The sequence below is a fragment of the Siphateles boraxobius genome, unplaced genomic scaffold (genome assembly GCF_051911475.1).
Source record: "Siphateles boraxobius isolate OS27281-9 unplaced genomic scaffold, OSU_SipBor_1 8, whole genome shotgun sequence".
Lineage (NCBI taxonomy): Eukaryota > Metazoa > Chordata > Actinopteri > Cypriniformes > Leuciscidae > Siphateles > Siphateles boraxobius.
Window position 1 is genome coordinate 36692265 of NW_027509208.1, and position 144179 is coordinate 36836443.

The 144179-nt window shown below is 37.1% G+C and overlaps 5 protein-coding genes across 7 annotated transcripts; 1 reads left to right on the top strand and 4 right to left on the bottom strand.

The window, feature by feature from the left end:
* Positions 1-452: 452 nt before the first annotated feature.
* On the bottom strand, positions 453-27908 carry mmut (methylmalonyl CoA mutase). Of its 2 annotated transcripts, none has more exons than XM_077221219.1 (13): positions 27497-27908; positions 26535-26988; positions 25384-25751; positions 24971-25128; positions 23656-23827; positions 22808-23056; positions 21697-21808; positions 16537-16652; positions 9515-9630; positions 6695-6826; positions 4428-4575; positions 2964-3131; positions 453-1206 (listed from the first exon to the last, which is right to left on the bottom strand). In XM_077221219.1, exons 2-13 carry the CDS (start codon positions 26938-26940, stop codon positions 1078-1080), a joined length of 2274 nt encoding a protein of 757 aa, XP_077077334.1. In that variant the 5' UTR covers positions 26941-26988; positions 27497-27908; the 3' UTR covers positions 453-1077. The 2 variants fall into 2 exon arrangements, with proteins under 2 accessions (XP_077077334.1, XP_077077335.1); XM_077221220.1 differs by having other exon boundaries at positions 27342-27561.
* A 675-nt stretch (positions 27909-28583) lies between these two features.
* Positions 28584-46642, bottom strand: fkbp1b (FKBP prolyl isomerase 1B). The gene is made up of 4 exons (XM_077219876.1): positions 46498-46642; positions 41810-41857; positions 29383-29495; positions 28584-29287 (listed from the first exon to the last, which is right to left on the bottom strand). Exons 1-4 carry the CDS (start codon positions 46532-46534, stop codon positions 29159-29161), a joined length of 327 nt encoding a protein of 108 aa, XP_077075991.1. The 5' UTR covers positions 46535-46642; the 3' UTR covers positions 28584-29158.
* Positions 46585-51942, top strand: wdcp (WD repeat and coiled coil containing). Its single transcript, XM_077219874.1, has 4 exons — positions 46585-47101; positions 47749-49904; positions 50953-51073; positions 51439-51942. The coding sequence occupies exons 2-4, from the start codon at positions 48024-48026 to the stop codon at positions 51609-51611; spliced, it is 2175 nt and encodes a 724-aa protein (XP_077075989.1). The 5' UTR covers positions 46585-47101; positions 47749-48023; the 3' UTR covers positions 51612-51942.
* Positions 51943-52346: 404 nt separating this feature from the next.
* mfsd2b (MFSD2 lysolipid transporter B, sphingolipid) lies at positions 52347-79139 on the bottom strand. The gene is made up of 15 exons (XM_077219875.1): positions 79047-79139; positions 78482-78659; positions 68742-68867; positions 67736-67860; positions 61523-61646; positions 59959-60037; positions 59583-59764; positions 58558-58648; positions 56965-57086; positions 56520-56603; positions 56238-56321; positions 54260-54369; positions 53492-53635; positions 53120-53296; positions 52347-52634 (listed from the first exon to the last, which is right to left on the bottom strand). Exons 2-15 carry the CDS (start codon positions 78650-78652, stop codon positions 52583-52585), a joined length of 1671 nt encoding a protein of 556 aa, XP_077075990.1. The 5' UTR covers positions 78653-78659; positions 79047-79139; the 3' UTR covers positions 52347-52582.
* Positions 79140-81709: 2570 nt separating this feature from the next.
* Positions 81710-87426, bottom strand: ubxn2a (UBX domain protein 2A). 2 transcript variants are annotated; one of them, XM_077221155.1, is made up of 7 exons: positions 87297-87426; positions 86249-86314; positions 86006-86135; positions 84870-84979; positions 84301-84438; positions 83270-83431; positions 81710-82531 (listed from the first exon to the last, which is right to left on the bottom strand). In XM_077221155.1, exons 2-7 carry the CDS (start codon positions 86293-86295, stop codon positions 82348-82350), a joined length of 771 nt encoding a protein of 256 aa, XP_077077270.1. In that variant the 5' UTR covers positions 86296-86314; positions 87297-87426; the 3' UTR covers positions 81710-82347. The 2 variants fall into 2 exon arrangements, with proteins under 2 accessions (XP_077077270.1, XP_077077271.1); XM_077221156.1 differs by having other exon boundaries at positions 86006-86142.
* Positions 87427-144179: the final 56753 nt, after the last annotated feature.

Here is a 144179-nt window from a genome sequence, read left to right on the forward strand (position 1 = left end):
TTTTAGAACATTAATCAATTGCCTCATGAACTTGTCAACAACATAAACAGGCCCACAGCAGGAGTGTATCACCTGACGGCTTCTGCGAATCTCACAGTCAACGGGACACGCAAACAAAACGTCAGACCCAATCACATGTCCTGTCATACTCGGGTTGTTTGTTTTTTTGTGGGGGCTTGGGGTGACACAGCCGGAGCAGACAAACACTACGTGAGGACTTAACACTCTGGCATTCACATGAGGATCATGTGAAGTGACCGCTGAGATTTGCTCCCGTTTAGTGTGATGGACACCAAAGTGTGAACTTCCTTTGAAAAAAGAAATCTGAACATGTGAAATTACCAACATAAAGCGACTATTTTTAAATTAGTATAAACTATACTTAAATAAAGGTTTATCCAGTACTGCAATAAAATCAGATAAAAAGCAGAGAAAGACACAGGAAGCAGATGTAGCTGCTCACATCACCGAGGGTTTAAGGTTTCATCACAGTGTAGACACATAATCTTTACATCCACGTGCTCATTTCTACCAAAAGCTGAAACAGATGGTGCTCAATAAGATAGAGATCATGCAAAAAAAAGTCCTTAAGGCCACATTGAGCAAAGACAGACGGCTTCAATTACTGTGCATCTAAAACGCACTATCCAAGTTAATACATAATAATGCTTAAGGCATTTTCTATTGATGAACAAAACAATAAAACAGCTTCACTCTGATGAGGAAAATATCATTAAAATACACACGTGTGTAATCCTGTCACATAAGTTCTGTAAATACCAAATGATGGTTAAGAAAGGGGCTGGTGACCACATCAACACTGAGTTTAATGCATTATGTCAAACTATACACATTTTAGACAAAACTAATGACTGCTTTCACATGTTTTCAAATCAAAAACAATTCGGAGAGTGAATTATTTCAAACTGATTACATCATGTTGTGATATCTGTTGGAATATAAAAGTGTTCTAATTATTCTCAGTCAATATCCTATTGAATTGCTGTCTTGCTCAAAGCTTAAGTGCATTTTGAGATGTTGAGTGTGTGTGAAGAACAAAATCTGACTGGTCTCTGGTTACATGGCATGTCGGTTCTTCTCGAGGCTTTTTTCAATGTTGTCAAGAACCTCCACTGCTGCTTGAGGAATTCTGGTGCCTGGGCCGAAGATACTGCTTACGCCGCTGTTGTAGAGGAATTCGTAGTCCTAAAAAGAGAAGAAAACACATCTGAACTATTTCACTATGTCATGATTAGTAAACTAATTAATTGAGTACATTAACTTGTTTTGAACCTTGAACATTTTAAGTGTACTTTGGAGCACGTATTGAATTTGAAACTAATTCAGTCCAACCAATTGCTTTTAGATAAAAACAACAATCACGGTCAAAAACAGAAACAGTCTCGAACTGAAATAGACTGTTCGCTCAAAATGTAGAGTGTTTTTTGGATCACACAAAAAAACGTTCCAGGAACTCAACAGTTTATTATAATGAGTCTCTAACAAGATGTCCACTAATGGTAAATTCCTTATTCTAGTTCATGAAAACAAAAGAGTTCCAAAATGAGTAAAAAAAAATTAATTATATATATATAAACTATAATACTTGCTCATCTGTCTGAATGATCTTTTTAAACCATGAGAACCAAAAAATATGGATAGACAGACAGATATTATTATCAAAGCGTATGACTTGAAATGCACTGTACCAAATCGTTAATAATATAAAGTACTGTAAAGTCTAATTGGATGCACAACCTCTGACATTAACAACAAAAGACAATAGAAGCGTTGTCTCCTATCTTAACTATGCACAATTATATGATCAGCTGCATTTTATTACACACAATCAGCATGATTAATTAGTCGTGACTCACTCATTGAGAACCACAAGCACAGAATGTGAAACAGCTAAATGCAGTTTATTATATTTATATTTAGTTTATTTTAACTGCTATGCCAAACGCTGGTGGAATCTACCCGGTAGATCTGATATAGTATAAACAAATGGATTGTGTGCATGAGATTGATTTCCATGTCTGCTTTAATTACCACAGCTTTCGCCTCCACTGACCCCACACTCATTACAGGTTAACACTCAATAATCATTTAAATGGCACTCAGTTAACTAAGGACTAAGGCGCTCTCAGACCTCAACGCAACCAAAGGTAAATGGAATCTATTTTATGCATATGCCGGTAAGCTCAAAAAGACATAGCTGCAGTATTCAAAGTATCTAACATGCCAGTGTTATTGCAGGCATACAGGTTTCTACATACATCCAACGTTCATATACACTAGCTAGGAGATCATTAAGTAGGATTGTGTAGACTGACCTTATAAAGGTCCTAATTAAACCCCACTGTGACTGAGAACGGACCTTTATTTGAATAAATCGATCTAGATGCAAATTTATCTGTATTCTGCTGTGAGAGCAAATGGCTGGTTGAAGATGGAAAGTTGAAATCACGCATGTTAATTATTTGATCTGAATGAGCACAAACGACAGTGTTATATTACGAATCAGGCAATACTGAAAATAACAGGGTTGTTAGTGTTAGATTAGATGATTTATACACACTAGTGTTGGGGTCAGTAAGACTTTTTTAAAAAATAAATTAATACTTCAGGGAGGATACATTATATTGATCAAAACTGACAGTAAAGAGTAAATAATAATAAGAAATGTTTCTTGAGCAGCAAATTAGCATATTAGAATGATTTCTGAAGGATCATGTCTTACAAAGGAGTAATTACACAAGCTAACTAACTGAGTAAAATGCCTGCAATGTTTTTGACTAATTTGATATAAATTTTCATTCTTCGCTTTCTTTGTGATCTGTTCTGTGAAAACTGTCAGTTTCAGTCTAAGAGAGACAATTCTCTGCCTGTGTAAGCAGCAATTGAGCTCACATTGTGCCTCTGCTCATACATCTAGCTGTCTGTCAGGAGTCAGGTGTTACCTGTGGTGGTATGACCCCTCCGCAGATCACCATGATATCTGGCCGGTTGAGATTACGCAGCTCTTTGATGAGCTCGGGCACGAGTGTCTTGTGTCCAGCTGCCAGTGTGCTGACCCCCACACAATGCACATCTGCATCTACGGCCTGTTGGGCGACCTCCAGCGGGGTCTGTCATCATGGAAACGGACAAAACAAAAAAAATCAAGTGAAGTGACAAGTATTAGACTGTGAAATTAAAGTGATAGTTCACCCAAAAATGAAAATTCTGTCATCATTTACTCACCCTCATGTTGTTCCAAACCAGTAAGACTTTTGTTCATCTTTGGAAACCAAATGAAGATCTTTTTGATGAAATCTGAGAGCTTTCTGTCCCTCCACAGACTACTAAACTACTGCAACTACCACTTTCACATTCTCGTGTTTGAGCTTCAGCAAGAGGTTTGTTCACGCGTGTCAAGCAGGTTCGGTTGAGCTTCTGTTTATGTTCGCTGATCAATGTTTAAATGTGAATAAAAGCCTAAATTAAATCTGTTCATCATATAAATCGATCAAGTCTCTTCAGAAAATTTGGACTAAACCACTCAAATCATACAGATTAGTTTTACGATCTCTTCATGTACTTTTTTGAAGCGTCAAAGTGATATTTGCATAGCTATCTATGGAAGGACAGAAGCTCTCAGATTTCTAAAAAAATATCTTTATTTGTCTTCTGAAGATGAACAAAAGTCTTACGAGTTTGGAACGAAATGAGGGTAAGTATTAATGACAGAATTTTCATTTTTGGGTGAACCATCCCTTTAATACTTTTATTCAGCAAGGATGCATTAAATTGCTCAAAACTAACTGACAATAAAGTTCATTTTAAATTGACAAAGTTTCTATTTCAAATAAATGCTGTTCTTTTGAACTTTCTATTCATCAAAGAATCCTGAAAAAATGGTTTCCACAAAAATATTAACCAGCACAACTGTTTTCAACATGTTTCTGCAGCAATTCAGCATATTAGAATGAATTCAGAAGGATCATGTGACACTGAAGAGAGACGTTGACTTTTAAAATGAACATCATAATCTGATGCAAAAATAGTTTCGTCCAGGAAAGTATTCATGGAGCACAAATGAGAAAAGCGGATTATTCTTATTTTGAAAACTAGGGAGAAGTGGGAGCTTAACTCAGAGGTATGCACTTGATCTCTTGATGTCTATGGTTCAGAAAGGATCTCTTAATTGATGATAGACTTGTCTTTAAAGGAAACACGAGTGCCAAAATGTGGGAGATAAACACGATTAAGAAAAGTTAAGCTCCATGAGATGACTTCTTGATCGTCTTTGACAGATGGATGACTTTCAGAGGAGACGATATTTTTACCCTCACTTGCAAAAGATTAGAAATGTATGCAAATAAAAACTCGAGATGCACCAAAAAAGTAGAGATGCACCATGACGGATATAGTGTCTTTCATACCTGGAAAAGCGGGCCGACGTCCACATCAAACCCAAGGTCTGCGAATCCAGTGGCGATGACCTTTGCCCCTCTATCATGACCGTCCTGTCCCATTTTGGCCACGAGCAGACGGGGATTTCTGCCTTCGTGCTTTTTGAACTGTACGATTCTGAGAAACAAAAGCACACGGGATGGTAACATCAACATACTGACTAAAGATGATGTTTCAAACACTTTTATGGTGCTTCTGTGTCATTTTTTGAAGCTTTTTTCATTTTGTGCTGAAATTAAGTCACATGGGTTTGAAACAACATGAGGGTGTGTAAAAAAATTTTGGGTGAGGCATTCCTTTAAAACTTGTGGTTGGTTACTTCATATATTTTCCTTTAAGACTGTTGTTCTCGTTAAATAAATAACTTACATTTTTATTCAATAATTGAAATAAAGCCATTTTAATCCTCATTAAAATTTAAGCCATCAACTAAAATTAATTGAAAGTAAAAAAATAAATATAATAAAACGTATGAATAAGTACTTCAATAGCATATAAATAATACTAAAAGAACACTCACCCTATTAAACAAACTTTACTATATCTGGTGTTAAATAAAAGTCTGCATAATCAAGAGTATTTATAATATAAGTTTATGTGATTAACTACAAAAGCAATTTAGCATAAAACTTAAAATGACATGGTGCAAAATAATTCCCCTGGAATGTAATGTACCACGTGAGTCTGAGATGTTCAGGTTGTAAGATCCGGATCATTTGAAAGTTGTGTGTTGAATATTTATGGTGTAATGTTTGATATGTTCTGTCACACTCTCATCTCATCTAATTGGTCACTGAGGTAACAATCTGTCAACCCGAAGACACACAAATACAGAGATATAGTGGAATCTCAGAGCTTTCCTCTGTCTAAGCCATCCTGATTTATCATGAATTCAGCAGCTAAAGATAAATCCAGTTACATTTAGTGCTTTATGAAAATAACAATCATGATGCCATAAGGGTCAAAAGGAAGATATCACACTGAGTTATGGGGTCAGCTCAAGAGCAACAAAAAGATTAAATATCGGAAAACTGTTATTATTGTTTAGTGCAACATTTGACATCTTTTGGAGTCTTCATGAGCAGGATATACCGTAAAGCAGTGTTTCCCAACCACTGTGCTGGTGCCGTGACAGGTTGTCAAGTCAGGTGTGCCGTGGAAAATGATTAAATTACAAAAAATAAGTAAAAATAAATGTATCTACAAATAAAATAAATCTACAAATAAGTAAAAATAAGTAAAAAATAAATCTACAAATAAGAACATATCATCGCTGTCAGGCCGAAACCTCGCAACTCTATATTTCATAATTTTTGTTTTATAAAATGAATGCTATTAGTAATCCTTTACGTCTGTATATGGATTTTACAAATATTTAACCAATGAAAAGCATTTAAAAGACGCTGTGGCTAAACCTCATAACTCCATTGGCTCCTCAAACTGTCAGTCAAAACTCCACCCGATCATATTGCGCCATCAGCCCATTTTACAGCTGGTTTCTCAGCTGTCAGAGCAGACATAAGGTCATGGATATTAGAGATAGCCTATAGCCTTCTGCCCTAACGAAATCAAACTTTTGAGCAAATAGATTTTTATTCATTCATGCGCATCCATACTCTCATCATTTTCTTCACAGTAAAATGGCAGTAACACACAAAGGCAGTATAAATAAAACAGAAATTGTGATGCGTGAGCATGCAAAAAAAATAACAAACAAAAAACGCCAGAACATGCATTCAAAATATTTAATACATTTAATAAATAAGTCAGACATCACTTTTGGCCACTACTGTAAAAAAAAAAAATTTAATAATATATATATATATATATATATATATATATATATATATACATACACACACACACACACACACACACATCACTTTTGGCCACTACTATACATTTATTCATAATATACTTTTACATTTTTGATTATGTCATACATTATATATATCATACTATATATACGCATTTATGGATGCATGCATGTGTGTATGTTTTTAATTATGTCAACTCCTTTCCCCTAGCCTCATGGGAAGAAGTCGGATGCAAACCTGGGCAGAACTACAGTAGTAAGCAATCGTGGGGTTTTTTTGGCCACTTATTTGGACATATAATTAGATTTATGGATTTTAGCATACTATACAGTACGAAAGCAGCTATATATAGGTGAAGAATGAGTACAGTTCCAGGAAGTGGCACTCAGTTTTGGGAAGGGGAATTTGCAAACTCTTACCTATTATGCGCCAGCGCTATCTCCTCATGCTCGCCGAACTCACTGCGGTACGCTCCGCTCACCATGCGTGTGCTGGCCTTGTGCTCCCCGAAAACTGATTTCATGGCATCTGTGATCTCCCCCACCGAGCACCTACAGAAACCAACAGAATCCTTTAATCCACAGATAAGCACAATATAACATGCAACACAATTCCTTTATTTTTGTTTGGATTGTTATATGATTGAATTTGTGTTTGCAGTGCATTAAACAGGCAAGAATCGCATTCCATATGTTCAAAGCGTGTGATCCCCCAATCTTTGCACTAAGCTTGGTAAAACACAGACACGCGGCACTAACTCGAGCTCTTCCAGCCAGACATCCGAAAGCAAGATAATATTTTTATAATATGGGAAAAAAAAGAAGAAAAAAAAAAGTTACAAATGATCTGATTTGAGACAATGTCTCAATAAGGTTTATGTAGGGGTGGGCGATAATTTTATTTCTCGATAACATATATCACAGTATAGTTATTTTGGCTGTAAATAAGGTTATGATGTCAACATTTTTGATACCATTGAAAAACAAAAATAGTAAAAAACTAAAACAAAGAAAAAGCTTACTGAAGACAAGTGAACAATCAGTGATAAAAGAAGAAACAAACTAATTACAAATAACAGGGCAATAGGACAAAACTACAATAGAACAAAACTACAATAGAACAAAGACACAAATGAAACAGACCTACCTGAAAAACTTCAAGAACTAGAAAAAAAAGACTAGATAAATTGTATAAAGTAATTAAATTAACAAAAAACACTAGTTTTTACAATATACATGTATTTATATTTTATTAAAGTTACAAAAGGTAATTCAGTCAAGATCAAGGAGTTATTTTCTCATTTTCTTTTATGGTTAGATTTACATTAATGACACAGACAGGAGCAGTTATATTAGGCTGCTGTCTATTTAAGATCGAATACATGGATCATGCAAAATGAGATCATGCATTGATCATACCTTTCGAAAACCGGGACATTCAGTGTCCCGGGAGAGTGGATACATTTCCCGGGACAGGTTATTAAAAAGAAGGACAATCCCGGTAAAACAGGGACGGGTGGCAACCCTACAAGCCATGTGCTCATGAATATGCAGCCAATGAATAAGCCACATGTTCACACAAAACATGACAACATGAAAGCACACAGCTAGTGCAAAACACGGAGCATGTATGTCTGGATCCCGACACAGAACCGAAACCAAACTAAACCAAAGTGCCGGAATCCAAACACCATGCCCCGCACATGTAACAAGGCACGTAGACAAGTAAGTGCACGACTCAAGCACACTCCAAACCGCGCACTCAGACAAAGACGAGACAAAACCAGGAGTGTAAGAGCTCTGTCACAAAACCAAGAATTGAACTAGAGACAGAAGTGACAGAACCCTGCCAAAAATAGCTTGAATGTAACTCTACACCCTTGCCTCATTTAGTATACGCGGTTCTATGAATATGCAAATAAGCCCCGCCTCACAAGAGATCCACACGTTGACGTGATTGGATACAAGGTAGTTTGTGACGTCAGAAAAACCAGCGATTTCAAAGCACGTCATTGGTTCACTGCAGCTTTAAGGAGAAAATACTCAGCAATGGTGTTGACATGAATTTACACATGGTTTGTCTTAAACCATATTAAAAACACTACATAGACATAAAAAACAACATTAAAAGCTTTCACCAAAGGGGGACTTTAAGACATAAACGACTGTGTTTACGAGGATACTCTTGAAGTCAGGCATTTTGACACATAAGCTTATGTATTTGAACGTTGAACTCAGTTCAGTACTCGCACGCTAACTAACTCTACCAGTACAAATTTCTACCGGTTTATTGTGTCTACCGGTATATCGCCCACCCCTAGGTATATGTGCACCAGGGTTGTAATTATAACTGAAACTAAAACCATAAAAAATATACCTTCTTGACTATGAGCAATAACAGACCATATAGCATGTGCAGGTTTCATGAGCACTGATGGATGAGAGACATCACACCTGTACTTTGCTCTTGTCTTCCTGTCGCTTCAAATTATGAAGATGGATGGCAGGACTCTGTACTATTTGCAAAATAGAGCTGCAACCTCACCTGAGTTACTTTGTGACAGATTAATACTTATGCAAATGATTAGATCAAAACTAATAAATAATAAATGCGCGCAATACTGATAAATAATTTGTGAGCTAATGAATAATAAATGAAACACTGGATAATGATATGCTACGTAATAAAGAAGATAGTTCTGTATCACAAAACTGAAAAGATGTCAGATTTACTGAACGTGTGATAGGATTTTGCATGTGCAGACAGAATCTTTCACGTCTTTAGCGGAAACGATGCAAGTCACACACTAATAGTTTCTAATAGTAATAGTTTCTAATAGTTTCACTAATAGTTTAAGCCAATAAGTTACACCCTAATTTTTAGAGATTAAGGCCCAACAATGACACTATAAAAATGACTATATTGATAACTAGTAATTGCTTGAGCTCTTTAAAGCAGAATGGATTCAGATTGGCTGTGAGTGTTTTTATAATTCTTCAGCTAGTAAAAAATAACAGTTTCTCTGTGCCATTACAGTTGTGGTGTGAACCCAACTATTATTTGACATTTTTAGTACTATTTTTAAAACTATATCTTAATCGTTATAGCTATTGCTCTTGTTGTGAACAGGCCTTTATGGGTTGGAATAAACCTTTCGTGAGTGTGTTTGTGTTTTCATCTGTGAGTTTCACCCAGTTTCCAAAGCCCTCTGCATCTGGAAGTCATGTAGGTACACTCACCGGGCTCTCGCAGCCTCCACAGCGAGCTCCAGTATGTTTCCATCTCTGGTACGTGCACACTGCTCGATCGCGGCCAAGCATCTCTTCGCCGCCTCTGCATCTCTGCTCTCTCTGACCTGCAATGCAATGGCAGCTTCATTACCATCTGCAAACAATGACCCTGCCTGAGCCATACAAACATACAACAACGTGGAATCAGTATGGAGTGTATAAACAACATGGGTGACATTTAAAATCATGCAGATGGAGGTGTGGGAGAGCATTAACACTTTGTGGATGGTCTCAGAAAACACAGCATATAGTGCAGAATCAGATTATTATAACTAAACTACTTGCTGTAAATGGGGTGAAGACATTATGAAAGCAGTGAAACATAGAGAAGGTTCTGTGTTGCTTCACATCCTCTAGCTTGTGCTAATATTGTGGAGAACATTTTTAATTTAATAAAAAAATAAATAAATAAAAAAAGGATCATCTGACTGTTAAAAGACGGTGTGTGATCTTTATGCAATACCTTTGGCTAAGAAGGGAATTCCTTTCAGTGTTGTTTTGTTAAATAAAACGAAATAATGCAAATAATTAAATATAATAATAATAAACAAATAATACAATTATTAAAAATCATTTTCAGTAATTGAAATAAAGCTAGAATATATTATGTGAAATACTTAAAGCTTTAAAAATTAATAAGTTATTCAGGGCTATAAAAAAATGCATTACAAAATTACTATTGTAATTTAATTTAAATTATTAAACTAAAATTTAAAAATAAAAAGATAATTCAATATTAATAAATAGTACAAGGGTTCTTAAAGAATGACAAACCCCAAAGTAATAATACTGATTCCTTAGCAGAGTCTTCATAACATACATTATATTTTCTCAGACAACTTATAATATTAGATATAATAATAAAATTAAAATAAAGTTGTCTCTCATTCAGAGGGAAGAGATGAAAAGGTAGTTGCAGGTTCAATATAAGTTAAGCTCTATCAGTTGAATTTGTGGCATAATCTCCATTATCACAGATAATACTTGTATCTTTTTCAAATCTTTTTCAAAATAAAATATCTAAAATAAAATAATTATGCCAAGTACACAGGCCCATTGATTTTAAGGGTTTAAAAAGAACAAATGTACCGCTTGAAATTTGCAATTTCTATTTGCAGTGTTGCAGACTTCCATTTCCAGTGTATTACTTTAGACATATTTACTGTTCTTTTTCAAAACATTGAGTCTACATTATTTTCCAAGGTACCAAACATCACCCCACTCATGTAGTACATACTTTCTGAACTGAAGATGTTTTGGGAAACCATGAAGAGATGATGTGTGATCAGATGCCAAATGCTTCAAGATCAAACAAAACGCCTTCAAATATTTGAGCCGTCACTGACAGAAACAACATTTTACGTCATGGCTGTTTCATTTACATTTTCAACTTCAATATACAGACTGTCATCACATGAGAATTCCCAAGCAATGTACTATCGACTTGCATTTATCGTCAAACTTCAAACCGAAGTTTATTTCTTAGTGTGACAACAGATAAAACAACCTGAAAGAAAGTCTTCACTCCAGGGAAATGGCAATAAACGGATGCAAACTTCACAACACTTGTATTAGAAATTATTCAACCCCCATTGCAAATCAGGCTTATTGGCAAAATTTAGACTTTCAGCTGTTTGAAATAAACAAAAAGAAGTCATTGAAAGATGCATTTTCAGTTGAATTTGGGGAAACCACTTGATTGAGTGGTTTGAGCTCTTTCAAATTACTTTTGTTTGATTTGTTTTTTGCAAACAGCTGAAAGTCAGTAATTTTTGCCAATAAACTTGATTTGCAATGAGGGTTGAATAATTTTGATAACAACTGCAAGACAATCAGCGAAACACGGGATTTTGAACTTCATGAACTCAATCATTAGCCTTCATCACCCTGCTATTTTACAATGGCCAACCGACTGCACAGTAATCTTATACAGATGCATTGCAGAAAAGCTCATGAGATATATTAATAATCCCTTGAAGGAAAAGATAAATGCAATCTAATTTCCAAAGCATTCTACCAAATTTGATGCGGGAGATCAAATGAAATGCATTTCAGTGAATCCACTTAAAGGGGGTGGATTTAAAATCCCTCTTATTGTATTATATAATGAATTGGAAAACATAGTTTTCTTAAAAGCAGTGCATCTATTCTGGTATTTATGTTACAGGAAATGTCTGTATTTGGTATCTGAGAGGTTACTAAAGGGTCTGACCTATGTCAGGAATGCAGTAACAGTGTTTACTAATTTAGCCCTTCTTTCAGAGAATAAATATGTACTTGTTTTGTAACTAATTTCAAGTTTAGTTAAAAAGTTAAAGTTTCAAAGACGTTGGCCCTCATTTATCAAAAGTGCGTACACCAAATTTCCAGCGTACATCTGGCGTACACCCAAAACCACGGTGACTTTGATATTTATCAATATGGACGTTGGCGTACGGCACGCTCAAATCCTACGCCAGGTCAGGATGTGGTGTACATGTACGCACATTTTGAGTTAGTGCGGAAATGCGCAAAAAAACAATTCCTAACACCACAAAACGCACTGACAAACTAAAAGATATGAGGAGCTCTTTTCCGAAACGCGATAAACGCCATTTTTAAAAATAAATTTGTATTTTATTTCTATTAATAAACAAGTGTAGTGTCTGCAAAGATGAAATTGATGATCACCATCTCCGTAGTGAACGCGCCTTTAGAGAGAGTAGCCCATTTTTTTTCGTTTATAATTGTTTCGTTTAAAGACATTTCAACCTTTCTTTATAGATTTATTTCTCATGTCTGTGAGGCATATACTGAGTTTCGGTTAATTTGTGATGAGATGCGCTCCAGTTCACTTGCAATGCAAGGGACCGCGCCCGCGCCTCCATGTCATGACTCATGATTATATTGTCTGCTATTTGCTTATTATTTATTATTTTATTGGTTGATGAAAAAAATATTAAAATTAAGATACAATTTATACAAAACGAAATTCACTTTAAAGAAAGGCTTTCTACAAAACAAAACTTAATTAAGTGGCCAAAATCATGTCTGAGCATGTCTCCCGATATATTGCGCATCCTATCTTAGCCTATGTTCACTTTTCATAATCAACATACAGTAGATGGGGAAAAAATAACATTATTATTTTTTAACAAATATGAAACTAAATGCACTTAGTTAATGGCTACAACACGTAGCCTAATAGTAGCCTGAATATTGTTATTACTTTTTTCAAGTTCGGCACGAATTACTATTAGCCTAAATGTGTTACTAAATGATTTGAATGTATTTTTAACATTGTTGTATTTAAGGACTGTATTTGTGTGTTATTTTTAAATTATTTGTTTTATGTGGTGGACAATATTGGAACGTGACATTGGAAATATTTATTTTATTTTTACTATTTAATTTACTTTACTATTTATTTTGTTTGGCTTTTATTGATTTCATGCAGTTGCACTTATTTAACTTATATTAATTTATAGTATGAGTCCCTGATTATATGTTGCATGTTCTCTTGTTGTTGTTTTTTTAGACAAAAAATGGATGGATTTATAGCGTTTTGAAAAAAAAATACAATTAACTTTGATTTTATCATCAACAATATTGTTGTTTGATTTAATAATAATTTTTCATGATGGTGATGGTCTCGATCTCCAGAGAAGTGTCTCCTCTATGCCGTCTTCCGTGTGTCCATGGCGTAAAATGAGGGTGTGGGGGAAGCGGATACTTGAATATATAGGGGAGTGTTATTCTAATGACGATCGTTTTCAGCCGCGGCATTTATCAAGGCCAGGTATTGCGTACACCTGGATTTCAAAGGTACGCACAGCTTCATAAATCAGGCGCTGAGAGGAGAGTAAGCATAATCTTACGCCAACATATACGCCCGTTTCTACGCAAGAATGATAAATGAGGGCCAATGTCTTTAAATGACTTAAAATGCTTAAAGAACAGAATACTATGTTTGGATGTTGCATAGGGAAAAAATGAGGTGGCTAATTTTTAAGAATAGTCTAAGCAGTTTATGCAACTGTCTTCTTTGAGCATATTGGTCTCTTTATGTGGTCTAACTGCAATTCCCTCACATTAAATATCATTAAAAAAGATTAGGGTTGGTAAGAAAGAAGTCTCTTGTGCTCACCAAGATCAAGTAAAATGTCATAATTATAAATGTTAACTTTCTTTTTTAAATGTTTAAACATTTAAACATCAAACATTATTTTTAAACATTGTAAAAAAAAAAAATTCTGTGATGGCAAATGTCACGCATCACATGATCCATTATCATCATTATAAAGACTAGGGGACAAACGGATTGTAGTTGATCCCTACGGACATGGCCCCAAGGTTCAGCACACATGTGTTTGGCGGATTAATAACTAAGTTTCACCATCAATTTGGTACACGTGTGCTGTTATCGGTGTGCACATCCACACACACACAGAGAGGCGCATTCAAGATAGCGTGCGGACAGCTAATTGATTCCTTTTTCGCATCCCCATGTGCTTGAATGGACACATAAACACAAAAGGATGTCAAGATACCCGTTTTAGCAAAACACAGCTTTAAAAAAAAGATTAATCTATATTTAATTTATACAGTGAACACTAGTGTTATTTACATTTAGGCCCTTATTACTACATGTCTGTGCCTGAATTCATACAGTTAGACCTTACTTTATTTGTAATTGTATTTATCTATGCTTGTAATTAATGTATTTGATTAAGTTTTTTTAATGAAATGTTTTTTATTAACTAATAATGTTTGAACATGATTAGTTAGAATAGTAGTTTTTGCTGTAGTACTTAAAGGGACTATGTGTAGTTTTTTAGGTATTTTATTATATAAAATCAATATTTTTATTCATAAATATGTCCTCAATGGTGTACAAATACCTCTGCCAATTATCTGACTTATCCTCGTAAACGAAGAATTTATTATCTTTATATAGATGTGACGGGTAGGTCCATGGAGGCTTCCATGTCGTTCAGCCATCTTGAAAAACTATAATAGCAGAGAGGGTCAAAAAGTACTAGGCCAACGCGTTTCCGTTCAGAGCCAGCGTCACGTGACTGAAAGCAGCAGAAACGGAGGGGCAGAGCGGCGAGAGGCGCTTCACGGCCCCGGCAAGTTTAAAAGGCTACATTGCACTGTTATTATTCATACTATAACATTCGTGTGTTCGTTGTGTCAAGTTGCAGTTTGTTTGAAATAAGAAACCTGTTCACCCGAAGGAAAACTCGCCGAAGTGCTATTAGAAGACATCCTGTCATAGCTTTTTGGTACATAACAGCTACCGTAGATGCAACACGCATTGGAAAAAGCGAGTCGCTGGAGATCACAATTCGTTTGAATGCAAATTTGACCGCTAGATGGGAGAAATTCCTACACAATGTCCCTTTAAAGTGTGCTTTAGGTAATGGACAGCAAAGTTACATTTGCCGCCCCAATCCTCAAAATAAGTTTGTGCTGATCCAAAAAATTATCCAATACGTTAATCAAAAACCATAAAATGATTCGAACCATGAGTTTTATGATCCGTTGAACCACTAAGACAGATAGTGATATTAAAAGACAAATTCAATATACAACTTACTGATGATGAATACTATGTACAAGCAACCAGAACCCAGAATAGTTTCTTGTTAAGTATTTTTCTATAGAAAACCATAGAAAAGAAAGCGCTTAAAAGGTGCAGAAAAATAATGCTTTGCGAAAAATAAAGCAAAGATGATGAAAGAATGACGACTAAGAACAAGGAAGAGTTCGCTGTTAGTCACCAGCAACCGCACACCAGCCCCAGATAAACAATGACACTTAAAACTGTCCTGTTACTACAGTTAACATTACAACAACAGCATATCTTGGCAAAACCAATGTTACTCACATTTGGAGCAGAAACAACACAACCTCCAGTGCTGGAAAAAACGTTTCTAATATTAATGCAGCAGATCCTAAAGCTCTTGCCTGATCATAACCCTTCTTTTTCCAGTGATTTTCCTCTGAGCTTTTCTCTTTTGTAATGTCTCTCAGCCATCTCTCTTTCTACAGTCTTTCTTCAAATCTCCCTCTTGCTCACTCTCTCTCCTCCCCCATCATGAGTGGACACGCCCCCTACTGCTGATTGGCTACAAGTGTGTTGTGGTGCTCAGTCCGATCCACTTTCAATGGGGTTTCTCAGAAATCACTTACTGCACCTTTAACCATTTAGCATGCGGCGTTCATATTCTGGTCTCTGCTTGCTTATATATAGTACGCATTATCAATAAGGTGTATACTGAATATGATCTTTAAATATAGTCTAGTACATTAAGGAACTTCAAGCGATTTTTCACGTTGTGTTTTAGAATGTCCCACTGATTTACTGACTGAAATACTGCACCAGGTGCCGAATATGGATCAAAAGTGCATTTTGTTCACAATTTTTAGTTTATCTTTTTTTGAGATGGCAAAAAAGACACAGCACTGTGCTGCAGTTCTATGGATGTTTTGCCCTCCAGGTCTCCACGGCAGTCATGTAACTGAAAACTATGAATATTATCATAATTATTTTTTGGATTTATTATAAATTGCTTCTACTAAATGAAATAAAAACTGCAAATGTATATTAAAAACAAATGAAAACTGTTATTGTTGTGTTATTTTTTACAAAACGCAACTATTTCAAATCCAATTATCTCAGCTCAAGACTAATGCAACTTTCTTTTCATGCCGACTTGAAGTCCAAGTCGCTCCTACAGCCCTGAATATAATTCTATATATTTCTATGTCTATGTCAATCTGAAGAATAAAATGATCAATTATGACCATTTCAATGGAGCACTTCAAGTGCTCGATTGAATCAAAGCCCTTGATTGTGATTAGGTAACTTCACAGAGTGCTCGGTTGGGAACGGACTATACGCGACCATCTCTGATCACGTCAATACGGATGAAGGCACTCGACTTCAAAATCCATGCTGTGAGTCATCGCCAGAGGGAACTAACCTTCTGCAGCTTTTCAATCTGCTTGTTACGCACAGCTGTGTTGTCGATGGAAAGCACGTCGACGGATTCTTCCTTCTCCAGGCGGTACTTGTTGACCCCCACGATGACCTCAGAGCCTATAGTGAGACAGAGACGGTGCGAGAGGGCATCAGGAGCAGAGCCTAAAAAATGAAGGGCAACACTAGACACCCGGAGCTGAAATAAAGCATCACAGCTTCGCAGATCTCCGTGCATGCCCTGTAGGTAAAGATCAGAGGGTACAGATTTAATAGGCTCCTCTCACCTTATTATGAGGCAAGGATAATCATCCATATAGAAACGAAAGCTCACAGGGAGTGTTCTATTAACTTACAGCACATGTTCATTAAACACAAACCTGGAGAGATATCATTGCAACTGTCATGGGTAATCAGAGTTCTGGCTATTGGAATCAAGTGTAGTTTGAATCAGAATCAGAATGAGATTTATTGACAAGTCTCTCTCCAACGAATTTGTCTTTGAAAATAATTTAAAATAAAATACAGACAAGTAAATAAATAATATAGAATAAAGAAATAGACAATATATGCATGTCCAAATATGATATATATAATTATGCAGGGGAATGTGAATAAGATGAAAGGATATGTTAAACTGATACAAGTCTGAATGTTTGGTATTGATACAAAAAAAATTGATTGCACAGGGGATGCAATAATCCATGTTACATATTATTTAGGGACAAAACCACCCAGGAAGAGTGAGTGGGAAAATTTGGAACTGATGATACAATACTAAATGAGAATAAATGTAAAGTCTTACAGCGATGATTCTTACATTAGAGTTTTGTGGATTTTCATTCATGTGTATTAGCTTGGAAGTCATCTATATATGCTAGCTACTTATTTTAGTTTAATTGAGATACTATTATACATTTTTATTCATATTATTAGTTTTATCATATTAAAGCTTTAGTATTTTTTGTGTTTTTGCAATTTTATTAATTTGTTTTTTTAATAAGGCGGTTGGTGATGGCGCAGTGGATAAGACACATGCCTTTGGTGTGAGAGACCCGGGTTCGAATCCACTGCAAGACACCAATATGTCCCTGAGCAAGACATTTAACCCCTAGTTGCTCCAGAGGCGTGCGACCTCTGAAATATAGCAATTGTAAGTCGCTTTGGATAAAAGCGTCAGCTAAATGTAAATGTAATAGTTTTTTCATGTTAGTGAACTGTTATTTTATTTTAGTGATGAAAATGTTTTTTTTTCATGGTTTTAGTTCTAATTTTAGCTAACTATAACAACCCTGCCCCTAAAATATGAGAATATTTTTAGCAGATTTACACTACCTTTATAAAGTTTGGGGTAGATTTTCATTGAACAATGATACATTAAATTGATCAAAAGTGATAGTAAACATATTTATAATGTTACAAAAGATTTCTATTGGGAAAAAAATGCTTCTTTTGAACTTAATCATACCAGAATGCATATTAGAATCTGCATATTAGAATCAGCATATTATTTCTGAAGGATCACATGACACTGAAGACTGGAGTAATGATGCTAAAAATGCAGCTCTGCATCACAGCAATAAATCACATTTTAAAATATATTCAAATAGAAAAGAGTTATTATTAATCGTAATAATACTTCACAGTATTAGTTTTTACAGTATAAATGCAGCCTCGAGTATAAGAGACTGCTTTAAAGTAGTGTATACATTTCAAATTTGGAAAGCAAACTAAAAATTGATGACTCATCCTGCACTACACAGATTTGTCCAATTAAATGCTCTTTAGAATGAAGAAGCCCCTCCCTCTAATACTATCTGCAACTAGCAAACCCTGATAAAGTCTCTGACCAGTCAACTACTTAAAGTCTCCCAGAGTCGAAAATCAAGCTTTTAATAATTATGTTAATAAATGTTTATATGTCTATGTAGTGTTTTAATATGCTTTAAGACAAACCATGTGTAAATTCATAAGTCAACACCATTGCTGCGTATTTTCTCAGAAGATGCAGAAGATGTATGACAGGCTGGTCCATTCATACATATTCCACCACTCATCCACATGAAAGAAAATCCATCGAGAGCCCTCAGGATCAATGTCTTGACTGTCTAGGGCCTTAAACCGGGGAGCTTCAAACATATGCTGAAAACCCAATATGGGTTAGTTTCTGTTTGAAATGTTGCTTCTTGGACCCTGTTGTCCATTCAGTCAATATTTACACAAACATCTAAGACCACACTGAACATCTTGGATTTGAAATACAGTTTGTAAATAAAGTTTAAAGTTTCTTTTACAAAGAAATGTAAAATAAATTAGAAATATTTCAGATAGTTTAGCCCAAGCACCGCTGTCATTAAAGCAAAAAGAAAATGTTTTTTTTTCAAATCAACTTTTACCTCAAATTGTTATGCTAATGATATGAAGTTGAGAAAAAAAAAGCTAAATACTTCCTGCAGAAACTTCCAATTTCTCGCTTATTCTGGAGAGCAGTGCGATAATAGGCTCTTGTAAGATGTGTGTGTGGTTCATGGCAGGTGTAGCTAATGCTTCCACCACTTCATTAATGTGATGATTTATTTACACACTTTCTGTCCTCCCAGAGTCCATCAGGACGCATTAGAGTGGCCTCTGAAGTCTTTAGCGATAACTGTATGGCGTTCACCCAAAGGGAACATCCCATGCGCTAGCCAACATCCACTAAAATATCCAGCTGTGCGGCATCTGTGGGTTACTTAAATTATGCATAATTCCTTGGAGAAAGAGCCACGTGCAAAACATTACCTGACGTGAAGCAACATTCGATTTAAGACATCAAACTTAAGGCCTCAGACCTGGAAATAGAAGCATGCATGTGAAAGTGAAAATCTTGTGTATCAAGTTTACCATGGAGGCATTTGGCATAATGGTTATTGTATGCGCGTGTTATTCATATTAAAAGACTGCCCCCTAGTGGCACTGTACATCTCAATCAGCAAAGCGTAGAGAAATGGGAGCCAATTAATGCATCACTCAAGTTCTACCGATAGCATGTCAATATCTGAGATCTACACAGACAGAATAATCAATAAAAGAAAATAATCATTGTTAATATCTCTGTATCTGCAGTTCTGGTTCACTATTGATCAGAGCATTGTGCACAGCTGTGTGTAGAGATCTTAAATGGCATCTCGACTGCGATCTGTCACAAGTCCTCCGGCGACACCAGAGAAATCTACTTCAAAACAACAACAGCAGATGCCACAAGATGCAAAACAAAATGTTCTTTTCAACAACTAGTGAGATTTTTCTCTCACTAGTTTATTTTGTCTACTAATGTCCAAGAATTTACTTTAATTCAGCCATTTTTTCCCCCCTGAAAGTAATGAATTTTTTCCATCACATCTCAAATTATATATTTAACAGTGTATATGTGGAAATTACATTTTAAACTTTTCTGGAATGTAATGGCCAACTTCTTTATTCTATATTATTATTCTATATTATTTATATTGCTAGTATATTTAGGCATACTAACACACACGCGCGCGCACACACACACACACACACACACACACACACACCTTAGTTGAAAATCATGCACAATAAAAGTGCTTTACCATGAGTTTCGTTTGTCGTCTTCATAAATCACATGCCACAACAGTTGTAAATTGTGTAAACACAGACAATTTTTTTTATATGGTTTATGATTGTTTTAATTTTTATTGAGACAGTAATAGCTTTAAAATGTAATAATTAAAGTATTTTTCATGATTGCAAGTCTAGTGCCATAGGCAAAAAAACATTTAAACATTTATTTCTAGGTTTTCAATGACTGAAAGAGCTAAAAACTGATGCTTGACAAGACAGTTCAAATTCCCAGGCAATTGTGTTCCAATGACTTTTCAGAAATCTAATAACAAGTCGCATAATAAACAGAGAAATTCCAATTGGGTCCTCACACCATCGGTGCTCGGGCCCTAATTACCCTGGAGACAGGTTATATTACTGCTATTGAGTTCAAAATGAACAGAACACGCCGTACAGTCAAAAATGTCTCCAAACGTTGCTGAAACCTGAAAACTACCTGTCACCAGAGTGCATTGACATAAGCCATTTAGAGGACGTGTGGTCTGGTTCAGAAAAGCCCCAGTTTTCGCTCGACTGATTGATTGATGTCTCCACAGCAGGCGAGAGGATCCTAATGTGACATCTGCCTCAACACCCACTCACTGCTTATTATCTATTTATTGATATAGAAGAGGAGATGTCAAATCCTCTCTGTAAATACCAGACCCTTTCCCGTTGAAGCAAACCCTCTCAGAGTCAATCATCAGGAGCATCAATCACTTCCTGAAATGGTTACAATGTCATCGCTAACCTAGCTTACTGTGGTGATGATGCTTTTTTAAAGCAGAGACAGTTTCTTTTAAAGAAGAGTGGAAGTGGCCATTTGTAAATTGAATGTGTGTCATCCGCTCCTATTGTCGTAAATATAGCCACATTGGTTTGTAGCGCAAATAGTTTTACCATTTAAAGCATTTTGTCTCGTTATTTCCCCATAGTGGCTAATGAATCGGAAGTCTCGCACATTCACACAAAACAGCTTAAGGAGAATATAGGAGAAGCCTGTTGTTAAAAAATTAACTGGAGAAAATGTAACTGGAATTCTGTTAAAAGAAATAATTGTCTTTCTGACAGAGGATGCATCTGCTTATTTACTCTAGATAGAAACACATGTGCATTAGCTGGACAAGATTGTAAATGTGGAAACACATTCAAGTAGATTGAAACTGTACTTGTATTCCAATTGCTTAAATAAGAAAGTGCAACGTTCTTGTATTAAAGGGGGAGTTCACTTCAGAATAAAAATGTCCTGATAATTTACTCACCCCCACGTCATTCAAGATATTCATGTCTTTCTTTCTTCAGTCTAAAAGAAATTAAGGTTTTTGAGGAAACATTTCTTTTCGACTGAAGAAAGAAAGACATGAATATCTTGGATAATGTGGCGGTGAGTAAATTATCAGGAAATTTTAATTCTGAAGTGAACTAATCCTTTAATGCATGTGACTGGGCGAGGTCACTTCCTAGTAGCACTACATGGGACTAAATGGGACATTAGTCACATGTCCTGGGCTGTAATTATGTGTGCAGGCTTGTGTAAATGAGTGTTTTGCTTTGGTACCTGAATCAATGCGCGCTTGTCTGCGGGCGGCACATTCCTCGATGCGCAGTTTGGGAATTCCCTCGGCAACAGCGCGAGCCATACCTCCCATGTCCTCAATCTCAGTGATGAACTAAACAAGACACAAAGAGAACAGAATTCCTGTAAACATACACAATCACATATATTGCTAGACCTTAAGCAACAAATCAGAGTGTTTAAAATAGAAATCATTTAAGCAATTACTTATTTTCCTAAATCTAAGACTTATTTTTATGACAGACAACTGATATGGCCATCATTTAATTGTTATTTGTATTATTATTATTATTAATATGCATTCAAAATTTGAAATTATGCAGTAGCAATAATAATAGTACTACTACTACTAATAAAAATAATCATAATAATCATACAATCAATACAATTTAACACACTCATTAATTAATAAAATGTATGAACCCAAGTCAAATAACATTTATATAGGGCTTTATACAATACAGATTGTTTTGAATTTTTTTTTTAATTTAATTTGTAAATTAGTTACATCCGCTCTACTTAATATACAATTAAATTTCGTTTAAACAATTCATTTTTATTTCTATCTTCACTTTAAATATTTATTATTTTATTACCATATTTAAAATGCACTACGTAACATTTAAATGTACAATAATAAACATTTATACTTGCCATTTAAGTGAACAAATGTATTATTTATTTTAAACATGTTTATTCATTTTAGTAACGATAATATTACTATTATAACAGTATAGATTTATAATACTGGCAATATCATATCAGTTATTAGCCAAAACATCAAAATAACTATCAGCCAAAATTTCTACAGCCTGTGTGTGTTGTCATTAATCATTTCATTATGTGCTTATTAAAGACGCATCAAGTGTTTAATTACAGATCTATATATATTATGTAGTCAAGATTTATCAATATGCAGACAAATGAGGGGGGGGGGGGGGGATTCATTAACACAGATTATAATTAAATACATTTGCCACAACTGATTATAATTTATGATGCAAGGAATTAGACATCCACACATAAATATCTGCAAGTTAAAGAAGGTTTATCAAGGTAATATAATAAAGGTTTATGAGCCTGTGGTACGAACCGTGAGCGCTGAGTTGTACACATCATTGGTGAGGGCCTCCATCATGTAGGACCCACCCCAGGGGTCAGCCACCTTCGGGATGCCCGACTCCTCCTGGATGATGATCTGTGTATTGCGGGCGATGCGTGCGCTCTTGACCGTGGGCAGACCCAGAGCCTCATCAAAAGAGTTAGTGTGCAGAGACTGTGTGCCGCCAAACACTGCAGCCATGCCCTCTATTACGGTACGGACCACATTGTTGTAAGGGTCCTGAAGGACAGATGGGGTACATTTAATCATGAGACCCGTCACAACACAACTTATCCTAAAGATAACATAAGATAAGAAAAGATAAGCCCTTATTGTCTCCTATTGGAGAAATTCGTCTTGGGCATTCGAAAGAACATTGGCGTCACATTTCGCATAACACACAACACCACACAATTAACCTACAGTACTGCATTTGACATCCCAAACCACACTCAATACCCCCCACTACTTTCCACACATTCACAGAAAACAGAAGAACACCCGCATCACACCCCCTCCCGACAATTGCACATTTCCCGTTAACTCATACTGTAGTCAATAGCTTCTGTATTTCACAATACCCAATTGCATACTTAAAATACAGCAGGATTTTGGACCAATGATATTTCCCCCGGGGACGTGACTAGTGACTACCCAGCATGACATCACAGATATTGAAGACAAGCAAATGGCAAAATGTCACATAGTGCCCGTCAAAGATGCAAGTTAACACTATGACGCTTTACTGCACCACCACGGCTTATTTAACAAGCTATTGTCCGTCATCTTTCAAAGAGCTGTGAAATCCTCAGCTGTGAACGAGCCTGCGGTCACAGTACCTGCTCAGTGAGGGACCATCCAGATGTCTGACAGTGAGTTCTCAGGAGGAGGGATTTGGAGTTCTTGGGTTGGAACTTCTCTTTGATGAGTGTCGCCCACAGACGGCGCGCAGCCCTCAGCTTCGCTATTTCCATATAAAAATTCATGCCGATGCCCCAGAAGAATGACAGTCTAAAAAGAGATCATGCACAGTAATCACAGTACTGTATATGAAACCTTTAGAAAACTCAACATGTGATCAGCTAAAGACAAAAAAGAAGGAAAACCTGACCACGCCCCCAATGTAGTTATATAATTACATCACAACCGTAGATATTTGATGATCGCACTAAGCCACATCACTTTCCTCCCACCACCACGCATTTTCAAAACTCATATAAAGTTACCGGGCAACTGGTGAGTAACACTGTTTACTCGCTTTGAACACTGGCTAACATGTTGATAGTGTCCGCAGATGGCGCCGCGAAACGTAACATTCACAGATTTAAGCAATTTAATCTGATATATAAATACAGAAAAATCACATCGCTGTGTGCTATTCTTTATTATTATTATATCATTATCATCATCATCATCTTTATTTACCTATAATGTAATTATTAATCAATATGCATCAAGTAAAATGTATAGTAACTGAATTAATCAGAAATAATGTATTCATATACAGTAGTAGCGATAATAATAACATCAATATTTATACAATACATTTTATATATTTTACAAAATGTATCAATTAAAATTGTATTAAAGAAACAGATGGATTAATTATATGCATTTCTACTACTATTCTTATTATGATTAATACATGTTAATAAAAGTAGTAGTAGTAATAATAATGTACTATTTTAGTATCAATATGATTATAATTTTAATTTAATATGTATTGAGTAATATATAATTTAACATGTTTAATAAAAATACTACTACTACTACTAATAATGTGTATACAATCAATAGAGTTTAATACATTTTATTAATAATTAATTACATTTTATTACTTAATAAAAATGTATGAATTCAAGTTTGTATTAATGACAAAATAAAATATTAATTGATATGTTTTTCTATTATTATTATCATTATTTATCAGTTATTTTATTATCATTATTATTACCATTATTGTTTAATAAGCATTGTGTAATATATTATTTAACATGTTTTTATTGTTTTATATCATTATTAAAATAAATTCACGTTAAATAATATATTACACAATGCTTATAATAATATATAATATAAGCAATAATAATAATAATATGGAATTGTAGAATTGTAGAGAGAATTATGTAAATGTCACTGAATCTCAGAGTTAACCTGGGAGCGAACTCATCGATGGTGAGTCCAGCCTTCAGTCCGGTCCTGCAGTATTCCAGTCCATTGGCAATAGTGTACGCCAACTCCAGGATGGCATCAGCGCCAGCTTCCTGTATGTGGTATCCACTGATGGAAATAGAATTAAACTTGGGCATATTCTGGAAGAAGACAATTCAATGTGTTACACGGAGTAGAGGAGACAGACCCTCTGAAAATTGATTCAACAAAGACAGTTAAAATTAAAAATTAATCTTAATCTTCTTAAAAATTAATGTTATTAGAAAGTAGTTTTTAAAAGTTCATAGACAAAAAAGAAGCAATTATAGAAGTTGTGTAGAAGGAAGAAATATAAAAAGAATGCGCCTAAGAGAGAGAAAGAATGACATGTATATGTCATGTCACACAAGCTGTACCTTTGAAGTGTAAGCGAAGATATCGGCGATGGCGTGCATTGACGGCTCTGGAGGGAAGATGTAGGTGTTTCGCACCATGAACTCTTTGAGGATGTCGTTCTGGATCGTTCCGGTCAGTTTCTCCTTGGGCACACCTTGCTCTTCTCCGGTCACGATGAACATGGCTAGAATGGGAATGACGGCTCCGTTCATTGTCATGGATACCGACATCTTCTCCAGCGGGATGCCGTCAAACAGCAGCTTGGTGTCCTCTACGGTGTCGATAGCCACACCTGCCATTCCCACATCCCCATGAACTCTGGGATTGTCCGAGTCGTAACCTCTGTGCGTCGCAAGGTCAAAGGCCACAGAGAGGCCCTGCTGGCCCGCTGAAAAGGGAAGTTATATGACTTTTATCTTTTTTTTTTTGGTAAACTGAACCCCTTTTAACCTAAAATACTTATTTTAAGACCCTCTAAGATTTTAAGTTAAAGGGATAGTTCACCCAAAAATGAAAATTCTGTCATAATTTACTCACTCTCATGTCGTTCCAAACCCATAAAACGTTCGTTCATCTTCAGAACACAAATGAAGATAGTACGGCTGAGCTGCCGTTCATTGAGTGCTCGATGTTCTCTGATTGATGTTTGCATGTGAATAAAAGACTAAATTCAATCTGTTCATATAAAGCAATCGAGTCTCTTCAGAAGACTGGGATTAAACCGCCTGATTCATTTGGGGTTTTTTTTCGGCCTCTATTTGAATGTTTTGAAGCATCAGAGCTTTGGGAGAACAGACTATCAATGGAGAGACAGAAATCTCTCAGATTTCATTTTAAAAAAATCTTCATTTGTGTTTCAAAGATAAACGAAATGTCTTGGAAGAACAGGAGGGTGAGAAATTTATGACAGAATTTTCATTTCTGGGTTAATTATTCCTTTAATATTGCATTTTTTTAAATAATTCAACAACACATTCACGGTTTTCTGTCAGTTAATGATCACATGAAATGCAGATAAACAAATAAAATATGTATACAATATTTATATCATTTTATATAATACACATCAAATATTTTAATTTGATTATGATATTTAAAAAAAAAAATATTGAATAATTTAATGAATACATTTAACTAAAATTACTATATTTTGAATATTGTGATGTCATACCTTTAATATTGTCCCTGTAAAACTTGTTGCTTTCCTCTACAGTGCTGAAGCCAGCATATTGCCTGATGGTCCAGGGTCTGTAAGTGTACATGGTGGGGTACGGCCCTCGGGTGAACGGGAAGACTCCGGGCAGCTCATCCTCCACCGCGGCCGTGTCCGTCTGAGTGTATATGGGTTTAATGGAGAGGCCCTCAGGGGTCTTCCAGATCAGATCCTCTGGGTTTTTCCCTTTCAGCTGCTTCTTGGCCAGGGCAGCCCAGCCCTCGTGGATCTTCACTTCATCTCGGTGTGGGGTGGCCGTACGGAACTGTTTGGGGTGGCGCTGGAGGTCAAGGGTCGAGGATACAGACGCTCCCAGCAGTCGTCTGGCTGTCAAAGACACGCATGCCTTCCGTGCGGTCAACATGTTGTATGCATTGGGTATATGTGAGCGAGTTTAGTTACTCAAGGGTATCTAATAAAAAAGAAAGAAATACAAAGAAACAGTCTTTCACTGCAAAAAAAAAATAAAAATTATTATGCGGTTTATTGTGTGTGTGTGTGTGTGTGTATAAATCAGTATATGGTGATTAGCATGCAGTCTTTGATACTGGATACTGAAAGTCACCCACACAATAGGACGGTTATGACTAAAAATACCTGGTAAAGCCTCCACTCCACAGTACCTTTTATATTATAGCATTTTTATCACATTACATTTATATTACCATTAAACAAAATATATTAGCAAATGTCACATTTAAAGCCGTATACATCACGGATCATCTGCCACTTTTCACTATTATCCATTAAAGTTTGCAAACTTACAGGCCTATTTATATTATCCCGTTTGGAGCCTTTGCATACTAACAATAATTGATCATCTAGGATAGTGCCCGACGAAATAAAACTTAAATACAAGCGGTCACATCATAATGTTTTATAACAGAACATTTAAGAGCAAAACAAAAGCTATTTCTGACCTTGCGTTCTTCTATTTACCAAACACTGACGACGACAAGCTGACAGGCGTATTGCGCTCCAGCCAATCACATTTAACAGCGAACCAGATTCAGCCAATCAGCATCAACTCTGACCCGGATGTGCACTGTATAACTTCACGGATGATATTGAGGCTTTGAATCAAAGGTTCCGTTTAGTGTTTAAAAAATATTAGATTTTTTTGTTGGATAAGAATAGCCAAAATACAGTTATAGTTATAGTATAACTAGTGTAGTATAGTTTAGTTTTGTATGATGAGATACTTCACCGTCTCGCTGATTTTGTTAGTTTAGCAAAATCATCTGCTGAAGTCTATTGCAGATGTAGATATTCATACAAATTCATATTCTAACTCCGGTTGCAGACGCACAGACAAACTAGTGTTTTTGGACCGTTCCAATATGGCCGCCCAATCGAATATATCGATGCAATCGTTATGTCACCTTAATTCCAGCAGGTGGTGACATATGCCAAGTTATATGTAAATTTTCCCTGCAGGTTTGCACAATTATTTGTCATTATCACAATTCATAACAACTGATAATTTGGCAAACCTGTAGTGTCTCTGCATTAATGTATTGTTTTTGCACACATTATCCGTAATTAAAATATCTATTATGAAACACCAGACTACAGTGTAAGGCTCCGGTCCAAAGGCCAATTTTTTTACATAATTTCTTTTATTTCACTTTAAAACATTCACAGGTTGCCCATGGCCATACCATTTAGGTAATTTAATCTTTCCTTGTTTCATATATGTTCATGAAATGTTTCATAAATATTTTGTATACAAATTATCCAATATTTTTTTATACAAAAATATTTTTTTTATTTTTAAAATATTTTAATATTTAATATTTTTCAGCCTATTTAATTTGTACTATATTAAAGAATAACATTAGCTTGAAAAATGTATGCTTAATGTAAAATGTAATGTCTCGCCTCCAAGTTATGAAACACCAAATATTCTTATCTCCTACTCTCTCTTATCTTTTACACAGTAGCAGGAGAACAGATAATCATTACACTGTTAGTGTATCAGATCAAATTACATCAACAGCACAAAGATTTCCAAGAGTTCAAGTGTCTTTATTAAGAGCAAGTTGATAAAATGTTTATTGAAGCCAAAGCACTCCATCGTTCATATTCAGTTTGCTCCACGAATGAGACTTACAGCAAATATTTATAAGGGATAGATTTATATATAAAATATATAGTAAATACAGTAACATTATCCTTATATCACATGCATTCAGCAGGCTATATTTTTATCAAAAGTGGCAATGCAGACAGTGGTTGTTAATGCCCCTTGGAATACAGAATTATAACCCATTATACCCTTCTGTAAAATACTAACCCTACTAAATTCAGTAAGGCGGTGGATTCAGTCTGGTACAAATTAAAATACTGATTTAATGATTATATTGTATTTACATATTTTCAGGAAAATGTAGTATGAAAAAAAAAGATTTCATGTGTAGAAAAGATTTAAAGTAACTAAACAGTGTCTACATATTGCATTTGTTGGCAAACAAACATAAAAGATGATGTCTAGAGTGTTTAGATGAAGGTTTTGTTGGTGGGACGGGGACTAGTGTTTCTCCTTCTCCGTTTGAGGACTTCAGCCCTATAACAGCTAGTGTCTACTCCAGTTTCAGCAGCTCCACATCAAAGACAAGGGTGGCGTTGGGAGGAATGACACCAGGGTGTCCTGTGGCCCCATAAGCCATATCTGGGGTGCAGGTGATCTTCGCCCGCTGACCCAAACTCATCTGAAATTAGGTAGAATATTATAGAGCAAGTATACTCCAAAGAAAGATTAGCTCCAGAGTACATGCAGCATATCTTCAGAGTCAGACTCGAATACCTGTGCAACTCCTTCCTCCCAGCCCTTGATGACTTCCTGTCGGCCGATCTTGAATTTGAAGGGCTTGTTTCTGTCTCGTGACGAGTCGAACTTCTTTCCGTTCTGCAGCATCCCTGCAATTAAATAGCATACAATTAAAATACACACTTATCATCATTACAACAAACACATTTTTTTTATTTTCTAAAGAAAAAAAAGAGAACCACTCAGTTCAGAGTGTTCTGGGTGGTTCCCTAAAAACCTTTACTGTTCATAAAGCAAAAATCTAATCCTAAGATTAAGGAGAAAATGCCACCACGTCTAAACAGATGAGCAGTTGATGAAGAAACAAGCACGATTGCAGTTCCCCGGCTCGTATGAGACAGTAATTGCAGACTTGGACCAAGAGCTCAACAGATACCATCAGCACAACATCCTCAAGCGTCCGTTTAACTGCAGATTCAGACTGTGCAACATGGTGGAAAAAATCTGACAGCTCAACACTGATTCCAAAACAACAGCTGGTGAAACAGACAGTCCACATCAACCATCCGCCACCTGTGGAGTGGCCACCTACACAGATGTAATAATAACAGCTGTTTGCACTGATGTCAAATCCCGTAAAACCCAGTGACAACTAGATTTTTACATTTTCGCAAGCAACTTTTGCACAGGCCTTGAAGCTATGGGGTTCTAGGGGGTAGTTAGGGTGTTGCTAGAGTCTTCTGGGTGTTTTTAGAGTATTGCTAGGGTTTTCTGGATGATTCTTGTGTGTTGCTAGGGTCTTCTGCGAGGTTTTAGAGTATTGCTAGGGTGTTCTGGATGTTTCCAGGGTGTTGCTAGGTCTTCTGTGTGGTTTTTAGGGTGTTGCTAGGTGGTTGCTAATGTGTTTCTAGGGTGTTTCTAGGGTGCTCTTGCTGGTTGTTATGGTATTGCTAGAGTCTTCTGGGTGGTTTTAGAGTATTGTTAGGATGTTCTGGATGTTTCTAGGGTGTTGCTAGGGTCTTCTGGGTGTTTTTAGGTGGATGCTAATGTGTTCTGGGTAGTTGTTAGGGTGTTGCTAGGGTGCTCTTGGTGGTTGTTAGGGGGTTGCTACTAGAGTGTTCTGGATGTTTTAGAGTATTGCTAGTGTGTTCTGAATGTTTCTATGGTGTTGCTAGGGTGTTCTTGGTGGTTGTTATTGTTAGGGTGTTGTGCATGTATTTAGGGTGCTGCTAGGGTATTCTGGGTTGTTTTTAGGTGTTGATAGGTGGTTGTTAGTATGTTCTGGTTTGTTGTTCGGATGTCGCTAGGTGGTCGCTAAGGTGGTCTGGATGTTTTTAGGGTGTACTGGGTGGCCCCAGAAGTCTGTGTGATATTCTTGTGTGATATTCTGGTCTCCAGATATGCCTTAAGTTTCTATTTAAATGTAAGTCTATAGATGTTTTTTCCCTTTACATTTCATTTTGTGCATGTAAGAATCCAAATGTTAATCCTTTAAGGATTAAGAGGTCGATGCTAAATTCATTTCTCTTTAGTTAACTCCTTCAGGATGTTTTCAGGGTGCCTTCAGTCAAACAGGCTTTAAAATCATGCATTGTACACTAACACACAGCTGACCTATCAGAGGGAGTGCTTATCAAAATCTCCTGTGGAATCTGAGCTCTGTGATCTAAATGAACAAAAAGAATGAAATATGAAACACTGGCCTAATTCAACAGATTATTCAGCTGGCTTAAGTAGGTCACCCTTTTGCCTCCGTCTATCAAAGGAAGAAAAAGAGAAAGAGACAGGAATATACACACAGAAACACTCTGGTCCTCTATTATTATAATATAAGCATGCATATAAGAATAGGTCTTTAGTCATAAAGGCCAAATGTAAAATAAAGCATAATAAAAGATTGTAATATTTAGCAACAAAAGCTGCCTAGTTTTGTCAGATGTACAGTACTTAAATGAGAAGTGTAAAAAATAATAAATAAATAATGCCATTTTAAATATCTCCATTTATACATTTATATTTTAACTAAGGGGTGTCAATCAAAATTGAAATCAAATTGAAAATAATATTTAACTAAAACATTAATTATGAATTAATTATACGATATGATGATTAATATTAATCAGCATAATTCAATTAAAAATATATTTCTATTGTTTTTTAACCACCTTTAATTGATTTTTCTGATTAATCAGCCCATTAAATTGACATCACCAATTAAAAAAAGAAAAAAATACCTAGAAATCCAAACCTAACATACCTATTATAATAAATCCAAACCTAAATCTTAAAATAAAATTACAAAAATATATTATGTAAAATAATATAATATTTCATATATTTCATATGAAATACTTAACTTAAACAATAAGACTTTATAGGCTATAATAAGGCTAATTATTAGAACATTAATATGGTTACAAACGTGCTACTAGATATGTACCAATGTTTTCCCCCTTTTTAACAGCAAAACATAAACACTATAACATGGGGAGTCTGTCTGACACTCCATTAGAAGCATTCATTTCAGTTTCATCCATGTTGAGGGACATATAAAGGTTCCTTATGCTGAGAGATGGTTCTCTTACAGTACAGTAAAGTATTAGCTTTCACTCCCCCTTGAATTTCACTGGGACTTCCAGGAAGCTCACTGCGCCAAGATATCTGCAGAGTGGGCTCCGTTCCAAAACCAGACAGTATATTATACTAGAAGCTTGTTTTACTACAAGGATGAACTAAAGCATATTTATGAATGAATTTAACTGACTGAAGTTATCCAGCGTTGCTCTATCAAACCTATGGAACTTTTATCATTCTGTACAATAACCATTTATAAACTAGATTTTGACTTTTTCAGAATGTGAATAGTGCTTGCCCAAGTAAAAGTTTTTAGCATGTTGTTAAATTGTTCCTAAGGTGTACTGTTATAATTGTCCATCAATTTAAAAATACTCCAAAAACAAATATAAGTATAAGTCAAGTCATGTTATTTGTATACTGTATACAGTAGTGGCCAAAAGCCTAACATCTTGACCTTGACATATTTAAATATTATTTAAAAATGTGGTAAAGCTTTTGTAAGCATATTACATAGTTTTGCTTGGAGACAATTGTGTTATTTGTGATAACGCATGAAGCATGACACATTTTTTTAATGGAATATCCCAGCATATATTATAAATGACTTATCCATGCATATTTTATAAAAGTTCATGTGCCTCATAAACTTTAATCAGAAGAACTTCCCCTCCCTCTTGCAGCATCATCTCTTCTCTTCTCTAATGATGTGTTTAGTGGCATGAGGGCGGGGCAACCTGTCACTCATGAGATCCACCAATAGCAAACCACAAAAAAAACAAGATGACCAACTTTTGTTCTCTTTCAAAAAACGTTTCACTTTGATGGGTTATATGTCAAAATAGAAAAGAAAAAAACATTGCAACTTCCGTTTCATGCCGACTTCAAACAGAGATTTTACAAACAGAGACCCTTTACAAACCCAGGATCGTTACAAGTCACAGAATATGTCGCAGCTTGTAATTTACAGCTCCACTGTAAATTATTTTCCATGATTACAATCAGCGGTCATGTTGGGTGGGAGTTTTTCTGTGCCCGATGGATGTAAACAAGCAGATGAACCTGATCTACTGACTGCTTTCAGTGGGAAAAAAACTAAAGTCAATTTGGGTTCCTGAGCCTGTGCGTGAGAGATCGGTGGGAAAGAGTGTGAACCAGTACTGCAGGCGGAGGCCAGGATGGTTATTTTTACCTCAGCTTACAGTATCTGTCTACCCGAGCTGGCAGTCGGTTTCTCTCAGTCAGCGTCAAATGTAATCAGATGCACACGCTACCTGAATACACCTGCCTCTTTTAGATTTGTTGGCACATTTCAACTCAAAAACATGTCAGCAGAAAACCACGTGGCATGGCAAACTCATGGGTTCATGTATCATCAAACAGGAGTATTCCGGCGGAAACATCAGATGCAGAGAGAGAAAGCTAAAACAGTGCTTTCTAATAGTGTTTGATGATGATTAAGACAAACAATACTTGGTATTTTAATAGAATGATGGTCTTAATAATTATTGATGATAATACATATTAAAGCTCCTATTTTAATCCGTAACTGTTGATATTAAAAATGCAGCTGACTTCTGATAAATTATCTCAACATCAAAAAACAGCACATATACATATACATATACATATAAGACATCACTTTTTAGTACCAAATCTATATTGATTTTATTAAAAATACAGCAAAAACTGTAAAATTGTGACATATTATTACAAATTTAAATAACTGTTTTCTGTTTTAATATATTCAAAAATGTAATTTATTCCTGTGATGCAAAGCTGAATTCTTCAGGATCATTATTCCAGTCTTCAGTGTCACATGATCCTTCAGAAATCATTCTAATATGATGATTTGCTGCTCAAGAAACATGATTGTTATAATCAATTTTTAAAGCATGTTATTGTGGAAACCATGATACGTTTTTTAAGGATTCTTTAATAGTTCAAAAGAACATCATTTTATTTTAAATAGAATTTTTTCACAATATAAAACGCTTGAATGCCAGTTTTGATCAATTTGATGCATCTTTGCTGAATAAAAGTATTAATTTCTTTCATAGAGGAAAATCTTACTGACGTTTAAAAGGTAGTGTATACGTCTTCATTTTGTCCAATAATCTCCACACTAACTCATTCTCATATTACGGCTGCCGAGTGGTGACCTGTACAACTCATTCCCAGAACTTGAAACCCTGGCTGCATCCCAATTTCCAGACTATCCCAGAATATGCCAGCATCTTGAATCATAGTTAAGTTGGAAAAAGGAAACCCAAATGTGCCCGGATGGTATACTATTTCCAGAGGGGATTCAAAGCCTATTTTTCAAATAGGGTTACCTATAAGTTCTTGCACTATGGATGAAAAGCAATTTGCTGCGGATGAGACCAAAAACGTAATTTTTATTGTATAAACAAAGAGCAACTTGGACAATAAAACATCTGCAAAACCGGAAGCTATCAGCGTGCCGGATTTAAGGAGCGCTACGGACCTGGCTCTTCGCGCCGCAAAATCCGCTGCACAGGTCATGTGGCAGACTATGGCTTCTCTCACCGTTGCTGAGAGGCACCTTTTGCTGACGTTATCGGAGATGACGGACTCGGAGCGCTCTGTGTTCCTCGACGCGCCCTTCTCCCCAGCTGGCCTCTTCGGATCTGCCGTCAAAGATCTTGCGGACAGATTCGCTGTAGCCCAAAAGATGTCACACTTCCTTCTGAAGCGGTCTAGCTCCGCAGCAGGTCGCTCAAAACAGCCGTCTGCTCGAAGAACTTACTCCACAGCGCCGCCAGGCCCGGGACCAGAGACCACGCTCTCGCTCTACTGGCCGCCAATGATTGAAATAAAGCCAGAGGCCTCAAAGTCTTCCTAGCCCTTCTAGGAAAACAACGGTATTTAAGTCTCGCTGCGGCCTGACTCCCACCAAAACTTTTCGCTCGTCCAGTTCCAAAAAATGTGACTGTTCCAGTGTATTTTGCAGTAAACAAGCCGGTACCACGACCCGCTTGCCTGCACACAAACGCCGTTTTTACGGTGACCCAGATAAATCACAGAAAGAGTGTAATTTCTGGTATTCCGGCCACGGCCGATGGTGTTATGAGTGTAATAAAAATGCCCATGAATCAGTGTTCATTCCTACACGCAAGCACAGCCCGCCACAGTATAGGGCTCGCACAAATAAAATTGACTCATGTCGATTGTGCATTAAACGTAGTGAATGTGCCCACAACCCAGTGCCCACAAACACTACACAATGCATGTCCAACGGTTTCTGTAAAAACGAAACCAACAAATATTCAGTCAGCTCAGGCAGACAGTGTTTTAAGTGCAGTAAATGTGCCCGCTGTCCCGCGCCCACATTCACTCACAGACATGTTAAACCCCACGTGTTTCCCCCGCTCACTTTCTCTTCACAAACTGCCATAGAGAAATCGAGCGCGGCCAGGCTGCCCGCTGTGATCAGCGCACCCCCCACCTCAGATGCTGCAAGCACAGTGTTTACGTTACAGCACACCGGAGCTCTCCGGTCGCCACTATGTTGCGGCCAGAGCTCAGATCTCATTCTACCCCTAGCTATTCATGCAAATGCCTGGGCAAAGCTCCCCGGGGCATCAGAATGAGTGCTGAACACTATAAAGAGAGGCTATTCGCTGCAGTTTGCTCGACGTCCCCGCCGTTACATGGCGTGGGTCGAAACTACGGTAAAAAACGAAGTAGCTCATCTACTTCAGGCCGAGATAGCAAAACTATTGAGCAAAGGGGCCATAGAGCCTTTATCTCAAGCTCAGAGCGAAGGGGGTCTATACAGTAGATATTTTCTGGTACCGAAAAAAGACGGGGGACTCAGACCCATTCTAGATCTGAGACAGCTGAACAAAGTGCTTGTGAAACGCCAGTTCAGAATGCTCACGACCAGAAAAATCCTCGTGCAGATTTGCCAAGGGGACTGGTTTCTGTCAATAGATCTGAAGGACGCGTATTTCCAAATACAAATAGCGTCACGTCACTGGCGATTCTTGAGATTCACCTTCGAGAACCAGGCATATCAATACACAGTCCTGCCGTCGGCCCGTCCCTGGCACCCCGTACATTTACAATGTGCATGGACGCAGCTCTCGCGCGCTTGAAACTTCGGGGCATGCGAGTATTGATCTACTTGGACGATTGGCTTATTCTAGCTCGATCACACTCAGAGCTCATAGAACACAGGACCATATTACTCGAACACCTCGAGAATCTAGGTCTCACAGTCAATTGGGCGAAAAGTTTGCTGTCTCCCAGTCAGAGAATATCTTTTCTGGGCACAGAACTGGACTCGCTGTCTATGACAGAGCGCCTGTCACCGGAGCTCAGGCTGAACATTCAGCGCGTCACGAAATCCTTCCGCTGCGGCACTATAGTCCCACTCAAAATGTTTCAGAAAATGCTGGGTCTCATGGCCTCAGCATCTTCAGTACTCCAGTTGGGTCTGCTTCGCATGCACCCGCTGCAGTTGTGGCTAAGAGCGCGAGTACCGCCTCGGGCGTGGGCCTCCGGTCTGCTTCGCCTCAAGGTCGATCAGAAATGTGTCTCAGCTCTGAAACCGTGGAGAGCAATCGACTGGTATCAGTCAGGTGTAAACCTAGGAACTCCCTCGAGTGTGAAGGTGGTGTCCTCGGACGCCGGATGGGGAGCGCTGCTCGAGGGCACACCGTTCTTTGGCCAGTGGTCAGAATGAGAGAAGCTCCAACACAAAAACCAGGCTTGGTTTCCAGTTCTGATGCAGCTGACCAGCACTGCCCCATGGCCAATACCGATGAGGAAAGACCTCCTCTCTCAGGCCGAGGGCTCGATTTGGCATCCTCGCCCGGAGCTGTGGTCCCTACATGCATGGGCCATCAACGGGTAACCGCTAACCTCCAGGAGGGAGTGTTAAACACGATCACGCAGGCTAGAGCCCTGTCCACTAGAGGACTCTACTCCTCAAAATGGTCTGTGTTTTCTGGTTGGTGCAAAGCTTGAGGCTGTTCAGCCCCAGACTGTGGGGTTACGGAAGTTCTCTCCTTCCTTCAAGAGCTACTGGATAAGGGCAGAACCCCATCCACGCTCAAGGTTTATGTGCCGGCCATAGCAGCGTTTACTAAACCAGCCACTGGCCAGTCACTGAGGAAGGACGACCTGGTTATCCGCTTCCTTCATTCATTTCATTTCATTTATTAATTTATTTCAGGCAATGGTACAGGAGTACAAGGCAAACAAAATATTGTTAAGTCATACAGTGCAAAACAAACATACAGTATTAAACTATGACAATCGAAATCTGCCTGAAAGGGAGTGGGAAGAAGACAACTTAGTCCCTTAGTCGTTAAAGGAGCTAATAGGCTGAATCCTCCCAGACCCCCTTCAGTCCCCATGTGGGACCTTTCTACGGTTTTGGAAGCCATGAAAGGTGCCCCGTTCGACACAATCCATTTGTCAGAGATGAAACATTTGTCGTTCAAGACAGTGTTTCTTATGGCTCTCATAAATAAGACCCATACTGTTACCCAGTTCAGACCGGATATTTTTTAACCTGACTGTGTGGAACACTGTTGATGTAGTTAGCTCCCTGAGGATGCTACTTGTAGGGAATGACACTTCTAGCCTCTCTTCTCAGACTCTCTGTGAGTCCCTGGTGATTATGCACTATATGAGCCCCGGGCACCTGCCCTTGGGAGTTTGGTGTTGGATCCCAGCACGCACGGTGTTTTACATTGTGTTCCCCTACCGTAAGATATTACGCAGTACGAGAGAACCTCTCGTAAGAGAACGTACTCGGTTACTAATGTAACCTCGGTTCTCTCTAGAAGAGGGAACGAGTACTGCGTAACTTTGCCGTACCTGCAACACGATGGTTCGCTTCGGCGATGAAACCAGATTATATCAGCCATCGCGCTATATTTATTTCTATAGCCCGTTTCGGCGAGACGTGACGTAGTGGGAGCGAAGCCTCTCTCGATAGGCTGCTACAGTTGCTGCAGGGCAGCCAATAGGCACGCGAGCCGTCTTGTCTTTGTCTGCATGCTGCTGCAATGCGTTTTACATTAATTCAAAATTAAGGATAATTTTTTGGCTTCAATATCTCGTGGAAAAGAGTTTTTCCCCTAGCGTAAGATATTAAGCAGTACTCGTTCCCTCTTCTAGAGAGAACCGAGATTACATTAGAAATGTATGTTTTCAGTGCTGGGTATTTCTTACAAATTGTAATTCATTACATGATGAAAATTGTAGTAAACTAACGTAATCTATTACATTACACATTTTAAGTAATATAATCAGAATACTTTTTGATTACTTTTAGATTACTTTTGACCTTACTTTTAGCAATTTATTAGATAGATTTGAAAGGGATAATCTTGCTTTTAAATGATATAAAAATACAAAGAGAAAAAAATTATGTTGAAAATTTGTCATCAACAAAATGAAATGTATGAAACATATTACCTACTACACATAATGTAGAGACAATTTTTGTTTCGGGGTCAATTATTCCTTTAAAAAATTGAACTGTGGCTCGGACATAAGGTAGTATGTCTTAAAATCTAAAGAAGGGAATATATCCATAATAATTGCACATGACATCACTACTTTACTGCCTCTGAATGCCTGATCAGGGTTCAGGAAACTGGACACCTAGTGGGTTACTCTTTATTACCATTACAGTGCTCTCCTAGTGCCACGACCAATCACATGGGTGTCTCTTCAGAGCATATTTATACATAGTGTTGCACATTGTTATTAATAGAGCCGCCAGTCACGAGACATCTGATGGCTTCCTGCTCTAATAATAAACCCCAGGGGACCCAGTGGGACTGGGCTAATTGATTTGTTCTGCCCGCCTGGGTCAGAGAATGGTAGGTGTGCAACAGGGCGGGGGTCTCTGCTAATTCATTTAATATACACATCATCCAAAAAGCTGAATTAATAAGCTTTCCATTGATGTATGGTTTGTTAGGATAGGACAATATTTGGCCGATATACAACTATTTGAATATCTGGAATCTGAGGGTGCAAAAAAATCGAAACATTGAGAAAATCGCCTTTAAAGTTGTCCATTTATGTTAGCAGTTGTGCTGCATTCGCTCACAAAAATATGTTTTTTTATATATATTTATGGTAGGAAATTTACAAAATATCTTCATGGAACATGATCTTTACTTAATATCCTAATGATTTTTGGCCTAAAAGAAAAATCGATAGTTTTGACCGTTACAATGTATTGTTGCTTATTGCCACAAATACTGTATACCCGTGCGACTTGTGAATAGATTTGTGATCCAGGGTCATATTTATTCTGATTGTGTTTGTTGTCTTAGGCCTGGAACACACTAGACGATTTTCACGTCTTAACCAATTTTAAAACCGTGGGAGACCACAGACATAAGGGCAGTTTCAACCGATTTTTAGCATTTGAATCATTCGAATACACAAACCCGAAGATTCGTCCAGACCGCGCGACCAGACACCTAACGACTGTAGTAACATTTTCACAGTGAGAGTAGATCTCAAGGAGACTCGCGAGATCACACGTGACTTAGGACGATCAAACGTCTTCAACTGATCTCCTGGCGTGAGTTTTGTAAGAAAAACAAAGGAGAATAAAAGAATATGGGTGATATTCTTTCTCAATACTACACTTTCGTGGCATGTTTGTGGCTGCCAAGTTTAGAAGCACGTAACATCCGGTTGGTGAAGCTTACTCACTCTAATTGGCTATCGCAGGTATCACGTCAGAGGCAGACCCATCAAGAGTTTGATATTTACGGTTGGGATCATGTGTGCTCCAACACAATCGGGAGCAGTAAAATAATTGTAATGACACCACAAAAACATCTAGCTTGCGATTGGGTTGGGTATCGAGTTAGATACTTTTTAGGCACGAGCGAATTGCCTCGACACCATCGAGTATCAAAAAATCTCTTGTTGTTCGGTACCAAATTTTGATATCTAAGAAGGGGTTAATTTCATCAACATCAGTGAGTCAATAAGCATGCAGCATGATTGGCTGTGGCGAGGCATCAAGGAAAAACACTAGTTTACGCTGGTTACGCCCAGAGCTCATATGAGAGGATGTAGTGTGTAAGCGCCCCAACCCCCATAAAAGCTAAAGATGTGGAAAAGATCAAAAGTGTGGCTACATTTCACCAGGCTCAATGCCAACACAAGATAATTGCTGCCAAGACTGGCAACACGATAAATCTGATGAAGCACTTGACAGTGCACGGAATAAACTTAAGAACAGACAATTGTTCCGTCTTCGACTGCAAGAAGAACTGGATCACGTCACAAATGAACCGAAACTCTGCATATAGGCTACTTTCCTTACAGACATTAGAAATAGGCATATAAGAAAGCTTGAAATGTCTTCTTTTAAACGAACCAATTCGATTCGAAAACAAATTCTCTCTGATTATGTAATCCATTTCTCTCTATAGGCATGCACATTCACTACTCCAGAGATGACAAGTCAGCAAGGTCAGCTTCAATCTTTGCAGCCTACACTGACTCAGAAAACACATTCATAATCATTAGGCTACTTTGCCAGTGCTTTACGGCAAGCTTTATGCGTGCGCTTGACCACGAGGCATTCATTGAGTCTTTAAAAAAAAAGTCAACAAACTTAACAAATAAAACCAAAGGTAATATAATGTAATCTTGTTTAAACAGATTTCATAAAATTGGAATCTGAAAAGGTATCGTTCAAGAACCGGTATCAAGGTATCGGTATCGAACATTTTTGAACGATACCCAGATATAGACTTTTTCTGTCATATTAGGACAAGTGACAGTCAGTCACAAAGCTTTTCTTTTAGTCAGCAATTTGGATTGCTTTGATTTAATTCTCTAATATGAGCTAAACAAAAATAAACAAATAAATGGTCTAGAAAACGGTTTCTGTTGCTTATGGCATCTGACCTCAATGAAACATTTTTTCTGACCCCTAATTTCACATTTTATGCTTCTTTTATTAATCTGGTCACTGCAGATAGATTTTAAATTCTGAATATTAAACCCAGATTTCCCTCCTGCTCTGCACTCCAAACATTTGCCCTATTGATTTTTGTCCATTTCATCCAAAAAGAATGTGGCTGAATAGTGATGACTTGCCTGTCTCTGGCGGTAGTGCTGTATCTGATTCACTCCAGGGCTCGAGGGCTCAAGGGCTCTCAGCAAAGGCCCTGAAGTGCTATATTAAGTGCTGCAGAAGGGCTGTATTGACGTCTACAGTGAGTCTGACCCTGTTTGCTGCCTGAATCTAGCTTATAATAACATTGAGAGTTCGCTCTCAAACTGTTTACATCAATCCTAGTGCAGATCCCTCTGAAAAGACAGAAAAGAATCATATTTTTGTCTTTTTTTGGCAGTATTAAAAATATTCTTCTATATATTCTATAAATATTCTATAAGAAATAACAATTTTGTCCTACAGAGACAAAAATAATCACTACTGTTGAAAGGTAACGTTTGGCTTCTATACGATTTTTTTGTTGTATTATTGTATTATCGGCAACAATATGAACATAATGAGTGGAAAAGGCATCAATTTTCTGATCCAGTTGGCAACATACTGTGTGTCATGCACAATAGTAAAGGTCCAAAGTTATAAGGGCTTATAAGGGCTTATTATGTAGTTGAAGACCAAGCAATTCAATACAGGGAAAGAACTGCAACACTTATCAAGTTCTACCTGTGTTTTCAAAGAGAATCACTGGGATACTGAGAGAAAAGAAAACATTAAACAAGAGGAGACAGAATGTTGTTATCGACATCCTGTTTCCGGTCTGTCTGAAGTGGTCGTCTGCAGGGCGCACTGGTCGTCTGAGTGAAACCTCCAATAAACAACACATGTGAACATTTACATCAGCAGATAGTTTACCTATGTAATGCACAACGCATGTCTGTCCTTTCTTCGGAAAAGTTCTTCCTGTGAGGAAAGAAGAGAATGAGACAGTTAGTGCAAAGAATCATAGCATGTGAACCTTGTATACCGCAATATCCACTGGCACCATCACAGTCTGGTGATGAAGAAGCTTTTTCAACTTGTAGCTAATGTTATCAGTTCATTAACTCCTAGTTAAGACGACAACCCCTGCTGACTATTCACTGATCATCTGATGTGTTCTGCACATAAAAATGGTAAGTGTCCAGGTCCAATCTTATTGCCTGGCTGACACACAGCTTCAAGACTCACGTCTTAATCAGTCAACTGGGTAACAAGGGTGACCAGGAAATGTACAATTATCACTTCTGAGGCTTTTAACAGATTTTCGGAGGGTTGCAAGATTTGTGGCATTGAATCTTTGAAAGAACCTCAGGTTTACTACATTTCGTTTTGTCCCCTTAGCAGCTCTTTATGGCCAAGAACAACCCAAACAGGAAGAAAAGGTCTGATTGGCATGTAAAGCAACAAACCACAGGTTGTTTTGTTATATTTTCTGACTAGCATTGGCTGCGTTCGAAATTGCATACTCTCTTGACTAGGTACTTATTTTGAATAATAGTAATTACTTCACGACCGTTAAAAAGTATGTTCTATGTAGTATGAGTGTGTGTAGTATGGATGTAATCCAGACGTACTACATCAGAATCAGAATCAGAAAGGGGGTTTATTCGCCCTGAATGTTTGTACAGACAAGGAATTTACTTTGGCAGGAAGGTTCATACATATAATATACAACATATAGGATACAGTATATAAGAGCACAAAAATTCACATGAGATACCTATTAAGGCAATGGTGCAAATATGCTAAAGTGCAAATATAGCAATGAGCTAACAGTTTATAGTTTAAAGTCAGTGCAACTATGGCAGTGTTTAAGAGTTTATAGTTTATAATCTGTAAATATAACATGGTTAAGAGTTTATAGTTCCAAGTTTAAAGTCAGTGTCAGTAGGCGAGTTTCCATTACAGATTTGCGCATTTTTTCTAAATGTTGACAAAAAACTAATGAGAAATGACGGCGTTTCCATTAACCCATGTTATACTTCATTTTTTCCTTTTGCGATAAGTCATTCCAAAAATCATGGCAACAGAGGTTGGTAGGTTTATGTATACCCCAGCCACTGCACTGGCAATATTTATTATTAAAAGGAGACGTATGTGTGTTATCCAAAAATTAATGGCAAGGAAAGAGCCTTATGTTTGAGAGCGGCACATATGAAGTGTTTCTTGATTCTGATTCGAGTCTTGATTCTGGCATTTCTTTGAGGTTTAGAATCCAGTATTCCTGTAATTATTTTGTCTTTTATGAATTTAATAAAGAACTCTGTCTCGTATTCTGTCCAAACAAACCAAACATCTATGTCAGATGACCTGTAAATAGGCAAAAAGTGTTTCCATTGCATTTTGCGAAATATTTCTTTTTCGAATTGACTGCAAAACCACCTCATGCGAGCGTAAAAACTTTTTTGCGATAAGTGGGAGTTTTTGCGAAATTGACGTGTTTCCATTGGGCGTATCAATTTGCGCTAATGACTCCACAGTGTTTACTTGGGAGCCGCACAGATTAATGGGGGCAGGTGGGGCTGTGTTCCTTCTGAAGTCCACAACCATCTCCACTGTCTTTAGAGCATTGCTCTAAGTTCTAAGTTGTTCTAGCTACACCAGGACACCAGGTTGTCAGCTTCCCACCTGCAGTCAGACTCATCCCCATCGGAGATGAGCCCAATAAGGGTGGTGTCATCCGCAAACTTCAAGAGTTTGACGGACGGGTGACTGGAGGAGCAGCTGTTGGTGTATAGGGAGAAAAGCAGAGGAGAAAGGACCCCCCCCTGAGGGGAGGCAGTACTGATGGACTAGGGGCAGAGACTTGTGACCCCAGCTTAACGCACTGCTTTCTGTCACAACACAGGAAGTCTGTGATCCACCTGCAGGTAGAGTCCGGTACATTGACCTGGGAGAGCTTGTCCTGAAGCAGGGCAGTGATGATGTTATTGAAGGCGGAGCTGAAGTCCACAAACAAGATCCTGGCATAGGTTGCCGGAGAGTCCAGGTGCTGGAGAGTGAAGTGAAGTGTTGACTGTGTCGTCCACAGACCTGTTGGCTCTGTAGGCAACCTGCAGGGGGTCCAGGAGAGAGTCTGTGATTGATTTGAGGTGGCCAGCACCAGGCGGACAGGACAGGACAACAGGACATTCCATTTGCCTCTCGAATCTACAGTAAAACTCATTCAGGTCGTTGGCCAAGCAAGAGTCGTTACTGGTGTGGGGGGCTTGTAGTTTGTAATCTGCCTGAGCCCCCTCCAGACAGAAGCAGAGTCGCCAGCAGAGAACTAGTGTTGAAGCCTCTCTGAATACAGTTGTTTAGCCTCCTTCACAACTTTTCCAAACCTGTTTTTCGACTCCTTGAATTTATCTCTGTCCCCACTCCTAAACGCTTTCTCTTTCTCTGCCCTCAACCTTCTGAGTTTACCTGAGAACCAGGGCTTATCACTGTTAAAAAGCACCCTGGTGCGTGTTGGAATACAGCATTCTTCACAGAAACCGATGTACATCGCTACAGCCTCTGTGTGCTCATCCAGGCTATTGGTAGCAGACCTGAACATGTCCCAGTCAGTAGAGTCCAAGCACGACCACAGGTCCTCTAAGGCCTCACTGGTCCACTGTTTTGATATCCTCACAGCAGGTTTACAGAGTTTTAGTTTCTGCATGTAAGCAGGAATCAGGTGGACCATGGCTTGGTCAGAGTGATCCAGTGCTGCACGAGGGACTGCGTGGTAGGCTTTACTGACCGTAGTGTAGCAGTGATCCAGAGTGCTATCTTCTCTGGTAGGGCATTTGATAAATTGTCTATATTTGGGGAGATCATGGCTGAGATTACCTTTGTTAAAGTCGCCAAGTACGATAACTGTTCGCTCCACACTTAGTATCTGATCGGCAAGTAAACGCTGGGCTTCTTTAAGATTAGCTCCCGGCGCCATGTAAACACCGACCAAACTGATCGCCATGTTGTCATTATCATATGTGTGTGTGTGTGTGTGTGTGTGTGTGTGTGTGTGTGTGTGTGTGTGTGTGTGTGTGTGTGTGTGTGTGTGTGTGTGTGTGTGTGTGTGTGCGTGTGAGTGCGAGTGTGCGTGTGTGAGTGCGTGTGCGTGTGCGTGTGTGTGTGGAGGTGGCGTCTGATTAATGTGTGTGGGAGGTGGACAGGAATGTGAGCCACATGACAGCAGGCTGGTGGGGGTCAGATAGGATGTCAGTCGACCAGAGCAAAGCAAGAAAAATAAAAGCGCCATTACAACGGATTCATTCCTGACGCTGGTAACCCCGGTAGACAGTTCTTGAGTTTGATGACTTGTGCTTGTGCCAAGAATTTTACGTCTGAAAGGTGTCAAAATCATATGAGCTCATGGTCACTCCAGCACTTATTTAAAGCTTCTGTTGATCATTTCATAATAATGCTCATTATTATGACTCTAGTGTTTTCCAATTGGTCCATATAAACTTATAAATGAATAATCAGACTCTCAGCCACAAATTCTGAGTATAAAAAAACAAAAACACAAACGTAACCATTTTAAGCATATAAGCATACATATATACATACATACATATTATTCAGCAAGGACAAAATAATTGATCAAAATTGACAGTTAAGACTTTTAGGTTGTTACAAATAAATATACTTCACAAAAATGTTGTTCTTTTGAACTTTCTATTAATCAAAGAAAAAAAGTTATTTTAGATTGTAATCATATTTCATAATGTTACTGTTTTACTGCATTTTCACTCAAATAAATGCAGCCTTGGTGAGCATAAAAATCTTACTGACCCCACATTTTTGAGTGGTTTGTATAGACTATGAATTAATGTGTGGTCCCAATGCTTTTAGTTATACTTTATATCAGTTTGGCCAATCAGATACAAGATATACATCCATCCACCTATAAATGTCAACAATTCTGAATTGTGTCAATGAAAGTGGCATCATGGCCAACCGGTCAGTTTGGTGCCACTGCCACCTGCAAACAGGTAATGCAACAAGTGGCACACATAACAGCACCTTACTGTGCCATTAGACCAGACCAGCAGAGACTCTGCCAACTGTGCCAAATTATCCTGCAAAGCCCCCTAGGATTAACATCAAAGCTCATGTCTAGCCAGGGCAAGAATGCTGCCATCTGAGACATACACGATCAACAGCATCTACCTACATTTCATCAGCAAAATCATTCTACAAGCATGTTATAGAGGAAATCCTGAAGCCACATTTGTGACAGCTGCAGTGAGGAATCATAATGAGAAGAGTGTTTGAGTTGGCACGCATGGCACATTATTCTGCTGGGCACAGACACACGATAAATCCCTGACTAGACAGTGAGCGGAAACATCTTCATCATAGCGATGGGTATTTCGTTGAATCTGTATTAGTGTTGACTTCTTCTTCGCAATTAATATGCAATGAAAATTCAAGAATGTTAATATATTATGTAATTAGAACGACAGAGTGTTCCCGCAATCCCGCTTTCACCGATACAATGTACCAAAACAACATTCGAATTCGCCAGTCGTTCTAGATAGAACGTTAGGGAATTTGAAATTTGAACTTATTAGATCATAGCATCTTACCGTCTCCTGGAGATATTGTTTCAATCTCAACACCCATTCTGTTCGCGCGGATAGTTCCTACAGTAGTGAGTGAGAGAGAGACAGAGTGGGAGACAACAGCGCTACTGCACTCCGCCCACTGTCTTATCAGCCTAACTGTATGCGCGATGGTCAACCCGTGGTGAAATATAATATTGGGCAACATTCCGTTCTGATGACCTAAATTTTTATGTGATTCTGGAATAGTGTGCTGTGTGTAACATCCATTAACGACACTTGTAAAATAGTTATGTTATGTTGTATATGTGGTATTGCAGTTCTGACTATACATCGACTTAATTTGTTTTAAGTTTAATAATAATGAAATATATTTGAACTAAACCTTATATTTGAACAAACGAATTGTTCGAAAGAATCGATTCGCGGAAATGAATCAGACTTCCTATCGCGATTTTAGGTTTAAACGTATGTGAACTACAACTCCCAGAATGCCCGAGTCATTCTTTTTCCGTTTGTCCATGACTTCAAATGTCTCCGCGGGGAAATGCGGACACTGCTCAGGTTTACGTGATTTTCTCTCTGTGGAAGTTGCCATGGCTTCCGCAGTGTTGTCAATAGCATTATGGTATGTTTTTAAGCTTACCTTCTGAAAATGCTGGTTTGCTGTTTATCTTATGTTTTTCCTCTTATGTTCAGGTCAGGATTGTTCTAGATCTTCTTCACATGCTAACATGTGGGATTGTGGCAATACATGTGAATAAAATAGTTTCGCGAACGCACCTTTACTGAGAAATTAGACAAAAACTTTTTTTTTTGCGTATGATAGTTATTGTTACTACTCTAAACTTCAACTTCAAACAATGCGCTTTTAGAATATTTTTGAGGTCTAACGTTAACTATTAGTAAGGGGTTATTTTGTATTATGTTTAAAGGGAATTTTATATGATTCTTCTCAGTCTTTGATCATGTCTGTTATGGTAAACTGACTTCCCATTACAAATATTAACCATAGTTTTTTAATATAATTTTTTATACAGTTGTTTTTACCACATTTAGCATTAACTAATTAATTATTGATCCATTGATTACCATGCTGGCTAATTCAAAGCCACCAAAGTTTTATTGTAGTTATAATAGCTGTAGTAACTTACCATAGTAATGTTTTTTTTTATTTAAATTTTTTCATATCAGCATACATTTTCCAAAGTGACATTTCTGTTATGTTCAGTCTTTGCATATGTCTTGTCTTACATATATTTTTGTGAATTTCAGGCCTGGGGCAGAAAAAAAAAAGATGTAGCATCCAAACCTCCGAGGGTTTTATGACGTCGGGGATCGTGTCAGCCTAATCTGGTCATCCTTGAGTGGAGCCTCACTCGGGCCAATAGGATTAGAGAGTGAGGGAAGAGGCTTTACCTATTCTTGGAGTATGTGATGGAAGTCTTCTCATACTGAAGCACAGAGTTGCATCTATCTCTCAATTCTGACTCAGTTCCTGTATAACCAGGAACATTATTTTCCTTTCCATTGGAGAATCTGAACCAAGCATGGAGCTAGGAAAAGCCAAACTTCTGAGAACAGGGTTAAACACCCTGCACCAAGCCATTCACCCTGTGCACGGAATAGCCTGGACGGACGGTAAGCAGGTCTGTCTCACGTCGTTGTATTCCGTTGACGGTGAGCCCAAATTTGGTGACACCAATGTCATTGGACAATTCGAACATGTCTTGGGACTCTTCTGGGGGCCGTTGTGCTGCTCCGGGTCCCCGGCGTTGCTTGCCGTGCAGCACAAGAAGCACATCACTGTCTGGCAACTTCAGCTGAGCGCTTTGGAGCAAAACAAACTCCTGTGCACGCAGACCTGCGAAATGAGCGAGCCGTTCCCACTGCTGTCCCAAGGATGTGTCTGGCATCCCAAAATGGACATCTTAGCTGTTTTGACCAAGCGGGACGCCTCGGTTTTGTTTACTGTGCGGGTCGATAATCGTCGCTTGAAGGCCGACATCAAGGGCAGCGGTCTGATCCATTGTGCCTGCTGGACTAAAGACGGAACCCGCCTTGTGGTCGCCATTGGTAGCGCATTGCACTCGTACATTTGGAACGACATCCAAAAAAGCCTGGTGGCGTGTTCCTTCTGCCCTGTTTTCGATATAGGTGGGTATATCTGCGCCATCGAGTCCACCGGCGACGCTCAGGTGGCTGTGGCAACTGAACTTCCACTTGATAAAATTTGCGGGCTCAATGCGGGCATCGCCTTCGACCTACCGAATGAGTCAGAGGCATCGACTTGTCGGCCTTCTCCTGTTTTGACAGTGGATACGGACTATTATTTGGACTCTAGACGGAAGTCATGTGATTCTGAACGCTTGGGACACGCCTCTTCATCCGGACCCATGGATCTAACGCACATTCTGGCCAAACACAGGAAATCAGACCCGAGCCCTCTCATTCACTTGAGGCGACGGGATCATTTGTCGGGAACTGGTCAGGACTCCTCACATTTGATTCTAGTAACGTACGAACGCAAGGTCACCACTACAAGGAAGGTCAGCATCCCTGGCATCTTGGTACCTGACATCATTGCCTTCGATCCGAGCGGGAGCACGATGGCCGTGGCTTCGAACACGTGCAACATGATCCTAATTTACTGTATCACGGATTCTTCCATGCCCAACGTGCAACAGATCCAGCTGCAAAAGAACGAGAGGCCCAAAGGGGTGTGCTTTTTTACCAACAAGATGTTACTCTTTATGATTGGCCGGCAGAAATCCAATGATCCTGCTTTCCTCCCCTCCTCCAACACGGACAAGTACATCTTGAGGCTAACAGCCAAGGAACTGGTATTCAACGAGGAAGGTGTCTCCCCAGTGGTTCCCAAGTCCGAACCTCCAATCCAACATCATGGGATTAGACGTCATTCTGAGAACTTTTCCAAAGAGGATCGTCTATCAATTAAGGATCTAATTCTTCCCGGAGGTTCTGTAATTGTTTCGCCATCCAGTCGGAAAAAACTAATCGAGGAGGTACGCAGCTCGGATTTGAGCCCCGTGGCAAGCTCCGCCGACTTCTCAGATAGAGCGTCCAGTTCCTCTTCCATTACTCTAGAAAACTACGACATGGATCACATCAGCCGCATGGCCACGCTCGCCGTAGCCGGTCAGGCCAGCCGGGATTCCAGTAGGCCGTGTTCGCCCAGGTACGAGGCCTCGGAAAAATCATACTCCGATGCCACTCCACCAAAGAACAGCTTTCAGTCCAAAGAGAACAACCTGGAGCAGCTGACGCAGAACATGGAGAGGATTTTCACCCGATTTGCTGACCTCCAGCAGTGCCTCTCAGAAATCAGAGACTTCACCCAGAATGGCAAGAAGATCGCATGCAGTTATCCGTCCGCTTATGAACCGCAATACGTGCACATTACGTGTCAGGTATGAATTCTTTTTTTTATTATTGTACAGTGGAGTCTAAACTTAAGCAAGGGAAGTCTGCAGTCTTCTGTACTAGAAAAGTGAAGTGTGCTAATCTGTTGATTTTATTTGTTCGATTAATTGCATGAATTCGTTTTGTGGCATTGTATTGAAAAACCAACATCTTAATCTCAATATGCAAATTATCTCAAACAAAAATATGATGCAAATGGTTTGAATAATTTAGAATTTTGTATTAGAATAATTTTAATACTATAGTTTATTTTATTATTAAATATAATAATATATTACGATTATTATTACATTTAACACCACTACACATTAAAATATAATTTATAAATAATATATATCATAATTGATATAAATAATAACAATATTGATTGTTATTTCTAATATATTACATTACAATAATTTATAAATTAAATGCAAACAATAGGCTACAATATAAGAGCACAGGCCTTAATAAAAGATGGCATTTGTTGTCAACCATTTTCATTGTTAATTTTTATAATTATTCTTTTAAATTATTGATTAGTTAGTTGTATTGATTTTTATGCAATAGTTGCATTAGTGGTTCTTATCAGACTTCTGTTTGTTGAATTTATCAGTAGTTTCTTCATTTTCTGAAGCTGAAGAGCCACTTTATGGGTCAAATCAGGTCAAATATCCTCTACAATTAGGGATTCCCTTAGACGTTGCCATTGAGTTAATGTTAAACTTAATAAATACCACCAAAAATAAATGATTACTTGATTAAATTATTTTTTTTCTGGAGATAAGCCTTAATCCAAACCAAGACTCCCACAAAGCCCATTTTACTCTTAGTCAGACCATCAGGCATTGTAAAGCATCACGCCAACTCTGTTGTCAGTACAACCCTTTGTCAGCAGTTGTCAGATTGAAGTGATTATGTTGGCCTAGGCATAACTTGTCTTAGGGGAATCATCACTTAATCCGTGACCACATGACCAGGTCTGTTATGAATGATGCTTATTAAAGTGACTCATGGTGTTCATCGATTGCGCTTTGTATTTGCGTTTTCCTCCAGAAACAGTTGTCTGAGAATGTGTATACGGATGAGAGAAGGGCGCTGCTGCTGTGTGGGGGGCGGCTCTGCCTGCGGGTGGTGCAGGACCTCTTCGGCCTGACAGTCGTGGAGATGATGCACGGTACGTCTGGATGATAGAGAGACCTTGCAAAATGCTTATTCTACCAACTTGATCTATACATATGTTATAATATGAGACATTCTCTCATATTATAGAAGTTGAATAAGTTAAGATGTATATTACAATTGCAAGGCACAGAATCCTTTGTTGAAGACAGATTGTTCAAGTGCTTTGGCTTCATTTAATTGTCAATGACTAAAATAGGAAGTGATTAGGTGGTGCAATCGGATTGGAGGGTTTAAAGTTGAATCAGCTTACAGCCTTGTGTGCTGTGCATCTCTAGCACTGATGTCTGCTCAAACCACTGTCACTTATGCTGAGACTGCAAATGAATGTGCAGAAATGACTTTTTCTTCTTCTCACAGGTCCCATGTGGATCGCCTTGGTGGCTGATGCAGACGGTTTCGTCCCGCTCACGTTTAAACACAAGGACGAGCTCACGATCAGGAACGCCAGAAGGAAATCTCCGGCAAGACCCCCGAATGGCACAGATGAATTTCTCTTTGAAAGTCCACAGTCTCCCAATGCAGAAAAATGAAACCCATATCATCGCTAGAGGACTTTTTAGAAAGATTTATTTATAATATTTGTCTTTTGTTAGCTGGATGTTTGTGGCTAACACAGGAATATTCCAAAATTTGGAATTCAGGGAAAATTTCTTGCTGACATGTTCGCCTCTTTGATATTTAATGAATGATGTAGATTTGTGTAGCGTGAGAGTTGTCAAGGGCAGAATTTTTTTTGTTTATTTTTCAGAAGAAATACTTGAGTGCCTGCTTGATTATTTTTGCTAAAAATAGTTTAGATTTTGCTCCATACAACAAAATTAAGATATTTAATGTATTATTAAAACTCATAGTGAAACTGCATAGTGATTGTGTTCTGTAAAACGCACATGCACATGAACCACACAATAGCACCTTAATAACTTTTTGCATTACCTGATTATTATTTATAGGATTATAATTATTATTTTAGTAAATCTAAAGGATTCTTTGGATTTATTTAAAGAACATACTGTACACACACACACACACACACACACACACTACATTAATTCATCCAATTAATATTCAATACTTTTATTATCATTATTCTATATTTTATTTTTATTGAAGCATCATTGAAATATGCTGAAGCTAAGTGAACCAGCACAATTTTTTATTCATCCTGGAATCAAGTCAATTAAAAATATTTATAATCACTATTAACATCTTAATATATTATCAGTATATTTCCCTCAGGAAATATATATATATATATATATATATATATATATATATATATATATATATATATATAAAATGATATATAATCCATTAATGGCATGTGTATAAATTAGCTATATGTGGCTATATGTTCATGTGAAAATACAGAAACAGACTGAATACAGAAACAAACTGAAATGTTTACATTAAAACATATTATAAATCTCACACAGTGTAATATACACCAACACAACTCATCCCAGCACTGGGCTAGAATATCAGGATCTGCTGTTTGAGGACGTTACGCACTGTTCAGATCAACTCTGAGAGATCTGCAGGTAATGCTCTGGCTTCTGAAAAATAAATTACATGTATACATTTTATTATATACGTATAATATATGCAAAATATTATATACATGTATATATATATATATACACACACACACTACTGTTCAAAAGTAGTTTTTTAAAATATTTTTATCAAAAATACAATAAAAACTATTGTGAATCATTATTACAATAATAAATAAATAAATAAAAACATATATATACATAGATTTTTTTTTAAATAAAGCTACTTTATATTTGAGTGGAAACTGATAAAAAATAAAGGTTTTATGTACTGTACTTTATTTTTATTTTTCATAAACTTGGAACCATTGATAACAGTAACAATATGTTCTATAAATGTCAGAAACTGATGAATAGAAAGTTTAAAAGAACAGCGTTTATTTAAAAATTAATTTTTTTGTAAAATTATGAATGTGTATATATATATATATACTTAAATATATCTGGATTATATGTAAGCCTGAAATGTTACACAGGGCCGTTACCTGAGCTCTTCCAGGGCGAGTTTGTTTCGTAATCTGACGTCCTCGCTGATCGGGTACACCATGAGGATCATGAGGCCTGTGGTGATACAGGCCACCGGGGCGGCGCCGATGAGCAGTTTCAGTGTGTAGACCACTGGAGGGGGCTGTCTGCACGCTCCTGTGTCATAACCAGCAAACCTACAACAACAACAACTGTGCATTCAGCTTTTATGGGATATGCTGCACAAAAACAATCATTCATTTACTTAATCTACTGACTGGTTTCTAAATGTCAATGAGCAAAGAAAAATATCAAATTCTCAATATTACAGTGTTTACACCAGTTGTCTGTCATGAATCATTATTTCCAGAGTAATGAAAGAGAGCTCTCACTGTAGACAGAGTGTGGACACTCCAAGAGAAATGCCTGCAGCAAACTTTGTGAAGAAGGCATATAGGGAGTAGAAGATCGCCTCGTGTCCCTTCGAGTTGCGGTTTGCCAGCCTGAAGTCATCCACTACATCTGGTAACATTGACCTGAGCAACAGGAAACACAACACGACATAGGCATCATTCATCATCTCGTATTAAACATTGACATTGGTACCATAAAGCCAAATACTCTTTGTAGACGGCACATAAAAACTGCAATTTACTCATTTGGGGCCTTTCCAATCAAGTAGAGTCTATCTTTAAAAACCAAAAAATAGCATGACCCTGCCATGAAGCCTGTTATTTGGAGATTACTGGTTATTAAACCTATATATGAAAGTTAAAGCTTGGCCGGATAAAACAAACGTTATAATACACTCTTTATGGATCACTTTTAAAGTGAGGCCTGAAACAGAAGTCGTGATAGTCCACTTCCCAACTTCCCTTAGTCTAAGGGAACGACTTGAGGGTGAGTAAATAATGACAGAATTTTCATTTTTGGGTGAACTATCCCTTTAAATGCATGACATTTCAAACTATATTCAAACTATATTTATACTACATTTTGAAGAAAATGCCGCTTTTTTCATTGCCGCTGCTTTTTTCTCCATTGCCACTGCAAAAACTAATCTATGCATTCTGTGCTTTAAAACAAAAAACACAAAGTATTGGATGCATATTCTTTGTATATGCATAGTGCAGTATTATATTTCGGTTTGGAAGACTCACCATGGTAACAAGAGAGAAGCAGCCACACTAAGCCCAGATGATACGGCCACAACATATGCCACTATCAGATTAGGGATGAACACCAGCATCACTGTGAACGGCATGATCCACTGCACGGATGACAATTTGAAACATAGGCATTAAACCATTTAAAGTTACAATGAGTATGCTTTTAACCTCCATAATGTATAATGCATTTGATAAACATTTTAAAATGGCTGCAGTCATAGGGTACAAGGGGGCTAAAGGCACTACTTCCATAGAGTATGAAAATATATATATGTTTTTATTGAACATTGATGGAGCATCAGATTTTGTGTGAAAATAAATCATAAAAGCAGTTTGTTTGTTTAAAAATCAAATAAATGTATGAGGTGGAGAGGTGGGCCTTTGACTCCACACACGGGGTAAAAGGCACAAACTATTGATATACATACTTTAGCTAAAATAATATGTTTTTAATAATGTCTAAGTTAATACTTGTTCAAAACAATAACTTTAGCAACTGTTTTTGGTTTATTTTGATAAATAAAAGAATTCATTTTTGCTGAAATATACTGTCATTAAAATATGTTTAGCAAAATTATTTAAAAAAGATTATGAAAGCATTGAATGAGATCCCATAATAATTAAAAAAATCGTTATAACAAATAAATATGATATTTTATAATAGGATACGATTAATATCATATTTTTAAAAGGTTTAATTATAAATATGGGGATTATCTCTAAGGTGGACACCCAACTTAATATATATTTACCATCTGAATCTAACATTGTCATGTCAACAAATGGAAAAGTCAGCCGGCTGTTTATTATCATGTTAATTATTGTGCCTTAACAGCAGAAGCACTTTTTACCCCGAATACCATACTTTTACATATTCATCTGTTATTAAACAACTGTTGCTTTAATTACCTACAACAGAACTAAAATCGTTAACAAGACCTTTTTCTCAAAATATAGACAATAATTGAATCAATTCTCATTTGTTACATAAATCTACAAAATTTAAAAGAAACATTAAATATTAGAGAAATTGGCGCAAAATCAACTTTGTGCTGCTGCCCGCAATTGCGTCAAAGTTCGGACAAATTTCCACGTGTATCATCAAAAGCGGTTGTTAAAGTCTCCCTGTAGTCAATCATTTTATCCCTTAAAACTCATCTTTGATCACCAAAATTACATATTTAAAAGTAGTTTCCTTGAAAATAATTTTTTATGCCTTAAAATAGCTTGAATGTATCTCTACACCCTTGCCTCATCTAGTATGCGCGGTTCTATGACTATGCAAATTGGCCCGCCTCCACTCACTAGCAAAGATCCACTCGTTGACGATCACACGCTGACCTGATTGGTTACAAGGTAGTTTGTGACGTCAGAAACACCAGTGGTTTCTAACCGCGTTTTTGAGTCTGTCTTTGGTTCACTGCACTTTTAAAGGACAAAATACTGTCGTTATATATATATAAATGTATATTATTTACATAATATATAGTATATTATTTGTATATTATACAAAATACAATGGTGCTGACTTATGAATTTGCACATGGTTTGTCTTATACTGTATACAACATTAAAAGCTTGATTTTCACCACAGGGGGACTTTAAGAAAACAGCTGTGTTGTGCCATGTAGTAGTTTAAAAGAGAATTAAGTCAAATGTGCCTTTTACCCTGGTGTGCCTTTAGACCTGTTGTACCATAACAGTGGTCAGTGGTCAAGAAAAGGCCATTTATTCAGTATAAAACTAGTTTCCCAACATGGTGGCTGCAATTCTGAGATCACATTAGATTTGATTAGGCCACTATTATCAGACACATTCAGAATAAACACTGCTATATGACACACTATATAGTAAAAATACCCAATAATTGCTGTTTATAATATGGTAGTATCCTTTGATCATTTATAACTGAATACAGAGTCATTCAAATCACTGATTAAGAAAAAACACTTGATAAAGTAACAATTACTGTAATGCCGCAGAATGCTGCTGTCTTCTTCCCGAACTTCTCAAGGAACCACTGCCAGAATGGGATACTCACTGCTGCTGACATCTGGGAAGATATAGAAATTCAGTCACATGTTCACATGTTCATTAGAGAATTATAGAGAGCTTTGTCTTCATTTCAACGTCAGCAACAAACAAGCAACCGATGACAGGTCAATTGAAATGGATATGACATCAACAATATCTGTTTATTGAATAAAGTTCATAGTGGTGTCAGCTTTTCATGTCTTTATCAGATGCTCACCAGAATTGTCAAAACAATGTTCTGAAAGTGATCTCGAAGCTCCACCGCATACGTGCAGAACAGCACAAAGTTACTTTGTATCAACTGCAAAAGGAGACAGCGGCAAATGGACGTATAATACAGTTATAATGATGTCATTAATTCATCCAGCCCAAAACACTGTGATTAAAGGAATAGCTCACCCAAAGATGAATGTTTTTGAATTTCATGTTCCATCGGACAAATAGCCCACGGGTTTGGAACGAAATGAGTGAGAGTAAATATTGACAGAATTTTTATTTTTTGGGTGAACCATCCCTTTAAGAAAACCTGAAGGCTACATTCTGGGAATGTATTCAGAGTTTCAAACATGATGAAACTGTATATGCTGCTAATAAATATAATAATTCAGTTACATACAACTTAAACTATTGTAGAATGAAATACTGGAGGGAAAGTATGTTACCTGGATGGCCACAGATATGAAAAGGAAAGCTGCCGTCAGAGTGAGGTAAGACCCGTGCTTCATGACCAAAACAAAGCCCTTATGGAAAGGAATGGCTTTGTCCGTTTTAGTAGCGTAGGGATCTAATGCAGATGGAAAAGCGGAGAAAACACAAGTTATGTAAGCAAGTTAGAAGTACAGTGTGTTATAATGTCAGTCTGTGTTCCCCTTTCATTTCTTGTTTTAGCAGTTCCCCATCATGTCTATTAGTCTTCCCAGGTGTTTCAGATTAACCACGCCCCCTTGTTATCTTGTTCAGCTCGTTTGCCCTTGTATTTAAGCCCTGTGTTTCAGTCCAGTCTTGGTGAGTTCTTGTGTGTTGTACTGTCGATGTTGGTCGTGCTTTCCCTGAGTCCTGTTCCTAGCCTGAGTCTTTGTCAAGTTTGGAGTTTGTTTAATAAAGTGTGTGCTGCAAGTGGATCCTGCTTCCTTGCTTCAACCACCATCGTAACTCAGTGTCACACTATAATGAGACATTTAAAGGAAAACTCCCCCCTCCCAAAAAAACCCCACTTATTTCACTGGGATGCAAAAATATATTTTAGACACAATAGTTATGCTGCAGTTTTCCATATAATTAAAGAGTGAAAGACACTTTCAAGCTAAGAAAAAAAAGTGCAATAAAATAAGTCTTTTGAAGACATTCGGTAGCTTTGTGTGTAAGTTAGAATTCACTTATGTAATTTATATTTATAAATATAATTTGTACTTGCATGTATTCAAACTTGACGCGTATGCCACATTTGAATATAAGTAAATGGATTTTGGTCTGTTTTGTTCTGTTCACACAAAGATATCATACACTACTCTTCAAAAATGTGGGGTCAATATGGATGCAAAAACAAGGGTGCATTAAACTGATCATAAGTGACAGTAAAGACTTTACATGTATACAAAAGATTTCTATTTTAAATGAATTATGTTATTTTGTACTTTCTATTCATCAAAAATAATCCTGAAAAAACGATTTCCAAAAAAAAAAAAACAGTACAATTGTTTTTTAAAAGGATAACAAGAAGAAATGTTTCTTGACCATCAAATCCTCTTATTACAATGATTTCTGAAGGATCATGTGACATTGAAGACTGGAGTAATTATGCTGAAAATTCAGCTTTGACATCACAGGAATAAATTATTTTAATATATATTTAAACAGAAAAGTTATTTTAAATTGTATTAATATTTCACGAAATCATTTTTTAATGTATTTTTTTAAATCAAATAAATCCATCTTTGATGAGCATAAAAGAGACTCTCTTTTGCAAGCAATAGAAAATCTCAACCCAAACTTTTGAATGGTTGTGTATCTTCAGAAAACATAAGATCTATAGCTGAAAAGTCATACAGACTATTGTTTTGGTATGTTTAACAGAGATCAACAACTCCAAACTTCTCTTTAGACTGTATAGAAAAAAGCAGTGTGCATCTCCTCTTGTATTCCACACAAGGAAGTCATTTGGAAATGTTAATTTTTGGGGGTGAACTAAGCAAACTTTTCCATTCGGATGCAGTGGCTAAACAAATGTATGCCACATGATTACTGCACATGCTCACCATCTCTCTCTTTGACTCCCAGAAACATGACCACCGTACAAACCAGAAACAGCCCACCGATCACTCCGGCAGCGATCATGTACACTTCCTTCTGTAAAGAGAAACAGACCATGAGAAAACAGTCCTGCAAAACGTCTGTCAACACATTTAACTCTATCTTTAATACATCTTAATCTTTGGTTGTAGTTTAATTCCAGTATATGGTTGTCATGTTCCAAATTCATTATATTAATTTGGTTGTAGAGGCTGCTTCAGACTTCGTACAGTTTGGTCTTGTAAATTTTAGTGAGCTCAAATTAGGTGCAACCCCAGAGAAGAGGAACTTTTCAATCTATTTCCCCCAAACAGGAACTGCTCTGCCCTAAACAACCTCAGGATTGTTTGCTATTTTTCCACGGACCGCGGCAAGCACTTCATTATTGTTCCAGATCAAAAGAGCCGTTTGAGAGGAGACGGTTGGCGCACCCTTCCATCTTACCGCCTTACGGCCCGGCCACAGAAGAATGCGCAGTGACACGGTGCGTGTTGGATTCAGCCCGGCCGCCTCAGACAGCTTTAACCAGAGAAACGCTCTGCAGTCCAGCTCCAAATAGCTGTGGGCCTTCATGGTTCTCCATCATGGGTTTCCACTCTGAAACCCTCAGCCACATCCACAAGCCAAGCCTGTCGGTTCACTCACAAGTCGGTTTTGAGTGACGTGGAGCTCAGTGGCTCTCGGCTCAAAATAGAGTTAAACAGCTCCCAAAACAAGCACATTCATTTATTGATTCTGAGGACTCTGATGAATATAAATTGATCCTCCAAAGGTCAAGCTCTAGAAATCCATACCTCATTAAGTTGTGAAGGGTTTATGGTTGGATGAAATGATGATTGATGATTTCAGATAAAAATAATTTCCCCCCTACTGCATATACAATATCAAAGCATATTGCATTATGGGCTAATTTTGACTTTTGGGTGAAGTATTCCTTTAAGTGGTTCACTAGTGCACTTTTAGGTGAGTTTTAAACAACTGTGACACGTACAGCATGAGACAGGAAATCCTGTGATAGCGCTAGGGATCTGATGATCTCTGTGCCACTGCTGTTTGCCAGGTGACCAGTCGTCAGGTTCCGATGCGGACAGTGCTTCAGAGTGTGTGCGCTCGCTACAATCTGACCCTGAATAGCGGCACCGACCAGCGTCCCAAGCACCTCCACCGTCATACCTGCACATATGCATGCAGAAAAGTGTTAAATCATTCTTTACATTCAAACATATGCCGTTCTGAACATAAGCACTTAGCAAGCATTTATTTTAGGATTATTGGAGCACAATGAAATCAGATGTTAATATTCTATCTAGAGCGAATCCAAACATGGGTTTAAAGATGAACAATGTTATCTGTAGCTGTAAGCTTACGGTAAGCTGTAGCAGAGTCTCTCTCTCGCTGGTCGGTGCTCAAGAACATGGTCAGAGCGGAATAAGGAACATGAAAACACTGCAAGAAAGATTAAGAATAAAATACAAGAAAAACAGTTATTAAGATGGAAACTGAACACTGAAATAAATGTCTTATGAAAATGCAATACATTATTGCACAAAAAAAATAAAAAAAATAAAAATATTCTTAATGTTAAAAATTCTCAATATTAAACCAGTGAATAAACAAATTGTTTAGTTTAGACTTTCCTAAAAGTTTTTGCTGCGCTTAAGGTTGATCAAAGATTTAATTTTGGCTGTATTATTGCTTCTTCAGACTAGGTTTTGGTTTCTAGGTTTTTTAAAGCAGCAATACATTATGTTTTTTATAAAGAACCAGATAATAAAAAGTTCTCATGGAGGTTAAATAGGACCACCTATGGCTCAGGCAATAAAATTATTTTTGGTTCTAATTGGAAGCTTTATGTTTATTATTATGGAGCGTTCTGTACGCTCTCATAAGTGATGATCTAAAAAAGGCAAGCAAAATGATGAGTGCTCCAAAATTTAGAGCATGTACATTTATCAGTGGTTTCATAATTATCATCTTTCCAATTTATATTATGTTGTATATAATTTAAAAAAAAGCTCATAAATCAATGCTTGTCATTTTAAGGAAAACATGTTCTGTGTAGGCTACTTATAAATGTGCGGTACAAAATCAATATTTATCAAAGTACAGCAAACATTCATTGAACTTGCTTACATATTGCATTGCATGATTACTATAAATGTGCACTACTGCCAGCTATAGCTTTTCTAATTCTCACGAAAGCCAAGTCAGCCCTGCGGCAGACCAACGGCCCAAACTGCTACCAAAATAAATCTAACTACAGAGTGCTTCTCCAGCAGAGCTTCTGTTTCTTAAGAGTTCCTTATATTGTCTACTTGACTTCTATTAAGGGTTTTGATTCTGAGTAGCTGGAAGATTTGTTTATTTAAACATAAACCAAAGGTTAATTATGAAAAACGGACTAATTAGAATCAAGTTAAACTACCGGTACTACAACCTTATACATGTCCACTAACAGCAGCTGGTGTTTCTCAGCTTTGTGCTTACAGACAATGAAGAACGCTAAAAGAGGAAAGCAGCATTTATCCTCTCTGGTGGTTTCCGGCAGGTTGTACCATGTATTTATCAAGTAGTTAGAATGACTTTTCATTACAGCGTAGACCGATGTGGTCAGAACGGCTTCCCCACTCCAGCACTTATTGGCGGGTTTTTACGGAGGACAGAATGAGCCAAGCCATAGTAACAAAGGATAGAAACACAAATAAATCATGGAAAACTCCATGCAGAGATCAAAGAGGCTGGGCTATAACCACACTAAATTTTGTTGACAAGCATTTTTAAATTTACTCGAGAAGCAACACTGTACCTATCAATAGTTTTGGGGTCAGTAGGATTTTTATTTGAAAGAGATATGTGTTTTCTTGTTAATCTGTAAACGATTATTTACCATTAAATTATAGTTCAACTTTAAGAACAATGCTGGATACTTACTGTGATGAGAGTTTGGTAGAGACAGTAAAAGCCCAGATACCAGATGAACCTCCCATTGGTAAAAGGTGGGACAAACCAAAGGTAGAAGTAAGAGACCACCACAAATGGAGTGCAGCCCACCATCCTGGAGGAGAAAAGGACACAAAAGTCTGAATGCAATTAACTGTAAAAAGACAAAATGTCAGTGGCACTTTATTTTACAGGCCTGTTCTAAATTAACATGTACTTTTTAAAGTAATTACAATAACTAGGCAATAACTAGGTAATAACCCTGAACCTACCCCAAAACCTAACCTTAACCCATGTAGTTACCTTATATTAACCAGTACTTTCTTAGATAAGTACACTGTAAGTATATATACTGTAAAACAAAGTGCTACCAAAATTGTTTATTATTTAGTGATGGTGAGATATCAATGTCCAATTTTACAACATTAAATAGATAGATAAATTAGATCACTTGAGTATGATTATCAGTATGCACATGATTGAGAATGTGAAAACAAACAAACAAACAAACAAATGTTTTTGGGACAATATTTCGGGCAAAAGTCCTCTGGTCACAGGAAGTGCTAGAAAGGAACTAAATAACATTGTCTTCAATAGATGTCCTGTGGTTGATCTCCCATTTCAGCTTCTGAACTAATCAATATAACCTATAAAGGAGAGCTTGAGTATCATCTTAAAGCTACAGTGAACATTTATAGCAGATTTGTGTATCTGTGTATCAATGTTGTCTCTGTTTGTATGGACGCTACAGCAGACGGAAGGAATGATCATCTAAAACAGTGAATCGCACAATGACAGTCTTATTCTGACGAAGTAATCTTCACAGAGTGAAGCATGACGTGGGGAATGTTTTGGCCATATATAATTCATACTGATACAAGTCTTGCATACCATTATGGGAGAGGCAGTCAGCTGGAGGGCTGAATGTGCCTTTTCTCAGCGACTTACACCCATATATCAGCTAAATTATATTCTACACTCTTGTAGATTTTTTAAAGGTGCAATCTATCCATGGTTTCTTGAAGCAAAGGCGTACACAGAAATATACTTAACATAAAGAAATTATGCAAATGTAGATGTCAATGTTTGGCCAACACATTGAAATGCCTTTACATGTATTAACAGTTGAAATGTGTTTGTCATTAAACCTTACTTGTTAATCAGATAAAGATGAGTTGATAGATAGATAGATAGATAGATAGATAGATAGATAGATAGATAGATAGATAGATAGATAGATAGATAGATAGATAGATAGATAGATAGAGAAAAGACGTGATGTAATGTGTCACAAACCAAAAATGTACATCAACGAATGTGTTCCCGGATCTTTACCGAAAACTGACTTGTTCAGGGATGGGATTGAACGCTTGAGTTCAAGGTTGTTGTTTTATTTATTTTTATGGTTTATTTAAAAAAAAAACAGTTTACAGGAGTCAATTTCCATGAATCAAACATCACTGCTCACGCTGTTCATTGTTGTGTGCAGGAAACATTGGCACACGCTCTAACGAGAAGAGATCTGGCGAACCCGCGTGCACAAAGCTTTCACAGCTAGATTTTGTTTTTGTTGCATTTTAGTCACAGTCTATAGCCCTGTTTTCCATACCTCCCTTTGACTCAGGAGCGAGACTTGTCCCACAGTAAGCAACCGTTTGCTGAATGCTGAATTCAGATTGTTGGCTTTCATACTAAATTACGTGACCTTGTCAACTCTAGAACTGTCACAACCCTGTTCCTGTAAAGAAAACCTCAATGTTTGGTCAGGTACTTTCTAAGCAGTTTACCCTGGACACACTGACCTCTGTGCCACACTGCTTTTCACTTTCACAGAGAATAAACAACTGTGAGCAAACAAGCAATAGAGAACAGGGAGGTAAAGAGAGTGGCCAATTCCGGCACAGTCCAGATGCCACTACTGCAGTGTGGAGCAACTTCTGTGTGCCCTGCTGATTGTTCGGCCACACAAAGGAGCCACCGTACAGGAGAGAGAGAGAGAGAGAGAGAGAGAGAGAGAGAGAGAGAGAGAGAGAGAGAGAGAGAGAGAGAGAGAGAGAGCAGGACAGACAGGTTTATGTGAATGGAGAGAACCAGACGGTATGGAACCTGGGTGTGCTCTTTGATACCAATCTTTAATTTAAAAGTCACATTTTTATTATCTGTAAAACCGCATTCTTCCATCTTAAAAATATATCTAAATTTACGTCATATGCTCTCAATGACTAATGCGGAACAATTAGTTAATGCGTTAATGACATCAAGGCTAGATTATTGTAATGCTCTTATGGGTGGTTGCCCTGCACGCTTAATAAACAAACTACAGCTGGTCCAAAACGTAGCAGCTCGAGTTCTTACTAGAACCAGGAAGTATGACCATATTAGCCCGGTTCTATCAACACTACATTGGCTCTCTATTAAACATTGTATACATTTTAAAATATTGCTGATTACTTACGAAGCATTAAATGGTTTAGCTCCCCAGTACTTGAGCAAGCTCTTAACGCATTATAGTCCGTCACGTCTATTGCGATCTCAAAATTCCGGCCAGTTGATAATAACTAGAATATCAAAATCGACTGCTGGTGGTAGATCCTTTTCCTATTTAGCACCAAAACTCTGGAACAGTCTTCCTAACATTGTCCGGGAAGCAGACATACTCTGTCAGTTCAAATCTAGACTAAAAACATATTTCTTTGACCTAGCATACACATAACACAATATAAACTTCTATAATTCAATGTTAGGCTGCATAGATTAGGTCAGGCGGAACTGGGAACACTTCCCATAAATCCTGATGTACTCGTTACATCATAAGAATGTGAATGTTAAAATTAGTCTCTTTGTTTATCCCGAGGTTTACCGCAGTCCGCCGGATCCAGGCCGTATCCGGATCTGATGAAGGACCTGCATCTGGACACGACGACAACGCAGTTCTGAAGTGTCAACTAGTCTCTCCCTTGTGAAGGCCTCCTTCCCTTCCCTTTACCTCTGTACAGATAAAACGTGGTCAAAATAGTTCCAGTTCACATGGCTACGTGGAAGCGATAAATAATTCTGTATTATACATTTTTAAGGCCAGAAAAGTAATTTGTTGAGGTCAAGTTTTCAAGAAAGACTACATGCCTGCGCACATATATATTCAAGTGTGCATACCTATAGACTAAACACGTAATATGCATGTGCACGCTGTCATGGTTTTCACATGTTTGTGTTTTTAAAGCTTGTGCAGGGATTAAAAATAAAACAAATTTTATTTTCAAAATTATCGAGCCACCAGGCACTGTTGTTGTGCAGATGAGCGGGCCGTAGCACGTTAAGGGTTCTCTGTTAGAACCGGGTCGTGTAAGCGGCCCCTAAGTTAATAACTAATGATATTTGCGACGGAAGTGAATCAATCAAAACTTAATTAGCTGAACAATAACTTTATTCTAGAGCTGCTGTAAAGTCAAAACAATCTATGTTACTTTAATTTCCTATTATCACTGTAACGCTGCTTTGAAACAATCTATATTGTTAAAAGCGCTATATAAATGAAGGTGACTTGACTTGACTATGTAAGGTGCTGAATGTGAATGTGAGATTACCTGATATTTTAACTCTGGGAGCAAAGTAAACTGAGGGTAAAAAGCCTGAGACCACTAGTTAAAATGCACTGACAAAAATTATTCTGTGTTGAAGTAAATTCTACAGAAAAAAAACAAATGTAATTTCTACATTGAAGAAAAAAAAAAGAAGAATTACATTTTATATTATTACTCAATTCAAGCCAATAGAAATTAAAGCTTGAACTTATAAGTATATTTTATTTGGAATTGTTTGTTGTTTACAATGGTGCTTTGAGTAAGTATCAAAGTTATAAAATTAAGTAAAACCTACTGAACTTTCAAATACTGTTTATCATTCACTGGGGCAGAAATTGTAGAAACAAAGTCTAACTGGCCAAGTTAAATTGACTTATTCACATAGTGTCGGACCAGATCCGGGCCAGATCTGGTACATGTGGATTCAATGCATACCAGATGTGGGCCGGATCTGGGCCAACACTATGTCGCTGTCTGGGTCCTTGTTGATAATTTTACATAAAACTTAGTTAAGCAGTTTTTACTTAATTCCATACACGTGAAATTAACTTCGAAAGGTCTCTGGACTCTACACACAAAAAAGAACAATAAAACATGAAAAATATATAATAAAACGATACAAAATCATAAAAATGTAAATGTATGGTACTGTTAAACATTAAAATATATCTTTCCAGATTAAAAAAACAAACAAACATGTTTCATGTGGACTTTTAGACCCCACTGTACAACCCACAATTACTCACACACAAAAAGATAAAACATGATAAATTACAATAGAATGATAAAATAAACAAATAAATAAATAGGGTACTGATGTGTTAAGAATAATATATATAATAATATATAATATTTGTTAATAATTTAATGAACGTAATGAAAGTGTTACCCAAAAAATGCATAGAAATAATGATAATAAAAAAGTATTTTTTTTTCTATAAATCAGCTTACTCAAAACGTCCCTGTTTCTGGAACAGACTTTATATTTTTGTGGTATTACACAATTTCTTTGTACTTTACGTCAAAGAAAGAGATTTAGATTTAAATGTCCGATAATCGTTAAGAGCTACACTTCGCTTCCAAAATATTAACATGAGAGTTAAAAGAGGTCAAAAACCTGTGCTTTGAGAATGTCACTGATTACGTACCTAAAAACAAAACAAGCATCAGAGAAGAAATTTCAAGCGTGACGCCGATAGGATGAGTAATATAGCAGAATTCCCCCTTTTAAAAGAGAATGTAGAATCTGTAAATCAACATATTGTCTTTGTGTTGGCACAGCTTTAGCATAATAAACACTGAGACACACCAGAAGGCCCACATGGGCATGGCTGAGATGTTCTGCAGTGATTCTCTGAAAACAAACCCTAACTACTTCCTCCCAGACACCATGATGTCACATCAGAGTGTAATCAGAACTTCCTGTCAGGCACTCACATCCTTCAACCTTCAAAAACGTTTTTGTTACTTGCTTAGATGTAATTTGTTAGAATATTGGCTAGTATTATTTTGATTAAATCCTGCACTTAAGGCAGGAATACACTACACAACATCTGAACAGATCTTAAAACACTAGGGATCATACACTTGCTGATTTTGTAAGTACAAGGGTTCTGGAAGTATTTTTTCTATTCATTTTCTCCATAGGATAATTTATTTTTAACAATAACTTAAAAAACTTTAAAGACTGCCCTACTGTAAGCTACAAGGTTGTTAATCTATGCTATTTGCTTCATTTGCTTCCATCAACCCACATTATTTCAGCTTATTTTTTAAATAATCATGTTTAACAGTGCAATTTGTGATGAAAAACTACGCGCTTTGCAGAAAATTCCACCAATCAGAGAGTCGAAAAAGAGCAAAATGAGCCAAAAGAGCTATTTAGCTCCGCCCACTCCCACAAAGCACTGTGAACGACGATCTCGCTTTACGCTCTCAAAATACTTAAATATTTGTATATGTATGCATATTTTGCAATGGAATTAAAATATATAGTTTTATATATATATATATATAATCAACATTTGTAAATGTGTAGTTTTATATTCCTCCATCATTTTTAATTTGATTATGTTTGCAATGCTTCATGGGATTGCAGTTCTTTCCCTCACTAGAGCCGTTAAGTACACAGTCTTATACCTTTGTTTTTTGTGTCCAATTTTCGAAAAATGTTTTGCTTTACATCAAATTTTATAATGTTGTGATTCACCTCTGGTTGGCTTGGTTCATGGCTTATAATGATTTAATAACAAAGACTTATTTTAAAATCCATATGAGAAAAATTAATGGAAAAAATACTTCCAGAACCAGTGTCCCTGAAAGAGTGGAAAAACTAAATGCTCTATGCTCTAAATGCTCTTTCACTAAATGAAAACTATTGTATATGTTCTTAATTGGCTCAAAATATCAAACATGTTTGAAATTCTTCAAATGGATGCTACAAATCGGATTCTATGCCCATTATTTTCTGTAAAAAAAATAACAACTCTATTCTTGACTTTCTCATCAGGAAGCAATACATAAAAAATTATTTAACATGAATGGCATGCCTTTAGTATGAGAGAAACAATAGGTGCACTTTCAAACACACTGCTTCATTCACCAGTTCTCATTCGCCACTCACCATGGCATGAGTCGTCCGATCTTTGTCCATTTACTCTTAGTAATGAAGAATCCCACAATGGGGTCAGTAACTGCCCCCCAAGCCTTACCGACGAACAACACCATGGAGGCCTGGAACGGGTTAATCTGTTAGGAGAAGAGAAAGTGAACATCTAGGTCTACATTAATAAATACCATCAAACCTTATGTGTTATTCATACTTGGAAATCATAACAAGAGCAGAATCATTAACACAGGTTGAACTATTTTTGGCCTCTGTTTCAATTAATCAAATAATTAATAGGGTGCTATTCTGTGATGAATATGCTCTATTAAAAATCATATCCTCAAGTATTATATCACAGTAAAAAAGCAACTATTTATTTTCCAGTTTCCGAAACCTTCCGAGTCTCAAAAACTAAGAAATGCAATTGTCTTGAAATTACACAAAACCCCATGTCAGACCAACAGAATTGCCTCAAATGTTGTCCCAACTAGGCAAAACGAGTTGTCTGAACAAATAATTGCTGAAATGTTAAACATTTGTGAGTTCCCAGCATGCATTGGACTCTGAATAAATTAGGTGTTTACTGTTATAGATTTTTTCCCCATCATTTTCCATTTGTTGATTGTCACTGTTTGTGTGTCAAGTGTTGAGGCCTACAGTATGTTCAGCCATTTAAAACTATATTATGGATATCTTTGCTTTGCTATCTTTGTGAAGAAGAACAATCATTCTTTAGTTCACTAAACATGTTAAGTATCCTACAAGACCATATACTGTAAATGGCTATTATAACAACACATTTATTTTGTTATTAAATGAAAATTAGCTGAACAAGAAATCTGTTGTTGTCTTGACAAATGTATTGGCTGAATGAGACATTTTGCATTTAGAGAATAAACAAATAAATATAAAAAATTGACCAAAAAAAAGAGTCTAGAGAACTTAAGTTGCCTTGGATTTTTAAGTCCTCAATTTATTTTTTACAGTGGCTTCATATTTTATTAAAATATAGAGATCTCACCTGTGCAATGTCAAGTAGATATATCTGAAGGAAGAATGCTGTTGCGCTCCCGGCGACCTGATTCGGTGCCCCTCCGATGGCGAAACATAGTTTGCTACAAACAGTGAGCTTCTGATCCAGACGAGTCTGAAAAAAAGTCCGAAAATTAGATGTAACCATCACAAATACTACTTTTTTAGGGTTGGGGTTTGGAGAGTACAAGACCATCCTGTGTTTCTAAGGTTAAATTCGGAAGCTGATTCCATTCTTACTGTGCCATTCTTTGATGTTGATGCTCTCCAATGGAACTTTATCAGGATGCATATTATCCTGGATCCATGAAATAACTGGCCTTTAAAAATAAAAATCTGCCTGACTCTATGGGAATTTAACATAGGGGTGTCCTGACTTATGCACCCTGTATTTTAAGGAAGAACATTACATTATTTCATTCACAAAGAAAATTGGTGTCCTTAAAGGTTGGATTTTTACTCATTTTTCTAATTAAGGCATTAAGATCATATTCCAAAAGATGATTTTTTATTCCTCTTTTTAGGCAACTTTAGCATGGTTTTCCTAACTTATTCACATCACTGTATATACAGTATATACATACATACACAATTTTCCACCTTTTATTGATAGTAGCAGCAGAGCCATAAAAACCACCATAAACATGCAAATAGTTAAATCTCTAAAATTTTGTGCTGTGAATTATATAATGGTGTTTTTTTACCTTTTTATTTTCAATTTCTTCAAAGTAATTTTTCTCGATTTGATGTAGTCGGTCAGTACTTGATTTGGAGTTCTTTTATTGAGGTTTTTAGGTGATAATCACTGCATCTGTCTTTGTGCTGTCGTTTCAGAGTTTCTCTTTTCTCCATTACGTGGGTGGGATAGTTTGAAGGACCCTCAGTCCCGAAACCACGGGAAATATTTAATCCAGATGCTTCCACTGCTGTGAGTGACGGGCTATGTGATCACAGAGAACACCCTTAAAATAAAGGTTCTTCAAAGCTTCTTTTATGGAATGATTTTTTCTGTATATATTTATATATATAAGTTGCTATATAGGTCTTGAAAGAAGGGAAAAAAGTCTGTAAAAAATAGTGTCTGTAAAAATGTCCCCATATTTTTAATTACACATTATAAAGTGCTGTTTCTTAGGGTTAAAGAAAATGTCTGTAAACTTGGAAGAAAATTACCATTAGCTTTTCCGTGCTTCAACAGATTTTTTTGTTTTTTACAGTCGCAGGTAACAAAAATATGTTCTAATGTTGTGCTACCATTCCCATTAGGTTATGAAAATAATTGAAATGAATGTTCGCTGAACATTCAAAACATTGAGTTTTTTAAACGTTTTTTCTTGGTTATGTGAACGTTAACGTTCTGTGCTAGACTAACTGAGACTACTCACAGAACCTGCATATTGTTTCCCTATTGTTGGTTTAAATGCTTCTATTGTTCTCCTCATTTGTATGTCGCTTTGGATAAAAGCATCTGCTAAATGATTACATGTACTGTAAATGTAACGTTCTTTGAGAACGATATGGAAACGTTACGTTTGAATGTTCTCTAAAGTTGAAAATAACACGGGTGTAGTGAGTGGCTTCTCTTTACCGTAATGATTAAAGAAATGCATACGTTTTAAGTAGCTTTCTGAATGTAAAGTGTTTCACACATTAAAAAGGACACTCATCCCTTGGAAAACTCTGTGGATAAGGCAGAGTAAATGTGTGTTTTTGAGGGTGTGTATGTGTATGTGTGTGTGACTGCATATGTGCGGTGTGTGAGTAGAAAACGGAGGGGAGATCCTTTCAACACATAAAAGGGAAGTCAAACCGCCGCTTAGAGCCATATATTTATGAGAGAGATCTTGGAGACAGTCATACAGACATTTGGTGCGGAAAATACTACAGAAGTCAAACACTCCTCTTTGAGTTGTTAACTCATTCATCCGCTCAATCAAAGCCGGTGTTTGGCGTCTCCAAGCCAACGTGCACTCTGGGTACCCTCGCTAAAAACACAACCACAGAGGGCAGGACCCATCGCTCTTCAAAAGATGCTGTAATTAACTCACTGAATTTCCCCCTCACGTTCTTAACTTCACCATGATGAAAAAAAGATGAATAACTTCTGAAATAACAATTTAGGAGATTAAAATGTAATTATTCGGATCACACAGGCGGGAAAATCAAAACATCAGAGAGTTCACCCAAGTCTATTTAATCTAAGTTCTGATGCTACTGAACAACAATTATGCCTCTAAAAAAGGAAAAGAGGATTTGATGGTACTAAAGTGTGAAATGAATCAGGAACATTGTGTGCTTAGACTAGAGGCCGATAGTGTTCTAATTCTGGTTTATTTGTTAAGCATCACTATTAAACACAGTGAGCTGAACTAACCCCCTAACCCCTTAAGTAGTTACAAGTGTTACAAAAAAAAAGTATTACAAAAAAAGTGTTACAAAAAAAACAGTTTCTTATTTTGTACTTTTATCTGGTTTTCAAAGAATATCTCAACACTCTTAAAACTAACTTGAAAAGCAGAATTGTACAAAATAAAATAAAAAAAATATTTTTTTCTTATTTTAAAAACATTGGCAAATAGTTTCCTCCCTTGTTTTAAAGCATAAACCTCATTTGTAAATATACATGTATAATAAAAGTTTGTATGTATATATATATATATATATATATATATATACACAGTGCCTATCATAAGTGAACACACCCATGCTAAAGTTGACTAAAAAGAGGAATAAAAAAGAGATTGGCATGGTGTTATTTCAGTTAGCCTAATAGCTGGTATGATTTGCATTGAAAGACGATCTTATGAAAAGTACCCCATGCCAATCTCTAGGTATGGTGAAAGCTATGTGATGATGTGGGGCTATTTTAATTCCACAGGGAACTTTATCAGGATGCATAGTATCCTGGATCCATGAAATAACTGGCCTTCAAAAATAAAAATCTGCCTGCCTCTATGGGAATTTAACATAGGGGTGTCCTGACTTATGCAACCTGAGAACATTTATTTATTTACGATACATTATTCATTCACAAAGAAAATTGGTGTCCTTAAAGGTTGGATTTTTCGTCATTATTTAAATTAAGGCATTAAGATCAATTTCCAAAAGATGATTTTTTATTCCTCTTTTTAGTCAACTTTAGCATGGGTGTGTTCACTTATGCTATCCACTGTATGTATGTAAAAACTTTTATGTTATATGAGATTATTCGCGATTAATCGATTTGACAGCACTAATATTAATACTTTTATATTTTTAATGGAGTAAAATAATTACTCCAGTCTTCAGTGTCACACAATACAGAAATCATTCTAATATACTGATATCCTACGCAAGAAATATTTCTGATTATTGTCACTGTTGAAAACATTATTTTATATTTTGAAATAGAAATTATTTGAAATAGAATTATTAAATTATAATATGATATGTTCTTGTCACAAAGAGGCAAGGACGAAGAGTGAATCCAATAGCAAGCACTTTTAATAAGAATAATACAAAAAGGTAATCCAGGGAAAACTCAGAACAGGAACCTCAGACAGAAACAAAGAGACAGTTAACAGCAAACATTACAACATCATGAACCAACAAACACTGTAACAAGACACAGGGTTTAAATACAGAGACTAACAAGCTAAACATGATAACACAAGGGCGTAGTTAATCAGAAACACCTGGGGATTCTAATTGTGACGAACAGGACGGCCGAGGGACGTGAGAGAACGGCGCGAGGCCGGTGGTGCGATTGTTAATGAGCAACACCTGTGAGCACACTGGTCTCGCATCTCTCACGGAGGAGCGGAAGCATAAAGGAGGAGCGACGACGTTGATGATCGAGAGAGGAACAGGCCTGTATTTTAGTTGAGTTTTGTTTTTTGTATTTGTGTTTTATTTTAGCCAGCAGTCGTCCGCGAGAGGCTGCTGGCCGTTGTGTTTATTTTAGGTAAGCCAGCAGTCGTCCGCGAGGGGCTGCTGGCGGTATTTTAGTTTGGTTTGTTTTATTTTAATAAAGTTTATTTGAATGTTCGCCGGTTCCCGCCTCCTTCTTCCCTGAACATTGCTACACTAATAAACTAGAAAAACTACAAAACATGACACAGAACAAGAAATAACTAAAGTTTACACAAGACATGGGAAACACAGACAGGAATCATTACATAGCCCCCCCACTCAAGGAGTGGATTCCAGACACTCCTCAGAAAACAATAGTCCAGGAGGGTGGTGGGTCGGAGGCGGATCCCGGGGCGGGATGGAGGGCAAGGCCCGTGAAACGGAAGAGGGCCTGGAGACTGCGACAGGACGAGAGGCCAGGGCGGAGCAGGCTGTGCAGACGACCAGGGCGGAGCAGGCTGTGCAGGCGACCAGGGCGGAGCAGGCTGTGCAGGCGACCAGGGCGGAGCAGGCTGTGCAGGTGACCAGGATGGAGCAGGCGACCCATCGGGCGACCAAGGCGGAGCAGGCGACCCATCGGGTGACCAGGGCGGAGACGTCAGTCCATCGGGCGGCCAGGCTGGAGACTTTCCCTCTGACCCCCATGGCGGAGAAGACCCTTCGGGCGGCCACGGCGGAAAAGACCCCGGCGGTGAAGACCCTTCGGGCGGCACCGGCTCAGGAACAGCAGACACCGGCTCAGGAACAGAACAGCAGACACCGGCTCTGGAACAGAGCAGCAGACACCGGCTCAGGAACAGCAGACACCGGCTCAGGAACAGGAACAGACACCGACCCGGCGGCGGCCATCTTGTCTGGAACCACTGGAACAAGCTCACGAACAGACACTGGGTCCGGATCAGGAACAGACACTGGCTCCGGCTCAGGAACAGAAACAGTCTCTGACTGTGCAGACGTGCCGTGAACCGTCTCTGACTGGGCGGACGTGCCGTGAACCGTCTCTGACTGGGCGGACGTGCCGTGAACCGTCTCTGATTGGGCGGACGTGCCGTGAACCGTCTCAGACTGGGCGGACGTGCCGTGAACCGTCTCAGACTGGGCGGACGTGCCGTGAACCGTCTCTGACTGGGCGGACGTGCCGTGAACCGTCTCTGATTGGGCGGACGTGTCGTGAACCGTCTCTGACTGGGCGGACGTGCCGTGAACCTTCTCTGACTGGGCGGACGTGAAGTGAACCGTCTCTGACTGGGCGCACGTGACGTGAACCGTCTCTGACTGGGCAGACGTGACGTGAACCGTCTCTGACTGGGCAGACGTGACGTGAACCGTCTCTGACTGGGCAGACGTGACGTGAACCGTCTCTGACTGGGCAGACGTGACGTGAACCGTCTCTGACTGGGCAGACGTGACGTGAACCGTCTCTGACTGGGCAGACGTGACGTGAGCCGTCTCTGACTGGGCAGACGTGACGTGAGCCGTCTCTGACTGGGCAGACGTGACGTGAACCGTCTCTGACTGGGCAGACCTGACGTGAACCGTCTCTGACTGAGCAGACCTGACGTGAACCGTCTCTGACTCGGCCGAAGTGACGTGAACAGTCTCTGGATCGTCAGATGGACGTGACAAGGCTGCGGAATGAGGGCTAATGTGGGAGTACCACGTTTATCTTCCGTGATCCCCACAGCATATCTCAATCACTCAGTTGCAGGGCCAAGCCAATATAAAATCCTAAAGTGCAGTGAGGAGGGTGCAGTGGCATTGTTGACCCCAGTGGCTCTGATAGTCCCCCTCTAAAAAATATCATGAGGCACGGAGGGTCAATAGGAGTAACATTTGCCAGATCGATAAAATCCTGTACATACTCCTCAATGGGCCGGTCTCCCTGACGGAGACACATAATCCGTGCTACTGGATTCCTGGAGGTCATTGCTGCTGGATCCACGTTAGTGGTGGGTTCATCTGTCACGTTGAGGCAAGGACGAAGAGTGAATCCAATAGCAAGCACTTTTAATAAGAATAATACAAAAAGGTAATCCAGGGAAAACTCAGAACAGGAACCTCAGACAGGAACCTCAGACAGGAACAAAGAGACAGCTAACAGCAAACATTACAACATCATGAACACACAAACACTGTAACAGGACACAGGGTTTAAATAAAGAGACTAACAAGCTAAACAAGATAACAAGAGGGCGTGGTTAATCAGAAACACCTGGGGATACTAATAAACTAGAAAAACTACAAGGACTACAAAACATGACACAGAACAGGAAATAACTAAAGTTCACACAAGACATGGGAAACACAGACAGGAATCATTACAGTTCTATTATAAAAGATTAGTTTAATATAAAAGATATAAAAGAAGTTTTTACTGTAACTTTTGATCAATTTCATCCTTGGTAAATACCAGTATTAATGTCTTTTAAAACAAACGAATAAAAAAGAAATCGTACCCACCTCAAACTTTTGAGCGGAAGTGTACATTGAACAAGGGACTTCTGCGGGATCTACACTGTGGGATCAAGGGAATCTTATTGTGGGATCTATTGACTTGGATTGGTAAACAACCACTTCGCAACACACCCTGGAGACCATCCACAACACTATAGCATCATGGATCGCTCGAATTCTAAAGTTTATTTTTGTTGCTGTTATCATGATGGACACAAACAGGAAGTCGTTGAGTTGAGACACAAAATATCTGACTTCCTCACAGATTGAAAACAGCAAAAGCGTGATAGCAGCACAGAAGTGTGGGAAGACAGAGTAAATATACAGCTGACATGAGGACCAAACTTTCCTTTTGGAATTTTCAAGAACATGTTTGGAAAATATTTTACCCCAAAATCTATAATAAAAACTATTATTATTCTTTTAATATATACACTCACCGGCCACTTTATTAGGTACATTGCTAGTACCGGGTTGGACCCCCCTTTGCCTTCAGAACTGCCTTAATTCTTCATGGCACAGATTCAACAAGGTGCTGGAAACTTTTTATTTTCTTTCCGAGATTTTGGTTGACTTGATATCATCATGCAGTTGCTGCAGATTTGTCGGCTGCACATCCACGATGTGAATCTCCTGTTCAAGCACAACCCAAAGCTGCAACAATGGATTGAGATCTGCCGATTGTTTAGTGAACTCAAAGTCATGTTCAAGAAACCAGTTTAAGAAGATTTGAGCTTTGTGACATGGCGTGAACACTGTAGTCATAAAGGGATGGACATGGTCAGCAACAATACTCAGGTCGGTTGTGGTGTTAAAACGATGCTCTATTAGAGTCAAGAAAATATCCTCACACCATTACACTACCAGCACTAGCCTGAACCGTTGATACAAGACAGGATGGATTCATGCTTTCATGTTGTTTAAACCAAATTCTGACCCTCCCATCTGATTCACACAGCAGAAATCGAGACTCATCAGATCAACCAATGTTCTTCCAATCTTCTATTTTCCAATATTGATGAGCCGGTGTGAATTGTATCCTCAGTTTTCCTGTTTCCTGTTCACCGGCGTGTCACCGTTGTGTCTTCTGCTGCTTTAGCTCCTCTGCTTCAAGGTTTGATGTGTTGTGTGTTCAGAGATGCCCTTCTGCAGATCTTGGTTGTAACGAGTGGTTATTTCAGTTACTGTTGCCTTTCCATCAGCTCAATCCAGTCTGGTCATTCTCCTCTGACCTCTGGCATCAACAAGGCATTTCCCCCACAGAAATACTGCTAACTGGATATTTTCTCTATTTCTGACCATTCTCTGTAAGCCCTAGAGAAGGTTGTGTGTGAAAAAACCCAGTAGATCAGCAGTTTCTGAAGTACTCAGACCAGCCGGTCTCGCACCAACAACCATACCTCGTTTAAAGACACTTAAAACGCCTTTCTTCGCCATTCTGATGCTTGAACTTCAGCAGATCGTCCTGACCATGTCTACATGCATAAGTGCCTTGAGTAGCTGCCATGTGATTGGCTGATTAGATATTTGCGTTAACAAGCAGTTAAACATACTGTATATAGTGACATTATTTTCATGATAATAAGCACATATTTTAAGGGGGAAACATGCTTAATAGTAATAAAAATTGATCTTTTTTCCATCAGATTTTTTGGGTGAAATGTGACCAGGACCCATGATGACTCCATGATGTTTGTGAGACTCAACTGAACTGCTTAGCCTACTTTCTCAGAGTTGCTGCTCTAAGCTGCTTTTCCCTGTGTACGTTTGCGCGAGGATGAATCTGGATGATATAATGAAGGGTTTACGGCTTCATGCCCAGCGGGATTTAAAAAATGCATTTTATCATTACACTTGCAATGTCAAATTGACCCTAGACTTTCACCTCCAATCTGAATGTGATTTTTTCATGAATGTTGAGGCAAATGTTCTCACGTGGAGTCTCAGTAGATTCAGACGGCAAGAAAAAACTGGTACATTGGTCTGTACAAACATGCCAGACAGTCAAGTTAACCATAGTAACATTATTGCTCTTTATCAAGACATTCACATTGGTGATCACATGAATCCATAGTAAATCTCACAGTTTGAGAAGTAATACAATTTTCTTCAGGCAGCCTTAACTTTTGTAGTGGTACAGTGATAGTATCAGGTAATACCATGGTACGTTAATATATACCATGTTTCTAAATGATTACCATCATCATGCTACATGATAATTATTTACAAGCTATTTCAAACAATACTGTGGTTAAGTTACAGTATAACAAAGGTATTAACATGTAAAAAAAAAAAAATCCATGCTAAAAGTGAATTCCCTTCCATTTCCACTTTAAATCTTTAACCTTCCACTATGAGAGTCTCCGTCTTTCCTTTTTGTAATGGCGTGCGTGAGAACAAGAGCTCCATTAGTGTGTTTTCCATACATTATTGACACACGGCCAGAGGGTCAGCGCAGAACAACAGCACAGACTTTATTTCAGTTGACAGATCATCCCTGATATTTTTTTTTTCACGGATGAAGGTCATATTGCTTCCAGATCTGTCTACAAATAGTATGCTATCTTAAATTTGAATAGAATAAAATGCCAATATTTGTTGTCTGACTTTCATTTACTTGTCAAGGAACATGCAAGCAACCTCTCGGTCAAAATCAAAATGAATAGAAAGGCAAATATTCATATACTTAATCTATTAATAACACTCAATTGTGATAATGACAGGGACAAGCTTTTCATTTACTTTCAATGCACATTATATCTATTTCTAACCCAGATGATAATACACTGCAGTCTGTGGCATGTGAAAGGAATTCAGTTCTGATTACAGAAGTGATTTTTTGACTGGTGCAATGGTTAAACTCAAATGTAATCTTGTAATATACAACTTAAAAATACAGTTTGTGTCTTTACAGCAGTATGTACTTGTGGGTTTCACAGTCTGCCTGTCAGTGCTACGCCTAAGCAACCTTTGGGCATATGTGTTGGTAAAGCATCCATTCCACACAAACATTCCATGTGCTCATTAAAACATGCCATTCCACATACTTTCATAACGTACAGATCCAGAGCCGTTCAGATCGGTATCATAACAAAAATATGTGTATATTGGCACCTGTTCCCCCCTACTGAGTGTTCATCAACTCCAAAGCGCACAATACAGTTGATACTGTTTTGTTGTTTTTTTACCTTAACCTGACACTCTAAAAATTAATTTGTGCAAACCAAAGCAGTCAGGTTGATTCAGTCGCATTATATAATTTTTTACTTGACCATTAATTTATATACATTTAGATTGCAAGCTGATTTAAAAAGACACTGCAGCTTGCACATTACTCGCAGTTTAACACAGAAGAAAAAAGAAGTGAGAATCACATTGCCTTACCTGTGGTGGTACCTTGGTGAAAGAACTTTCAGAGTGCTTCATCATGACTTTATCCCCTGATGTGACCCGGGCTTTCTCCCCCTTTGCCATGGCATCCGGTGTGACGGGTACAGAGACAGCAGCTGAACTCTCTGGCTTCTCAGAGCTGGCTACAGCTGTGCCTGCGTCCATTCACATACTGCAGCAGCGAGAGGATGGGCAGGGTTAGATACAGATGCTTCCCAGCTGCCACTCACAAATATGAGCCAATCACAGTCCTCGCTCTACCAAAACAAGCTGCTTACCTGAACCGGATAGCATACATTCCTATGCTGTCACAAAGACACTAAAACACTAAATAAACACATATGCAAAGTAAGAGTTCATTTTCAGGTAGTGAATATTAATATAAAACATCTAATGGTCACTTTTCCAGCAGAAACACTTTGTTTATATAATGCAAAAACAATTATTTGTTTTCCATGCATTTTTGATATCAAGCAACATATTCATTTGATTAAATAAATATCGAGTGCACATACACACAAAATGAATAGACATAAGCATGGATAGATAGATATCTAACCTGAGTGATGCGGTGAGATGCATATCTGCTGCAGCGGTGGATGAACTGCGGGTTCATTCCTTCTCACACACACACACACACACACACACACACACACACACACACACACACACACACACACACACACACACACACACACACACACACACACACACACACGCTGGCGCACACACACGCTGGCGCACACACACACGCGCACTCTGCAGCAGCACGTTCGATAGTAGTAATCACAAACAAACGAGCGCCCCCCCTGCAGGACAACCAAAGGCAGCTCACAGGATCCTACATCTAGCTAAGACACCATAACGCTCTAAATGAACTCCAGGTTACAGGCTAAAGTAAAATGAAGTGACCAGCAGCTCCTGATTCTAAATTTAGGTAGGGCAGATTATTAGCGCTAGTTTATGTAATACAGTTTGTAACCTTTATCTGCACATGCAGACACACATTTGGCAGAGGTCTAGTGTCCTTGAGTTATTCAGCCTCAGGGTGGCGTTCTTGGCAGGCACTCTCCAATAGCTCGGCACACATCTTGGTAGATACACACAACACACGCATAAGTGCTATCTTACAATTAATTTCCAATTTATTGCCTCAGAAAGTTGTTCTAAAATATTACAAGTTGTGAAGGTAAAGTGAGGAAAAGAACGTCATGTCTAATCTCAGAGCAAACATAAACAAAACAGAGCTGAGCACGTTTAAACCATAGACTGTAAAAAAGACTAAAACTAAACAATTTAAACTAATGGATTTATTCTTTCATTGATTTGATATGCTATTTCACAGAACAGACGTGGCAACTAGTAACTGACCTGATGGAAACTAATGTACACATATCTGAAGCAGGTTGATATCGTCTTGGTTTGGACTGGAGCGTAAGGTAGTCTGTAAAATAAGCAGGCAGTCTGAAATCTGCCCAAAATTAGATCGCGCTGCAGTTCCATTTTTCACCACAAATTTACAGTGCGAAAATTGGGGGCGCTGTAGAGCTGGCCAGGGCTCAGGTAACCCTGTGCCCGGATTAAAATAGTGTAGATGCAAATATTTTTTTACAGAATGCTAAACACATTTACTATTTATTAATATAGATAATACATTGTGATGAATATAATATATATATTAATATTTATATAGAGGTCTATGTTTTGGATAAATATTTTGGTGGGGCTCTGCCCCAACTGCCCTTACAGAAAAGCCGCGGCTGGAATAAAATAAATGAATAAATAAAGCAGCATGACATTAAATAAAAATATTAGCATACAGGCATTTGATATAAATCAGTGTTTTGGAATAATAAACATAAATAAATAAAAACAAATTAAGATGCAAAAAAAGAAATTTACCTTAGGCCTATTCAGTATACTGTATATTAACGAATAAATAAAAAAAAACAATTATTGCACCTGCACCTGTGGAATAGTCCTTTGAGGTCTGAGTTAGCTTAGGACACTAAAGAGATCTTTCCAAGGACTCTGAAAAACACCAGGGATAAGAATCCCATGTTCCTTGATCACCTGCATGAAGACTGATGTGACCAGAGCAATTAACTGCATAATAATGTAACCTGCCTAAGACAGCTGATCGTCCTCACAGTGATAAACCACATGTAACTACTGTATGTGTCCCCACCAGACGTATTGTTTGAGAATGTGCAAGTACCTTGGTGGAAGGGAGTAGTAACATCTCACAGCAAGATCTGGCACATCTGGTGCCGTCCATGAGGACGAGACGCACTGTAGCACTTAAATCAGCCGGTGGCCAAACCACACACTGACTTCCCTTGTTCAAGGGACCCATTTTTCAATGTCTGTTTGTCAAATGTCAGCTAAATTTGTTCAGTTTATGTCTCAATTGCTGAATATTTTTATGTTCATACATGTTAAGAAATTTGAAGAACCAGTAGTAAAAAATAGTGTCATGTATGATCTCAGAGACACAGCTATAGTGGACAACACATTTATTGTTAAGTCTCTGTAGAATAAACCAGATATTTTATGCATAAATTACAATTAGTAGCAAAACAAAATGAATAAAAATCTTTTAGTTTTAGTAGTCAACCTGACTGAATAGACATGCGTTTACCATGACTTGCATGAAAAGAAGAGAAAATACACATTTAATTACACATGAACTGCTCATAAAAAAAATCCCAGATATAAACTTGCTAGTAAATTATTAAAAAATTCTCATCATGGTTGCAAAACCTGATCAAAAGAGTCAAAACCAACCTTAACGTACTTTAGAAATTCTTGACATTCAGCCCCCTGGCCAGGACATCAACCATATGGTTGGCATTACAAGTAAACGTATTTTGTGCAACCATAAACAATATGTGGAAATGAACAGGAAGTTTAAAAAGACAGTTGGAACGAGATGGAACAATGGTGGAGACTAGAAATAGATTAGTGATGAATATGGTTTGACTGAATCGCATTGCAGATTGATAGTGGATAAACATACACTACTCTTAAGACAACTGAACTGCATGATCTTTAAAAAAACCTTCATGAGCTCATATCACTTCTAAATTATTAGAACGATCCAAGTCCATTCATGCAACAAAAAGCACATGAATCAGAAAGTCTCCTAAATTTATACTTATCAGCTCTGTGTGCATTTAAGAGACATTAGAACACATTTGAAATGAAAAAAAGGAATCAGCATATCATCAGTAGGTTTATTGCAAGCAGAGGTCTTTATAACAGAGCCTCTGTCTTAGGCAAAGTGCATAAACATTTATAACTTAACAGTACACCAGCACAGAACTCCAGTAAGCATCATGGCAGCTTCCATGATCTGACTTCTTCATTGATCTATGTGTAAACATGTATAATCGTGAAGGTTAAAGACTTGGCTTGTGCATACTGCATTGCATCAGAAAAGGCCAACACTTCCAGTTTTGAAAGAACATGATGGGAAACTAAAAATAAAACATACGAGTAAAAGGAATAATACACCTAAATAAGAAAACGTTGTCATCCCTTACCATTTATTAATCACCCACATGCCATTGCATTTCGACTGAAATTTAAGTCATAATTTACTGATAATCTTTTAGTCCAGTGGGTTGTTAGCTTGCTGCAAGTCAGTGAAATGTTTCATTTTTTGGGTGAACTATTCCTTTAAAGCTATTTGAGTTGAATGGCCATTTATACAGTCATAGTGATGTCCAAAGGACTACTGTATTTATAACCAGACAAAAACATTGGCTTTTACGGTTTTAAGGGAGATGGATTTATAAAATGTTACCCAAACATGGGTGGGACCGAAAGATCAGAGTCTCTGGTGAAAGCAGGAACAGTCAGGAGTGACTGAAAGGAGCTTGTGTGTTGAGAGGCCTCTGAATGATGACGGCATTCGCTAAGTTGGCTTCTTCCAAACTCTGACCCTCATCTGTCAGCTCTCGGAACGGCAGGGATGTAGTCAGGATGAACTGAGCGTCCGTTCTCTGAGCCTGCTCCACAAAATGCTGCACATCACTGATCCTGGACCAATTACATAAAAGCCAACATGAATGCATCTTCTCAGGGAGCTTTGCAGCCGCATCTTAGCAATCACGTTCAAGTTGGAGGCATGAAATCCTTACATGTTGTGACGCACACGTTTAATCCAGCATAATCAGATTTGATCTGCCGCAAAGTTGCAGCTTATGATTCTTCCATCTTACCTTGCATGATTGTATTACATAAATGATGAATGAGAATTATGTAAGAGCTTTTAAGGGGAGGATTGAAAATTTAGAGCATCACAACAAGCCCGGGATGGATTTTGACAATAAACATTCAAACATAATCATGTTTAAAGCCTGTAACTTTATCTTTGTTGCATGAAAGCAAATTACACTATGTAAAGGATGCATATTCAGTTAGATTTATTTATGTATCCTTTAACGCCATACCAGCATCAAAGGATATATACATATCAAACTTAAGACTAATACAATTTTAAATAATCATAATAAATGTAAAAAAAAAAAAATTGTATTCAGTCATTTATATTATGCTTAGTTATATAATAGGTTTTTAAAGTTGATGCTTGGCACAAATATATAATCAATCAATTGTATTAAATGTACTTATTTTTGTAACATTACTGGTGCAGAAATGACACACAGTTTTAGGGGGATATGTACAAGTATATGTAAGTGTATGTATTTAGAAAGTGTATGTAAAACCCATGTATGTTTTCGTGAAATTCACCTTCTATGACCATATGATACTCACCGATGGCTCAGATTAAACCTCTGCACGAGCCGCTGACCGTCTGCCAGCCAAATCTGGAGTGAGGTCACAGGAAGGTCCTCATTCAGCTCCACTGCCTGGAGAGGAGGACCAGAACAGTCCTCGTGTATCGACCGAGACCTGGCCACCACTCGCGGGGCCACACTGCCGAGGACAATCATTTCAACTTAATCAGTTTCTAAAGATAGGCTTTTAACAGATGCACTGCAATTATTGTGGTGCCATGTGATTTTATATGCAATTTGGTAATACATTACCAAAATGTGATTACAGAATATATTTAAATTATCCGTCAAATTGTCATTTTCTCTATACAGTCTTGCGAGCATTAGGCATTGGCATTAGTTAATGCCTAAAAATGTAAAAGTTTACCCTATAAACAGAACTGAGTTTAATTCATTTTAAAATTCGTCAACCGGAGTGAGTGGGAACATGATTTATTGAAAATATATAAGTGGTTCTAAAGTCAATACTTTTTTAATAGCTTGTCAACTTTCCATTCCTCCGCTGCGTGATTCTAGTCAGCTCTGGATTCTAGCCACCCCCGGATTGTTTTCAGCGCAAAAGCGCTGGTTTATGACTGGAAAAATAATAGATTTGTTGCAAAAGAAGCGATACATAGCTTACATGTCGCATTAAACTGGCAGATTTTAGAATCTTGTAGGCAATTATTTTGCAAGTAATTACATGTTTAATCTTGTCTTGCCTAGATCTTTGGTGTAGACTCGTGAACGCCCCCCATGAACACCTGGATGCCCCCCTTTAAAAAATCTTCCGTTGCTCTCTGAACGCTCCAGTTGAGAACTAATAATCCAGATAATCCTCAACACATTTACAGTCAAACCATCAAAGAGTGGAAGTGTTGTGAGGACACCTAGTGGATATTTGTCGGAATAACTAAAATCTTGCTCAAATCTTTCATTTTTATGCTAAATTAATAGCGTTTACTAACATCACTACTATGACTTGGTCAATTTAAAAAAAAAAAAACAATGCAAAAGAGGACCTACTACCTTCCCAGTCTGTAACCTCGGCCTGTAAACGGGTGGAAGGTCTTTTTCTTTGGGACATAAACTTCATCTTTCATGTCCTCCATGTTGATTTCTAGTTCTTCATCCTCGGCTCTTCCTTCAAGCTCCAGAGGCAGCTCACTTTATATAGAGGATTTTTAAATCAATACAATTATATATTTCAATTTTATTCTGTCAGTATGTCATCATTTGATGGGGGAAATGGCACAAAACATGATAATACCATGGTTATTTTAAAGCCATTTTTTTTAGATGCTGTGCAATTAAATTAGTCCGCTGGTTAGTCCAGTTATGCAATCACATCCAAAGTCAGGTGAGTGTTTTGTTGTGCATCAAAGGATTTATTCGGTAAATGTGATTTCATCGTAGTTTATGCTTAAGTACGTCTTATTTATCCTCTCAATTGAGCGCACAAGTTTTTTATGTGCATTTTTAGAATTTATCTTAACGCATCTTGGCGTTTCAATCCAGCGTTTTTTTTATGTGATATCCTACAATTTGCATAAAAATAGATGGATGGAAACATAGCTAGTGACAAAAACAATACTCACCCTCTTTTAATGGCCTCCAAGAACTCTTGGTTTTCTTCTAGGGTGTAACTGCGTAAATCCTCGTCGTTTACTGTGAAGCCATTTTTCCACAGCCTCACTACAATCTCCACCTGTAAAAGTCGGTCATAAAACAACCTCAAGAATACTTTTGAAAATTCAAAACTTTTGTATTTTTGTTTGATGATGCTAGTGGATCAGAAATTACATGTTTATGCTGACATAAAGGCTGGACGGTACGATGATATATATCGTTACCATGGTATAAATGTATATCGTTAGAGATTTTGCTACATCATGTATATCTCGATATGTAAAAATATAGCACTTCAGAGTGATAAAAGGCATGAATGAGAATATAAAGTGCAGGACGTGTTTGATGTTAAAAAGAGTTATTAAGCAGTGAAAAGAACTCAATGTTGTGCATGTGCTGATAGACACACAGGGTAAGCAGAAAGCATGTAATAAGCTCTTTTGCATAAGTGTCTCTAGGCATGTGATGGCAAATTCAGTTCTCTTTCACATCTTATTGCGCTTGAATGGTCTCAAGTGAAAGTAAACAGTTGGGTGTAAAGCGATGTGCATCAGTATAATGGATCCGTGCGTTTGGTCTTAAAGTGACAGAAACCTAATAAACCTACCTGCAGTTCAAACAAATCAAACAAAAGAGAAAATAACTTACTGCTCTTGATTTAATAACTTTTTTAGCTTTAATAAGAATACATTTATATTTAGTTCATACAGTGAAGACTATGCAATATCTTATTTTTACATTTGATTTTTACATTTCTGTACAAATTCTAACTACATGCTAAATACACCTTATTGTACCTGAAAAACTTAATTTGTTTAATTCATATTTTTGCTATATTGTATTTTGTATATATAATTTGCTTCTATTTTCTTATTTTTAATAACAGAAATTAGATAAAATAACTATTTCGTGATATACGTATATCTTTATCATGAAATAAAATGTATCATATCATGAAATAGAAATATATAATATAGTCATATTGCCCACCCCTACCTGACATTAATTTGATATAATATTTTTTCAACAACATTTTTATTTTAGGTAACCACCTGGATGTTCCGAATGCGATTGCACACAAGATGTCTCATATGAACTGTCTGACCTTTTTGCCGCTACTGGCGACACTGCTGATCTTCTCCACCTCGTCGAGCAGGTCCTCGACGGAGAAACTCGACCTAAGAGGGCTCGCCTCCTCCTCATCCTCCTTTTCATCATTTTGTGCCCCTTCACACCTAAGAGCTCATGAAGGCAACAAAGCGTTCAATTATGAACATTCATTAATGGTGAAATGATACTTGCATGTTTCAAGTCGGATAATATACAGAGAGGTGTATAGCGAACTTACCATGTGTCATCTTGAACCCTTTCTCTTGAATCAATATCTTTCATCATGACGTCTTCTGTTGTCCATCTTGCAACACAATATGCAGGCATATATAAGTTATAAGGGATGGTGCAAGTCAATGTAACCACTGCATCAGTGCTTCTAGAATAATTCATGGGGCATTTCTATCTGAGATTGACAGGTGCAGTGAGAACTGAAATTCTCAAAATATCGATCTGCTTTCATACCGGACCAGTAAATATAGGCAAAATTATTTTTTAACTGACCAGAAATTACCACTATTATACTGATATAAATTGTAATTACTGTACAGCTCTTTGATATTGAATGAAATAATTATTCAAATTAAAAAGAAAATATTACAAAAAGGATAATTAGAAACATATTACATAAAAATAAGTATTATAAAAATAAAACCCTTAAAATTACCTTAGTAATGGTATAAGGGCCCTTAGGCATATACTAGTGTACTGAAAGATTATTAAATGCATGTATTATGACATTTTCACTGTATTTCCACATTGCACGTCCAAAACATTTGGCATTACCATAGAATGTCCAAAAATACGCACTTGCAAATAGTATCAAAGCGTAGGCTAGATTACTAAGGATTTTTGGACACGTGCCATAGCAAAAACATCTGAAGCATTTGAAGGGTACAAAGACAATTCATCAATATTATACTGATCAACATTTAACATGCGATCAGCTGAATGATGAGGTCATGATGCACTGACAATAAACTACATGACGTTATAATGTGTTTAATAATACCCTCAGTTTATTTAATCAAATGTTTTAAGGTCAATCTCTGTTAGGTAAAGGCACCCAAGTGCATGCTTTAAGCTTCGTATTCATATTCACCGTAACAAACAGGTCAAAGGCAGCATTATAAATGAAAGCAGTGCGCCAAAATTACGTAAGGATAGTGTAGAGACCACGCAAGCGCACTGCGATCCGTTATGACGGAAAACAAGCGCTACAACCCATAACACATCATTTCTGAATCGCAGGCTAATCATTCCGATTATAAACTGTAGATGGTTACCAGTCTAAGGCTTCAATGGTGTCGTAAAACTGTCTGATCGGCTTGTAAGTTTCTCACAGTTGTCATGCCGCTCCTTACGCTACAGCAGTCCACCATTCCTGTGACGTCTCCGGACTTCACGTTTGTGCATACGTCACTATGACATGGCAAGGCCAAAATGCTTTTGAAATTGTGTTTTACGTACTGATATGAATATAATGAGATGGTTCATTGAACGTAGCTGAATAAATACTGGCATGTATGTTTTGGGTGTAGTAGACAGTGACAGATGGTGAATGCAGTCAGCAGTACAGAAACAAATACCCTCAGTAATACCCCACATAACCTGACCCTACTACCTGACATGTATTACTTAAATAGTAATATCCTTCTGATAAATCAGACTGATAGCTAAAGGCTTTAGCTTGTAAACAGCCAAGAATGTTAGCAATTGCTGGCCAATCAGAAAAGTTTGAAGAGGTGTGAATTTGGAGCTGGGCTATGAGTTTGCTCGACCAATGGAACACAGAAGAGGGTCCAGGAAACCTTTCTGATAATAATCATTATTATTAGGTGTTCAAGCACGAAGTGCTGAAAACCTATTGTAATTGTACTGATTTTTATTATTATTATTATTATTATTTTCCCCTAAAACGCATCGTGCAGACCAAACCGTAAGTGCTGGAGCTCTGAAACTTTGTCAGATGGTAGTACAAAAATCGAGGAGAGGTTCAGAGAGTATGACCCCGATTGGCCTATAGGTGGCGCTACAGCAATCAATTGCGCGTAACTGCTCATAACTCCTAAACCGTAAGGCGTAGACTCAAGTGTCTTATATCATTGGAAAGCTGGACTCTTAACTTAAAAAACGTATATCTCCGATTTCATTTCCGCCATGATAGATTTTCCGCCATTTTGAATTTTGTTAAAAAACGACTTTTGCAAACTAGTCCCTGGTTTTTTGCCCGATCGGAACCAAACCAGTGTAGAAATGTTCTCTGGAGTCTGAATATAAATAATCATTGAAAAAAAGTTGAATTTTCGATTTCCGGTTGCTAGGGGGCGCAAAATGAACGTTGTGGGAGGAGCCTATTTTACTATAATGGCTATAACTCGAGAAGTAAATGAGATATCTTCACCAAACTTGACACACATGTGTATGAGGACAGTCTGGGGTCACAGTAAAAAAACCGCGTCGATCTAACACTAGGTGGCGCTAGAACATTAAAAAAACATAAAAGGGGGTGTGGCCACCTGACCGTTAGTCCGATTGACCTGAAAATTGGTATGCAGTGTCTTGGTCCAAGGCCCCATGTATGTGTAAAAGGATATTGGCGTATCTAAAAAAACATGGCCGCCATCGGCCAATAAAGTTTGAGCACCTGTGAGACGAGGTTAACGGAGGCCAATCGGAACGAAACTCAATGGGCATGTTCGACTCATGGCCCAAGAGGTCTGTAAGAGTTTTGAAAGAAATCGGCCACTTGTTGGCGCTAACGAGTTTTACGGCTCTGTAATCACGTGGTGTTGCACACATCCCCACAAAATGCATATCATTTGATAGATCTCCTCATGATGAACAACTTTGCCTCTAGAACCATTGCTGTCAATCAAACCGTTCATTAAATATTCACGAATATGTTAAAAACCTACTTTTGCGAACTAGTCCCTGGTTTTTCGCCCGATCGGAACCAGACCAGTCTAGGACAATTCTCTGGACTCTCTAGATCAATAATCATTGAAAAAAAGTTGAACTTTTTTATTTTTTGCATGGTATTAAAGGGTTATTTAGAAAAGGGGCGTGACAAAATGCACCCAAAAGCCTATAAATCCTAAAGGAAAACTCAGAACTTCACAAAAATGGATGAGCATATGTGTCATAACAGGCTGAAGAAGCATGCAAAGTTTCATGGAGATCGGACAATAGGTGGCGCTATAACTGTTGAAAAGCTTTAAAACCATACATTTCCTATGGTAAATTGCCTGTATTGGCTGTAAATGGTCTTTTCCATCTATGATCGTATAATTTTCATATCTTAATGTTTAAAACCAGTGCAATAGAGTGTAAATCGGATGGCTATAACAGCTATAACAGCTTGGATGGCTATAACAGCCAATAAGTGGTATTTTACTGCCCCCTGCTGTCATTTCATCATACTACTCTCTAATATTTTTATATATAATTGATATTTAGACTTTATTAAATCATTATTTTAACATTTACAATCACATTTTGTCAAAATGCATCTATTGCTCTGTACTCTCTACAACAATAATTATAGGAAAATGTATAACTTCTTCATTTGGATGACTATAATAGGGTCAATTCAATATGTAGCCTTGACCGAAAGCCAATATCTTTTCAATAAATGCTCATAGCTTCTTAAAAAAAGGTCGAGAACAGCTATAACAGCTTGAAAAAGGCTAACAGCCAATAAGTGGTATTTTACTGCCCCCTGCTGTTTAAAAAAAGTCATTTTGTCACACTACTCAACTATAATTAATATTTAGACTTTATAAATTCACTATTTTAACATTTACAATAACATTTAGTCAAAAATCGTCTATTGAAGTGACAATTGAGTCACATTGGCTCCTGAAGTTCCAAATGTCTCTATCTACATCAGAATGAGCGTGTGTAGATTAAATGATATGAAAAACATGGCCTATTGTATAAGTAGGCTGTAATAGCACTGTTGTCCACTAGATGGAGCAGCAGCATTAGATATTTTTAATCTTTTTTTATCAGCTTTCAGCATTGGCTAACAAACAAATGCTTAAAGCATTTTCTTTAATTAGTTTTATATTATTACATTGCAAAGTTATATGTGAAATGCTCATATACCATTAAAACAGATTTTCACAATAACATATCCCAAAAATGTGTGTGTGTGTGTGTGTGTGTGTGTGTGTGTGTGTGTGTGTGTGTGTGTGTGTGTGTGTGTGTGTGTGTGTAAGCATGCATTATGGAGTTAACATGAAAAAAATGGTTTGCTTCACTGGAGAATACTGGAGAAACAAAGTAGTTGAAAATGAAAGTGAGCCAATAAGTGGTCTTCTACTGCCCTCTGCTGGCCACTCTTCTTATTAATAGTCTTTTTTTGTATATAGACACTATAAAATCACTTAAATAACAATTACTATTATAACACATTCATATTTTGTCAGAGTTTATCACTTCAATTGTTCTTATGCTTCATATAATTGCTATCAACGTGGTAAATCATGGTAAATAACGCCAGAAACATGGTAAATCATAGTAAAAAAGGTAAATCATGCTAGAATCCTGGTAAATTATTCTGGAATGTGCTATATCATGGTAAATCATCATATAACATTGTATATCAAGGTAAACTATGGAAAATCATGTAAGATTCATGGTAAATCATACTGGAACATGGTAAATCATGAAAAATCACACTGAAATGTAGTATATCATGGTAAATCATGCTTGCTACATAAAACTTAATGTCTTTTGATGCTTTTGTGCTTAGCGGTCTGAAAGGCCTTAACTGCTTGAACACCGCTAAATGCTGCTTGTTATTATTATTAGGTGTTCAAGCACGAAGTGCTGAAAACCTATTGTAATTGTACTGATTTTTATTAGGTGTTCAAGCACGAAGTGCTGAAAACCTATTGTAATTGTACTGATTTTTATTATTATTATTATTAGGTGTTCAAGCACGAAGTGCTGAAAACCTATTGTAATTGTACTGATTTTTATTATTATTATTATTATTATTATTATTATTATTCTTCTGCCGTAAAACGCATCGTGCAGCCCAAACTGTAAGGGCTAGAGAGCTGAAACTTTGTCAGATGGTAGTACAAAAATCGAGGAGAGGTTCAGAGAATATGACCCCGATTGGCCAATAGGTGGCGCTACAGCGATCAATTGCGTGAAACTGCTCATAACTCCTAGACCGTATGTCGTACACTCAAGTGTCTTATATCATTGGAAAGCTGGACTCCTGACAAACAAAATGTATATCTCCGATTTCATTTCCGCCATGATAGATTTTCCGCCATTTTGAATTTTGTCGAAAAACTACTTTTGCAAACTAGTCCCTGGTTTTTCGCCCGATCGGAACCAAACCAGTGCCAAAATGTTCTCTGGAGTCTGAATATCAATAATTATCAAAAAAAAAGTTGAAATTTTGATTCACGGTCGCTAGGGGGCGCAAAATGAACGTTGTGGGCGGAGCCTATTTTACTAAAATGGCTATAACTCAAGAAGTAAATGAGATAGCTTCACCAATCTCGGTACACATGTGAATGAGTTGATTCTGAGGTCACAGTAAAAAAATCGCGACGATCAAACACTAGGTGGCGCTATAATGTGAAAAAAACATAAAAAGAGCTCTGTCCACCTGACCGTTAGTCCGATTGACTTGAAAATTGGTATGCAGTGTCTTGGTCCAAAGCCCCATGTATGTATATAAGGACATTGGCGTATCTCAAAAAACATGGCCGCCATCGGCCAATGAATTTGCGCACCTATTAGACAAGGTTAACGGAGGTCGATCAGCATGAAACTCGTTGGGCATGTTCAACTCATGGCTCAAGAGGTCTGTAAGAGTTTTGAAAGAAATCGGCCACTAGTTGGCGCTAACGAGTTTTACGGCTCTGTAATCACGTGGTATTGCGCACATCCCCACAATATGCATATCATTTGATAGATCTCCTCATGCTGAACAACTTTGCCTCTTGAACCATTGCTGTCAATCAAATCGTTCATTAAATATTCACGAATATGTTAAAAACCTACTTTTGCGAACTAGTCCTAGGTTTTTCACCCGATCGGAACCAGACCAGTCTAGGACAAATCTGTGGACTCTCTAGATCAATAATTATCAAAAAAAAAGTTGAACTTTGCCCTTTGTTTCACTATAACAGGGTCATTTATAAAAGGGGCGTGTCAAAATACACTCAAAAGCCTATAAATCATAAATAAAAAATCAGAACTTCACAAAAATTGATGACCATATGTGTCATAACATGGTGAAGAAGCATGCAAAGTTTCATGGAGATCGGATCATAGGTGGCGCTATAACTGTTAAAAAGCTTTAAAACCATGTATTTCCTATGGTAAATTGCCTGTTTAAAACCAGTGCAGTACAATTCTCTGGACTCTCTAGATGAATAATTGTCAGAAAAGGTATAACTTCTTCATTTGGATGGCTATATAATAGGATGTAAATAGGGTGTAAGTTGGATGGTTATAACAGCTATAACAGCTTTGATGACTATAACAGCCAATTAATGGTATTTTACTGCCCCCTGCTGTCATTTCATCATACTACTCTCTAATATTGTTATATATAATTCATATTTAGACTTTATAAAATCATTATTTCAACATTTACAATCACATTTTGTTAAAATTCATGTATTATTCACAATTGTGTCACAGGAAGGCTGAAAACGAAAGTATAACGTTAGGCCACGCCCTCCCAGTACAAATTCACTCATAACTCGAAAACGGAAACTCCCTGCGCGCTCAAATTTGGATGGTAAAGTCCTCTATTGGGCCTTGATCGAAATCTATCGTCGCGGGCCTCGGGAGCGCCCCCCCGCGGATCGCTAATTCGAGAGACCCCCGAATTTGAACGGCTGTAACTCCCGACCTAGACCACCTAAATTCTTGTGGTATAGCTCGTTGAAAAGGGCTCGTCCTCACCTAGCTTCGATTCGAGTTTGGTGCGATTTGGCCTGGGCATTTCCGAGATATAAGCCCCAAAAGATATGCCTTTGAACGGGCAAAACTCCCGGCTCCGATCGGCCACCAACACCAGGATGGTCTCGTTCAACAGTACTCCTCGGACACTATCTAAGTTCTGAGTTTCAGATTTTTTCACTTTCTCGTTCCCGAGATATAAGTGAAAAACCAAATTTCCATTAATTCATTTCAACTCTATATAGGCTGTAATACCACTGTTGTCCACTAGAGGGAGCAGCTGTATTAGACATGTTTAATCTTTTTATCAGCTTTCAGCATTTACTTACAAACAAATGCTTAAAGCTATTTTTTTAAATTAGTTGTATATTATTACATCACAAAGAAATATGTGAAATGCTTATAGACCATTAAAAGAGATTTCAAAAATAACATATCCCACACGTGTGTGTGTGTGTGTGTGTGTGTGTGTGTGTGTGTGTGTGTGTGTGTGTGTGTGTGTGTGTGTGTGTGTGTGTGTGTGTGTGTAAGCATGCATTATGGAGTTAACATGAAAAAAATGGTTTGCTTCACTGGAGAATACTGGAGAAACAAAGTAGTTGAAAATGAAAGTGAGCCAATAAGTGGTCTTCTACTGCCCTCTGCTGGCCACTCTTCTTATTAATTGTCTTTTTTTGTATATAGACACTATAAAATCACTTAAATAACAATTACTATTATAACACATTCATATTTTGTCAGAGTTTATCACTTCAATTGTTCTTATGCTTCATATAATTGCTATCAACATGGTAAATCATGGTAAATAACGCCAGAAACATGGTAAATCATAGTAAAAAAGGTAAATCATGCTAGAATCCTGGTAAATTATTCTAGAATGTGCTATATCATGGTAAATCATCATATAACATGGTATATCAAGGTAAACTATGGAAAATCATGTAAGATTCATGGTAAATCATACTGGAACATGGTAAATCATGAAAAATCACACTGAAATGTAGTATATCATGGTAAATCATGCTTGCTACATAAAACTTAATGTCTTTTGATGCTTTTGTGCTTAACGGCCTGAAAGGCCTTAACTGCTTGAACACCGCTAAATGCTGCTGGCAGCTTTAATTAGGTGTTCAAGCACGAAGTGCTGAAAACCTATTGTTTTTGTACTGATTTTTATTATTATTATTATTATTATTTTTCTTCTGCCGTAAAACGCATTGTGCAGCCCAAACCGTAAGTGCTGGAGAGCTGAAACTTTGTCAGATGGTAGTACAAAAATCGAGGAGAGGTTATCAAATTATGAGCCCGATTGGCCTATAGGTGGCGCTATAGCAACCAATTGCGCGAAACTGCTCATAACTCCTAGACCGTATGTCGTAGACTCAAGTGTCTTATATCACTGGAAAGCTGGAAACCTGAAGTAAAAAATGTATATCTCCGATTTCATTTCCGCCATGACAGATTTTCCGCCATTTTGAATTTTGTCGAAAAACTACTTTTGCGAACTAGTCCCTGGTTTTTCGCCCGATCGGAACCAAACCAGTGCCAAAATGCTCTCTGGAGTCTGAATATCAATAATTATCAAAAAAAAGTTGAAATTTTGATTAACTGTCGCTAGAGGGCGCAAAATGAATGTTGTGGGCGGAGCCTATTTTACTAAAATGGCTATAACTCAAGAAGTAAATGAGATAGCTTCACCAAACTCGGTACACATGTGAATGAGCTGATTTTGAGGTCACAGTAAAAAAATTGCGTCGATCTAACACTAGGTGGCGCTATAACATTAAAAAAACATAAAAGGGGGTGTGGCCACCTGACCGTTAGTCCGATTGACCTGAAAATTGGTATGCAGTGTCTTGGTCCAAGGCCCCATGTATGTGTAAAAGGATATTGGCGTATCTCAAAAAACATGGCCGCCATCGGCCAATAAATTTGAGCACCTGTGAGACGAGGTTAACGGAGGCCAATCGGAACAAAACTCAATGGGCATGTTCGACTCATGGCCCAAGAGGTCTGTAAGAGTTTTGAAAGAAATCAGCCACTAGTTGGCGCTAACGAGTTTTACCGCTCTGTAATCCCGTGGTGTTGCACACATCCCCTTAAAATGCATATCATTTGATAGATCTCCTCATGATGAACAACTTTGCCTCTAGAACCATTGCTGTCAATCAAACCGTTCATTAAATATTCACGAATATGTTAAAAACCTACTTTTGCGAACTAGTCCCTGGTTTTTCGCCCGATCGGAACCAGACCAGTCTAGGACAATTCTCTGGACTCTCTAGATCAATAATTATCAAAAAAAAGTTGAAATTTGGCATTTGGTTGGCTATAACAGGGTCATTTATAAAATGGGCGTGGCAAAATATAGTCAAAACCCTATAAATCCTATACGAAAACTCAGAACTTCACAAAAATTGGTGAGCATATGTGACATAACATCCTTAAAAAGCATGCCAAATTTTATGGAGATCGGACCATAGGTGGCGCTATAACTGTTAAAAAGCTTTGAAACAATGTATTTCCTATGGCAAATTGCCTGTATTTGCTGTAAATGGTGTTTTGCATTTATTATCATGTAATGTTCATATCATAATGTTCAAAACCAGTGCAGTACAATTCTCTGGACTCTCTAGATCAATAATTATCAGAAAAAGTAGAACAACTTCATTTGGATGGCTATAATAGGGTCACTTCACAATGTAGCCATGACCTAGTGTCCCCAAAAGCTTATATCTCTTCAATGAATGCTCAGATCTTCTTAAAAACAAGTCAGAACATGTGCCATATGACTCCAAACAATCATGACAAATTTCAGACAGATCGGACAAAATTTGTCTCTATAACAGTTAAAAATGAGAAAATTAAATGAATATAATGGCACATTAAGCCAATAAGTAGTATTTTACTTCCCCCTGCTGTTTAAAAAAAGTCATTTTGTCACACTACTCAACTATAATTAATATTTAGACTTTATAAACTCACTATTTTAACATTTACAATAACATTTAGTCAAAAATCGTCTATTGAAGTGACAATTGAGTCACAATGGCTCCTGAAGTTCCAAATGTCTCTATCTACATCAGAATGAGCGTGTGTAGATTAAATGATATGAAAAACATGGCCTATTGTATAAGTAGGCTGTAATAGCACTGTTGTCCACTAGATGGAGCAGCAGCATTAGATATTTTTAATCTTTTTTTATCAGCTTTCAGCATTGGCTAACAAACAAATGCTTAAAGCATTTTCTTTAATTAGTTTTATATTATTACATTGCAAAGATATATGTGAAATGCTCATATACCATTAAAACAGATTTTCACAATAACATATCCCAAAAATGTGTGTGTGTGTGTGTGTGTGTGTGTGTGTGTGTGTGTGTGTGTGTGTGTGTGTGTGTGTGTGTGTGTGTGTGTGTGTGTGTGTGTGTAAGCATGCATTATGGAGTTAACATGAAAAAAATGGTTTGCTTCACTGGAGAATACTGGAGAAACAAAGTAGTTGAAAATGAAAGTGAGCCAATAAGTGGTCTTCTACTGCCCTCTGCTGGCCACTCTTCTTATTAATTGTCTTTTTTTGTATATAGACACTATAAAATCACTTAAATATTAATTACTATTATAACAGATTCATATTTTGTCAGAGTTTATCACTTCAATTGTTCTTATGCTTCATATAATTGCTATCAACGTGGTAAATCATGGTAAATAACGCCAGAAACATGGTAAATCATAGTAAAAAAGGTAAATCATGCTAGAATCCTGGTAAATTATTCTAGAATGTGCTATATCATGGTAAATCATCATATAACATGGTATATCAAGGTAAACTATGGAAAATCATGTAAGATTCATGGTAAATCATACTGGAACATGGTAAATCATGAAAAATCACACTGAAATGTAGTATATCATGGTAAATCATGCTTGCTACATAAAACTTAATGTCTTTTGATGCTTTTGTGCTTAACGGCCTGAAAGGCCTTAACTGCTTGAACACCGCTAAATGCTGCTTGTTATTATTATTAGGTGTTCAAGCACGAAGTGCTGAAAACCTATTGTAATTGTACTGATTTTTATTATTATTATTATTATTATTATTATTATTATTATTATTTTCCCCTAAAACGCATCGTGCAGACCAAACCGTAAGTGCTGGAGCTCTGAAACTTTGTCAGATGGTAGTACAAAAATCGAGGAGAGGTTCAGAGAGTATGACCCCGATTGGCCTATAGGTGGCGCTACAGCAATCAATTGCGCGTAACTGCTCATAACTCCTAAACCGTAAGGCGTAGACTCAAGTGTCTTATATCATTGGAAAGCTGGACTCTTAACTTAAAAAACGTATATCTCCGATTTCATTTCCGCCATGATAGATTTTCCGCCATTTTGAATTTTGTTAAAAAACGACTTTTGCGAACTAGTCCCTGGTTTTTTGCCCGATCGGAACCAAACCAGTGTAGAAATGTTCTCTGGAGTCTGAATATCAATAATCATTGAAAAAAAGTTGAATTTTCGATTTCCGGTTGCTAGGGGGCGCAAAATGAACGTTATGGGAGGAGCCTATTTTACTATAATGGCTATAACTCGAGAAGTAAATGAGATATATTCACCAAACTTGACACACATGTGTATGAGGACAGTCTGGGGTCACAGTAAAAAAACCGCGTCGATCTAACACTAGGTGGCGCTATAACATTAAAAAAACATAAAAGGGGGTGTGGCCACCTGACCGTTAGTCCGATTGACCTGAAAATTGGTATGCTGTGTCTTGGTCCAAGGCCCCATGTATGTGTAAAAGGATATTGGCGTATCTCAAAAAACATGGCCGCCATCGGCCAATGAAGTTTGAGCACCTGTGAGACGAGGTTAACGGAGGCCAATCGGAACGAAACTCAATGGGCATGTTCGACTCATGGCCCAAGAGGTCTGTAAGAGTTTTGAAAGAAATCGGCCACTAGTTGGCGCTAACGAGTTTTACGGCTCTGTAATCACGTGGTGTTGCACACATCCCCACAAAATGCATATCATTTGATAGATCTCCTCATGATGAACAACTTTGCCTCTAGAACCATTGCTGTCAATCAAACCGTTCATTAAATATTCACGGATATGTTAAAAACCTACTTTTGCGAACTAGTCCCTGGTTTTTTGCCCGATCGGAATCAGACCAGTCTAGGACAATTCTCTGGACTCTCTAGATCAATAATTATTGAAAAAAAGTTGAACTTTTTTATTTTTCTTATGGTATTAAAGGGTTATTTAGAAAAGGGGCGTGACAAAATGCACCCAAAAGCCTATAAATCATAAATAAAAACTCAGAACTTCACAAAAATTGATGAGCATATGTGTCATACCATGGTGAAGAAGCATGAAACGTTTCATGGAGATCGGACAATAGGTGGCGCTATAACTGTTGAAAAGCTTTAAACCCATGTATTTCCTATGGTAAATTGCCTGTATTGGCTGTAAATGGTCTTTTCCATCTATGATCGTATAATTTTCATATCTTAATGTTTAAAACCAGTGCAGTACAATTATCTGGACTCTCTAGATCAATAATTATCAGAAAAGGTATAATTACTTCATTTGGATGGCTATAATAGAGTGTAAATCGGATGGCTATAACAGCTATAACAGCTTGGATGGCTATAACAGCCAATAAGTGGTATTTTACTGCCCCCTGCTGTCATTTCATCATACTACTCTCTAATATTTTTATATATAATTGATATTTAGACTTTATTAAATCATTATTTTAACATTTACAATCACATTTTGTCAAAATTCATCTATTGCTCTGTACTCTCTAGAACAATAATTATAGGAAAATGTATAACTTCTTCATTTGGATGACTATAATAGGGTCACTTCAATATGTAGCCTTGACCGAAAGCCAATATCTTTTCAATAAATGCTCATAGCTTCTTAAAAAAAGGTCAAGAACAGCTATAACAGCTTGAAAAAGGCTAACAGCCAATAAGTGGTATTTTACTGCCCCCTGCTGTTTAAAAAAAGTCATTTTGTCACACTACTCAACTATAATTAATATTTAGACTTTATAAATTCACTATTTTAACATTTACAATAACATTTAGTCAAAATCGTCTATTGAAGTGACAATTGAGTCACATTGGCTCCTGAAGTTCCAAATGTCTCTATCTACATCAGAATGAGCGTGTGTAGATTAAATGATATGAAAAACATGGCCTATTGTATAAGTAGGCTGTAATAGCACTGTTGTCCACTAGATGGAGCAGCAGCATTAGACATTTTTAATCTTTTTTTATCAGCTTTCAGCATTGGCTAACAAACAAATGCTTAAAGCATTTTCTTTAATTAGTTTTATATTATTACATTGCAAAGAAATATGTGAAATGCTCATATACCATTAAAACAGATTTTCACAATAACATATCCCAAATGTGTGTGTGTGTGTGTGTGTGTGTGTGTGTGTGTGTGTGTGTGTGTGTGTGTGTGTGTGTGTGTGTGTGTGTGTGTGTGTGTGTGTGTGTGTGTGTGTAAGCATGCATTATGGAGTTAACATGAAAAAAATGGTTTGCTTCACTGGAGAATACTGGAGAAACAAAGTAGTTGAAAATGAAAGTGAGCCAATAAGTGGTCTTCTACTGCCCTCTGCTGGCCACTCTTCTTATTAATAGTCTTTTTTTGTATATAGACACTATAAAATCACTTAAATAACAATTACTATTATAACACATTCATATTTTGTCAGAGTTTATCACTTCAATTGTTCTTATGCTTCATATAATTGCTATCAACGTGGTAAATCATGGTAAATAACGCCAGAAACATGGTAAATCATAGTAAAAAAGGTAAGTCATGCTAGAATCCTGGTAAATTATTCTAGAATGTGCTATATCATGGTAAATCATCATATAACATGGTATATCAAGGTAAACTATGGAAAATCATGTAAGATTCATGGTAAATCATACTGGAACATGGTAAATCATGAAAAATCACACTGAAATGTAGTATATCATGGTAAATCATGCTTGCTACATAAAACTTAATGTCTTTTGATGCTTTTGTGCTTAACGGCCTTAAAGGCCTTAACTGCTTGAACACCGCTAAATGCTGCTTGCAGCTTTAATTATTATTATTATTATTATTATTCTGCCGTAAAACGCATCGTGCAGCCCAAACTGTAAGGGCTAGAGAGCTGAAACTTTGTCAGATGGTAGTACAAAAATCGAGGAGAGGTTCAGAGAATATGACCCCGATTGGCCAATAGGTGGCGCTACAGCGATCAATTGCGTGAAACTGCTCATAACTCCTAGACCGTATGTCGTACACTCAAGTGTCTTATATCATTGGAAAGCTGGACTCCTGACAAACAAAATGTATATCTCCGATTTCATTTCCGCCATGATAGATTTTCCGCCATTTTGAATTTTGTCGAAAAACTACTTTTGCGAACTAGTCCCTGGTTTTTCGCCCGATCGGAACCAAACCAGTGCCAAAATGTTCTCTGGAGTCTGAATATCAATAATTATCAAAAAAAAGTTGAAATTTTGATTCACGGTCGCTAGGGGGCGCAAAATGAACGTTGTGGGCGGAGCCTATTTTACTAAAATGGCTATAACTCAAGAAGTAAATGAGATAGCTTCACCAAACTCGGTACACATGTGAATGAGTTGATTCTGAGGTCACAGTAAAAAAATCGCGACGATCAAACACTAGGTGGCGCTATAATGTGAAAAAAACATAAAAAGAGCTCTGTCCACCTGACCGTTAGTCCGATTGACTTGAAAATTGGTATGCAGTGTCTTGGTCCAAAGCCCCATGTATGTATATAAGGACATTGGCGTATCTCAAAAAACATGGCCGCCATCGGCCAATGAATTTGCGCACCTATTAGACAAGGTTAACGGAGGTCGATCAGCATGAAACTCGTTGGGCATGTTCAACTCATGGCTCAAGAGGTCTGTAAGAGTTTTGAAAGAAATCGGCCACTAGTTGGCGCTAACGAGTTTTACGGCTCTGTAGTCACGTGGTATTGCGCACATCCCCACAATATGCATATCATTTGATAGATCTCCTCATGCTGAACAACTTTGCCTCTTGAACCATTGCTGTCAATCAAATCGTTCATTAAATATTCACGAATATGTTAAAAACCTACTTTTGCGAACTAGTCCTAGGTTTTTCACCCGATCGGAACCAGACCAGTCTAGGACAAATCTGTGGACTCTCTAGATCAATAATTATCAAAAAAAAGTTGAACTTTGCCCTTTGTTTCACTATAACAGGGTCATTTATAAAAGGGGCGTGTCAAAATACACTCAAAAGCCTATAAATCATAAATAAAAAATCAGAACTTCACAAAAATTGATGACCATATGTGTCATAACATGGTGAAGAAGCATGCAAAGTTTCATGGAGATCGGATCATAGGTGGCGCTATAACTGTTAAAAAGCTTTAAAACCATGTATTTCCTATGGTAAATTGCCTGTTTAAAACCAGTGCAGTACAATTCTCTGGACTCTCTAGATGAATAATTGTCAGAAAAGGTATAACTTCTTCATTTGGATGGCTATATAATAGGATGTAAATAGGGTGTAAGTTGGATGGTTATAACAGCTATAACAGCTTTGATGACTATAACAGCCAATTAATGGTATTTTACTGCCCCCTGCTGTCATTTCATCATACTACTCTCTAATATTGTTATATATAATTCATATTTAGACTTTATAAAATCATTATTTTAACATTTACAATCACATTTTGTTAAAATTCATGTATTATTCACAATTGTGTCACAGGAAGGCTGAAAACGAAAGTATAACGTTAGGCCACGCCCTCCCAGTACAAATTCACTCATAACTCGAAAACGGAAACTCCCTGCGCGCTCAAATTTGGATGGTAAAGTCCTCTATTGGGCCTTGATCGAAATCTATCGTCGCGGGCCTCGGGAGCGCCCCCCCGCGGATCGCTAATTCGAGAGACCCCCGAATTTGAACGGCTGTAACTCCCGACCTAGACCACCTAAATTCTTGTGGTATAGCTCGTTGAAAAGGGCTCGTCCTCACCTAGCTTCGATTCGAGTTTGGTGCGATTTGGCCTGGGCATTTCCGAGATATAAGCCCCAAAAGATATGCCTTTGAACGGGCAAAACTCCCGGCTCCGATCGGCCACCAACACCGGGATGGTCTCGTTCAACAGTACTCCTCGGACACTATCTAAGTTCTGAGTTTCAGATTTTTTCACTTTCTCGTTCCCGAGATATAAGTGAAAAACCAAATTTCCATTAATTCATTTCAACTCTATATAGGCTGTAATACCACTGTTGTCCACTAGAGGGAGCAGCTGTATTAGACATGTTTAATCTTTTTATCAGCTTTCAGCATTTACTTACAAACAAATGCTTAAAGCTATTTTTTTAAATTAGTTGTATATTATTACATCACAAAGAAATATGTGAAATGCTTATAGACCATTAAAAGAGATTTCAAAAATAACATATCCCACACGTGTGTGTGTGTGTGTGTGTGTGTGTGTGTGTGTGTGTGTGTGTGTGTGTGTGTGTGTGTGTGTAAGCATGCATTATGGAGTTAACATGAAAAAAATGGTTTGCTTCACTGGAGAATACTGGAGAAACAAAGTAGTTGAAAATGAAAGTGAGCCAATAAGTGGTCTTCTACTGCCCTCTGCTGGCCACTCTTCTTATTAATTGTCTTTTTTTGTATATAGACACTATAAAATCACTTAAATAACAATTACTATTATAACACATTCATATTTTGTCAGAGTTTATCACTTCAATTGTTCTTATGCTTCATATAATTGCTATCAACATGGTAAATCATGGTAAATAACGCCAGAAACATGGTAAATCATAGTAAAAAAGGTAAATCATGCTAGAATCCTGGTAAATTATTCTAGAATGTGCTATATCATGGTAAATCATCATATAACATGGTATATCAAGGTAAACTATGGAAAATCATGTAAGATTCATGGTAAATCATACTGGAACATGGTAAATCATGAAAAATCACACTGAAATGTAGTATATCATGGTAAATCATGCTTGCTACATAAAACTTAATGTCTTTTGATGCTTTTGTGCTTAACGGCCTGAAAGGCCTTAACTGCTTGAACACCGCTAAATGCTGCTTGCAGCTTTAATTAGGTGTTCAAGCACGAAGTGCTGAAAACCTATTGTATTTGTACTGATTTTTATTATTATTATTATTATTATTATTATTATTCTGCCGTAAAACGCGTCGTGCAGACCAAACCGTAAGTGCTAGAGACTTCATATTTGGGATTAAGGTAGCACAGAAATCGAGGAGAGGTTGAGAGAGTATGAGCCCGATTGGCCCATAGGTGGCGCTATAGTAACAAAAACGCGAAAGTGATCATAACTCCTAAACCCTATGTCGTAGACTCAAGTGTCTTATATCATTGGAAAGCTGGACTCTTGACTTAAAAAACGTATATCTCCGATTTCATTTCCGGTATGCAAATTTTTCCGCCATTTTGAATTTTGTCAAAAAACTACTTTTGCGAACTAGTCCCTGGTTTTTCGCCCGATCGGAACCAAACCAGTGCAGAAATGTTCTCTGGAGTCTGAATATCAATAATTATCAAAAAAAAGTCGAATTTTCGATTTCCGGTTGCTAGGGGGCGCAAAATGAACGTTGTGGGAGGAGCCTATTTTACTAAAATGGCTATAACTCAAGAAAAAAATGAGATATATTCACCAAACTTGGTCCACATATTAATGAGTTCAATTTGAGGTCACAGTAAAAAAACCGCGTCGATCTAGCACTAGGTGGCGCTATAACATTGAAAAAACATAAAAGGGGGTGTGCCCACCTGACCGTTAGTCCGATTGACCTGAAAATTGGTATGCAGTGTCTTGGTCCAAGGTGCCATGTATGTGTAAAAGGATATTGGCGTATCTAAAAAAACATGGCCGCCATCGGCCAATTAAATTTGAGCACCTGTGAGACAAGGTTAAAGGAGGCCAATCGGAACGAAACTCTATGGGCATGTTCGACTCATGGCCCAAGAGGTCTGTAAGAGTTTTGAAAGAAATCGGCCACTAGTTGGCGCTAACGAGTTTTACGGCTCTGTAATCACGTGGTGTTGCACACATCCCCACAATATGCACATCATTTGATAGATCTCCTTATGCTGAACAACTTTGCCTCTAGAACCATTGCTGTCAATCAAACCGTTCATTAAATATTCACGGATATGTTAAAAACCTACTTTTGCAAACTAGTCCCTGGTTTTTTGCCCGATCGGAATCAGACCAGTCTAGGACAATTCTCTGGACTCTCTAGATCAATAATTATTGAAAAAAAGTTGAACTTTTTTATTTTTCTTATGGTATTAAAGGGTTATTTAGAAAAGGGGCGTGACAAAATGCACCCAAAAGCCTATAAATCATAAATAAAAACTCAGAACTTCACAAAAATTGATGAGCATATGTGTCATACCATGGTGAAGAAGCATGAAACGTTTCATGGAGATCGGACAATAGGTGGCGCTATAACTGTTGAAAAGCTTTAAACCCATGTATTTCCTATGGTAAATTGCCTGTATTGGCTGTAAATGGTCTTTTCCATCTATGATCGTATAATTTTCATATCTTAATGTTTAAAACCAGTGCAGTTCAATTATCTGGACTCTCTAGATCAATAATTATCAGAAAAGGTATAATTACTTCATTTGGATGGCTATAATAGAGTGTAAATCGGATGGCTATAACAGCTATAACAGCTTGGATGGCTATAACAGCCAATAAGTGGTATTTTACTGCCCCCTGCTGTCATTTCATCATACTACTCTCTAATATTTTTATATATAATTGATATTTAGACTTTATTAAATCATTATTTTAACATTTACAATCACATTTTGTCAAAATGCATCTATTGCTCTGTACTCTCTACAACAATAATTATAGGAAAATGTATAACTTCTTCATTTGGATGACTATAATAGGGTCACTTCAATATGTAGCCTTGACCGAAAGCCAATATCTTTTCAATAAATGCTCATAGCTTCTTAAAAAAAGGTCGAGAACAGCTATAACAGCTTGAAAAAGGCTAACAGCCAATAAGTGGTATTTTACTGCCCCTGCTGTTTAAAAAAAGTCATTTTGTCACACTACTCAACTATAATTAATATTTAGACTTTATAAATTCACTATTTTAACATTTACAATAACATTTAGTCAAAAATCGTCTATTGAAGTGACAATTGAGTCACACTGGCTCCTGAAGTTCCAAATGTCTCTATCTACATCAGAATGAGCGTGTGTAGATTAAATGATATGAAAAACATGGCCTATTGTATAAGTAGGCTGTAATAGCACTGTTGTCCACTAGATGGAGTAGCAGCATTAGATATTTTTAATCTTTTTTTATCAGCTTTCAGCATTGGCTAACAAACAAATGCTTAAAGCATTTTCTTTAATTAGTTTTATATTATTACATTGCAAAGTTATATGTGAAATGCTCATATACCATTAAAACAGATTTTCACAATAACATATCCCAAAAATGTGTGTGTGTGTGTGTGTGTGTGTGTGTGTGTGTGTGTGTGTGTGTGTGTGTGTGTGTGTGTGTGTAAGCATGCATTATGGAGTTAACATGAAAAAAATGGTTTGCTTCACTGGAGAATACTGGAGAAACAAAGTAGTTGAAAATGAAAGTGAGCCAATAAGTGGTCTTCTACTGCCCTCTGCTGGCCACTCTTCTTATTAATTGTCTTTTTTTGTATATAGACACTATAAAATCACTTAAATAACAATTACTATTATAACACATTCATATTTTGTCAGAGTTTATCACTTCAATTGTTCTTATGCTTCATATAATTGCTATCAACGTGGTAAATCATGGTAAATAACGCCAGAAACATGGTAAATCATAGTAAAAAAGGTAAATCATGCTAGAATCCTGGTAAATTATTCTAGAATGTGCTATATCATGGTAAATCATCATATAACATGGTATATCAAGGTAAACTATGGAAAATCATGTAAGATTCATGGTAAATCATACTGGAACATGGTAAATCATGAAAAATCACACTGAAATGTAGTATATCATGGTAAATCATGCTTGCTACATAAAACTTAATGTCTTTTGATGCTTTTGTGCTTAACGGCCTGAAAGGCCTTAACTGCTTGAACACCGCTAAATGCTGCTTGCAGCTTTAATTATTATTATTATTATTATTTTTCTTCTGCCGTAAAACGCATTGTGCAGCCCAAACCGTAAGGGCTAGAGAGCTGAAACTTTGTCAGATGGTAGTACAAAAATCGAGGAGAGGTTCAGAGAATATGACCCCGATTGGCCAATAGGTGGCGCTACAGCGATCAATTGCGTGAAACTGCTCATAACTCCTAGACCGTATGTCGTAGACTCAAGTGTCTTATATCATTGGAAAGCTGGACTCCTGACTTAAAAAACGTATATCTCCGATTTCATTTCCGCCATGATAGATTTTCCGCCATTTTGAATTTTGTCGAAAAACTACTTTTGCGAACTAGTCCCTGGTTTTTCGCCCGATCGGAACCAAACCAGTGCCAAAATGTTCTCTGGAGTCTGAATATCAATAATTATCAAAAAAAAGTTGAAATTTTGATTAACTGTCGCTAGAGGGCGCAAAATGAATGTTGTGGGCGGAGCCTATTTTACTAAAATGGCTATAACTCAAGAAGTAAATGAGATAGCTTCACCAAACTCGGTACACATGTGAAAGAGTTGATTTTGAGGTCACAGTGAAAAAACCGCGTCGATCTAACACTAGGTGGCGCTATAACATTAAAAAAACATGAAAGGGGGTGTGGCCACCTGACCGTTAGTCCGATTGACCTGAAAATTGGTATGCCGTGTCTTGGTCCAAGGCCCCATGTATGTGTAAAAGGATATTGGCGTATCTCAAAAAACATGGCCGCCATCGGCCAATAAATTTGAGCACCTGTGAGACGAGGTTAACGGAGGCCAATCGGAACGAAACTCAATGGGCATGTTCGACTCATGGCCCAAAAGGTCTGTAAGAGTTTTGAAAGAAATCGGCCACTAGTTGGCGCTAACGAGTTTTACGGCTCTGTAATCACGTGGTGTTGCACACATCCCCACAAAATGCATATCATTTGATAGATCTCCTCATGATGAACAACTTTGCCTCTAGAACCATTGCTGTCAATCAAACCGTTCATTAAATATTCACGAATATGTTAAAAACCTACTTTTGCGAACTAGTCCCTGGTTTTTCGCCCGATCGGAACCAGACCAGTCTAGGACAATTCTCTGGACTCTCTAGATTAATAATTATCAAAAAAAAGTTGAAATTTGGCATTTGGTTGGCTATAACAGGGTCATTTATAAAATGGGCGTGGCAAAATATAGTCAAAAGCCTATAAATCCTATACGAAAACTCAGAACTTCACAAAAATTGGTGAGCATATGTGACATAACATCCTTAAAAAGCATGCCAAATTTTATGGAGATCGGAGCATAGATGGCGCTATAACTGTTAAAAAGCTTTGAAACAATGTATTTCCTATGGCATATTGCCTGTATTTGCTGTAAATGGTCTTTTCCATCTATGATCGTATAATTTTCATATCTTAATGTTTAAAACCAGTGCAGTACAATTATCTGGACTCTCTAGATCAATAATTATCAGAAAAGGTATAATTACTTCATTTGGATGGCTATAATAGAGTTTAAATCAGATGGCTATAACAGCTTGGGTGGCTATAACAGCCAATAAGTGGTATTTTACTGCCCCCTGCTGTCATTTCATCATACTACTCTCTATTATTTTTTATTTATAATTGATATTTAGACTTTATTAAATCATTATTTTAACATTTACAATCACATTTTGTCAAAATTCATCTATTGCTCTGTACTCTCTCGAAGAATAATTATAGGAAAATGTATAACTTCTTCATTTGGATGACTATAATAGGGTCACTTCAATATGTAGCCTAGACCGAAAGCAAATATCTTTTCAATAAATGCTCATAGCTTCTTAAAAAAAGGTCAAGAACAGCTATAACAGCTTGAAAAAGGCTAACAGCCAATAAGTGGTATTTTACTGCCCCTGCTGTTTAAAAAAAGTCTTTTTGTCACACTACTCAACTATAATTAATATTTAGACTTTATAAATTCACTATTTTAACATTTACAATAACATTTAGTCAAAAATCGTCTATTGAAGTGACAATTGAGTCACATTGGCTCCTGAAGTTCCAAATGTCTCTATCTACATCAGAATGAGCGTGTGTAGATTAAATGATATGAAAAACATGGCCTATTGTATAAGTAGGCTGTAATAGCACTGTTGTCCACTAGATGGAGCAGCAGCATTAGACATTTTTAATCTTTTTTATCAGCTTTCAGCATTGGCTAACAAACAAATGCTTAAAGCATTTTCTTTAATTAGTTTTATATTACATTGCAAAGAAATATGTGAAATGCTCATCTACCATTAACCTGTTAACCGTTTCCAGAGCGTCGGCGCACTGAAGCGTTTTTTTTTTATTTAGTTCAAATTTACTATCAGATTTAATGTTATACCTTGACAAACTATACATCATTAAAAAGATATAATACTCAAGATTCAGTATTTGACCACTATTGTATTCTGAGAAACTTATAGTGACAGTTATGTCTTAATTTGTGTCAGGAGTTATGAAATGGAAAAATGAGTCGATACCTTTAATATGAATTATGAGCGTCAGCTGGTCCATTCATAAAAAACACTCCAAGCTGTCGTCATGACAGCGATTCGCAAAACATCGTCCCTCAGGGCTTTAGCTCAAAAATGTGCAGACTTGGAGAAATATTGATATATTCTCATAGATTCACATCATATTTCTATAGACAGGAATAATATTTGTTGAATTTATACCCAAATGCGTCGATGTAATCATTATGATCGCTTCTTACTGAGATGTGCTGTGTTTTCAATTCATACCAATAGCCTGAGGGCGCTATATGCACAATAACAGTCCATATATGGATCACGAAGAAGACCCATAGTCATGTGACATTCCAGGACGTCACTGATACAGAAAGTAGCTGACAGAGATCGCTGTAACATGCAGATAAAGATGTTTTGAAGACAATAAACATGATTGCAATGATATTTGAGTTACCTGTGTTCTTCAAGCCATGCCAGGTATTTCATAATAATAGATTATATTTATAATGCAATGCTAATCGATATAGATTTCATCATCGTGCAGAACACTATAAATAATAAATTTTCTGTCGGATTTTTTTTTATCTGAAGCCAAATTAGATCACAGAAGATTATTTAAAACACTCGACTTGCGTTATAAAGTAAGTTTGGAGCACAAACATGGTTTCAATCTCATAAATGGTCGTGTATTGATGGTGTGCTAAGCTAACATGCTAGCTAGCCCAGGTGCACCTGCCACCAGCAGTTATTGTTTTATGATTTTTTTCTAAATAGGAATGCTTACTGAAATGTTTCAGTGCATTTGATACCAGTTTCAAATATTTAGTGAGAACTTTGATAAAAGAAATTAGGGTTTGAAACCCTATGAATAGCCTGTGAATAGCCAGTCGTTAGTAGCTATAATGCAGACAAAAGAAATGCATATTTAGAGCCATAACCAGTCTGGAGAGGTGTAAATGTGTGCAGGGGAGACTCACACTGAATGGGGCTCGTTTGCACCACAAAATAATAGAGACAATAGACTGATTAGATGACTCAGAAGATGACTAAACATCAGTTTGCATTTTAGAGTCTAATCAAAATAAAGTAATTTGACATGATCTTGAAAAACATTTAACTAAATACAGAGTTTTAGACTTATCATTTGCAGATTTTAAATATAAAATGGTCACACATATGGCTTTAGCTGCAGTGCATTTCTAGATTGCTCCAGGGCCAACTTCAATTTTATTTTTATGAAGATGTTTCATGAAAGTAAATTTCTAATAACTTTACAAAACTTTGAAGCTATTTAAACATTTTTTTTTTCATTATGACAATAATTATTTCTACATTTACAATAAACTACTAGGTGTCAGCTTTCAAATGAGATCATACTTGTGCTTTTAGTGCAAAGGGTTCATGAACTGTATCTGTTTAAGTTTGGGTATGCCATTTCTGGGGATTTTTCAAAAGTGGCCTTGAAGGTTTTCAGATTTTCACAATAACATATCCCAAAAATATGTGTGTGTGTGTGTGTGTGTGTGTGTGTGTGTGTGTGTGTGTGTGTGTGTGTGTGTGTGTGTGTGTGTGTGTGTGTGTGTGTGTGTGTAAGCATGCATTATGGAGTTAACATGAAAAAAATGGTTTGCTTCAGTGGAGAATACTGGAGAAACAAAGTAGTTGAAAATGAAAGTGAGCCAATAAGTGGTCTTCTGCTGCCCTCTGCTGGCCACTCTTCTTATTAATAGTCTTTTCACATGTGATTTTGCATTCATTTGTATATAGACACTATAAAATCACTTATATAACAATTACTATTATAACACATTCATATTTTGTCAGAGTTTATCACTTCAGTTGTTCTTATGCTTCATATAATTGCTATCAACGTGGTAAATCATGGTAAATAACGCCAGAAACATGGTAAATCATAGTAAAAAAGGTAAATCATGCTAGAATCCTGGTAAATTATTCTAGAATGTGCTATATCATGGTAAATCATCATATAACATGGTATATCAAGGTAAACTATGGAAAATCATGTTACATTCATGGTAAATCATACTGGAACATGGTAAATCATGAAAAATCACACTGAAATGTAGTATATCATGGTAAATCATGCTTGCTACATAAAACTTAATGTCTTTTGATGCTTTTGTGCTTAACGGCCTTAAAGGCCTTAACTGCTTGAACACCGCTAAATGCTGCTTGCAGCTTTAATTTTTAGGTGTTCAAGCACGAAGTGCTGAAAACCTATTGTATTTGTACTGATTTTTATTATTATTAGGTGTTCAAGCACGAAGTGCTGAAAACCTATTGTATTTGTAAGGATTTTTATTAGGTGTTCAAGCACGAAGTGCTGAAAACCTATTGTAATTGTACTGATTTTTATTATTATTATTATTATTATTATTATTATTATTCTTCTGCCGTAAAACGCATCGTGCAGCCCAAACTGTAAGGGCTAGAGAGCTGAAACTTTGTCAGATGGTAGTACAAAAATCGAGGAGAGGTTCAGAGAATATGACCCCGATTGGCCAATAGGTGGCGCTACAGCGATCAATTGCGTGAAACTGCTCATAACTCCTAGACCGTATGTCGTACACTCAAGTGTCTTATATCATTGGAAAGCTGGACTCCTGACAAACAAAATGTATATCTCCGATTTCATTTCCGCCATGATAGATTTTCCGCCATTTTGAATTTTGTCGAAAAACTACTTTTGCGAACTAGTCCCTGGTTTTTCGCCCGATCGGAACCAAACCAGTGCCAAAATGTTCTCTGGAGTCTGAATATCAATAATTATCAAAAAAAAGTTGAAATTTTGATTCACGGTCGCTAGGGGGCCTAAAATGAACGTTGTGGGCGGAGCCTATTTTACTAAAATGGCTATAACTCAAGAAGTAAATGAGATAGCTTCACCAAACTCGGTACACATGTGAATGAGTTGATTCTGAGGTCACAGTAAAAAAATCGCGACGATCAAACACTAGGTGGCGCTATAATGTGAAAAAAACATAAAAAGAGCTCTGTCCACCTGACCGTTAGTCCGATTGACTTGAAAATTGGTATGCAGTGTCTTGGTCCAAAGCCCCATGTATGTATATAAGGACATTGGCGTATCTCAAAAAACATGGCCGCCATCGGCCAATGAATTTGCGCACCTATTAGACAAGGTTAACGGAGGTCGATCAGCATGAAACTCGTTGGGCATGTTCAACTCATGGCTCAAGAGGTCTGTAAGAGTTTTGAAAGAAATCGGCCACTAGTTGGCGCTAACGAGTTTTACGGCTCTGTAATCACGTGGTATTGCGCACATCCCCACAATATGCATATCATTTGATAGATCTCCTCATGCTGAACAACTTTGCCTCTTGAACCATTGCTGTCAATCAAATCGTTCATTAAATATTCACGAATATGTTAAAAACCTACTTTTGCGAACTAGTCCTAGGTTTTTCACCCGATCGGAACCAGACCAGTCTAGGACAAATCTGTGGACTCTCTAGATCAATAATTATCAAAAAAAAGTTGAACTTTGCCCTTTGTTTCACTATAACAGGGTCATTTATAAAAGGGGCGTGTCAAAATACACTCAAAAGCCTATAAATCATAAATAAAAAATCAGAACTTCACAAAAATTGATGAGCATATGTGTCATAACATGGTGAAGAAGCATGCAAAGTTTCATGGAGATCGGATCATAGGTGGCGCTATAACTGTTAAAAAGCTTTAAAACCATGTATTTCCTATGGTAAATTGCCTGTTTAAAACCAGTGCAGTACAATTCTCTGGACTCTCTAGATGAATAATTGTCAGAAAAGGTATAACTTCTTCATTTGGATGGCTATATAATAGGATGTAAATAGGGTGTAAGTTGGATGGTTATAACAGCTATAACAGCTTTGATGACTATAACAGCTAATTAATGGTATTTTACTGCCCCCTGCTGTCATTTCATCATACTACTCTCTAATATTGTTATATATAATTCATATTTAGACTTTATAAAATCATTATTTTAACATTTACAATCACATTTTGTTAAAATTCATGTATTATTCACAATTGTGTCACAGGAAGGCTGAAAACGAAAGTATAACGTTAGGCCACGCCCTCCCAGTACAAATTCACTCATAACTCGAAAACGGAAACTCCCTGCGCGCTCAAATTTGGATGGTAAAGTCCTCTATTGGGCCTTGATCGAAATCTATCGTCGCGGGCCTCGGGAGCGCCCCCCCGCGGATCGCTAATTCGAGAGACCCCCGAATTTGAACGGCTGTAACTCCCGACCTAGACCACCTAAATTCTTGTGGTATAGCTCGTTGAAAAGGGCTCGTCCTCACCTAGCTTCGATTCGAGTTTGGTGCGATTTGGCCTGGGCATTTCCGAGATATAAGCCCCAAAAGATATGCCTTTGAACGGGCAAAACTCCCGGCTCCGATCGGCCACCAACACCGGGATGGTCTCGTTCAACAGTACTCCTCGGACACTATCTAAGTTCTGAGTTTCAGATTTTTTCACTTTCTCGTTCCCGAGATATAAGTGAAAAACCAAATTTCCATTAATTCATTTCAACTCTATATAGTGTGTAATACCACTGTTGTCCACTAGAGGGAGCAGCTGTATTAGACATGTTTAATCTTTTTATCAGCTTTCAGCATTTACTTACAAACAAATGCTTAAAGCTATTTTTTTAAATTAGTTGTATATTATTACATCACAAAGAAATATGTGAAATGCTTATAGACCATTAAAAGAGATTTCAAAAATAACATATCCCACACGTGTGTGTGTGTGTGTGTGTGTGTGTGTGTGTGTGTGTGTGTGTGTGTGTGTGTGTGTGTGTGTGTGTGTGTGTGTGTAAGCATGCATTATGGAGTTAACATGAAAAAAATGGTTTGCTTCACTGGAGAATACTGGAGAAACAAAGTAGTTGAAAATGAAAGTGAGCCAATAAGTGGTCTTCTACTGCCCTCTGCTGGCCACTCTTCTTATTAATTGTCTTTTTTTGTATATAGACACTATAAAATCACTTAAATAACAATTACTATTATAACACATTCATATTTTGTCAGAGTTTATCACTTCAATTGTTCTTATGCTTCATATAATTGCTATCAACATGGTAAATCATGGTAAATAACGCCAGAAACATGGTAAATCATAGTAAAAAAGGTAAATCATGCTAGAATCCTGGTAAATTATTCTAGAATGTGCTATATCATGGTAAATCATCATATAACATGGTATATCAAGGTAAACTATGGAAAATCATGTAAGATTCATGGTAAATCATACTGGAACATGGTAAATCATGAAAAATCACACTGAAATGTAGTATATCATGGTAAATCATGCTTGCTACATAAAACTTAATGTCTTTTGATGCTTTTGTGCTTAACGGCCTGAAAGGCCTTAACTGCTTGAACACCGCTAAATGCTGCTTGCAGCTTTAATTAGGTGTTCAAGCACGAAGTGCTGAAAACCTATTGTATTTGTACTGATTTTTATTATTATTATTATTATTATTATTATTATTATTATTATTCTGCCGTAAAACGCGTCGTGCAGACCAAACCGTAAGTGCTAGAGACTTCATATTTGGGATTAAGGTAGCACAGAAATCGAGGAGAGGTTGAGAGAGTATGAGCCCGATTGGCCCATAGGTGGCGCTATAGTAACAAAAACGTGAAAGTGATCATAACTCCTAAACCCTATGTCGTAGACTCAAGTGTCTTATATCATTGGAAAGCTGGACTCTTGACTTAAAAAACGTATATCTCCGATTTCATTTCCGGTATGCAAATTTTTCCGCCATTTTGAATTTTGTCAAAAAACTACTTTTGCGAACTAGTCCCTGGTTTTTCGCCCGATCGGAACCAAACCAGTGCCAAAATGTTCTCTGGAGTCTGAATATCAATAATTATCAAAAAAAAGTTGAATTTTCGATTTCCGGTTGCTAGGGGGCGCAAAATGGACGTTGTGGGAGGAGCCTATTTTACTAAAATGGCTATAACTCGAGAAGTAAATGAGATAGCTTCACCAAACTCGGTACACATGTGTATGAGGACAGTCTGGGGTCACAGTAAAAAAACCGCGTCGATCTAACACTAGGTGGCGCTATAACATTAAAAAAACATAAAAGGGGGTGTGGCCACCTGACCGTTAGTCCGATTGACCTGAAAATTGGTATGCAGTGTCTTGGTCCAAGGCCCCATGTATGTCTAAAAGGATATTGGCGTATCTCAAAAAACATGGCCGCCATCGGCCAATGAAGTTTGAGCACCTGTGAGACGAGGTTAACGGAGGCCAATCGGAACGAAACTCAATGGGCATGTTCGATTCATGGCCCAAGAGGTCTGTAAGAGTTTTGAAAGAAATCGGCCACTAGTTGGCGCTAACGAGTTTTACGGCTCTGTAATCACGTGGTGTTGTACACATCCCACAAAATGCATATCATTTGATAGATCTCCTCATGATGAACAACTTTGCCTCTAGAACCATTGCTGTCAATCAAACCGTTCATTAAATATTCACGAATATGTTAAAAACCTACTTTTGCGAACTAGTCCCTGGTTTTTCGCCCGATCGGAACCAGACCAGTCTAGGACAATTCTCTGGACTCTCTAGATCAATAATTATTGAAAAAAAGTTGAACTTTTTTATTTTTTGCATGGTATTAAAGGGTTATTTAGAAAAGGGGCGTGACAAAATGCACCCAAAAGCCTATAAATCCTAAAGGAAAACTCAGAACTTCACAAAAATGGATGAGCATATGTGTCATAACAGGTTGAAGAAGCATGCAAAGTTTCATGGAGATCGGACAATAGGTGGCGCTATAACTGTTGAAAAGCTTTAAAACCATACATTTCCTATGGTAAATTGCCTGTATTGGCTGTAAATGGTCTTTTCCATCTATGATCGTATAATTTTCATATCTTAATGTTTAAAACCAGTGCAGTACAATTATCTGGACTCTCTAGATCAATAATTATCAGAAAAGGTATAATTACTTCAGTTGGATGGCTATAATAGAGTGTAAATCGGATGGCTATAACAGCTTGGATGGCTATAACAGCCAATAAGTGGTATTTTACTGCCCCCTGCTGTCATTTCATCATACTACTCTCTAATATTTTTATATATAATTGATATTTAGACTTTATTAAATCATTATTTTAACATTTACAATCACATTTTGTCAAAATGCATCTATTGCTCTGTACTCTCTACAACAATAATTATAGGAAAATGTATAACTTCTTCATTTGGATGACTATAATAGGGTCACTTCAATATGTAGCCTTGACCGAAAGCCAATATCTTTTCAATAAATGCTTATAGCTTCTTAAAAAAAGGTCAAGAACAGATAAAACGGCTTGAAAAAAGGCTAACAGGCAATAAGTGGTATTTTACTGCCCCTGCTGTTTAAAAAAAGTCATTTTGTCACACTACTCAACTATAATTAATATTTAGACTTTATAAATTCACTATTTTAACATTTACAATAACATTTAGTCAAAAATCGTCTATTGAAGTGACAATTGAGTCACATTGGCTCCTGAAGTTCCAAATGTCTCCATCTACATCAGAATGAGCGTGTGTAGATTAAATGATATGAAAAACATGGCCTATTGTATAAGTAGGCTGTAATAGCACTGTTGTCCACTAGATGGAGCAGCAGCATTAGACATTTTTAATCTTTTTTTATCAGCTTTCAGCATTGGCTAACAAACAAATGCTTAAAGCATTTTCTTTAATTAGTTTTATATTATTACATTGCAAAGAAATATGTGAAATGCTCATATACCATTAAAACAGATTTTCACAATAACATATCCCAAAAGTGTGTGTGTGTGTGTGTGTGTGTGTGTGTGTGTGTGTGTGTGTGTGTGTGTGTGTGTGTGTGTGTGTGTGTGTGTGTGTGTGTGTGTGTGTGTGTAAGCATATGTCTAAATAAGATACCTGTGAAAACACTTTATTAATAAGTATAATGGCCAGCAGAGGGCAGTAGAAGACCACTTATTGGCTCAGTTTCATTTTGACAGACTTGATTTTCATCACTATTCTACACTAAAGCAAACCTGTTTTTCCATGTTAACTATTATAAGACAATCATTTTTTGTCAGTTTATCACTTCATGGCTATTGACACTTCACATCAATGCTAGCAATGTGGTAAATCATGATAAATAACGATAGAAACATGGTAAATCATAGTAAATAATACTATTACATGGAGTATCATGGCAAATCATGCTAGCAATGTGATGAATCATGGTAAATCATGCTACAATCCTGGTAAATCATTCTAGAATGTGGTATATTATGGTAAATCATTCTATAACATGGTAAATCATGGTAAATCATTCTATAACATGGTAAATCATGGTTAACTATGATAAATCATGCTAGAATCATATTAAATCCTACTAGAATGTGTTCAATTGTGGTAAACCATGCTAGAGCAGGGTAAATCATGGTGAATCATACTAGAACTTGGTATATCATGGTAAACTATGGTAAATCATGCTAGATTCATGGTAAATCATACTGGAACATGGTAAATCATGAACAATCACGCTAAAATTTGGTATATCATGGTAAATCATGCTAAAACAAGGTCTATTCCATCTATGATGTCAGTGTTTCATGCTTGCTACATGAAACTTAATGTCTTTTGATGCTTTTGAGCTTAACTACCTTAACTGCCTTAACTGCTTGAACACCGCTAAATGCTGCTTGCAGCTTTAATTATTATTATTATTATTATTCTCCGCTAAAACGCATCGTGCAGACCAAACCGTAAGTGCTAGAGACTTGAAACTTTGTCAGATGGTAGTACAAAAATCGAGGAGAGGTTATCAAATTATGAGCCCGATTGGCCTATAGGTGGCGCTATAGCAACCAATTGCGCGAAACTGCTCATAACTCCTAGACCGTATGTCGTAGACTCAAGTGTCTTATATCACTGGAAAGCTGGAAACCTGAAGTAAAAAATGTATATCTCCGATTTCATTTCCGCCATGATAGATTTTCCGCCATTTTGAATTTTGTCGAAAAACTACTTTTGCGAACTAGTCCCTGGTTTTTTGCCCGATCGGAACCAAACCAGTGCCAAAATGTTCTCTGGAGTCTGAATATCAATAATTATCAAAAAAAAGTTGAAATTTTGATTAACTGTCGCTAGAGGGCGCAAAATGAATGTTGTGGGCGGAGCCTATTTTACTAAAATGGCTATAACTCAAGAAGTAAATGAGATAGCTTCACCAAACTCGGTACACATGTGAATGAGTTGATTTTGAGGTCACAGTAAAAAAACCGCGTCGATCTAACACTAGGTGGCGCTATAACATTAAAAAAACATAAAAGGGGGTGTGGCCACCTGACCGTTAGTCCGATTGACCTGAAAATTGGTATGCAGTGTCTTGGTCCAAGGCCCCATGTATGTGTAAAAGGATATTGGCGTATCTCAAAAAACATGGCCGCCATCGGCCAATAAAGTTTGAGCACCTGTGAGACGAGGTTAACGGAGGCCAATCGGTACGAAACTCAATGGTCATGTTCGACTCATGGCCCAAGAGGTCTGTAAGAGTTTTGAAAGAAATCGGCCACTAGTTGGCGCTAACGAGTTTTACGGCTCTGTAATCACGTGGTGTTGCACACATCCCCACAAAATGCATATCATTTGATAGATCTCCTCATGATGAACAACTTTGCCTCTAGAACCATTGCTGTCAATCAAACCGTTCATTAAATATTCACGAATATGTTAAAAACCTACTTTTGCGAACTAGTCCCTGGTTTTTCGCCCGATCGGAACCAGACCAGTCTTGGACAATTCTCTGGACTCTCTAGATCAATAATTATCAAAAAAAAGTTGAAATTTGGCATTTGGTTGGCTATAACAGGGTCATTTATAAAATGGGCGTGGCAAAATATAGTCAAAAGCCTATAAATCCTATACAAAAACTCAGAACTTCACAAAAATTGATGAGCATATGTGTCATACCATGGTGAAGAAGCATGCAAAGTTCCATGGAGATCAGACAATAGGTGGCGCTATAACTGTTGAAAAGCTTTAAAACCATACATTTCCTATGGTAAATTGCCTGTATTGGCTGTAAATGGTCTTTTCCATCTATGATCGTATAATTTTCAAATCTTAATGTTTAAAACCAGTGCAGTACAATTATCTGGACTCTCTAGATCAATAATTATCAGAAAAGGTATAATTACTTAATTTGGATGGCTATAATAGAGTGTAAATTGGATGGCTATAACAGCTATAACAGCTTGGATGGCTACAACAGCCAATAAGTGGTATTTTACTGCCCCCTGCTGTCATTTCATCATACTGCTCTCTAATATTTTTATATATAATTGATATTTAGACTTTATTAAATCATTATTTTAACATTTACAATCACATTTTGTCAAAATTCATCTATTGCTCTGTACTCTCTAGAAGAATAATTATAGGAAAATGTATAACTTCTTAATTTGGATGACTATAATAGGGTCACTTCAATATGTAGCCTTGACCGAAAGCCAATATCTTTTCAATAAATGCTCATAGCTTCTTAAAAAAAGGTCAAGAACAGCTATAACAGCTTGAAAAAGGCTAACAGCCAATAAGTGGTATTTTACTGCCCCTGCTGTTTAAAAAAAGTCATTTTGTCACACTACTCAACTATAATTAATATTTAGACTTTATAAATTCACTATTTTAACATTTACAATAACATTTAGTCAAAAATCGTCTATTGAAGTGACAATTGAGTCACATTGGCTCCTGAAGTTCCAAATGTCTCTATCTACATCAGAATGAGCGTGTGTAAATTAAATTATATGAAAAACATGGCCTATTGTATAAGTAGGCTGTAATAGCACTGTTGTCCACTAGATGGAGCAGCAGCATTAGACATTTTTAATCTTTTTTTATCAGCTTTCAGCATTGGCTAACAAACAAATGCTTAAAGCATTTTCTTTAATTAGTTTTATATTATTACATTGCAAAGAAATATGTGAAATGCTCATATACCATTAAAACAGATTTTCACAATAACATATCCCAAAATTGTGTGTGTGTGTGTGTGTGTGTGTGTGTGTGTGTGTGTGTGTGTGTGTGTGTGTAAGCATATGTCTAAATAAGATACCTGTGAAAACACTTTATTAATAAGTATAATGGCCAGCAGAGGGCAGTAGAAGACCACTTATTGGCTCAGTTTCATTTTGACAGACTTGATTTTCATCACTATTCTACACTAAAGCAAACCTGTTTTTCCATGTTAACTATTATAAGACAATCATTTTTTTGTCAGTTTATCACTTCATGGCTATTGACACTTCACATCAATGCTAGCAATGTGGTAAATCATGGTAAATCACGATAGAAACATGGTAAAACATAGTAAATAATACTATTACTTGGAGTATCATGGCAAATCATGCTAGCAATGTGATGAATCATGGTAAATCATGCTACAATCCTGGTAAATCATTCTAGAATGTGGTATATTATGGTAAATCATTCTATAACATGGTAAATCATGGTAAATCATTCTATAACATGGTAAATCATGGTTAACTATGATAAATCATGCTAGAATCATATTAAATCATACTAGAATGTGTTCAATTCTGGTAAACCATGCTAGAGAAGGGTAAATCATGGTGAATCATACTAGAACTTGGTATATCATGGTAAACTATGGTAAATCATGCTAGATTCATGGTAAATCATACTGGAACATGGTAAATCATGAAAAATCACACAAAAATTTGGTATATCATGGTAAATCATGCTAAAACAAGGTCATTCCATCTATGATGTCAGTGGTTAAATGCTTGCTACATGAAACTTAATGTCTTTTGATGCTTTTGAGCTTAACTGCCTTAACTGCTTGAACACCGCTAAATGCTGCTTGCAGCTTTAATTATTAGGTGTTCAAGCACGAAGTGCTGAAAACCTATTGTATTTGTACTGATTTTTAGGTGTTCAAGCACGAAGTGCTGAAAACCTATTGTATTTGTACTGATTTTTATTATTATTATTATTATTATTCTGCCGTAAAACGCGTCGTGCAGACCAAACCGTAAGTGCTAGAGACTTCATATTTGGGATTAAGGTAGCACAGAAATCGAGGAGAGGTTGAGAGAGTATGAGCCCGATTGGCCCATAGGTGGCGCTATAGTAACAAAAACGCGAAAGTGATCATAACTCCTAGACCCTATGTCGTAGACTCAAGTGTCTTATATCATTGGAAAGCTGGACTCTTGACTTAAAAAACGTATATCTCCGATTTCATTTCCGGTATGCAAATTTTTCCGCCATTTTGAATTTTGTCAAAAAACTACTTTTGCGAACTAGTCCCTGGTTTTTCGCCCGATCGGAACCAAACCAGTGCAGAAATGTTCTCTGGAGTCTGAATATCAATAATTATCAAAAAAAAGTCGAATTTTCGATTTCCGGTTGCTAGGGGGCGCAAAATGAACGTTGTGGGAGGAGCCTATTTTACTAAAATGGCTATAACTCAAGAAGGAAATGAGATATCTTCACCAAACTTGGTCCACATATTAATGAGTTTAATTTGAGGTCACAGTAAAAAAACCGCGTCGATCTAGCACTAGGTGGCGCTATAACATAGAAAAAACATAAAAGGGGGTGTGGCCACCTGACCGTTAGTCCGATTGACCTGAAAATTGGTATGCAGTGTCTTGGTCCAAGGTGCCATGTATGTGTAAAAGGATATTGGCGTATCTAAAAAAACATGGCCGCCATCGGCCAATTAAATTTGAGCACCTGTGAGACAAGGTTAACGGAGGCCAATCGGAACGAAACTCTATGGGCATGTTCGACTCATGGCCCAAGAGGTCTGTAAGAGTTTTGAAAGAAATCGGCCACTAGTTGGCGCTAACGAGTTTTACGGCTCTGTAATCACGTGGTGTTGCACACATCCCCACAATATGCACATCATTTGATAGATCTCCTTATGCTGAACAACTTTGCCTCTAGAACCATTGCTTTCAATCAAACCGTTCATTAAATATTCACGGATATGTTAAAAACCTACTTTTGCGAACTAGTCCCTGGTTTTTTGCCCGATCGGAATCAGACCAGTCTAGGACAATTCTCTGGACTCTCTAGATCAATAATTATTGAAAAAAAGTTGAACTTTTTTATTTTTCTTATGGTATTAAAGGGTTATTTAGAAAAGGGGCGTGACAAAATGCACCCAAAAGCCTATAAATCATAAATAAAAACTCAGAACTTCACAAAAATTGATGAGCATATGTGTCATACTATGGTGAAGAAGCATGAAACGTTTCATGGAGATCGGACAATAGGTGGCGCTATAACTGTTGAAAAGCTTTAAACCCATGTATTTCCTATGGTAAATTGCCTGTATTGGCTGTAAATGGTCTTTTCCATCTATGATCGTATAATTTTCATATCTTAATGTTTAAAACCAGTGCAGTACAATTATCTGGACTCTCTAGATCAATAATTATCAGAAAAGGTATAATTACTTCATTTGGATGGCTATAATAGAGTGTAAATCGGATGGCTATAACAGCTATAACAGCTTGGATGGCTATAACAGCCAATAAGTGGTATTTTACTGCCCCCTGCTGTCATTTCATCATACTACTCTCTAATATTTTTATATATAATTGATATTTAGACTTTATTAAATCATTATTTTAACATTTACAATCACATTTTGTCAATGCATCTATTGCTCTGTACTCTCTACAACAATAATTATAGGAAAATGTATAACTTCTTCATTTGGATGACTATAATAGGGTCACTTCAATATGTAGCCTTGACCGAAAGCCAATATCTTTTCAATAAATGCTCATAGCTTCTTAAAAAAAGGTCGAGAACAGCTATAACAGCTTGAAAAAGGCTAACAGCCAATAAGTGGTATTTTACTGCCCCCTGCTGTTTAAAAAAAGTCATTTTGTCACACTACTCAACTATAATTAATATTTAGACTTTATAAATTCACTATTTTAACATTTACAATAACATTTAGTCAAAAATCGTCTATTGAAGTGACAATTGAGTCACACTGGCTCCTGAAGTTCCAAATGTCTCTATCTACATCAGAATGAGCGTGTGTAGATTAAATGATATGAAAAACATGGCCTATTGTATAAGTAGGCTGTAATAGCACTGTTGTCCACTAGATGGAGCAGCAGCATTAGATATTTTTAATCTTTTTTTATCAGCTTTCAGCATTGGCTAACAAACAAATGCTTAAAGCATTTTCTTTAATTAGTTTTATATTATTACATTGCAAAGTTATATGTGAAATGCTCATATACCATTAAAACAGATTTTCACAATAACATATCCCAAAAATGTGTGTGTGTGTGTGTGTGTGTGTGTGTGTGTGTGTGTGTGTGTGTGTGTAAGCATGCATTATGGAGTTAACATGAAAAAAATGGTTTGCTTCACTGGAGAATACTGGAGAAACAAAGTAGTTGAAAATGAAAGTGAGACAATAAGTGGTCTTCTACTGCCCTCTGCTGGCCACTCTTCTTATTAATTGTCTTTTTTTGTATATAGACACTATAAAATCACTTAAATAACAATTACTATTATAACACATTCATATTTTGTCAGAGTTTATCACTTCAATTGTTCTTATGCTTCATATAATTGCTATCAACGTGGTAAATCATGGTAAATAACGCCAGAAACATGGTAAATCATAGTAAAAAAGGTAAATCATGCTAGAATCCTGGTAAATTATTCTAGAATGTGCTATATCATGGTAAATCATCATATAACGTGGTATATCAAGGTAAACTATGGAAAATCATGTAAGATTCATGGTAAATCATACTGGAACATGGTAAATCATGAAAAATCACACTGAAATGTAGTATATCATGGTAAATCATGCTTGCTACATAAAACTTAATGTCTTTTGATGCTTTTGTGCTTAACGGCCTGAAAGGCCTTAACTGCTTGAACACCGCTAAATGCTGCTTGCAGCTTTAATTATTATTATTATTATTATTATTCTGCCGTAAAACGCGTCGTGCAGACCAAACCGTAAGTGCTACAGACTTCATATTTGGGATTAAGGAAGCACAGAAATCGAGGAGAGGTTGAGAGAGTATGAGCCCGATTGGCCCATAGGTGGCGCTATAGTAACAAAAACGCGAAAGTGATCATAACTCCTAGACCCTATGTCGTAGACTCAAGTGTCTTATATCATTGGAAAGCTGGACTCTTGACTTAAAAAACGTATATCTCCGATTTCATTTCCGGTATGCAAATTTTTCCGCCATTTTGAATTTTGTCAAAAAACTACTTTTGCGAACTAGTCCCTGGTTTTTCGCCCGATCGGAACCAAACCAGTGCAGAAATGTTCTCTGGAGTCTGAATATCAATAATTATCAAAAAAAAGTCGAATTTTCGATTTCCGGTTGCTAGGGGGCGCAAAATGAACGTTGTGGGAGGAGCCTATTTTACTAAAATGGCTATAACTCAAGAAGTAAATGAGATAGCTTCACCAAACTTGACACACTTGTGTATGAGGACAGTCTGGGGTCACAGTAAAAAAACCGCGTCGATCTAACACTAGGTGGCGCTATAACATTAAAAAAACATAAAAGGGGGTGTGGCCACCTGACCGTTAGTCCGATTGACCTGAAAATTGGTATGCAGTGTCTTGGTCCAAGGCCCCATGTATGTGTAAAAGGATATTGGCGTATCTCAAAAAACATGGCCGCCATCGGCCAATAAAGTTTGAGCACCTGTGAGACGAGGTTAACGGAGGCCAATCGGAACGAAACTCAATGGGCATGTTCGACTCATGGCCCAAGAGGTCTGTAAGAGTTTTGAAAGAAATCGGCCACTAGTTGGCGCTAACGAGTTTTACGGCTCTGTAATCACGTGGTGTTGCACACATCCCCACAAAATGCATATCATTTGATAGATCTCCTCATGATGAACAACTTTGCCTCTAGAACCATTGCTGTCAATCAAACCGTTCATTAAATATTCACGAATATGTTAAAAACCTACTTTTGCGAACTAGTCCCTGGTTTTTCGCCCGATCGGAACCAGACCAGTCTAGGACAATTCTCTGGACTCTCTAGATCAATAATTATCAAAAAAAAGTTGAAATTTGGCATTTGGTTGGCTATAACAGGGTCATTTATAAAATGGGCGTGGCAAAATATAGTCAAAAGCCTATCAATCCTATACGAAAACTCAGAACTTCACAAAAATTGGTGAGCATATGTGACATAACATCCTGAAAAAGCATGCCAAATTTTATGGAGATCGGACCATAGGTGGCGCTATAACTGTTAAAAAGCTTTGAAACAATGTATTTCCTATGGCAAATTGACTGTATTTGCTGTAAATGGTGTTTTGCATTTATTATCATGTAATGTTCATATCATAATGTTCAAAACCAGTGCAGTACAATTCTCTGGACTCTCTAGATCAATAATTATCAGAAAAAGTTGAACAACTTCATTTGGATGGCTATAATAGGGTCACTTCACAATGTAGCCATGACCTAGTGTCCCCAAAAGCTTATATCTCTTCAATGAATGCTCAGATCTTCTTAAAAACAAGTCAGAACATGTGCCATATCACTCCAAACAATCATGACAAATTTCAGACAGATCGGACAAAATTTGCCTCTATAACAGTTAAAAATGAGAAAATTAAATGAAAATAATGGCATATTAAGCCAATAAGTAGTATTTTACTGCCCCCTGCTGTTTAAAATATGAATTATACTTGAGTAGTGTGACAAAATTACTATTTAGACTTTATAAAATTACTATTAACATTTACAATCACATTAAGTCAAATTTCATCTATTGAAGTATCACTATTGACAATTCTGTCACATTGACAAATGTGAATCCTGAATGAGACATAGTTCAAATCTCTGTATCTACAACAGAATGTGTGTGTAGTCCTATGTTTCTGAATAAATTCTGAATAATCTGATTAATAGATTACAAAGATATTATGTGAAATGCTTATAGACCATTAAAGTATATTTTCATAATGACACATCCCAATAGCATTGAAAAAATCAACAACAACATTTGTCTGTGTGTGTGTGTGTGTGTGTGTGTGTGTGTGTGTGTGTGTGTGTGTGTGTGTGTGTGTGTGTGTGTGTGTAAGCATATGTCTAAATAAGATACCTGTGAAAACACTTTATTAATAAGTATAATGGCCAGCAGAGGGCAGTAGAAGACCACTTATTGTTTCAGTTTCATTTTGACAGACTTGATTTTCATCACTATTAAAGCAAACCTGTTTTTCCATGTTAACTATTATAAGACAATCATTTTTTTGTCAGTTTATCACTTCATGGCTATTGACACTTCACATCAATGCTAGCAATGTGGTAAATCATGGTAAATCACGATAGAAACATGGTAAATCATAGTAAATAATACTATTACATGGTGTACCATGGCAAATCATGCTAGCAATGTGATGAATCATGGTAAATCATGCTACAATCCTGGTAAATCATTCTAGAATGTGGTATATCATGGTAAATCATTCTATAACATGGTAAATCATGGTAAATCATTCTATAACATGGTAAATCATGGTAAACTATGATAAATCATGCTAGAATCATATTAAATCATACTAGAATGTGTTCAATTGTGATAAACCATGCTAGAGCAGGGTAAATCATGGTGAATCATACTAGAACTTGGTATATCATGGTAAACTATGGTAAATCATGCTAGATTCATGGTAAATCATACTGGAACATGGTAAATCATGAAAAATCACGGAAAAATTTGGTATATCATGGTAAATCATGCTAAAACAAGGTCTATTCCATCTATGATGTCAGTGTTTCATGCTTGCTACATGAAACTTAATGTCTTTTGATGCTTTTGAGCTTAACTGCCTTAACTGCCTTAACTGCTTGAACACAGATAAATGCTGCTTGCAGCTTTAATTATTATTATTAGGTGTTCAAGCACGAAGTGCTGAAAACCTATTGTATTTGTACTGATTTTTATTATTATTATTATTATTATTATTATTATTCTGCCGTAAAACGCGTCGTGCAGACCAAACCGTAAGTGCTAGAGACTTCATATTTGGGATTAAGGTAGCACAGAAATCGAGGAGAGGTTGAGAGATTATGAGCCCGATTGGCCCATAGGTGGCGCTATAGTAACAAAAACGCGAAAGTGATCATAACTCCTAGACCCTATGTCGTAGACTCAAGTGTCTTATATCATTGGAAAGCTGGACTCTTGACTTAAAAAACGTATATCTCCGATTTCATTTCCGGTATGCAAATTTTTCCGCCATTTTGAATTTTGTCAAAAAACTACTTTTGCAAACTAGTCCCTGGTTTTTCGCCCGATCGGAACCAAACCAGTGCAGAAATGTTCTCTGGAGTCTGAATATCAATAGTTATCAAAAAAAAGTCGAATTTTCGATTTCCGGTTGCTAGGGGGCGCAAAACGAACGTTGTGGGAGGAGCCTATTTTACTAAAATGGCTATAACTCGAGAAGTGAATGAGATATCTTCACCAAACTTGACACACATGTGTATGGGGACAGTCTGGGGTCACGGTAAAAAAACCGCGTCGATCTAACACTAGGTGGCGCTATAACATTAAAAAAACATAAAAGGGGGTGTGGCCACCTGACCGTTAGTCCGATTGACCTGAAAATTGGTATGCAGTGTCTTGGTCCAAGGCCCCATGTATGTGTAAAAGGATATTGGCGTATCTCAAAAAACATGGCCGCCATCGGCCAATGAAGTTTGAGCACCTGTGAGACGAGGTTAACGGAGGCCAATCGGAACGAAACTCAATGGGCATGTTCGACTCATGGCCCAAGAGGTCTGTAAGAGTTTTGAAAGAAATCGGCCACTAGTTGGCGCTAACGAGTTTTACGGCTCTGTAATCACGTGGTGTTGCACATATCCCCACAAAATGCATATCATTTGATAGATCTCCTCATGATGAACAACTTTGCCTCTAGAACCATTGCTGTCAATCAAATCGTTCATTAAATATTCACGAATATGTTAAAAACCTACTTTTGCGAACTAGTCCCTGGTTTTTTGCCCGATTGGAACCAGACCAGTCTAGGACAATTCTCTGGACTCTCTAGATCAATAATTATTGAAAAAAAGTTGAAATTTGCCATTTGGTTGGCTATAACAGGGTCATTTATAAAATGGGCGTGGCAAAATATAGTCAAAAGCCTATAAATCCTATACGAAAACTCAGAACTTCACAAAAATTGGTGAGCATATGTGACATAACATCCTTAAAAACCATGCCAAATTTTATGGAGATCGGACCATAGGTGGCGCTATAACTGTTAAAAAGCTTTGAAACAATGTATTTCCTATGGCAAATTGCCTGTATTTGCTGTAAATGGTGTTTTGCATTTATTATCATGTAATGTTCATATCATAATGTTCAAAACCAGTGCAGTACAATTCTCTGGACTCTCTAGATCAATAATTATCAGAAAAGTTATAACTTCTTCATTTGGATGGCTATAATAGGGTCACTTCAATATGAAGCCTTTACCAAGAAAGCCTATATATCTTCAATGAATGCTCAGATCTTCTTAAAAACAAGTCAGAACATGTGACTCTAAATAAGATAAGAAATAATGCATCTATAACAGTTAAAAACGTTAAAGTTATAACATAATGGCATATTAAGCCAATAAGTGGTATTCTACTGCCCCCTGCTGTTTAAAATAGTCATTTTGTCATGCTACTAACTAATATAATTCTATAATTGTTATTTAGACTTTATAAAATCACTATTTTAACATTTACACTCACATTTAGTCAAAATTAATCTATTGAAGTATTGCTACTGACTATTGTGGCACATTGAGAAATGTGAATCCTGAAGGAGACTTGCAGTAAACATTTTTTTCCATCACATAGTTCAAATGTCTGTATCTACAACAGAATGTGTGTGTGTAGTCCTATATTTCTGAACAAATGCTGAATAATCGGATTAATAGATTACAAAGACATTATGTGAAATGCTTATAGACCATTAAAGTATATTTTCATAATGACACATCCCAATAGCATTGAAAAAATCAACAACAACATTTGTCTTTGTGTGTTTGTGTGTTTGTGTGTGTGTGTGTGTGTGTGTGTTTGTGTGTGTGTGTGTGTGTGTGTGTGTGTGTGTGTGTGTGTGTGTGTGTGTGTGTGTGTGTGTAAGCATATGTTCAATTGTGGTAAACCATGCTAGAGCAGGGTAAATCATGGTGAATCATACTAGAACTTGGTATATCATGGTAAACTATGGTAAATCATACTGGAACATGGTAAATCATGAAAAATCACGCTAAAATTTGGTATATCATGGTAAATCATGCTAAAACAAGGTCTATTCCATCTATGATGTCAGTGTTTCATGCTTGCTACATGAAACTTAATGTCTTTTGATGCTTTTGAGCTTAACTACCTTAACTGCCTTAACTGCTTGAACACCGCTAAATGCTGCTTGCAGCTTTAATTATTATTATTATTATTATTATTATTTTCCCCTAAAACGCATCGTGCAGACCAAACCGTAAGTGCTGGAGCTCTGAAACTTTGTCAGATGGTAGTACAAAAATCGAGGAGAGGTTCAGAGAGTATGACCCCGATTGGCCTATAGGTGGCGCTACAGCAATCAATTGCGCGTAACTGCTCATAACTCCTAAACCGTAAGGCGTAGACTCAAGTGTCTTATATCATTGGAAAGCTGGACTCTTAACTTAAAAAACGTATATCTCCGATTTCATTTCCGCCATGATAGATTTTCCGCCATTTTGAATTTTGTTAAAAAACGACTTTTGCGAACTAGTCCCTGGTTTTTTGCCCGATCGGAACCAAACCAGTGTAGAAATGTTCTCTGGAGTCTGAATATCAATAATCATTGAAAAAAAGTTGAATTTTCGATTTCCGGTTGCTAGGGGGCGCAAAATGAACGTTATGGGAGGAGCCTATTTTACTATAATGGCTATAACTCGAGAAGTAAATGAGATATATTCACCAAACTTGACACACATGTGTATGAGGACAGTCTGGGGTCACAGTAAAAAAACCGCGTCGATCTAACATTAGGTGGCGCTATAACATTAAAAAAACATAAAAGGGGGTGTGGCCACCTGACCGTTAGTCCGATTGACCTGAAAATTGGTATGCTGTGTCTTGGTCCAAGGCCCCATGTATGTGTAAAAGGATATTGGCGTATCTCAAAAAACATGGCCGCCATCGGCCAATGAAGTTTGAGCACCTGTGAGACGAGGTTAACGGAGGCCAAACGGAACGAAACTCAATGGGCATGTTCGACTCATGGCCCAAGAGGTCTGTAAGAGTTTTGAAAGAAATCGGCCACTAGTTGGCGCTAACGAGTTTTACGGCTCTGTAATCACGTGGTGTTGCACACATCCCCACAAAATGCATATCATTTGATAGATCTCCTCATGATGAACAACTTTGCCTCTAGAACCATTGCTGTCAATCAAACCGTTCATTAAATATTCACGAATATGTTAAAAACCTACTTTTGCGAACTAGTCCCTGGTTTTTCGCCCGATCGGAACCAGACCAGTCTAGGACAATTCTCTGGACTCTCTAGATCAATAATTATCAAAAAAAAGTTGAAATTTGGTATTGGGTTGGCTATAACAGGGTCATTTATAAAATGGGCGTGGCAAAATATAGTCAAAAGCCTATAAATCCTATACGAAAACTCAGAACTGCACAAAAATTGATGAGAATATGTGTCATACCATGGTAAAGAAGCATGCAAAGTTTCATGGAGATCGGACAATAGTTGGCGCTATAACTGTTGAAAAGCTTTAAAACCATACATTTCCTATGGTAAATTGCTTGTATTGGCTGTAAATGGTCTTTTCCATCTATGATCGTATAATTTTCATATCTTAATGTTTAAAACCAGTGCAGTACAATTATCTGGACTCTCTAGATCAATAATTATCAGAAAAGGTATAATTGCTTCATTTGGATGGCTATAATAGTGTAAATCGGATGGCTATAACAGCTTGGATGGCTATAACAGCCAATAAGTGGTATTTTACTGCCCCCTGCTGTCATTTCATCATACTACTCTCTAATATTTTTATATAAAATTGATATTTAGACTTTATTAAATCATTATTTTAACATTTACAATCACATTTAGTCAAAATTCATCTATTGCTTTGTACTCTCTAGAAGAATAATTATAGGAAAATGTATAACTTCTTCATTTGGATGACTATAATAGGGTCACTTCAATATGTAGCCTTGACCGAAAGCCAATATCTTTTCAATAAATGCTCAGATCTTAAAAAAAGGTCAAGAAAAGCTATAACAGCTTGAAAAAGGCTAACAGCCAATAAGTGGTATTTTACTGCCCCTGCTGTTTAAAAAAAGTCATTTTGTCACACTACTCAACTATAATTAATATTTAGACTTTATAAATTCACTAATTTAACATTTACAATAACATTTAGTCAAAAATCGTCTATTGAAGTGACAATTGAGTCACATTGGCTCCTGAAGTTCCAAATGTCTCTATCTACATCAGAATGAGCGTGTGTAGATTAAATGATATGAAAAACATGGCCTATTGTATAAGTAGGCTGTAATAGCACTGTTGTCCACTAGATGGAGCAGCAGCATTAGACATTTTTTTTATCTTTTTTTATCAGCTTTCAGCATTGGCTAACAAACAAATGCTTAAAGCATTTTCTTAAATTAGTTTTATATTATTACATTGCAAAGAAATATGTGAAATGCTCATATACCATTAAAACAGATTTTCACAATAACATATCCCAAAAGTGTGTGTGTGTGTGTGTGTGTGTGTGTGTGTGTGTGTGTGTGTGTGTGTGTGTGTGTGTGTGTGTGTGTGTGTGTGTGTGTGTGTGTGTGTGTGTGTGTGTGTGTGTGTGTAAGCATGCATTATGGAGTTAACATGAAAAAAATGGTTTGCTTCACTGGAGAATACTGGAGAAACAAAGTAGTTGAAAATGAAAGTGAGCCAATAAGTGGTCTTCTACTGCCCTCTGCTGGCCACTCTTCTTATTAATAGTCTTTTTTTTGTATATAGACACTATAAAATCACTTAAATAACAATTACTATTATAACACATTCATATTTTGTCAGAGTTTATCACTTCAATTGTTCTTATGCTTCATATAATTGCTATCAACGTGGTAAATCATGGTAAATAACGCCAGAAACATGGTAAATCATAGTAAAAAAGGTAAATCATGCTAGAATCCTGGTAAATTATTCTAGAATGTGCTATATCATGGTAAATCATCATATAACATGGTATATCAAGGTAAACTATGGAAAATCATGTAAGATTCATGGTAAATCATACTGGAACATGGCAAATCATGAAAAATCACACTGAAATGTAGTATATCATGGTAAATCATGCTTGCTACATAAAACTTAATGTCTTTTGATGCTTTTGTGCTTAACGGCCTTAAAGGCCTTAACTGCTTGAACACCGCTAAATGCTGCTTGCAGCTTTAATTATTAGGTGTTCAAGCACGAAGTGCTGAAAACCTATTGTAATTGTACTGATTTTTATTATTATTAGGTGTTCAAGCACGAAGTGCTGAAAACCTATTGTATTTGTACTGATTTTTATTATTATTATTATTATTATTATTATTATTCTGCCGTAAAACGCGTCGTGCAGACCAAACCGTAAGTGCTAGAGACTTCATATTTGGGATTAAGGTAGCACAGAAATCGAGGAGAGGTTGAGAGAGTATGAGCCCGATTGGCCCATAGGTGGCGCTATAGTAACAAAAACGTGAAAGTGATCATAACTCCTAAACCCTATGTCGTAGACTCAAGTGTCTTATATCATTGGAAAGCTGGACTCTTGACTTAAAAAACGTATATCTCTGATTTCATTTCCGGTATGCAAAGTTTTCCGCCATTTTGAATTTTGTCAAAAAACTACTTTTGCAAACTAGTCCCTGGTTTTTCGCCCGATCGGAACCAAACCAGTGCAGAAATGTTCTCTGGAGTCTGAATATCAATAATTATCAAAAAAAAGTCGAATTTTCGATTTCCGGTTGCTAGGGGGCGCAAAATGAACGTTGTGGGAGGAGCCTATTTTACTAAAATGGCTATAACTCAAGAAGGAAATGAGATATCTTCACCAAACTTGGTCCACATATTAATGAGTTCAATTTGAGGTCACAGTAAAAAAACCGCGTCGATCTAGCACTAGGTGGCGCTATAACATTGAAAAAACATAAAAGGGGGTGTGGCCACCTGACCGTTAGTCCGATTGACCTGAAAATTGGTATGCAGTGTCTTGGTCCAAGGTGCCATGTATGTGTAAAAGGATATTGGCGTATCTAAAAAAACATGGCCGCCATCGGCCAATTAAATTTGAGCACCTGTGAGACAAGGTTAACGGAGGCCAATCGGAACGAAACTCTATGGGCATGTTCGACTCATGGCCCAAGAGGTCTGTAAGAGTTTTGAAAGAAATCGGCCACTAGTTGGCGCTAACGAGTTTTACGGCTCTGTAATCACGTGGTGTTGCACACATCCCCACAATATGCACATCATTTGATAGATCTCCTTATGCTGAACAACTTTGCCTCTAGAACCATTGCTGTCAATCAAACCGTTCATTAAATATTCACGGATATGTTAAAACCTACTTTTGCGAACTAGTCCCTGTTTTTTTGCCCGATCGGAATCAGACCAGTCTAGGACAATTCTCTGGACTCTCTAGATCAATAATTATTGAAAAAAAGTTGAACTTTTTTATTTTTCTTATGGTATTAAAGGGTTATTTAGAAAAGGGGCGTGACAAAATGCACCCAAAAGCCTATAAATCATAAATAAAAACTCAGAACTTCACAAAAATTGATGAGCATATGTGTCATACCATGGTGAAGAAGCATGAAACGTTTCATGGAGATCGGACAATAGGTGGCGCTATAACTGTTGAAAAGCTTTAAAACCATGTATTTCCTATGGTAAATTGCCTGTATTGGCTGTAAATGGTCTTTTCCATCTATGATCGTATAATTTTCATATCTTAATGTTTAAAACCAGTGCAGTACAATTATCTGGACTCTCTAGATCAATAATTATCAGAAAAGGTATAATTACTTCATTTGGATGGCTATAATAGAGTGTAAATCGGATGGCTATAACAGCTATAACAGCTTGGATGGCTATAACAGCCAATAAGTGGTATTTTACTGCCCCCTGCTGTCATTTCATCATACTACTCTCTAATATTTTTATATAAAATTGATATTTAGACTTTATTAAATCATTATTTTAACATTTACAATCACATTTTGTCAAAATTCATCTATCGCTTTGTACTCTCTAGAAGAATAATTATAGGAAAATGTATAACTTCTTCATTTGGATGACTATAATAGGGTCACTTCAATATGTAGCCTTGACCGAAAGCCAATATCTTTTCAATAAATGCTCATAGCTTCTTAAAAAAAGGTCAAGAAAAGCTATAACAGCTTGAAAAAGGCTAACAGCCAATAAGTGGTATTTTACTGCCCCTGCTGTTTAAAAAAAGTCATTTTGTCACACTACTCAACTATAATTAATATTTAGACTTTATAAATTCACTAATTTAACATTTACAATAACATTTAGTCAAAAATCGTCTATTGAAGTGACAATTGAGTCACATTGGCTCCTGAAGTTCCAAATGTCTCTATCTACATCAGAATGAGCGTGTGTAGATTAAATGATATGAAAAACATGGCCTATTGTATAAGTAGGCTGTAATAGCACTGTTGTCCACTAGATGGAGCAGCAGCATTAGACATTTTTTTTAATCTTTTTTTATCAGCTTTCAGCATTGGCTAACAAACAAATGCTTAAAGCATTTTCTTTAATTAGTTTTATATTATTACATTGCAAAGAAATATGTGAAATGCTCATATACCATTAAAACAGATTTTCACAATAACATATCCCAAAAGTGTGTGTGTGTGTGTGTGTGTGTGTGTGTGTGTGTGTGTGTGTGTGTGTGTGTGTGTGTGTGTGTGTGTGTGTGTGTGTGTGTGTGTGTGTGTGTGTAAGCATGCATTATGGAGTTAACATGAAAAAAATGGTTTGCTTCACTGGAGAATACTGGAGAAACAAAGTAGTTGAAAATGAAAGTGAGCCAATAAGTGGTCTTCTACTGCCCTCTGCTGGCCACTCTTCTTATTAATTGTCTTTTTTTGTATATAGACACTATAAAATCACTTAAATAACAATTACTATTATAACACATTCATATTTTGTCAGAGTTTATCACTTCAATTGTTCTTATGCTTCATATAATTGCTATCAACGTGGTAAATCATGGTAAATAACGCCAGAAACATGGTAAATCATAGTAAAAAAGGTAAATCATGCTAGAATCCTGGTAAATTATTCTAGAATGTGCTATATCATGGTAAATCATCATATAACATGGTATATCAAGGTAAACTATGGAAAATCATGTAAGATTCATGGTAAATCATACTGGAACATGGTAAATCATGAAAAATCACACTGAAATGTAGTATATCATGGTAAATCATGCTTGCTACATAAAACTTAATGTCTTTTGATGCTTTTGTGCTTAACGGCCTGAAAGGCCTTAACTGCTTGAACACCGCTAAATGCTGCTTGCAGCTTTAATTATTATTATTATTATTATTATTATTATTATTCTTCTGCCGTAAAACGCATCGTGCAGCCCAAACTGTAAGGGCTAGAGAGCTGAAACTTTGTCAGATGGTAGTACAAAAATCGAGGAGAGGTTCAGAGAATATGACCCCGATTGGCCAATAGGTGGCGCTACAGCGATCAATTGCGTGAAACTGCTCATAACTCCTAGACCGTATGTCGTACACTCAAGTGTCTTATATCATTGGAAAGCTGGACTCCTGACAAACAAAATGTATATCTCCGATTTCATTTCCGCCATGATAGATTTTCCGCCATTTTGAATTTTGTCGAAAAACTACTTTTGCGAACTAGTCCCTGGTTTTTCGACCGATCGGAACCAAACCAGTGCCAAAATGTTCTCTGGAGTCTGAATATCAATAATTATCAAAAAAAAGTTGAAATTTTGATTCACGGTCGCTAGGGGGCCTAAAATGAACGTTGTGGGCGGAGCCTATTTTACTAAAATGGCTATAACTCAAGAAGTAAATGAGATAGCTTCACCAAACTCGGTACACATGTGAATGAGTTGATTCTGAGGTCACAGTAAAAAAATCGCGACGATCAAACACTAGGTGGCGCTATAATGTGAAAAAAACATAAAAAGAGCTCTGTCCACCTGACCGTTAGTCCGATTGACTTGAAAATTGGTATGCAGTGTCTTGGTCCAAAGCCCCATGTATGTATATAAGGACATTGGCGTATCTCAAAAAACATGGCCGCCATCGGCCAATGAATTTGCGCACCTATTAGACAAGGTTAACGGAGGTCGATCAGCATGAAACTCGTTGGGCATGTTCAACTCATGGCTCAAGAGGTCTGTAAGAGTTTTGAAAGAAATCGGCCACTAGTTGGCGCTAACGAGTTTTACGGCTCTGTAATCACGTGGTATTGCGCACATCCCCACAATATGCATATCATTTGATAGATCTCCTCATGCTGAACAACTTTGCCTCTTGAACCATTGCTGTCAATCAAATCGTTCATTAAATATTCACGAATATGTTAAAAACCTACTTTTGCGAACTAGTCCTAGGTTTTTCACCCGATCGGAACCAGACCAGTCTAGGACAAATCTGTGGACTCTCTAGATCAATAATTATCAAAAAAAAGTTGAACTTTGCCCTTTGTTTCACTATAACAGGGTCATTTATAAAAGGGGCGTGTCAAAATACACTCAAAAGCCTATAAATCATAAATAAAAAATCAGAACTTCACAAAAATTGATGAGCATATGTGTCATAACATGGTGAAGAAGCATGCAAAGTTTCATGGAGATCGGATCATAGGTGGCGCTATAACTGTTAAAAAGCTTTAAAACCATGTATTTCCTATGGTAAATTGCCTGTTTAAAACCAGTGCAGTACAATTCTCTGGACTCTCTAGATGAATAATTGTCAGAAAAGGTATAACTTCTTCATTTGGATGGCTATATAATAGGATGTAAATAGGGTGTAAGTTGGATGGTTATAACAGCTATAACAGCTTTGATGACTATAACAGCTAATTAATGGTATTTTACTGCCCCCTGCTGTCATTTCATCATACTACTCTCTAATATTGTTATATATAATTCATATTTAGACTTTATAAAATCATTATTTTAACATTTACAATCACATTTTGTTAAAATTCATGTATTATTCACAATTGTGTCACAGGAAGGCTGAAAACGAAAGTATAACGTTAGGCCACGCCCTCCCAGTACAAATTCACTCATAACTCGAAAACGGAAACTCCCTGCGCGCTCAAATTTGGATGGTAAAGTCCTCTATTGGGCCTTGATCGAAATCTATCGTCGCGGGCCTCGGGAGCGCCCCCCCGCGGATCGCTAATTCGAGAGACCCCCGAATTTGAACGGCTGTAACTCCCGACCTAGACCACCTAAATTCTTGTGGTATAGCTCGTTGAAAAGGGCTCGTCCTCACCTAGCTTCGATTCGAGTTTGGTGCGATTTGGCCTGGGCATTTCCGAGATATAAGCCCCAAAAGATATGCCTTTGAACGGGCAAAACTCCCGGCTCCGATCGGCCACCAACACCGGGATGGTCTCGTTCAACAGTACTCCTCGGACACTATCTAAGTTCTGAGTTTCAGATTTTTTCACTTTCTCGTTCCCGAGATATAAGTGAAAAACCAAATTTCCATTAATTCATTTCAACTCTATATAGGCTGTAATACCACTGTTGTCCACTAGAGGGAGCAGCTGTATTAGACATGTTTAATCTTTTTATCAGCTTTCAGCATTTACTTACAAACAAATGCTTAAAGCTATTTTTTTAAATTAGTTGTATATTATTACATCACAAAGAAATATGTGAAATGCTTATAGACCATTAAAAGAGATTTCAAAAATAACATATCCCACACGTGTGTGTGTGTGTGTGTGTGTGTGTGTGTGTGTGTGTGTGTGTGTGTGTGTGTGTGTGTGTGTGTGTGTGTGTGTGTGTGTGTGTGTGTGTGTGTGTGTGTGTAAGCATGCATTATGGAGTTAACATGAAAAAAATGGTTTGCTTCACTGGAGAATACTGGAGAAACAAAGTAGTTGAAAATGAAAGTGAGCCAATAAGTGGTCTTCTACTGCCCTCTGCTGGCCACTCTTCTTATTAATTGTCTTTTTTTGTATATAGACACTATAAAATCACTTAAATAACAATTACTATTATAACACATTCATATTTTGTCAGAGTTTATCACTTCAATTGTTCTTATGCTTCATATAATTGCTATCAACATGGTAAATCATGGTAAATAACGCCAGAAACATGGTAAATCATAGTAAAAAAGGTAAATCATGCTAGAATCCTGGTAAATTATTCTAGAATGTGCTATATCATGGTAAATCATCATATAACATGGTATATCAAGGTAAACTATGGAAAATCATGTAAGATTCATGGTAAATCATACTGGAACATGGTAAATCATGAAAAATCACACTGAAATGTAGTATATCATGGTAAATCATGCTTGCTACATAAAACTTAATGTCTTTTGATGCTTTTGTGCTTAACGGCCTGAAAGGCCTTAACTGCTTGAACACCGCTAAATGCTGCTTGCAGCTTTAATTAGGTGTTCAAGCACGAAGTGCTGAAAACCTATTGTATTTGTACTGATTTTTATTATTATTATTATTATTATTATTATTATTCTGCCGTAAAACGCGTCGTGCAGACCAAACCGTAAGTGCTAGAGACTTCATATTTGGGATTAAGGTAGCACAGAAATCGAGGAGAGGTTGAGAGAGTATGAGCCCGATTGGCCCATAGGTGGCGCTATAGTAACAAAAACGCGAAAGTGATCATAACTCCTAGACCCTATGTCGTAGACTCAAGTGTCTTATATCATTGGAAAGCTGGACTCTTGACTTAAAAAACGTATATCTCCGATTTCATTTCCGGTATGCAAATTTTTCCGCCATTTTGAATTTTGTCAAAAAACTACTTTTGCGAACTAGTCCCTGGTTTTTCGCCCGATCGGAACCAAACCAGTGCAGAAATGTTCTCTGGAGTCTGAATATCAATAATTATCAAAAAAAAGTCGAATTTTCGATTTCCGGTTGCTAGGGGGCGCAAAATGAACGTTGTGGGAGGAGCCTATTTTACTAAAATGGCTATAACTCAAGAAGGAAATGAGATATCTTCACCAAACTTGACACACATGTTTATGAGGACAGTCTGGGGTCACAGTAAAAAAACCGCGTCGATCTAACCCTAGGTGGCGCTATAACATTGAAAAAACATAAAAGGGGGTGTGGCCACCTGACCGTTAGTCCGATTGACTTGAAAATTGGTATGCAGTGTCTTGGTCCAAGGTGCCATGTATGTGTAAAAGGATATTGGCGTATCTAAAAAAAACATGGCCGCCATCGGCCAATTAAATTTGAGCACCTGTGAGACGAGGTTAACGGAGGCCAATCGGAACGAAACTCTATGGGCATGTTCGACTCATGGCCCAAGAGGTCTGTAAGAGTTTTGAAAGAAATCGGCCACTAGTTGGCGCTAACGAGTTTTACGGCTCTGTAATCACGTGGTGTTGCACACATCCCCACAAAATGCATATCATTGGATAGATCTCCTCATGATGAACAACTTTGCCTCTAGAACTATTGCTGTCAATCAAACCGTTCATTAAATATTCACGAATATGTTAAAAACCTACTTTTGTGAACTAGTCCCTGGTTTTTTGCCCGATCGGAATCAGACCAGTCTAGGACAATTCTCTGGACTCTCTAGATCAATAATTATTGAAAAAAAGTTGAACTTTTTTATTTTTCTTATGGTATTAAAGGGTTATTTAGAAAAGGGGCGTGACAAAATGCACCCAAAAGCCTATAAATCATAAATAAAAACTCAGAACTTCACAAAAATTGATGAGCATATGTGTCATACCATGGTAAAAAAGCATGCAATGTTTCATGGAGATCGGACAATAGGTGGCGCTATAACTGTTGAAAAGCTTTAAACCCATGTATTTCCTATGGTAAATTGCCTGTATTGGCTGTAAATGGTCTTTTCCATCTATGATCGTATAATTTTCATATCTTAATGTTTAAAACCAGTGCAGTACAATTATCTGGACTCTCTAGATCAATAATTATCAGAAAATGTATAATTACTTCATTTGGATGGCTATAATAGAGTGTAAATCGGATGGCTATAACAGCTATAACAGCTTGGATGGCTATAACAGCCAATAAGTGGTATTTTACTGCCCCCTGCTGTCATTTCATCATACTACTCTCTAATATTTTTATATATAATTGATATTTAGACTTTATTAAATCATTATTTTAACATTTACAATCACATTTTGTCAAAATGCATCTATTGCTCTGTACTCTCTACAACAATAATTATAGGAAAATGTATAACTTCTTCATTTGGATGACTATAATAGGGTCACTTCACTATGTAGCCTTGACCGAAAGCCAATATCTTTTCAATAAATGCTCATAGCTTCTTAAAAAAAGGTCAAGAACAGATAAAACGGCTTGAAAAAAGGCTAACAGCCAATAAGTGGTATTTTACTGCCCCCTGCTGTTTAAAAAAAGTCATTTTGTCACACTACTCAACTATAATTAATATTTAGACTTTATAAATTCACTATTTTAACATTTACAATAACATTTAGTCAAAAATCGTCTATTGAAGTGACAATTGAGTCACATTGGCTCCTGAAGTTCCAAATGTCTCTATCTACATCAGAATGAGCGTGTGTAGATTAAATGATATGAAAAACATGGCCTATTGTATAAGTAGGCTGTAATAGCACTGTTGTCCACTAGATGGAGCAGCAGCATTAGATATTTTTAATCTTTTTTTATCAGCTTTCAGCATTGGCTAACAAACAAATGCTTAAAGCATTTTCTTTAATTAGTTTTATATTATTACATTGCAAAGAAATATGTGAAATGCTCATATACCATTAAAACAGATTTTCACAATAACATATCCCAAAAGTGTGTGTGTGTGTGTGTGTGTGTGTGTGTGTGTGTGTGTGTGTGTGTGTGTGTGTGTGTGTGTGTGTGTGTGTGTGTGTGTGTGTGTGTGTGTAAGCATGCATTATGGAGTTAACATGAAAAAAATGGTTTGCTTCAGTGGAGAATACTGGAGAAACAAAGTAGTTGAAAATGAAAGTGAGCCAATAAGTGGTCTTCTACTGCCCTCTGCTGGCCACTCTTCTTATTAATAGTCTTTTTTTGTATGTGGACACTATAAAGTCACTTAAATAACAATTACTATTATAACACATTCATATTTTGTCAGAGTTTATCACTTCAATTGTTCTTATGCTTCATATAATTGCTATCAACGTGGTAAATCATGGTAAATAACGCCAGAAACATGGTAAATCATAGTAAAAAAGGTAAGTCATGCTAGAATCCTGGTAAATTATTCTAGAATGTGCTATATCATGGTAAATCATCATATAACATGGTATATCAAGGTAAACTATGGAAAATCATGTAAGATTCATGGTAAATCATACTGGAACATGGTAAATCATGAAAAATCACACTGAAATGTAGTATATCATGGTAAATCATGCTTGCTACATAAAACTTAATGTCTTTTGATGATTGTGTGGTTAAAAATCTTAAATGCCTTAACTGCTTGAACACCGCTAAATGCTGCTTGCAGCTTTAATTATTATTATTATTATTATTATTTTCCCCTAAAACACATCGTGCAGACCAAACCATAAGTGCTGGAGCTCTGAAACTTTGTCAGATGGTAGTACAAAAATCGAGGAGAGGTTCAGAGAGTATGACCCCGATTGGCCTATAGGTGGCGCTACAGCAATCAATTGCGCGTAACTGCTCATAACTCCTAAACCGTAAGGCGTAGACTCAAGTGTCTTATATCATTGGAAAGCTGGACTCTTAACTTAAAAAACGTATATCTCCGATTTCATTTCCGCCATGATGGATTTTCCGCCATTTTGAATTTTGTTAAAAAACGACTTTTGCGAACTAGTCCCTGGTTTTTTGCCCGATCGGAACCAAACCAGTGTAGAAATGTTCTCTGGAGTCTGAATATGAATAATCATTGAAAAAAAGTTGAATTTTCGATTTCCGGTTGCTAGGGGGCGCAAAATGAACGTTGTGGGAGGAGCCTATTTTACTATAATGGCTATAACTCGAGAAGTAAATGAGATATCTTCACCAAGCTTGACACACATGTGTATGAGGACAGTCTGGGGTCACAGTAAAAAAACCGCGTCGATTTACCACTAGGTGGCGCTATAACATTAAAAAAACATAAAAGGGGGTGTGGCCACCTGACCGTTAGTCCGATTGACTTGAAAATTGGTATGCAGTGTCTTGGTCCAAGGTGCCATGTATGTGTAAAAGGATATTGGCGTATCTAAAAAAACATGGCCGCCATCGGCCAATGAAGTTTGAGCACCTGTGAGACGAGGTTAACGGAGGCCGATCGGAACGAAACTCAATGGGCATGTTCGACTCATGGCCCAAGAGGTCTGTAAGAGTTTTGAAAGAAATCGGCCACTAGTTGGCGCTAACGAGTTTTACGGCTCTGTAATCACGTGGTGTTGCACACATCCCCACAAAATGCATATCATTTGATAGATCTCCTCATGATGAACAACTTTGCCTCTAGAACAATTGCTGTCAATCAAACCGTTTATTAAATATTCACGAATATGTTAAAAACCTACTTTTGCGAACTAGTCCTAGGTTTTTCGCCCGATCGGAACCAGACCAGTCTAGGACAATTCTCTGGACTCTCTAGATCAATAATCATTGAAAAAAAGTTGAACTTTGTCCTTTGGTTTGCTATAACAGGGTCATTTAGAAAATGGGCGTGACAAAATACACTCAAAAGCCTATAAATCATAAATAAAAACTCAGAACTTCACAAAAATTGGTGAGCATATGTGACATAACATCATTAACAAGCATGCAAAATGTTATGGAGATCGGACAATAGGTGGCGCTATAACTGTTAAAAAGCTTTAAAACCATATATTTCCTATGGTAAATTGCCTGTATTGGCTGTAAATGGTCTTTTCCATCTATTATGTCAGTGGTTAAATTAATGCTAAATAAAACTTAATGTCTTTTGATGCTTTTGTGCTTAACGGCCTTAAAGGCCTTAACTGCTTGAACACCGCTAAATGCTGCTTGCAGCTTTAATTAAAGTTGTTATTGTTAAAGTTGCATATGCATTCTGAAAATAAAATTATTGTGGCTTATCGAAAATAAAAGTCACGAATTCATACGTTACCCGTCCAAGTTGTGGAGACATTGGTACCGTTGTATTTGTAAATCAATGATTTGTATTAATATTTTTTTTATATGTATGTTTATTTTATGTATTGTCTTGTTTTTTATTTGGACCCAGATTGTGGTATGAAGTCTGATTGATTGATTGATTGATTGATTGATTAACAGTGTTAAAGGGATAGTTCAACCAAAAATGAAAATTCTGTCATTAATTACTCACCCTCATGTTGTTCCAAACCCATAAGACTTTTGTTCATCTTCGGAACACAAATGAAGATCTTTTTGATGAAATCTGAGACTTTGACACGATGAAATTTTCTGAAGAGACTCGATCACTTTATAAGATGAACAGATTTAATTAATCTTCATTTGTGTTCCGAAGTTGAATGAATGTCTTTCAGGATAGGAACGACATGAGGGTGAGTAATTAATAAAATAATTGTCATTTTTGGGTAAACTAACCCTTTAATAAAAATGTTTTTAGGCAAAGATAATCAAGGTGCATTCACTCCATGCTGTAAGTCCGAGATTCCAACTTGTAAAAAGCCTTCACGTATACTCTTAGAACTCGTAATTACAACTTGATCCTGTACCACCTGACCACTGCAGATTCAAGGTGTGTTCATACCATGTCGTAATTACGGTAATGATTCTGAACTTGTAATTACAATGTGTAAACTCGTAATTTTATGAGAGCTATCGACTTGTACCACGTGGCCGCTGTACCACCTGACCACTGCAGATTGAAGGTGAGTTCGACTTGAAGTGGCGCTGCGCAGAATGATCTTTGTATAACATCAAAATACAGCGAGAGCGATTTGAAAGCATTCTGAAATGAACGCAGCATTATTTAGCCGTTGAATATGAAGCCATAGAAACGCATTAACAGCTTTGAGTAGAACGTCAATGTATTGTCATCTCGAAATTAAGGTAATTACGACATAATGTGAACGCAGCATCCCATTTAGACTGCCTCTGAAAACTTGCAGGCAGCATTTGGGCACGAAGGTACCTCACAAAACTTCTGAGGCACAGTAACGG

Excerpts from the sequence above, each read along its gene's own strand:
- mmut (XM_077221219.1), bottom strand. The coding sequence starts at position 26,940 with ATGTTGACCGCACGGAAGGCATGCGTGTCTTTGACAGCCAGACGACTG. Across the intron at positions 25,752-26,534 it reads TTACAGGGACAATATTAAAG|CGGGCCAGCAGGGCCTCTCT; the intron begins GTATGACATCAC and ends TTCCCTTTTCAG. Across the intron at positions 21,809-22,807 it reads TGTACAACTCAGCGCTCACG|TTCATCACTGAGATTGAGGA; the intron begins GTTCGTACCACA and ends TGTCTTGTTTAG.
- fkbp1b (XM_077219876.1), bottom strand. The coding sequence starts at position 46,534 with ATGGGTGTTGAGATTGAAACAATATCTCCAGGAGACG. Across the intron at positions 29,496-41,809 it reads ATGCGTTGTGCATTACATAG|GGATGCTGCAGAACGGAAAG; the intron begins GTAAACTATCTG and ends ATTTAATTGCAG. Across the intron at positions 29,288-29,382 it reads GGGAGGAAGGAGTTGCACAG|ATGAGTTTGGGTCAGCGGGC; the intron begins GTATTCGAGTCT and ends ACCTAATTTCAG.
- wdcp (XM_077219874.1), top strand. The coding sequence starts at position 48,024 with ATGGAGCTAGGAAAAGCCAAACTTCTGAGAACAGGGTTAAACACCCTG. Across the intron at positions 49,905-50,952 it reads ACGTGCACATTACGTGTCAG|AAACAGTTGTCTGAGAATGT; the intron begins GTATGAATTCTT and ends GTTTTCCTCCAG. Across the intron at positions 51,074-51,438 it reads AGTCGTGGAGATGATGCACG|GTCCCATGTGGATCGCCTTG; the intron begins GTACGTCTGGAT and ends TTCTTCTCACAG.
- mfsd2b (XM_077219875.1), bottom strand. The coding sequence starts at position 78,652 with ATGGACGCAGGCACAGCTGTAGCCAGCTCTGAGAAGCCAGAGAGTTCA. Across the intron at positions 56,604-56,964 it reads TCATATCTGTGGCCATCCAG|TTGATACAAAGTAACTTTGT; the intron begins GTAACATACTTT and ends CTCCTTTTGCAG. Across the intron at positions 56,322-56,519 it reads ACATTGTTTTGACAATTCTG|ATGTCAGCAGCAGTGAGTAT; the intron begins GTGAGCATCTGA and ends ATATCTTCCCAG.
- ubxn2a (XM_077221155.1), bottom strand. The coding sequence starts at position 86,295 with ATGATGAAAGATATTGATTCAAGAGAAAGGGTTCAAGATGACACATG. Across the intron at positions 84,439-84,869 it reads TTGGAGGCCATTAAAAGAGG|TGAGCTGCCTCTGGAGCTTG; the intron begins GTGAGTATTGTT and ends CTCTATATAAAG. Across the intron at positions 82,532-83,269 it reads AGGTTTAATCTGAGCCATCG|GATCAGTGATGTGCAGCATT; the intron begins GTGAGTATCATA and ends TAATTGGTCCAG.